Below are 144,179 nucleotides of genomic sequence, written 5' to 3' on the forward strand. Positions count from 1 at the left end.
GACATGAAGGCTACATTGTTTTCTACATTAGCTGTACCCAGGAGAATCTGACACACAGAAATGTAATTTAAGATCTAGCAAGAGGAATTCTTGATTGATATTCACCCCTCCTCTTTTGTATGTACATTGCTGCAATTGCAAGTCTGGACATTGCCCAGTGTTACCAGGATCCCTGCAGATTTTCTTTACACACTTAATTGACAGAGGCCAGAATCTAGCAGAAGAAACAGCAGTATGCCATTTGTCACTCCACTAAGGACTTTGGGAAAGCAAGAGACGTGAACTATATTCCCCAATAATTCAGCGAGATTGCACAATCTGTAACTTCCTGCTCTGTTTCCAACTCACTCCCTCTCATGAATCTATCAATATCCAACTTTATATAGTGGGACATACTATACAAAGGGCTCAGTTGCATGTAGCTAGTTTATATCTCCATTTATTTTTCTTTTTTTGTTTGGTTTTTTTTTAAGAACTGTCCTTCCCTCCCTTTTTCCCACTGCTAAAACTGGTCAACATTGACACCACCAATGGTCATTGAACCCAGAAGGATCTGAATTGGTAATCTCATTCCCATACACACAACATCCTCAAATCATGCAAGTCTCTCAAAACCCAAGCAGAAATTACATTTCCTAGTGAAGTGAAGTCTATGACTTGTTTCTAACAAGGTAAAAAATGCCCATAAGTCACCATATGTTGCACATCACTTCTCCCCACATCTCCCCAAACCATTCCTTCATATACTTTGAAAAACCTGTCCCAGGTTAAAAGTATCACAAAGTTGAAAGAGAAGCATTAAATTGATTTTCCATGAAAATTTAGGTGAAGGTCTGCTGTGCTATGTTTGCAGGGCACTTTGTGTAGCAGAGCCATGACTTATTTTAATACCAGATATATTGTGATCAAAAACTCAGGTAGCAAGAAACAAAATGTTTCTTGGATTCCTTAAGATTTCCAGTCTGGTAACTTAATACGACAGGAAACCCCTTTTCCTTCTGTTGGTTCTGTTGGCAAATGACATGATACAAATTCACAAGAAAATAGGAAAGAGAATTTGCCCAATGCCTCTTTGCTCCAACCTTGTCCAGATGCTGTGTTCTCTCTGATTTCTTCTTTACCTCCATATAATATATCCCAATTGATATTAAATTGAAGTTTCTTCAAGACAAAAACAAAACCTGTGGCTTTATTTCTGTACTAGCTACTCAGCACTACTGCTTTGCTATTCAAGCTCCAAGGAAAGCTCCTCCTTTACGTTGCCCTGCCATTAGTCCCTATCAATCAAAGCCCTGTCTGTACTGAGTGACCAGCACTGAATGCCTCAGAAAAGGTTACAAAACTTCCATAATTGGGTAATAATTCACCTTGGGGAAGTTTGTTCCTAGTGACAGGATGCTAGTGGGCAGCTTAAGCACTCATAGGCAGAGCTAATGGAATTAGAGGCTATCTGCAGAATTTGGGAGGCAGCAGGCAATACAGTGAAGGAGGAAACAATGAGATGATTGAAAAGGATCTTGGACCACAGACACATTTTCTTGTTTTTAAGCAGTCATTCTGTTCCTTAAAATAATTAATTAATGCCAGGGTGATCAGAGTCCTCAGAATGTGTACAGCCAGAGACGAGGAGATTTCTAACATGTACAATCTGAGCACCATAGACCAAGGACATATATTTTAGGCACCTAATGTCCCCGTAAGAGTTCTTGCTTTCCCCTTCCTGAAGCTGCCTTATGCTGCCATCACATGAGCTGACAGCCAAACTAGTTTGGAGAAATGGTCCATCTAACACAATAGGCTGCCACCAACAGCCTTGAAATGTCCCCAGCACACCTTCACACCCTCCGGTAATTTTGTCCTGAATGCACATACACTTCCAACCCAGCACATTACAGCAGCCAGTCCAAGAGCAAAACTCTCCTGAGCTTCATCACCTTTGCTTCAGGTGATGATAGGCAACGAGGCTAAGGCTTTCAAGGGAAATTTGAAAGGCTCAGATTACACACAAACAACAAAGTGAGTAATATGCACTTATGCCTCTTAATAGGACTGCCAGTGGCCAATTTGTTGCACTTTAGACCCCATGTTTCACAGGCAGTTGAATAAAAGTGTACTTCCCTGGAGTGTAATAACAGCAAAAGAGGACTGACCAGGGATGAATCCTTTTCACCTGAGTCACTCAGTAACATGCAACTACTCTGTAAACATAACAGTAGATGTTGCTTCATCAGTTCCTTCCAAGCTTATCTGCTGCAGAAAAGGTTAAGCATATTGACCAGGTGTTACCTTTTGTGATATACTTATTTTATTAGTGCAAGTCCTTGAACTAACGCTGCATTTCATGTACCTGCCAGATAAGTGACTGAATGGACTTGGCTTCTGGGACTGAGAACTCAGGGGAGGGAGAGGAGTGCATTTCAGTACAGATAAGGAGTTCCAATTCTCATGCTTATGCAAATGTCAGGGACAGAAGTGGCTCACCTTGTAGAGGACAGATTTGCAAACATTTTCCTCTTCAAAATCAGTCTTGGAGTACCAGAAATCAGGTCCCATTTCAAAATTCCCATTTTTTCCCTAACAATGCTGCCATCTACTTTAGCCTGTGAGGCTGTCTCTGTTAGATCAGACATTTTGGGATAAAAAGACATACTGAGCAATCTCCCAAAGCTTATCCATAGCCTATGACAGACAGGTGGATACCTGAGGAATTCCTTTCTGTGAACTGTCACTGAAGGTACTAATCCCAGGCTGGTGGATCAGCCCTGATGGTTGAACTGTGCCGTTGTCACTTCCCAGAGTAAATTGGTTTGCAGTCTGCACACACCACCTTGCATGGATTCATTGCTTCCAGAGGAGCCCTGGACTGAGCTGGGCTCAGGCATGTGCCTAGCCAAGCTTAGAGACAAAAACTACTCTAGCTCAGTGAAAGCTTAAGTTCTCAGCTGCTAAGTTGAAGACTTAAAAAAGAGAATCAGAGACATTGAAAAGCATGTGCTTGGCACTGACCTCTCTGTCCTGTGGTCCCACTTTGACCCCAAGGCACTGCTGCAAAAGGAACTCAGCATCCTCCGCCAGCTGACGGATCTTCAGGTTCAGCCTGGCAGGCAAGGACCAGGCGGGTCCAGCCCCACACCAAGGGGCTCCCTGCAATCAGCTCTTTGTCCTCTTGCTCAAGACAGACTGCTTCTCTTTCACTCTTGACTTCTGCACCTTTATTCCTTCAGGAATGCAGATTCAGCAGCCCCATACAGCAATGATAACTGCAGCTCCCTCGGTCCTTTATTTCCTTTTGTGTGTGTGGTACACATGGAAGCAGAGCAAGGGAAACCTTCTACTCACAGGTGTCTCTGAACTCAAATTGCTGCTTTTCTCCAGAACTAGCAAATGCCTTTTAAGTAGCCTTTTTCTCAGATACATATTTTAGAGGCCACTACAGCACTTTGTGGTTTTAAATTATTTCCTTTGCACATGCCCACAGTTAGCCACCGGAGTGATTTTCTATTTCCTATCCCTCCAGTTGCCCACAGCTACTGGCCTCACACAGATTTACTCTCACCTTACTCTGAAGGCTTGGTTTCACAACTCTCCAGCAGAAATCAAAACAGAGATTGAACAGATCAGCTGGAAATTTCAGGACTTCTGGTTGTGCAGCAATTCCTTTCTGTTAGAAGGTGGAGACAGAGACCAGTAGCTCATCTCCTATCCGTCACTAAATGTCTCAGTAGGAAAACAACATTCCCTAATAAGTGCTATGGAATCTATGGAATGTGTTCTCAGCTCATCTGAATGCAGATGCTGAGGCTTGATGCCTATTATAAACTTATAAATCGAGCACAGTTAGCACACAGGCACCAGGTCTGTGATCCTGCAGCATCAATAACCCCACAGCTTCTCTCTGGTGTTCCTCTCTTTCTTCTTCCTCTTCCTCCATGCCATTTTCTTTTCCTTACACTTTGTCAAGCCTTAAAAGGCCTCCTGTTTTTAGTATTTCTGTCTGCTCTGCTTTTCTTTATCAGGGATTTGCCCTCCTTCTCTCAGTTCTCTTGGCAACTCTCCATTTCCCTTGTGGAACCAAGAAATTCCTGGCAGCTGTGCTTCCCATCTTGTGCTTTGCCATCGTTGTCCCTTTGTTTGTGTGCATGCACGGAGAGCGTGAGAGGAGCCCAGCCAGGCAGTGACACGGCTGGAATCCCACAAGAACTGCAGATGGAGCCAAACACTCCATCCATCCTTGCAGCAGCTGCTTCCCTGCAGAGGCAGCCCCAGCTGGGTGACAAAGACCAAGCTCAGAGCCCTGGGAGCACCTGGGGAGCCCAGGGCTCCGTGCCTTGACACACACATTTACCACCAGATTTGTACAGCTGCACTTCCCCCTGCACGGTCCTGCTGCTGCTCTGTGCTGCTTTTTACTTTTATAGCAGACAGCTGTGCTTCGTGAAGAGACTGGGCAGGATTTAATCGATAAATGTTAGAAAAACTGACAATTTTTTCCCTTATTCACTATCCAGACCCTCAGCACAGCTTTCCCCCCTACGTGCTCTGCTGGTTTTTCAGTCTCTCTCCTGCCCTAAGATCAGCACCAGCGGGTGCTGCTGCTGGGACAGGGTCAGAGGCTCCCCCACATTGACCATAAATTATAACTGACAGTGATCCTGGACAAGAAAGAAACATTGGTGATCTAGATCGATGATTTTGAATAAGGATAAGTACTGAATCCTACAAACTCCATCCATAATCCATTACCTCTGAAACATCTCTCTCTTTATGACTCAGCATCTGGTAGTCAGCTGAATCCAAACTTTTATAGTATTGCATTAAAGCCATCTTCAGAATGATTTCCTCATGTTCCTAGAACTGTACAAAACCACAGGAGCAGTCAAGTAAAATATGCAATAATTCATAGCTTTCAGAGCAACAATGTAAAATATGTGCTTCCTCCTTTTTTTTTTTTTAATTAAGAAAAGTATTAACGTGGCATCAGATGTTTGGAAAGAAATCCATCTTATGGTTTGTTAATCAGAATAATATACTCTAGACTACTGAGAGAGAGAACTCTCAGGGCTGAAAGGCTCTGCCAGTTATTTCCTACAGGAAGATGTTAAGACTCTACGTGCATTTGTTAGCCTGAAATTTGATGCTGCCTATCCAAAAACATTTCCAACATGAAAGCACTTAAACATATGGTAAATTTTAAGCAAATAAGGAGTGACAAAAAATTCAAGCTCAGCACTTATGACCTGGAGAGTTACTGAAAACTCTCCAAATAGCATAATGGCCAACACATCTCAGATATTTGGTTGGGAAGTTTTATATAGATTACTTTTTTTCTCATCTTCTAATATTACAGCAATATTTTGTCTTTATCATTAGCACATGCATGTGACATCCCCAAGCACTAAAGTGTCTCTCTTGAGGAATGGCTGCATTTCAGCTGTCTCCGCACAGCTTATCAATTCTGGCATTACTCTGGGCCTCCTGGTAATGCTGTTCCATAATGGTGTGATCTTGTAAATAATCCATGGGAAATGATTCTTTTTCTGCACACAGGTGAGCAAATGTCTCACACCTTGCAGATGTTGTTAGCTGAGGTGAAAAATCACCAGCTGGCTGTTGGTTTTAGCAGAACAATCAGCACAAAGCACCAAAAAGTGGCTATGTCCCTGCCCTACCGTGTGGCATGATCAGCTCGAGGCTGATGCATTTTTTAGGTATGTCCTTTGTCTCAAAACGAGACAGCTGAGGACAGGATGCAGTCCTAGAGGCATGATGAGCAGATCACATCTATCTTGTTCATCCATTTTTCCCCAGCTTCTGAGAGATCCATTGGAACACAGTATCACCAGAAAGATACGTGTTTTATAAATAAGCAATGACAGGCAAAAAGCAATTGAATTAGATCCCCAAAGCTTTACTAAGACAGATGATCCTTGAAAGCACAGCTAGGATATTAAACATAGTGAAAGTATAATTCTTAATTTCTGGGCATCTGTGAGAATAATTACCATTCTTTTGGGAGCATTGTAGTGACTGTAGCTGGTAGATGTCTAAATGAGACAATATTTCCTTTTGATATTACATCATTAAGATAACTGATTCCTATACCCAGACAAATGTTTCATATAACTCTTTCCTCCCTTTCCTTAATGTGTGCAATTGTGAAAGAGGAGCACTGTGGGGATTTAGTGGCTGTATCTCTTTATGAGTCTGAACTGTGACATGGAGAACTTGGTGAGTTTATTGATTTTAATTTCTTATATTTGGGATTTATCTTCTCAGCTTTTACTTAACAGCTGAGAATACTCACAGCATTGATATGGAAGGCTGCCTACCTAAGGGCAAATTTCAGATCCTCATTTCTCCACCTGTGTGCTTACTTTTCTGCTCCTGGATGGATACCAGCTGCCAGGCTTTGATCAAGAGTGGCTGACAGGTACACTGTGTGAGAGAGCATTCCTCTCCCTCAGCCTCCATAACCAGAGCTGAGAGGAGCAGGGACCCTAAGTGAATTTCCATGAGTATCAGAGGGAAAGATCAAACATTCCCTTTGAAGATACTTTGTTTTTGAAATCTAGATTATGACCTCAGATTTGGCTTGAAAACCCTTAACTACAAGGCACACAGTACTTCTAGGGGGTAAAAGGGTCTGAAATGCAGGGGTTGATAGCTGTGGGTGTCAAGATATTAATTTTTCCCAGGAAGACAGCCAGAATGGTCCTGAAAGCAGAGACAGAGAAAACCTGCTGAGAAATCCCCTTTCCAGATTACATAAGAACCACCATCCTGCTTTGCAGTAGTGAGGAAAAGTTTAGAGTTTTTGGTTTAAACCAGACTCAGAAATTCTCAGGCCATTTCAGTACAGGAAGGAGTGTTGAGTTAGATTGATTTCCTCACTGGACCATTTAAAGACCAAGCTAATAAGGAGCTTTATGACTGAGAAGTCATGTCACAACATATGAAAAGTAAAGACGTATGAAACAATAGATGGAGCGTGTCTGTCATCCTCAGAAAAGGTGTTTCTTCTTGTAGATCACTGAACTTTGGTGCCAAAAGGAGCAATGCCTGTCAGTGATTTGTGGTTCCCCTTGCTCACTTAAATGTTCTTTTCCCCGTGGCACCATTTTTATCTTTTTCAAGTTCCTTGACATCTCTGAGGAAAGTATTTGTGCCCTGTCTTGTCTCTGCATCCCAGCAGTCAGAGCCACAGCCTGGATGTTCCTCCAACCTTGGGCATTGCTGCCAGAGAGAATTAATGGCTATAGGTTGCCAGGGGTAATGAACTCTAATGACTTCTCACTTGAGACTGTCTCGGTTCAGTAGCACAGGGATTGATGTAAGATTTTCTTTAAAAGGTATTTTACTTACATGATTCCTCTCCTTCTTTGGTCGCTCCACCCTCCCTTCCTTTCCCTTCTCTCTGCCAGTACTGCCAAGCCTGGCAGGCCATCACTGCCTTCTCCATCTGCTATTTTGAGATGGGATCTCCACCAGCCAGCCACAGGGCAGGGCTCTGCCCAAAGCCTTTTCCAGTTCTCCCACGTGCAAAGAGCCAGCACACATCAATGCCCGTTATGGTGCTGCAGTGGACCCATTCATGGACTCACTTCTTCCTGCTGTGAGATTGCCTTGCCCCAGCGCTGTTTTCCTTGGCACAACCCACGAGACAAGAAGGAATTTTTACATCCAAGTTGCTCCGTCTCTGGGAAACATTTCCCCATGCACACATCCTAGCAGGAGATCTACTGCATCCGTAATTGCACCCAGCACTTGGAATGTGGTGACGCCTCCACATCTCCTGACCAAACATAGTCTTTGCCCTTGCCCAAGGGTGGAATAGGCTCTACCAGCATTACCCTATGGTCCTTTATCTCCTGCTTTCGTCATGCCCATTTTTATGTGTTTGGAGGAACGTTGTGTTGTCTGCTGCTATGATGCCCGGCTGCCTGGCCAAGGAGACTTGCTGTATTTGTGGTATTTCTGCTCTTCTCCTTTCCGCTTTTTAGGCAACAGCAAGTCAGTGATCTGCTTTGTGGTTCTCTCCTTCCCAATGCTTCTGGTCTCATGAAAGACTTTTCTAAAATTCATGAATGCTCATTGCAAGCTGACCGTAAGAGGCTCAGTGCTCCAGCTTTCCTTTCTTCTGGGACAATTTAAACAAGGAAAAGCTGCTGTTTGATCTGAGGAGAGGATAATGCACAGGGCTGCAGCTCCACCACACAGTACTCAAGCCTGGATGCCACACCAGCTGAGACCAGTGGCACAGTAAGCCTATTGTCAGAGGCACCAGAATGCACTCTTTGTACAGTAGCTTCAGATTAATCCTGGTATTAGTGAGTCCTGAAAACAGCCACAGCAGGTTTCAATCAACCAAAGCACAAACAGTTCTCACCAAAGGTGGGAGGGGAAATGATAAGGGTGATTTCATCCCTTCATGTCTAATGCAGACTATGACAGATGGGGGAACCATGGAGCATACTAATGATTGGGATAGGAAGGAGAGCCTTCAGGGTGGGAACACCTGACTGCTGAGTTATCCTTCATCCCAGGTACCTCTTGGGTGTTTGAACAGGAGTTACTTCATTTGCAGTCATGAGCACACACAGTTCCTCCCACAAACTGGTCGGGCACTGACTCCTGTCCAGCTCAGTGCTTCTCACACACAGTGTTTACTCCTTGGGTAAAGCTACCTCGGGTATCCCTACATTTAAAAGAAATATTCCTATTTAAAGCATCAGACTGGAGATGCTCACTGCCAACGGCTCTCTTGCACCTCTGTGCCCACAGCAAACAGACCCTGCTGATTAACACAGGTGCAAACTGTCCTCCTAGCACTGCAAGTAGTAAAACCAGAACTAACAAGAGCTTCCACAATTTTCCTTTTTCTCTACTCCACAAATAAAATCTATGGATATAAAATATGGATGAATCTATGGAGTATGTTTGGTAAAATATTAATAAATCTATGGAATTGTGGATTTATTCATTATAGTTTTCTGATTTCTTCTGGAAAGGGTAGCTCAGCTTGAGTTTTAGATGGACATATTCATTGCACCTACCAGATTAAGATTTGTCTCTAAAGGGGTAAATGAGCCCTTTAGCAGCCCCATGGCAGCCTGGCTAAACTGCTTATTGTACTAACTAAATTAATTGTGGTTAGTCTGATAAATCTCCACTACATTGTGCAATATAGATATAACTCAAGACAATGGAGCAGCACTACCCTTTAATAACTGCACTTGAATCAGATTGTAGGTGAGTTCATGAGCTGCAGTACAGGAGAAGCTGTTTGCTCCAGGCATCTCTGCAGAGAGATGGAGGTTGAATATGAGAATAGAGGCTAATAATTCTGAAAGAGCTTTTAGAGGGGCTTCAGACAGAAGGAAGAAAAAGGTTTGCTAGCAGAGCAGATGTGCAGGTGAGGGCTGAAAAAAAGAGAAAGCAGCCACTGTCAGGAACGTTTCCACAGCCCAGCAGTCAGCATCAAACCCCAATCTCTTTTTCCATGCTCTCAGGACACTCCTAAAAAAGCAGCAGGAGCTGTGCACTGACAGAGATGTTTCCCTGCCTGGTCCTGCCTGAGCACACCAAGGCCTGATCCCTGCACAGGGCTAAGCCCTGCAGCAAGGCTGGGGCAGCCCAGAGGTTGGAGAAGAGGAAATGTCCTACAGGGAAGGCTTTTCCCTGCATCACTAGATCAGACCAGCACTCATGCAGGAGGCATAATTAAAACACAGTGCATTGACAGATAGCTGCTTAATGAAAAAATTAACGAACCAGCTCTGGAAGATACAAATCTAAGGAAAAACAAACAACACACTGGTGCCCAGCCTGACAGTCAGGCTATCACAAAAAAATGGTTTCATTATTTAACCACAGTTTTGTCCTTCCCAACACTTACTGTGTTATGCATTTTTTCCATTTTTCAAGCAGTTTACACCCTTGAAGCCCAGCTCCATGTGGTTCTGGGAAGAAAATATTCAGTCCAGGCTCCACCTGCAGTGACAAAAAAAAAAAATGTTTCCAGGCAGAAGGGGTAAAAAGGTATACATTCCCCTTTCCAGGTTACTTACCTGCATCAAAAGAAAATCTAAAAGACAATTATGTGGGAGATGAGCTAAAATTGGAGATGAGAATTAGCACCATCTCACTGGGAAAGGAGATTTCCAGCTGACCTATGCAAACAAAGCCAGGGGTGAGCTCAACTCATTAACTCAGCATAAACCATCTACCTCTTTTCTGTTGTACTATTTTTTCTGCCAGATTAGTGAGCTGAATCAGCATAGAGAGGGTCCTACAGGTGCCAGAGCTTGGATAAATGACAGCATCTTAAATGTTGGACTGCAAAGCAAAGAAGCCTAATGAGCAGTAGGCATCAGGGAGAAGATCTTACCCCATCTGAGGGAACTGTTAGTCTGTAAAATTGGTGAGACAGGGATTGCACTTCAGCACTTCTGTGCACTTTTTGATCTGTACTTCTATCTGTGGGAGACAGAATTTATAATACAACCAGAATAAAGTATAAGCTGTGATGAACACACCACCACCTCTACAAGGGAGTATAATATAGTCTCTACAATTTATTTGGTAGGTGGGTGTGAAAAGTGGTGATCAAGGTTATGTACAGGAGCTGCTGCTCCTGCAGGACCAGTGACACTTGTGAATTGTGCATGGATTCTCCCAGAAGTAGATGCAGATTTATCTGCTAGTCCTGACCTCCTGCCTGCCAAGGGGAATGGCAGAGTCCCCTGCAAACACCCTCCCCTGCTTGCTGTACCTATTGTCAGGGGCAGAGAGATGCCCCAAAGGTGCACAAATGGGAACAGGCTGGCTCTTCCACACCAGCTCAACGCTGCCAAGCTCCCCTCCAGGCCGGCCTGGGGTAGGTGCCACAGCCACACATCCACTTGCATCCTGAAAGCAAACATCCTCCTGGGTGCCACCCAGCCCTGGTCATTCAGGAGTGAGCCACAGCTGTGGCCATGGCTGTCCCCTGTTCCAGAAAGTCCCAGCATACACATTTGTCACTTGCTGACCATATGCTCAGAGATTTTCTCTTTTTCCTGGTTTTTTTTCTTTTTTTTTTTTTACAAGGTAGTGAAGCTTATGGTGTATCTGATGGGCTAACATCTTCCTGGTGCTGTGGGAATTACTATAGCCAATGCTTTTAGAGAAGGTATTTGTACTGCTTTTACCTGCCACTCTCCATATCGATCAATTGCTGCTTTCAGGAATTTATTTCTACCATATTACAAAGATCACCTTACTTCAAATCCACTCTGTCTCCTGGATACGTGTTAGCAGGAGAAGTATGGCTTGTGTTGCATTTTCTTAGACTATTATTCTATATTAAAAGAAGATTAATTATAATGACTTTGCTTAAAATGCCATGGTGCAGTGAGATGACTTTCAGTTCCCCTAATTTAACGTACTTAAGGCTACTCCTCCTGTTGTGTCCTGTGCTTGCATTATTTAAATTTTTTTTCTTCAGTAATTTTTCCTCCTGGTGAAGTCTGCTGGGCAGCAGCCCTGGAGCCTGCAGGCTCACATCACCAGTACTCTGAGAGTCCCCTGGGAAGGGTTGCTGCCAAAGGAGCAGCCTCTAGGAGGAAAACAAGGTGTTTTCTGCAGGTCCAGGATGGGCCCCCACCCCTGCCAGGCTTGGGCAGAGACACACAGGCAACCCAGCATGAGGAGAGAAATTAAATATGAACCCTCTGCCAGGTAAAACGTTACAAAGAACAAATAATAAACACTCTGCTCTCAAATATTAGAGAGTGAAGAATGCTCGTTTATATCTCGTCTGGTACAGAAACTATATAATATATGGTGTAATACAGCATGATACATAGGATGTTTCAATGGGGTTTACAGCATGATATATAGGATGTTTCAATGGGGTTTCAGTGTCTGGAAACAAAACTTCAAAAGAAGAACTTGTTTCCAGCACTTTATGATGAGGTACCTTCTTCCCTTACAAAATCCCCACACCTAAATTCCAAATACTGGATCAAAAAGCATGGTGATTTTAATTCAAACCTTCTGCTTCAATGCATTCTCACACTGAAATTTATAAGTTTCTGCTTGTCCTTTTTTTACAAAATAATAAAAATTTGAAAGTCACCTAAGCACAGTCATTATTGCTTGCTGATTGCTGTTTTAGACAGAAATCTGGTCAGAAGGGAAGGCTTGAGCATTGCAGTCACACTAACAGGAGATATTTGTCCATGCTGAAGACCTCCCTGAAGACAGCAGCAATACATCACAGGTAAATTTAATCTATTGCATCACCAGTTTGACACTCCCAGCAGCCACCTGCAGAGAGTTCCCAAGGACTCAGCGCTGACCCAACTTGTCCCCTGCCTTATCCATGGTAGCATGCCAATCAAGGATGAAGTGGGAAAGAAAGCTTTGAAAAATGCCACCACATAAATGAAGAATAATGGAAAGTTCCTAGCTTGGATTAATTTCAGAAACTGACCAAGAATATAGCATCAGCAAGCTTTCAACTTGATGATGAAGTGAAAAAAATGAAAAAAAAAATTCTAGCTGAATGAAAGATAGATAGATGATAGATAGATAGATAGATAGATAAAGAGAGAGATAGATAGATATAGATTAAAATTCACAGAGATATAGTAGTTTCTAAGTCAGTTACTGCCAATAAAGTGAGCTCTGTTGACTGCAGAGTATCCAGGATATGTTATTTGTTTATATTAATGAAGAAAAAAACTCAACAAATTGGGAGCATGGTGCAGAGAGAAACTTCCTGGGTCATAAAGTCCAGACTATGAGTATCCCAGGCACCACATAATTGACTCCTTTTCATCTGAGTTATCTCTGGTCTCACAGATTGATGTGGAAAGAATGTAAAACAGGAGATACTAGCAATCAGAAAGTAAAAAATTACTGTATCATAAGCAAAGCCACAGCAGCACTGAGAGCAGCCACAAACATAGCAACGTGTAAGGCTCAGACAGGTAAGGCAATGACTAAAGTGTAATAAAAATTCTGATTGATTTTTAAAGAAATGTGTTGTGGTCTCAATACCCCTGTACCACAGGAGTGGCAGGAGTGCCCCTGGGCAGGGCACTGAAGGCAGGACCATGGATGGGGCTGCTTGGTGCCACTCCCACTGCTCTGGGGTTTCCTCCACTCCTGCCTGATGGATGTGAACACCCTCCACTCAGAGAGTTTCAGCCCTTGGTGATGAAATGCTCAGCTCAATACAACCAGAGGTTGACAGGACAGGAACACAGCTGTGTCCTGCAGGGATAAACCACAGCTCTGGCAAAAGCTGTTCAGAGCTGCTGATTCACTGCAGTTTCCAAGTGGTTTACCATCCCTGTAGCAGGCATCAGTGTCTGTCCCCTCTTCCCTGTCCTGCAGTGTCCACTAAGCTGCAGGGTTGTGTTCCCATTCAGTCTTCTTGCCTCCACCACTTTTAATCACCTCTAATTCAGCTCTGTGAAAACTGAGATTTGGGAGCTCAGTTCTCCTTGGATAGAGTGGAAATCAAAGTCTTTGTCTTCTGTCAAATGAAAGCCTCATGTCTTTTAGAGGAAGGGAAGGAAAGGCTAAAACAATAGCAAACTGCATGAGGCAGAGGGAATTGATTGCAACCAGCCATATGTAATTGCATTGTGGAGGACATTTAATATTTCAACTGGATCTTTGCTGTATCAGGAGAGCAAAGAACATCAACATATGAGGAAGGGAGAGGCTGCAATGTCTCTTGATTTGAACTGTAAATGCCCACAAGCAAAACCATGAGGTACTTTGAGACAATCTGTACTGCTGTTGGCTGAATGTATGTGACCCAGACTGCAGGCAGAGCCAGAAAGCCACTGGACCTGCCTGGGGACAGCAGTGACCCTAAGCCATCATGGCAAGTCCCCAGCACAGCAGGTATTTAATCCAATTCTAGTAACCAATTCTCTCTCCCCTTGACTCCTGGGTAGCTACAAACACACTGGCAAAGGGCTCTCAAACCCTTGCAAGGAGGAAAGAGCTTTGCATCCTACGGTCTGAAATGGCCCTACCCTCAAAGCCAGACCTTGTAACTCTGACTGGACCAACTTGTCTGCAGCACTTTGGCCACCTAGCACAGAAATGCAGCTCCCTGAGGTGGATCAGAGCTGGCTCAGGTTACAGTTTACATCACAGAGGGAACAGTTGCCCCAAGAGCTCCATATGCCCATCCTTTCTGACAGCCCAAAGCTGCCAAACACCTCTCTGTTTGCCTTGATCACTTCCACGCTCACTCAGCCAACTGCAATCCAGCTGTACAAATTAATTATTGAAAAAGAGGGGGAGATTTACTCACTGCTCCAGATGATTAGTCAGCTAGTCAGGCATAACACCACCCATGCTATTGTAATTGCAGTCAAATAATAATGTTATATGTACTGCAATCATAACCATCATCAAACACCGGAGGAGCCTGATAATATAAGCAGTGTCATCTGTTCACAGTCTCTACAGCCTGAAATTATCTAGGATCTGGAATCAATTCTTAAAGACAGCTCATGAGATCAAGGGCTTGGTACAGAGGAAGACTGGAAACCAACCAGTGATGGAAGCCAAAACAAGAGAAGGTTTTTGGACAGATTTGGGGACAAGGATGCAAATCCCTTCCAAGTTTGGTTTACTTGACCTGGTGTTACATGTGTTAAGACAGGAGCTGGACAAGGGGTACAGCACAAAATGCTGTTGCAGGCACTGCCCCACTCCCTGCTGCTGGGACACATTCCCCCAGCCCTGAGCATGCTGCTCACCCCAGGGTGTGAGGGTGGAAGCCACCCCTCACCAGCCAATGGAGAGGAGACAGGCAGGGCCAAGCTCACCAGCATTCCATGCAGCCAAAATCTTCTCTCAAGAGCAGCCACCACAAAGGTGATCTGGAGAGAGAAGACAGATTTCTTGGGTGATTACTCCTTTAAAATAAACTGCAGTCTTTCTTTTGTTATCCACTCTGGTCTGGAAGCAGCCTGTGAATAGCTAAGACAGGGAATTTGTTTAACAGAATTTACCAGCTTTGCATCCTTATTTATAGCTCTTCCTGGCTGAGTAAGTACCCCAGCCATTAGGTTACCTTCTCAATAATTCTCCATGCACAATTGGTCCTCTCATCTCACTGACCTTGTCCCTGAACTTACTGCTGTGAAGTGTCTCCACTAAATTTCTGTTCACTCGTTCTCTTCATTCAGATCTCAAACCAAAACCATAAAGATATGACTCTTTAACCCCCAATCCTACTGCTCAGCAGCCACAATGTGCATTTTTTCTCTGCATTCTCCATTTCCCACAAGATCAATTCCTCCTCCAACTTTCTAAACTAGCAAACTGCTGAGAAGGGATCACAATCTTGGATCCTGAAACTGGGCAGCAGCAAGGAGCAGTTTTCACTGCTCATATATTCATGAGTAGCCAAAGTATGTATTTACTGCAGGTGAGGATGCCCCCAATCCACATCCTGCAAAAACACAGTGACCAAGAGTGCAGTCCCCAAAGCCATACACACACACACACACACACACACACACACATATGTGCAAGGGCACTGTACCCAACTGTCTCAACCCCTCTCAATTCCAAAGCTGCTTTAAAACACCCTGTGCACTTACATAAATGTCTTGAACTCATCATAAGTTTGGGCCAAGCACCTGGCTTCTGTCTCACCACTCAAAATAGGCTCAACAAAGAATATTTGGCTATCTGTCAGCCTTGTAGCATTGTGTCTTGCATCTTAGCACTGAAATGAAGACTTGATTATGTGACTAGAGCCTAGAAGAAAGGATATAATGAAGAAGCAGCATGAGAACTTACAGTCATCACAGCAGGTGTAAAAAAGTGTCTTCTGGGTTGTTACTTTTTTTTTTCCAGTGTGTATTTTGCCCAAGGCTGGTGGCATTCACTTGTTGAGCAGCTTTTTGGTGGTCTGCGGGAAGCTGATCGTTCTTCTCAGTGGGGCAGTTTTAGTTTGGAACAGATAATTTAAGACAAAGGCCATCAGCCTGTTGTCTGCCTTGCAAACACTGGCTGAGCCTGCTCAAGGCCTGCTTCCAGTGGAACTGACACAGGGCTCTTTTCTCGGCTAAGTAATGAGCTGTATTGATTTTCCTCAAAAAGAAAATTGGACTTTTACAAACAACGCCACAAGCTGCTTGAGTCAGGATGTTCCTGAAGGGATCTTGTGACCACCACAGGCTCTTGTGCTTATCATGAAAGAGAGGGAAAAAAAATCCTCAGTGGGTTTTCTCTGCAAGGGCGGTTTACACAGTCAAAAGCAAATCTCCTTGGACAGGTACAAGGCCACCATGCCTTGCAGAAGCACTTGGCATTTACTCATTTGAAAAGCATCTGCATGAACAACTTTGTGCTTGTTCTAGTGAGTCAAGGCCCAAAGACTGCACCAGGAGGCCACATCTCTCTCCAGCCTTTTCCCAGTCTCATGGAAATGCACCCACTGCTGCCTGGACACTCAGCAGCAAGGGGCACTGGGCCACTCCCTTTAGGCCACCTGGTAGATCACTGCTCTTCATCTGGGCAAAATAACTCCAAGAGTTGAGCCCCTGGCAACATCTGTCTGCTCTTCCCTGGGCTGTTGAGCATTTTGGACCTTCTGAGGAAGTCTCATGGCATGGCAGAGCATATGGGATTGTCCTCTTCATTTACACCCAACTATTCAGGTCTGGCCAATGTTATATGTATTGCAGTACATATAACATTAGTTTTTCCCCCATAAGCTTAAAATTACTAGCTATAATCTCCATTCCAATCTCCAAACCTACAGCATGTTCCTGAAGCTGATCTGTGAGGAGAAGAGCATTCAGCCAACTTCTAAACAGTCAGTGGAATCCAGCTCCTGCCCCAGTACCTCTCCAAAGGTTCTGCTGGCCTGTACAGAGCACAGAGCTGCACACCCAGGACCTGGCTGTGTGCACCAGCTTGGGCTCACCTGGACACCTCTGTCCCCTCACTCTGCTCCCCACTCTCCAGGACAGAAAATCCATCTCTCTTGCAGAGGGTGCCACTCTCTGTGCACCCTTCCACCCAAGCCTGGGCACCCTGATGTGCAAGGATGCAAAGACAAATCCCCTTCCTCTGCTAAAAGAGATCATTGCAGGGTATCTGAAGGAATGAACATAGTGTGACAAGCTGGTCTGTTGAGGTCAGGCTTCCCCCAGGAACCAAACCCCAGCAGGGTTTGCATTGTGCATCAGCCCCCTGGGGCTGCCACATCCTCACATCAACACCAGAGCCACCTCCAGTCCCCAGCTACGTGCTTGCAGTCCCCCAAGAGGCACCACCAGCACCAAGGCAGGCCATTCCTTGGATGTCCCAATCCCAAGGCTTTGCCATGCAGTGAGGGCAGTCCCTGGATGTCCCAGTCCCAAGGCTTTGCCATGCAGTGAGGGCAGCCCCTGGATGTCCCAATCCCAAGGCTTTGCCATGCAGTGAGGGCATTCCCTGGATGTCCCAGTCCCAAGGCTTTGCCATGCAGTGAGGGCAGCCCCTGGATGTCCCAATCCCAAGGCTTTGCCATGCAGTGAGGGCAGTCCCTGGATGTCCCAATCCCAAGGCTTTGCCATGCAGTGAGGGCAGCCCCTGGATGTCCAAGTCCCAAGGCTTTGCCATGCAGTGAGGGCAGCCCCTGGATGTCCCAATCCCAAGGCTTTGCCATGCAGTGAGGGCAGTCCCTGGATATCCCAATCCCAAGGCTTTGCCATGCAGTGAGGGCAGCCCCTGGATGTCCAAGTCCCAAGGCTTTGCCATGCAGTGAGGCCATTCCCTGGATATCCCAATCCCAAGGCTTTGCCATGCAGTGAGGCCATTCCCTGGATATCCCAATCCCAAGGCTTTGCCATGCAGTGAGGGCAGCCCCTGGATGTCCCAATCCCAAGGCTTTGCCATGCAGTGAGGGCAGCCCCTGGATGTCCCAATCCCAAGGCTTTGCCATGCAGTGAGGATAGTCCCTGGATGTCCCAATCCCAAGGCTTTGCCATGCAGTGAGGGCAGCCCCTGGATGTCCAAGTCCCAAGGCTTTGCCATGCAGTGCAGCCTCAGGCTCCCACTGCTGCCAATGGCTCCAGAAGGCAGCAAAGCACCCACACAAACCAGGAGGAGCTTCAGCCTTGCTCTCATCTGTGATGAGGCAACACCCAAGAGCCTGATGCTAAATGCCATGGCATCCAATTGTTCTCTGCAGTTTGACTCAGAGATCACATGGCTCCTAGCTCTGTCTGAAATTCTATGTCTTTGGACTCTGAAATTAAGCACTTATGGGGCAATAATCTCTCTGAACAGACATGGACACCTATAGGAACCTACAGAGGAAAAAAAAAACCCTAATCAAAGTTTGCAAAATTAGAAAACTAAAGAAAAAAATCAATAGCAGTAAGCTCAGCAGGGACAAGAAGTGTTAATTTTGTGTAGGTAAATGGGAATTACAGGAAAATGGAAAATACATAAAGTGTAAATTCAAAGTCTCAAAAACACAATTAAAAGAAGTAGCTGACACACTTACCTGGGCCAGAAAGGAATGCAATTAAAACCACAAAATAGGCTTTTCTAATATTTTCCATATCAGTCATTTTTGTGTATTATTTAGTGCATTATATAATCCTGAGAAATATTGAGATCTCTCCAGTAAACCAATATTTTATTATTTCATTTTAACACATGAGAGGAAGAAAGTTTTACAAGACCTCTGACTCATAAAACAAGATGTTTTCCTTCCTGATGGGATAAATAGAGATCACAGCAGTAAGCAAGCTAGAAGTAGCCATAGCTGACCTAACCTGAAACACAAGAGGTTTTGTGATGTGTGTAAAGAAGATGAGCACCACATTGTAATGCTGTGCTCAGCCCCCAGCTGCCTGCCTGGCCCAGCTCCTGCATGGTGCATTTTCCCCAGGAACCAGGAGCAATCTGCTGTACCCAGCCCCACTGGCAGCACTCTGAAAGGAGGGGTGGAAAGGCTGAGGTGATCAACAGCTGAGAGCCAGGCATAATAATCCCATTTTCCAAAGATTCCCCATTTACAATCCCTCTTCCCTTTAATACAGACTGTGTTGTTTCAATGATGAATGAGCTTCTTTTGACCTGGTTTTGGGAGATCTCCAGAGCTCAGACTAGCAATGCCTTTTGCAGACAAAAAAAAAAAAGAAAAAAAAAAAAGAAAAAAAAAAAAGAAAAACAGTGATAAATTTTGCTCCCTGCCTTAATATGAGATGCTGATGTCACCTAACCAGATTCACATGACACCTGCCCTCCTTCCTAAAAATACTTCCTAAAAATATATTAAAAGCTGCAAAATATCTCCTCTCCCCTTGTTATCATCCCTTCAATAATTTTGCAGAATTAGGCTGAATGCACTGATTATTTTCCATGTGCATTAATCATGGCTAAATCATGCTAGAGAAGAAAAATGTACAGCCTGCTGTTCCTTCTCAGCATCCTCCTCTCACCCTGCTCTCAGAACAGTCTCAGCCTGGAGGGCATCCTGCCAGTGTGATTAACAGTGTGAAGTGGGGAAGGGAAAGAGATGGGAAGATGAAGGAAAAAGACCTGTCCTTAAAACTCAGACATGCTTTTGGCTTATGAGAGCAGCAAACCCTTGAGAGCATCATGCACCTGCACCCAAGAGCTTCCTCAGCCCACGAACTCCAGACAAGGTGGACTGCTGTCATCCTCTCCAGTCTCCTTCCAGTCCCTGTCCAGAGCCCCACCCCAAGCTCACAAATCCCAACATCAGACTCAGGAGAAATGCCTACCAAGCTTTTATCTTTTTTGGCTGTGCTTATTAAAATATTCAGTAAAGGTTTAATAAATGATGAAGGGCTGTGAATGGTCAGCCTATTGCAGCAGGGCTGGATGGAGCCCACCAGGACAAAAGGTAGAAGGAAATCGTGTCATTCCCTCCTTGACCAGATTTCTCTCTCCCGGTGTTGCAGCTCTAGAGTAAGCATTTTCCTAGAGCTGGCCAGGGGGTTCCCTTCTCCATGGACCAAGAGAAAGTGAGTGCTCAGGGTGACTCAGCTTGCCTTAAAGCAGACATTTAAGCAATGAAGCCCTGCACTGGCTGGTCACTGCACTGAGGAGGTTCCTAGGCCTCCTTAGGCAAGCATTGCAAGACAGGCACATCCACCTGCTTGGGCTGGGTTCTGGAGTCAAAGTGAAGCTGCAAATATCTAATTAGAGCTGTGAATGTCACATTTCAAGCTTGATTTGGCTACCACCTCTCCCTGCAGGGAGGCAGCTTGTGCTACCAAGCAGGGACAGAAGCACAAGCTCTGATCCTCAGCCTGTAAACTCCTCCAAAGAGGATCCCTGCTGCTGGCTCTCCTCCACAGCAGCTGCTGCTGTGTCAGAAGAATGGATCCTGCCAGAAGGATTTTTCCATTTTGCTTTTCTTTTGTCAAAATCCTTGAGGGCACTGTCACTTAAAAAAAAAAAAACAAAACAAATGCATCCAAAAGAAAGCAGATCTGAAGTGGAGATGACCTGGCAGAAGTAATGGATGACAAGTTTAGGAAGTGAGGAGTTAGTGCTGGGCTCTTTCCAGAGGCACTGTGGTCATGCCACACATTAATAAATTGTGACAGGCATAAAGATGGGCAAACACCTGCCCACAAAGCCAGCTGCTCCCTCCATAGATACAGTCACTGAGAAGCTCAGGAGAAGGTTTAGTCCCTGTCTTTTCAGAGCGAGGCTAGAGAGTGGGGATCCAGAATAGGGGAAAAGCAGAGTTCAATTATAAAGCCTCCAAAGACTGTTGATGCAGCTGGGGATGGAGAAACACACTCAAGTTTCATGTACCATGGCAAAAGGATTAGGGTGCATGTCAGAGCACTTAGTGCACAGTGCTTGAGTCTTTCCCAGGCAAGTGCAAGAGTGTCCTCTCCTGCAGTGTCTCAGAGAGAAAAAAGCAGGGCCTTGCAGAAGGGCTTTTGCTGCAGGATGTTCTTCTTCCTCTGGCCTGGAAATCCAAATCCTCTGAGTCTTTGCTCATGAGATTCACATTCTATATTACAGCTGTTTCATGCTTATAGAATAATGTTTTGGGCTGCATACAAAACACGCTGAAAATTTTGCACTGTGAGGAGGATCAGATAGCAGAGGGCATGGAACACGACCTGAAAATTCAGATTTACAATGGTTTTGTTCTCTGGGAATAGAGACACATGCAGCAATCTGCTGTGACAGCAGGTGGCTTGAGGAGTACTTACTGAAAGATGGATTTTCCTCCCCATCATGCCCAGAGCAACACAGTTGGGCAAAACAAAGTGATCACAAAAACTACACACAGTGACAGAATCAAAGCATGTCACAAGAAAAACACCTTCTGCTGTTGTTTTGGTTTTGAGGGGGGCATCCCAGTTGGGTACCAAAAAGCTCCCAGCACTGCCATCAGTCATTCAATCAGTTCCAAAACAGCTCAAACAAATATTGCAGCTTTGTCCCTGTGAGAGCCCAGGCACAATTTGGCTGAAGTAGCCCCTCTCTTTAGTGGTGAGGACTGGAAGCATCCAGCTTGCAGGACATAGGATGCTCCAGCTTGCAGGGTCTATTTAAGTCCCATGAAGGTCAGTGTGGTTTTTGGGCAAGTCATCTTGGAAACAAGGCTACCAAGCAAGGGCACAGAGGGTGCTCTGAGCTTGCAAGGTGGAGAGCTTGCTCACTGCCCTCAGCCACTGCCCTCTTGTTCACAACTGTCTGTCCCTCCCTGTGCCACCTGACAGCTCTCCTGGCCTTGGGCACCGTGCCAGAGGATTTGTCTAATGGGCTCACAAAGGTGAGAGCAGCTGAGAGCACTGCAAACCCCCAGGCAAGTACAGCTGACACCTACAGACCTCTTCCATGAGATCACCTATTGCTGACTCCTGGCCTCTCAGTCCCATCATGACATCATCCACAGGCAGAGGCAGATGAGTTAAATCCCTTTAAGGAGATCCAAGAGAAAGTTTTCCCTCCAGAGACAGACTCTGATTCATACTTAGGAAAGGTCCAGTGCTGCCCAAAACAAACACTCCACAGGCTGGTGGTCTCAGTGCCTCTTCACTGTGTTCTTCACAGACACTGGTCATAAAGGAAACAGGCAGGCCCTTTCCATTGCAAAGGGCAGGTGAAACCATCAGGCAGGGCTGGAGAAATGTGCACTCTGTGGGGTGCATGTCCCTGTACCCCTGCCTGAGGTGGAGTGCTCTGATCATTGCATTTCAAATAAAACACACTCACATTCATCAGCTCCAAAGGAAGAAAAAACTTCTTGCAAGCTTTTCATAGAAGGGCCAGAGGACAGCTGGATCACTGCTTGGAAAGGGCAAAGTTGGAGCAGAGCTTAATATTAGACTGGTGAGAAGTCTATGAAAACACTCCAAAAGTGCTTGGATGCTGTCTGAGTTAGTCCTGAAGGGTACCCTGAAGGTTTTCAATCATTTGCAAGGCTTTGGCACCAGCATCGATGTTTGCAACCTGCATTCCCTTTGAACACAGTGTTCTCACTGTTGGCTGATGAAAAAAATCTGCTGGAGATGCTGAGGCAAAGATGTGCAAAAAGAAGAGAAACCTCCCTTGCTGCTTCCACAAGATTCTCAGGAACAGTGCACAAGGGAGGCAAGGACAGCCAAAAAGGACCTGAAATAGCTGAACAGAAAGGCAGCTCTGATGTGGCCTCTCTTGCAAGGACCACTCCTTCTTCTACCCCACCCTTTGATATTGCTCCTGCTTAGAAAATTAAAACTACCAGAAGTTAGCAGTGGGCTGCTCCTTTTCTTATGTGAATGCCATTGCTGATGGGAAAGCATGGCCACCCACATGCCATTCTCCTGATCCTCAGAAACTCTCACATACTCTCAAAAATCTTCCCAGAGCCATGGCTGAAGATGGCTGCCAGCACAGCAAACCTGCAATTCAGCAGCCTGTGGGCAAATCCTGCTCGTTCCCATCCACGTTTCCTTCCACACTGTGCTTGGGATTCCTCACAGTCTGCTTTCTGCCTTGTCTCTGAGAGCCTGCAAGCACACCCCCTGCCTCCAATGAGAGGTCTCCATCCCTCCTTCTCCTCTGAAATGACAGGCTGCATTAGACTGTTCAGAATCACATTTGGTTCTCATTTTCAAACAGACATCCAAGATTTTTATTTTTAGAAGAAGCTATACTGGTATTTGCAAAAAATAGCCTTCTTTGCTTTTATCCCAAATGGGGTCTTTTCCAAATTTCTTTTCCTACTTTAGTCATATCTCTAAAGCTGCTTGCATTAAACAATCCAATTCCAGAAGCACATTAACCAGACTCTCTTTGGGCTCCTATTGCACGCGCCTTTCTGTGTGTCACAAGGCAAAAACACAATCAGCTCAGCTATCACCTAATTCTCTTCCCCAGCAGAGAAAGCCCAGTTTGAGGGCCATATGTGAGGGATAGCAGGTCCATTCAGCATTGGCCTGGTGCCACTGACATCCATGCATCAAGAGGGCAGCCTCCCCAGACCTGTGCCCATCCATGGGGAGTCAGCCCTCACCAGTTCCCTGCAGTTATCAATGCACATCAAGAGCCTGGAGCAATTCACCAAAAGGAGAGGAGAGCTGCCAGCAAGGGCTGGCTTTCCCAGGTGCTGACCTGCCTGGCTGTGGTCCTGTGGGGGCCCTCAGAAATCTGCTCTGGAAATGGTTTTCTCTGCTTGGCTATGTTTACAGCTCTGAGAAAAGCTGGCAGGATAAATGAAGACATCCCTGATGGGTACTGGGGGTTCTGCTGCCTGCTGGCAATGAAACTCAAGGCAATTCAGCAGCGCAGAGATAAGCCATAAAAACAAAGAAAGGTTTGTTTGGGTTTTCTTCAGCAGATTCCTAGAAAAAGACCTGGACTTAATGAGGCACTGCTGCAGCACCCAGAGACAAGGCAAGCATGGAGTGCTGGTGTGTGCAAACAGACTGCCAGCCAGCCTGCAGCCACAGGAGAGTGCAGGAGGGCACAGCCTGCAGGAGCAGGAACAGGAGGGCACAGTGAGGCTGGAAGTGCCACACTCTGGTTGGCTCCTTCCCCAGGGCTCTGCAGGTGCCCCTCAGGTGATGCTGTGAGCATTGGGGATGCACAAACCTCAAGCAAGGATCATCACCATGGGCCTCTGTCACCTTGGAATCCAGGCTCCTCTGTCCAGCAAATTGTAGAGCTGCCTTTCCCAGGCATCATGGACAGCATGGACTCACAAGCCCACCCAGAGCAGGGATGCCCTTTCCTGGCAGGGAACCAAAAGGGACCCCAAAGACACCAAAGGACACAGAGAACAATTGCCACCACACCAAACACAAAGCTGCCATCCCCAGCCAGTCTCTGAGAACCACTGTGAGATTAGTAATGGGGTGGGCAGACATGCCCACACAGCATGAGACCCCCTCCCAGAGGCCCTCAGCACCCCTTACCTCCTGCCAAAAAGCTGGCCAGGCACTGCTTCACACCAAGCTGAATGAGATCAGCTTTCTGCTCCTGTTAAGCTCCATCAGCTGGCCCATGCTGAATTATTTAGAACCATATTTTATTAATCTACCACAGCTTTTTTCACTCAACCTTTAGCAAGTCACTTAACCACTCTGAATGGGTTGCAGTGGCTTCATCCCCTTGCAGTGATGCTGGCAGAGGTGAGAGGGACAAGCCATTTCTCTGCTAAAGCTTCTGAAATATTCCAGAAGACCAAAGTGGTCTGTTGGACAGCAAGAGCCCAGGATTTACCCACACCCTTGATGGGAGGTCTTATCTAAACACACAAGTCCTTTTGTGTGGGTTATGCCAATAATTCCATTTAGAAAACTCCTGCAAGGATAGTGTACATACTTTTAAAACAAGCTCAGTGTAGCCCAAACGAAGCAAATTCTGGCAGCAATACTGCCAGAGCCAGCACAGAAGCCAAACTCCAGCTCTAGAAATTGGGCACTGGAGGAAATGCATCCCCATCCCCTCCCAGTGTCCATAATCACTTGATGGCTACAATGACAGACAGGGATTGCAGCTCCAAGCCATCATTGGTTGCACCAAACCAAGGGTCATTTCTTCAGTCTCCACTCACTGGCAGGTGGATTTTGACACCAGGACTATTTCTAGTTAAGCATTTGTCACCAAGGCCAAGCAGCTGAATCCTGACAGGGGGACACTCCTGCTCTGGTGGGGGAAACACAGCCCCAGCCTGCACAACTGGTGAGGAGTTAGCTGCCTTCCTTCAGGCAAGATGCTGTTTTTCCACATTTTCCTCTTCAGGAACGTAATTAATCTGTATGAAGCAATGCTGTTTTCTTCTCAGTTTGCGTTCACTGCCCTGATAAATGAAAAGCATGGGAGAAAACCCTTCCTCACGAGGCCTCTTTCCCCACTGAAGATGAATGTGGCAGGAGAACAGGGTGACACCTGCACTGAAGTGGCACCTAAGTCCCAGAAGGTGGTGGCTCAATAATCGCAGAGGAAGGCAGACCATGTTCCTTGTCTTTGTTCTCTGCCAAAGACAAGGATCCAAGACAAATTTAATTCATACCCACAGATGATACTCCCATGTAACTCTGATCTTTGAACACACTCTGACATTCAGAAGATGTTTTAGCTTTACTGCCCACATAAACATCCACTGGGGCTGCTATCTGGGGGGAAGAGGGATCTAAATATTTCATTTCAATCTATTTCATAAAATATTTAATCTATTTAATATTAATTAAATCTTGGTCTGAATAAACAACAGATAAAATTCACCTCTTCCTCCAAACATCTGATAACTTGAAGATGTCAGTCTGTGCAATCCCAAGTGAGATGTCAATTAATAAGAGGGGAGGGTCCTGTCTTTATGTTCTCAGTTGCTGGAATTGCTGTGGTGGATTTTTTGCCTCCCATAGCATTTCAGGCTGAATACTTTTGCAGATGGGTGTACAGTAGCACCGTCTGGTTTACACCAACCATTTCCACACCCAGCTTCACTGTGTCTCACTTTCCATGGACTCCATTTGTACATCCCCAAGTGTGTGCCCTCCTCCCAGCCCCAGTCACTGCTACATGCTCAGCAGTGGGAATCCATGAGGCTGGGGTGATGAAAACAGGTATTTGACTTAGGGCAAATAAAGCCCAGGCCCCTCACAGGTGGATGTCACTGGTGTGAGTTGTTTCCTAGTCCTTGACCACCCTCCTGACACGGTTGCACATCTCTCACATCACCCAGCAGCAGGGTCAGGACCAGGCATTTCTGGGAACAATGAGCAACAGCTACAATAGGAGCACATCATTTCCAATGCAAAGGTTTAAGCCAATTAACACTGGGCTTTAAAGGCAGCTGCCACCATTGCATCTGTTGCTACAACCATCTTATTTTACTACAGAAAACCTTGTTTGGACCAAATCCCATCCATACCAGTCACAGCAGCCAGAACAGAGTCCCTAATTAGCCCCCACAGAGCCAACAGTGATTGAAGATTGCCCTGATCCAGCACTGCTTACCTTGCTCTCCTCGCTGCGTGCCCAGCTCAGCAGAGCAGCATTTAGCTGTGCTTGTCCTCCCTGCTGCACTGTTTAAAGCCATCTCACCCAAACACTGACTGGTGTTGATGACAGCAATTATCCTGCTCCTCAGAATGTGTCGGATGTATCTTCATTACCCTGAGACAGCAACGCCAAAGGCCCTGCATGGCAAATCTTTCAAAGTAAGCAAGTCAGGTGATTTCATTTGAATTGGACATTTTAACTCTTCTGTCCCCATTAGATTTTGAGGCTGGTTTAAAGCCACAAGGCATTTGTTTTAAAATAACAAATGCAGGATTACTTTTAACTAACATCTCTGAAGTATAAATCTTTGGGTTGTGCTTATGTCAAACCCAAAGTCAACAGAAAAACAGGGAGACTCCACTCCCTTTTCATGTTGGCCATGTGGTTGACTGGGGTCGTGCCACTTCTCTGTGTTTTGGATACTCCCTGGGGAACAGAAGAGCTCAGTGCTGCTTTTGGTGTCCCCTGTGCCTGTCTGGGTAACAGCACAGCAGAGACAACGAGCATGGAGAGCTGTTTGTGCCAAGGAAAGGCTGCCTAAATTAAAAACAGGAACTCCATTCTGACAAACCCCATTCAAGGAGCCATTTCAGCTCAAGTATCTGCACCATGCAACCAAGAACAAGCTCAGCCTTACACAGAGAGGAGTTATCACTAGGTTATCCAGGAATTGTGACTGCAGGAATAAGCTGGGAAAGGGGGGGCTCCAGCAGGGTATAAATCAGCATCCCAGCAGCCAATCTGCCAGGTCTGCCACCTCAGGGTCCAACCTGCAAGAGGAACAGTTTGTCCAAATTCTTCTAGTGCCAAAAGTTATCCTGGTAGCAAAAGACCAGAATTCAGCTTTTCACTCTTTAAAAAAGTTCAGTCAGTTCAGGAAATAAGTTTGGGTGCAGAGTCCTAAATATTTCTACATTTATTTCATTTGTTACTTGGAGAATCTTTCAGTAACACCTTAAGGTGTCAAACTTAAGATGAATACTTTGCATCAATGCCACATGCACAGATGAAGAAAAGGCAGCCTTCACCAGAAATTATTTTACCAGAAATGTCCAGCAATGAGAAGCTTGTTCTTTTCTGTGGGGAGCAATTGAAAAACAAACAAGAAAAAAGGCCATAAAGTCATGGTCCAGCAAAACACAACTGTTTCAAGCAGCAACAGAGCAATCTATTCCTCCATGTAGCAGCTGACTTAAAGCAAATGTTTCTCATGTCTGGGAGTGAACCCTGCAGCAGGTCACAGAGCTCTGGGGGGCCTCAAGGCTGCTCCTGCAAATGGAATATCCTGGGCTGTGCCCAAACCAATTTGGACCAAAGGCTGCAGGCATGGCACACAGGGAAGCAGGGATGCTCAGGTCAGCTCATCTCACCTCCTGATGAAACCCATTCCCCCCATCACTCTCACACAGACCCAACTGCTGGCTTTTGACTCAAACATGCCTCTGAAAGCCCTCCAGACCTCCTGCTGCAGAGCACTGCCGACAGGAAACACATGTCAGTGGAATTTCTGCACCAGTGCAAAAGGCACTGCTGGCCCCAGGAAATCCCAGAGCACCCAATGACCCCCGAGCCTCCTGGGAAGGGTCCTTGCTCTTCACTGTTCTCTGAAATCTGCTCCAGGCCACTCTCAGAGACACAGAAGCAAAGCAGGACCTTAGATCCAAGCCAGCAGAGGGGCTCTCTCTGAACTTAGCCAACATGGAATTGATGATCACAACAACAGACTAAACCAGAGCCAGCTAGAGCAGTTTTAAGGTAGTTTAATCCAACAAGATTTTACCTGTGTTGATGACACCTGTGCTCAAGTGAGGGAGTTGTCTTCCTGCTCCCTTTTATGGCCTGCCCTCATGTCTCTCTGTTGGACTTGGGTGCTGAGACCCCCTCACACCCCCATACTCCTGCATGTGAGATGATGTCCTCAATATTTATGGTCCTCCTTGGGAAATGAGTTCTCCTAGGGGACAACTGAAACGGCCAAGAAGGTGTCCCAAGATGGAAGAATGCTGAATAACCAGCTCAAACATCAATATCTCCATCCAGCACCTCTCAACAAGCCCTGCTCCACAACAGCAGGCCTCCTCCTCCTCCTCTGCTTGCATGACACCTCCCTCCTGGGAGTAGCCATGGTGTGACACAAAAAGGCAAGGATTTTTGTGTCCTCCACAGCCCTACTCACCATCCCCTCTGCTCAGCCTTGAGGATATTTGGGATTGTGCTGTAGCCTCCCTGCACTGTGACCCCATGTGGAATTTCACCTGGGCTTCCCAGGGCTCAGACTGTGACACTTTCTGTTCCCAGAGGGGTTGGGATCTGCTCCTGAGCATTTGTGAGCTGAGGGAGTACCAGTGGCTGCTGCAAGGGTTGGGCTGACACAAATTCTGCTCTCTCTTCACTCCATTTCTACAACTTGAGATAAGGCACAGAAACCACAGCTACTACAAACATTCCACAAGTCACAGAGATGTTCCTACAAGCCAGCTGCAAAGAGCAGTTCATACCAGAGAAGATGAGAGCTGCAAGTGGAGCAGTCTGTCAGAGCACTGGCTGTAATAATGGAGCAATCTCAACAGACTTTGAACTTTTCCAAAGAACAGAGAATGTTAAGAAATAAGACAAAGAGCTCCAACTGGTGAAAGCTGCACAGGCAGCAGGGCCACCACCCAACCCAGAGGGAACCTTCCCCTGGGCAGGAGGATGCAGGGTGGGACTGGGGGTACTCACAGCACAGGAAGGCCAATGGACACTGCCTGAAATCCACCAAGGCTCCTCTGGGTGTGGGAAACTCATTTTGTGTGAGCACAGTGAGCAGGCCAAGTCCCTCCCTCACTGGAAAGAGAATCCTCTGCGTGGCCAGCTCCTTGGTCCCCTGAGAACATGGACCAGAACCCCATGGAAACAAATGAATACATCAGAGGTTCTGAGGGGGTCAGGGACAGGCCCTGGGCAGGCAGCCACAGGTCTCTGCAAGGGCAGCCCTGCTGCTCATGCAGCTCTCCCAGAAGCATTTCAGGACATTTGCTCCACCAGACCAACTCACCTGAGCCCCTCCTGCACACCCCTTGTGTGGCACCTCTGTGCCCTCCTCGGGGGTGCCCACACAAGGGGTGGCGCGCAGGGTCACCCCACAGAGCAAAGTGGTGGAGAAACCTCTCCCAGGGCAGAGCTGGCAGGGGAGTCTCTGCCTGGTGTGCCCATCTGGCTGGCTCCCACCCAGCTGGGCAGACAGGTCCCCCTCCCTCCCCTCACACCATTAACCTTTCAGCCCCAAAATGAAAGGTCATAAAAAACAATCAAAGTTCATTACATCCCTTAATGCGTCATTTGCAAGGGAATGACCTGGAAGCAATGATGGGGAGGGAGTTGGGGGCAGAAGGGGAAGAGCCTCAATCTCCCAGCCCCAAACCCAGCAAAACACTCTACTGTCCACTCTAGAGACTTGGCAGCAAGGACAACTGACAGCCAGAGGGGTGGAGCAAGTGCAGTCAATGGCTCTGGATCCCCTCGGGTCCCAGGGGCTGACCCAGAGTCTCCCATGGGATCTCTGCTCTGTAAAACCCTCCCAGGCCATCAGGGCCAGCCAAGAGTGGGAGCAGGACACTCTACCCAAAACAAGTTCCCCTGAGCTGCAAAGGCCACCACGAGGTGAGCCAGATGTTCATCTCTGGGCCACCATCAGGTGCCCTACACCCAGCAGAGATGCTGCCTGGCCCCTACCCCTGTGCCAGGCACCTCCAGCTGCAGCCCTGGGGCACTGGCAGAGTGGGGCCCCCAGAGCAGCAGCTCCACACGGGGCTCTGGTCATTTATTTTCTCACCAGAAGCAGCTCCACATTCAGTGGGAGAACGTTCCCCCATATCTCCTTCCGGGAGGGTCCTGGCAGCACTGGTGGAAGGGCAAGCAAGCTCTGGAAACAAAGGCCCACTCAGGTGGACACTCCTGCATATTTCACAAAATGTTGCCTCCCCGCCTAATTGTTTCTAATCCTATTTGCAAACTGATTATTAAAAACCTCCCAATGGCTGCAAGTGCCATGCCAGGCAGGTCCCCACAGCAGCAGTGCCAGGCTGCACTCCCAGGGTGCAAATCACACCCTCAAACCTTCGCTCTTTTCTTTAACAAACACATGAATGCCCTTCCCACATGGGCACAAAGAGGGGAGGGGGGTGGAAATACCCAAGAAATATCAAGGACTCATTTGTTATTATGCCACTGCATAATGAACAGAGCCATTGTTCCTACCTGGGCTGACAATCCCTTTCAGACAGCACGAGTGCTTTTCCCAGCGTGTTCTTCAAAAAGTGGCAAGAGCAAAGCTACCAGCAGCTCGGTGAACAGTTCAGAAAATAAAATAAAATACAATACAATAAAGCAGCTAACATTATTCAGAGGATTTTCACACTTGATCTGTAAACGCTTTTTTATTTAATAAAAATAATCATCCATTATAGCAACTTCTGCTCATGGTTTGGTTTTGTTTTTGTTTTTAATTTTTTACATTAAAGCACAGTTTATTTGCTTTCCTCACCTCTTGAGGATTCAGTTCTGAAAATGCAAGTGAATGTAAACACTGCTCTCCAAGTCCCAAGATGCATCCAGGGACACTTGGAGTTAATTAGAAAGTCAAAAGAGAGAGCAAAATCAACAAAACACTTCCCAAAAGTAAAAACGTATTTTTAAAGTCTCTTCCTGTGTACCACACAACTCCAGAGAAGGCAAATTCGTTTATACATTCAACCTATACAAACTTTGCTTTCTCCAAACCATTTCTGTGACTTGTCAGCATTTGATAAAGCTGTTTTCCTAACATTAAAAGACTTGCAGATTCGTTTATTCATTGTGTTAAATCAAAAGTTTTTCCTATAAATGTTCTCCAGAAATTTATTCATGGCACAAGGATGTTAGATTTGTTCTGCCCATTTTTGTTTTGGATTTATTTTTTTTTTTTAGCACAAAGAGCTGAAAGCCATTTCAGGAAAGAGTGTAAAAGCAGTATTAACTCTCTCTCCTGCTCCAATCTCACAATATTTACACTTGGATTAAAAAAAAAAAAAAAAAAAGGCTTAATTACACTATAAAATAATGGAGAAACTGGAAGTTAAGTTTCCCATTTCAGAGTTTTGCCTTGTATAAGACTGAAAGAGGGATGCTTCCCTATTTCCTAGGAAAGATGAGACTGGCAGGTTAAAAACTGAACTCTTTCTTAATTGAGAAAGACAAATGGCCACTGTGCACAAACCCCTTCCCCTCTGCAGGAAGTCCTGCAGGAGTTAAACCATCACAAATCAGCACAGATGAGATAACATGATATGCAGAGCCCTGCTGTTTGCTTTGAAACGTTACCTATTTACAGTTGAGGTGGAGGAAGCAAGTGAGCATCAAACACATTTCAGTGCTGCAGAGTGGTATAATATCAAACAAGATTAACTCAGGGGAGCTTGGCAGGGTCCCAAGGCTCACGTTGCAAGGGAGGGACAGTCCCTGTTGCCTGGGACATCCCTGCCTGCACGGCAAAGCCACCGCTCCATCGGGCTCTCACGAGTAACGAGATGGCAGGTGCCATCTCAGCTGTGTTGTGTCACAGGCAGCACAGAAACTAAACAGAAACAGGTATGACATTAAAAAATAGCAACAAAAATAGCCAGTCTGGTGAGGTCTGTGATCCTAAGCTTATAGCCAAAAAAAAAAAAAACAAAAACAAAAAAAAAAACCAACAGGAATTTGGGAATTTTGGGAATTTTGGTAATATTATCAAACTGTCAGGTAGGAGGATGGCTCTAGTTGGTCAGTGGTTTTGAGTGAGGGGCTTTGCAGGGGGTAGGAAAAGAAAGACTTCTAAGGTATCAAAGATAATTAAAGCATTCACAGTTTCAAAGCTGCTTGCCTTACAAAAATTAAGACATTCAAATTCAAGAATACAATACTCTATTTTACAAGGGGGTCAAAATTCATTACATATACAACAGGGGGGGAAAAAAGACACAACAAAATAAAAAAGCCAACACCTCTGGTGTGGCATACTCCCTCTTTGTTGTTCATCTCACAGAGCTGCACAATGTTTGCCTTTAAAGAGTCAAACTAAGCAGTCATGAGAATATCCACTGAGAGATTCTGGCAAAAGAAAAAAAAACTAACAAAATAAACCAAGCGAGTCAAAGGCCATCCTCCCCTGGCAAGTCGAATGCCACAGCTTGGAGCTCCACTTGCCTGCTGCTCCTCACTGCTGCTGCCCGGTGCTCCCACAGGCTCATCTCAGGTTTTAAAGGCTTCCTGCTCACGAGCTGAAGGAAACCATCCCATGCAAGCACAGCCCAAGAGAGACGTACTTTACACTCCTACAAAGTCTTGGTTAGTCCTGTCAGTAGCAAAGGGTCCTTCAAACACTCCTTTTCCTCTCTATCCTGCAGAGGATCCTTTTGAAAGCCCGTCTGAAATCATGGTTGAAAATGGTATAGATGACGGGGTTCAAGGAGCTGTTGCAGTAACCAAACCAGAAGAAGAACTTGAAGAGGGTGTCGGGCACGGAGCAGCTCTCGCAGACGGCCATCAGTGTGTAGGTGAAGAAGAAGGGGAACCAGCAGATGACAAAGACCCCGATCACCACTGCAAGCACAAAGGTGAAGCGCTTCTCCCGGTTCTGCCTGCCTCTCCAGCGGGACCCTTTGGTGTTCCTCTCCTCCTCTGTCTTCCTGGGCAAACTGTCCCCAGGCTTAATTTGGCTCAGCTTAGTCTTGGTCTTTCCTCTTGATGGTTTCTCTGACTTCTTGCACTGGTTGTTCTCCTGGTGCTCAGAGGAAGAGGTCTCCTCCATGTCTATGCCATTGACCTCTCCCTCTTGCCCGCCACTGCCTCCTGCTGCCTTCTCCCCGTTGAGCTGCGCCGTGGCTGGCAGGTCCTCCTTGTCAGCCAAGCCATTCTGCTTCTTCTCGGGGCGCTCTGCCCGCTTGTTCGGCGGGACCCTCGTCCTCCTCTTGGCTATCTGGTAGATGCGCATGTAGACCAGGATCATGATGAGGCAGGGGGCAAAGAAGGAGCCGATGCTAGAAGAGATGATGTACCACCTCTCATCGTTGATCTTGCACAATGCCACCCCCTGGTCAGCCTGCTGCCCGCTCTTCTTCTCGATGGAGATGAGTGGTGGGAAGGAGATGACAGCCGAGATGACCCAGACGATGAAGATGATGCACTTGATGCGTCGCGGGGTGCGCTTGAGGTTGTACTCGATGGCTTGTGTGATGGACCAGTACCGGTCCAGGCTGATGGCACAGAGGTGCACGATGGAGGAGGTGCAGAACAGCACATCCAAGGCCAGGTAGATCTCACACCACACTTTACCGAAGTACCAGTAGCCCATCACCTCATTTGCCAGCGAGAAGGGGATGACCAGCGTGGCCACCAGGATGTCAGCTGAGGCTAAGGAGACCAGGAAGAGGTTCTGGGGGGCTTTGAGCGCCCGGCTGGTGAAGACAGCGATGATGACCAGGACGTTGCCAAAGACGGTGAAGAGCATGAGCAAGCTGGCCAGGCTGATGAGAGTGATGGTGGTGTGCAGAGGGTACGGCGCGTCCCAGCCCGGGCCGGCCCCGCTGTCGTTGAAGGTCCCATTAGTGCCGGGAGGGGGGTAGCCCTCCTCCTCCTCCAGCTGCCGCTGGTACTCCATGGAGGAGAAGAAGTGGCCCCTCTCCGTGAACGGGCGCTCCAGGTTAAACATCAACCCCGGCTGCGCGGACACCCCCGCCCTTCGCCCCGGCTCCACCCGCGCCGCGCCCGCTCCGCGCGGCTGCTCCGCTCCTACAGAGCCGCGGGCCGGGGCAGGGCGGCGCGCCGGGGGCCGGGGGGCTGCGGGCGGGCACGGCGCATGCTGGGCGCTGCCCGGGACCCCCGAGCGCGGCGGGGCGGGCGGAGCGGGGCCGAGGCTGGAGCTGCAGCCGGCCGCCGCTGCTCTGCCTCGCTCGCCGCCCAGCAGCTTTATAGCCCCGGATCGGGCCGGGGCTGCCGCGTCAGCCCCACGTGGGGAGCTGCCCCCGGTGCGCGCACACGCACACACAGACACAGGCAGAGACACACATGGACAGGCAGACACACACACACAGCCCGGCTCGCACACCGCACACCCTGCACCCACACGGACACCGCGTCCCCCGCACACGCCCCTCGCTCCGCGCTCACACCGCACCGCTGGCACAGCCTGTATTTGCACTCCCGCTCGCTCCCCGCACCTCCGCGCACACACCCGCACCCGCTGTCCCGCTGTCCCCATCCCACGGTCTCGCCCAGCCCGGAGAGAGGAGCGGCCCCGCGGAGCGGCCCCCTCAGTCCCCGGGGATGGGCGTGCGAGGGGCGCCTGGAGGCGACAACCGTGCGGCCGCTGCGCGGGCTCCGCGGCCGGCCGAGGGTGCACAAAGCCGGCCTGCGAGGGAGGGAAAGCTGCCGCCCCGTTCCGCGTGTGCGCCGGGGAACGGACGGGCTCCACTCCGCTCCGGTGTGCGGCCGCGCTCGCTGGGAGCCCGAGGGCAGCGCTTTCCGCACGGCCCCGCGAGTCAACCAGGGAGGGCTGAGCTGCTGGCCCCGAGGGCGGGGACCCGCGGGGATGGAGGCACCCGCGGGGATAGAGGGACCCGGCGCACCGAGGGTCCCCGCGGGGATGGAGGAACCCGGCACACGGAGGGTCCCTGCGGGGATGGAGGCACGGGCGCACCGAGGGCCCCGCGGGGATGGAGGGACCCCCGGGGATGGAGGCACGGGCGCACGGAGGGTCCCCGCAGGGATGGAGGCACGGGCGCACGGAGGGACCCCGGGGCGGGCGCGGCCCCGGGCAGCGCGGCCGGGCAGTGGCACCTGGCGGCCGCGGCGCCTCACTGCACCCGGAGCGGCGGCGCCCGACGGCCGCGGGGAGGACGGGGAGGCGCGGCAGCCGCGGATGGAGCAGCCCCGTACCGAGCCCAGCCCGGCTCAGCCCCTCTGCGCGGGCACTCACGGGCGCCCCACGCCACAGGCTCAGCGCACTCGCTCCTGGCAGTCCCCAGGGGCAGCAGGCCTGGGCGGGCAGCTGCCCCACACTTGGAAAGGCTCCCCGGATAGCACCGGGGCTGCAGCAGCAGCATGGAAGCTCTGTAACAGCAAAGGAGCAATAGTGATGCTCCAGGTATCCCACCCAGCCCTGACACTGCCGCTCCCAGCACGGACAGATCACTCACCTGCAGAGCACACGGCCTCCAGCCCCGATCCCTCGCTCACTGCCTCTTTTCTCTCTTTTCAGATGGTTCTAGTGATGCCCACTTGGTGCTCCAGATTCAGGCTGCTCTCAATCGCTGTGCTGAATGCTCAGACCGATGAACCGATTTCCTCTGCAAGAGGAAAAGCCTTCAGGGAGGAAAGCCTGTCATCTTTGTCCCTGTGCCACACACCATGTTATAAGCCAGGCCCAGGAGCAGTGACGCCCAAGAGAGGGAACAGGAATGGGAGGGACAGGGTCTGGGAGCCAGAGAACACAGCCTCTGGGACTGGCACAGGGCTGAGTGAGGGAAAAAGAGGGAGAATCCCATTGCCTGAGCAAGTGAGTGCAGGGCCCACTGCACTGGTGTGTCTGGGAAAAGGGCAAAATGCAGAGAGTAACTTAAAACCTGTAAACTGAACACAAGAGGACTGGCATTCCCACAGAAAAGATCTCTGTCTGAGGGTAAATGTGACATAGAACCACAGATTTCACTGCAAGGATGAGAGGTCTAAGTCATGTAAGTCTATGGCAAGGCCAGGTGAGAGGTTAAGGATGTGCTGGACTTTGCAAACACCTCCTCTCTTCTGCTGCTTGCAGGGGACTGCTGTGCTCTGCAGGTGCCTTGCTCTGCCTGGCAGAGGGTCTTCCTCTGATAAGGAGTCTTCATCACTCTTGGCAGGAGCCTCCTTGGTCACTGTTTGGGTGGAAGGACCCAGACAGGGAAGGGTGCAGGCTGTGCGCTGCCTGCATGATCAACCCCTTGTGTGATCAGCTTGATCCCAGTTGCAACAGTTCACCTTCACTAAGGCCACCAGGGACTGTCTGAGATGCTTTGTTCCCACCTGGAATGGTGCCTTCCCCCATGCTCTCTGCATTCCCCAACACAGACAGACTGCCAATTTAAATGACAAAGCATGACCAGCTGCCTTGATTTTCTGTCTCCTTTTGTAGCTAGACACCCTCAGTCTGCCTGAAGCTAAACACAGCCAACAACTGTTGCTCCTGATCCACTGCATAGCAAAAGCAGCTTTGATCAGTTCAGTTTGCTGGGACAAAGAGCTCGAGGGGAACATGAGGCCAAAGGCCTGAAGAAAAGGGTTTGTCCCAGAAACACCACTAGAAAGAGAGCTCTCTGCAAGTGGGGAACAGCTGGGATGGCATTGTGTTCATTTCAGAGAGGGAGAAAACCTGCTTCATCAAAGGCACTTTCCTCTCATTGCCACCATTGTTGTGCGTGTGACATCTCTGTGATTTTATTGACACCAGAAGTGCCCAGCACTGTCTGCAAAGTGACTCAGTAATGCTGTCTCCCCTTGATTTTCTCTGCAGGTTATCTCATGGCTCTGCCCAAGCGTTGAGATGAAGGGTGGTCAGAAATTGCAAGGGCTGGCAAGTACCCTGAAGATCTCACATGGTAACCCATGGCACACCTTGTCCTACAGGACAGCTGTCTTTACAGGTCTATACCATGCTCAATGATAATTTGTAATATTCATAAAGCCTTAAACTCCCAGAGCCCTGGGATTAGGCAAGAAACTTGAATTTTTAGCCCCTGGAACACTGTAGAGAAAAGTTCCACAGGGACAAAGAACAGCTAGCAAAGAACATTTTTATATCAATTCCCTGACGTTTGCATCCAGACGCTCAATTTTTGCACACGTGCTGCTGACAGCGTTAATATGAGTAATAAGACTCTGCAGATCAAACTCAGTCGACAAGTGTCTGACAAGACAGCCCAGAAAAAACAGCCTGTTCTCTGCAGCATCCCACACCAAAGACCTGCAGGAGCCTGCCCTTTCCCCAGAAAGCAGCCTGGCTTGTCAGCAGAACCCCACGAGGAACGGGGCTCGCCAGACAAGGGGGGACAGGCTGGGTGCACACTAATGAGAGAGGCTGAAGAGAGACCCATCCCAGGCTGGTGCACACTAATGAGAGAGGCTGAAGGCTGTCAAGCCTCCTGTGTTGGCTCTCCCTCCTCCCCTCCATCCCGGGAGGGAGCAGTGCCCTTTCCGAGGCCAAGTTCGCATTCAGCACTCGTGCCTCGAGCGCAGCCCCCGCAAACAAACTGACCTTTCCAGCTGGTTTCAGGTCATTAATTAGGCATGCTGCCTCCATGATTATGCATCTCTTCCACTCCTCGACTCCAGCATCACTTCCAGCATTGCCTCCATTGCGGGGAACTGGGACCATCCTCCCTGCTTGCCTCTCGGGGAGAAGGAGCTGAGAAACATTCATGCAGTCTGGGAGCTGCTCACGGCACGAAGCAATCCACATATGGAGAGAGAATCTCTGGGAAAGATCGCTATGGTAATAAGCTGCAAAATGTGTGTTTTGAGCAAGCAGCCCCAGGAATTGTTTACTTCCAGAAAAGCAGTGAGATTCTGGCAAGGGAAAGTTTAAAAAATACCAGTGAAGGACCGAAGCTTGCTTTTTAGACAGTCTGGTTCAGGCCAGAGAAAGTGGACAAACATAAAACTATGTCAAGGCATGGCAGACTCCTGGGGGGATCACATGAAAGGGGCAACCACTGGAACAAGGTGCAGAAATTATTGCTCAGCAGAAGCTTTCAAGAGCAACTTGACACAAGCATAAAAGAGGGAAGCCTTGTAGCTGTGGGTGCTGTGCACCAGAGGTAAACAGCAGTCACAGTTTGCTTTGCATGAGGTCTGTGATTTGCACTGATCTCAATATTTGCATATCCATGGCAGGAAGCCTTTGTTGTAGCTGTGTATTTTGATCATGCTGCTGGGCTTATCTGAATGTATCAAAGCAGGGTGTCTTTCAGGAGGATTTTCCTTACTAACTGTTCAGTTACCCTTGGGAGTAAGGCACTGAAATCCCATGGCTCATGACCCTCTCTGGACTAATGACTGAGTAGCCCTTCACAGCAGCTCCAATTTGGTCAGTTTTCCTGCAGGTCCAGGACAAGCCAGCAAAGAGGCACCCAACTCACACAAAAATATTGTTTTCCCTTTCACTGTGTTAACCCCAGGAGGAAAAACAACATAGGAGCTATCAGGGAAGAGGCACAGACATTCTGCAGGCAAACCTGGCTTTGCCACTGCAAAGTAATACAGCAAGCACACCATTCAGTTCTAGGCAGATATTTCAAATGTTGTGATTCCTATTTTCCTTCTATTTCTAAATTAAATTCAAAAATTGTCTAGTGTGACCACCTCTCCAGCTCCTTTGATACCCCAGGCACATTTCTTCCTACAGACATTCAGACCCACAACCCTTCCATTCCCCACCCCTGGTGCACATGAGAGTTTGGGGTTTGCTCTTTTCACAGATCTCACAGCAATAGCCCCTGAAGAGCCAGGCATGTTTTTCAACAGAGTTTTTCTGAACTCAGCTGCTGGATGTACTTTTCCAAGTTATTTGAATAAATCAGTAGGAATTGGATACAGCAGCAGTGGTCTGTGCTAGCACCTAATCCCCCTGCGAGCAGGGATGCTGCCATGGTATCGGATGTTCAGAGGGGAAGGAAAGGAGACACACTGAATATTACCTACAGTGGCAGTTCTTTACTCCCCACATCTGCAGACAGCTGGCTCAAAACAGCACAAGATGGATGCTGCATGACCACCTGCTCCTCAGGTGGTTTTTTTGCAAACAACTTGAAAGCTCTGCTTGCCTTTCCTCTGCTGTTCGGGTTGCCTGCCCTGTTCAGCAGGATTTTAACTACCAGATTTGATTGCACAGCCCTAAACCAACAGCCAAGAGAAACATTTCCATGCTACAGATTATAGCATGGCAGAGTCAGGGGTGAGGCTGACATGGGGATTGTGCTCATGCAAGCCTCTGGTTTATTTGTTCAGTATTTTCCCTCTTGCTTCTGCCTGGTGTCACGGTGGCCTCTGGAACATGAAAGGCTCATTTCAGCCCTGCAGGAGGAGTGCTGCACAAGAAACCTCCCTGGCTGCCTGCATCTAACTGGCTTGTGTCCCTCAGGCACTTCAATGCTTGTGGGAGAAGGGAGAGGGAAATGTGCATTTTCTCTCTGCAACACCCACAAATACACACACACACACACACCCCCCCACACCTCTGTGCCGAGCATAAGGTGGGTGTGTTTTTATGAAGTGTTGTTTTCTTTATTCAGTTCCCTGTTTGGGACTTTTCCTTCCTCACTGCATCCTGCAACATGGTCAGAACTAAACACCAGGGGCCACCCCTCAGTGCTGGGGAGCAGCTCCATTCCCCTCCCCAGGCTTCCCAGAGTGCCACCTCACAAGACAAATCCCACTGAAATGAGCCAAGAACTGTGGAAACATAGTAAAAGATAAACCAAACGTCTGTGGACCATTCCTAACATACTACAGGGACCTTCCACACTGCTCCCTGTCTCACTCAGGGCACTGAGTCATTGCCTCTCATAAAACCCTGAACCAGACTATAGTGGGTTTTTCCAGACCTAAGGACCACATAGCCAAAACACAGTGAAAACACAGCCAAATCTTTCCAGCCCTGGCCAGACCTAGGGTAGGTGATACTCCCCAATCTCTGGCCCCACTTCTGCCTGGAGGCTGCCCACACACAGCCTTGCTCCCTGATCTGTTCCCATGCAAATACTCCCCTCAGCAGCAATGCCCAGCAAGAAATAACCAAGCCAGAAGCACTGCCACACTCCTGGGACCAGGGCAAGCAGGTCAGTGTTCCAGCCAGTCACAAAGGGAATGGCTCTCCAAGCCTGCACTGCAACAGCTCACCCTGAGAGGTGGTGATTGCCCCATTGCTAAAAGTGTTCACGGCCAGGTTGGTTGGGGCACTGAGCAACCTGATCTAGTTGGAGTTGGATTGGATTAGATGACCTTTAAAATACCTTCCAACCCATACTATTCTAAGATTCTATGAAAAGCACGTGATCCTGGGCATGCAGAGTGGCACCCAGGTCAGTATTCAGAGAGCAGAAATGTTGGGCACCTTACAACCTTCCCTGAATGAAAGCAATAAAGTTTCTGCATCTCAACAAGCTCCCCTTCATGAGCAGAGTCAGCCTGTGTTTAAGACAAAATTGAGACCGCATCCCTTCAAAGCATTTAATTTCCCGGCTGGGAGATGCTGGCATTCAGTTACTCAGCTGAGGAGTAACTCATTCCTTCAAGTTCCACTCCCCAGTGCCCAAACATGTGCATCTGCCCTTTCCCTCCCCGTTCTCCATGATCTACTTTGCTGCCTCTGGGGCAGGGGCTGCAGTCACCAGCATTTGTTCAATCCCTTTTGTGGAGGCAGGAGAGCCCCAGGTGAGCTGTAACTCTCTGGTCCATCACCCATCCCCAAACTCCTCCAGCACAGCCAGAGCAAAGCTTCCAGTGAAGCAAACAGCTCTGAAAAGAGATGGCACAACAGAGAGCAGCCATGCAGGGATTGCAATTCCCACCTGCCAAGGTGTGGGTCTCACAGCAGGTTCAGGTCCTCGTGGGAAAGGGGAAGCAGATCACACACCCTCTTCAAAAGCCAGACCACGGTGAATTGCTACAGCAGGAGACAGCTTTCTGTATGTCCCTGTGTCAGGCAGCTTTGCCATCTGTGCCTAACACAGCTTGCCCTGCCTACATCACTGCAGGGTGGCAGCACTGGAGTTAAAAAGATCAAAGAGTCAGGGTGGCAGCGCAGTTCTTGAAGGCTGAGCTGTATAAAACATCCAGGGAATAATTGCCTGAAATTGCTGGGTTCCCAGAAAGCAGAGCACGTCAGCATGGTTCCTCAGGGAGGGAGGCCAACAGGGAACACAGAGAGACTTCCCAAGCTTTCCCTCACTCCTTACCTCACCATCTAGTGGCAAAAGCAAATAACACCGAGGAGCCATCCAGGAACTGCAGCAGCTCTGGAAGGAGAGTGTGCTTAGATCAGCTGCCTCAGCTGGGGACACAGAGGGGGACACAGGCAGCACCCAGAGCCCTGCAAGTGCCCCAGCCCTAAATCACAGTCCTGCACTAACACTGCTCTGCACTCCCCTCCCTGCCCACCCCGTGCCTCTGTGTCCCCACTGTCCCCATGATGGCTGTAGCCACAGGCTCCTGTAATTTCTCCCACGGGCAGCAGTTCTTCCACCCCTCCTCCTGCCCCAGCCCCTCCTCAGAAGGGCCCCAGCTCCCAAGGGGACAGAAGGCACAGACAGCAGGGCAAACCCAGCTCTCCTGGCAATCAGGCTGAGCCAAGCCCCCCAGGAAAAGACATCATGGTGAGCAGAGCCCTTCCAAGGTGAGACTTTTCCTTCCCCACCTCAGCTGAGTTATTAACCAGAGGTGCAGCGAGAAGGGGAAAAAAGGTGGAAAGGGACACATACCTCCAAGGAAAAGCCTTCACTGTGGACTCAGCTGGGTGTTACAAGTACCTGGGGTGCTGGCAAGAGCTTGCCTTCATCACCTTTCCAGAGCTGCTTTCTCCCTGTGCTGCCCCTTTGCCATCAGGCCATGCCAAAGGGGAGAGCTCCACCAAGGCCAGGCCTCCTTCCCACATCCCAGCCACAATCCAGCCACTTGGGCATGGCAGGAGTGCTTGCACACAATCTGCTCCAGGAGAGGGCACCTGCCTGCAGGGAGACTACCCAGAATGGGGAGGTCACAGCAGGATCAGCCCCCAGAGCAGAGCCAGGTGCTGCCCCACATTCGAACTCCAGCTGGGCCATGGTCCAACACCTTCCTGGCCTGTGTGGTGATAGCCAGGTGAGCCAAAACCAGAGCAGAACAATCTTCATCTGGTGGGCAGAGGACAAAGGGTTCTTCTCTCCAGGGCCAGTTTCCATCCTCACAGTGATTTGCAGATTGTGCATCCATCATCATTACTGTGCTCATTCCCACACTGCCTACAAGACAATTACCCCATGCAGATTGCACAGGGATGCTGGGGATGGCAAGGCACAATCACAGGGATATTGCAGATTGCAAGGCACAGTCACAGGAATATTGCATAGGGATATTACAGATAGCAAGGTACAACTTGTTTTTTCCCTGAGAGGCTCAAATTAAGTTTAAACACCAGCTTTTGATGTATTTGCTTATTCAGCACTGTCAGTTGCTTTTTCAGCAATACAAACTGGCTCTCTCCCCAGGAAACATTTATCCTATCTGGGAATCAAGGGTGGTAATGTGTAATGAGGACAAAGCACTTAGAGAAAGCAGGTTGAGTCTGCTATATCTCCACTTGCACTTCTTCAACTCAGATTTTCCTTTTCCCTGGAAGCATCCTAGGTACCAAGGGAAATTCCTGCCATACAAAATTCAAGAGCAAAATAATCCATGTCATTCCCTGAAGTGTAACAGAAAACCGAGCACATGTCAGTAAGCATTAATCTCTGCTGCTGCAAACTCTTCCTTTTTTTTTTTTTCCTGAGAACTCATTTTCAACCCTGAACAGAACAATGCCAGATTCTTCTGCCACAACTTTGTCTTTGCACTCTGATGAAGGATCCAGGAGGTCAGTGCTCCCATCAACACAGATGCCATCCCCATTTTCACAAGGCTTGATGTCTTTAACACCCTCTGCCACTCCAAGAAAACCTGATGGGAGCCATAGCAGAGGGAAGGGAAAGGAGCAACCTCTGCTCCTTCATGTATATTCTGCTGTTCAGCTTGTCAGAGCCAGTGAAACACAAGGGCAGGAGGAGCAAGAGGCAAAGCAATCCATGAGAAACACTGGAGCTCCCCAGACAGGGAGCACTGAACCCACCCTGAACTCTTTGTTTCTACTTGCTGAGACCAAGCCATTTGCAGGGCAGCAAGCACAAAGTGGAAATTGCCACACAGCATCCAAACACTTCGAGAGGCATAGTACCAGTGCCCTCAGACACGCACAGGAAAACAGCACAACTGAAATCTCAGCATCCTTTCATTCTAGCTAGGCTAAAAATATTCCCCAAATCTTCAGAAAGGCAGCTCGCTGCTAATGCACCTGGCTTTAGCTGACAGCACCTCAAAACCATTTTGTTGAGGATCCCTTCTGATCCACCCACCCAGCCACCAGGCTCACGTCCTTCCTAGGAGGGTTCCCTGTGTCCCTGTGCACTGGGACACCTGCCAGGCCAGCAAAGTCCTCTGGAGCTGAAGTCACTGAAGATCACCATTGATTCCTCACTACAATCCAATTTCCAATTTTAAGCAGAGCAAAAGAAAAATGGTAAAAAGCAATTGTGCCAACTTCAACAAATATCTTTTAAAAATGTAAATTTTTTACCGTTTCTGGGGAATTACATGTCTGTATGAAATGAGAATGTCATTTTCTTATTAATACTTCACTAACAATTTAACTGTGGGAGCATGTGGGTTTTCCTGAAGCAGAAGTGATGAATATTATTAAGCATTACACATATTTCAGAACTCTTTGCCGGACTGTTAAGCATTTTGTGTCACTTCAAAAATTAAACCATCCATCCTCATTCCTAAATGGTTTGGAGCACAGATTGGCCACAGAATTGCCATTTAATCAAAATTCATTCTTTTCTGAGTCTTGACATGTACCCCACGCCAAATCTTTTATCTGGCAAGTACTCAGACATCAATCCCTTTACAGGGACTCTTGAGACACAATAGAAAAACCTGGCTGTGTCCAAGGAGCCAACAGAGAAGCTGTACAGCAATGCACAGCTGTGTCATGTGCAGCTGCTCCATCTTTTTTATTTTCCTCTCCCAGCCATCTGTTCCCAACTCCTGTTTTTCTCTTGGTGTTTCCATTCTGCAATAGAACTGGAGAAAAGGGGCTCATAACCAATACAAAGCAAGCTCAGAAGAATTGGCTGCACCAACAGGTTCATGGGGCAGAAGTCACTGGTCCTACACCACCTTTTTGCTCTCCCTGCCTTCCTCAATTTACTTCAGCTCAGGACAGGGTGGAAGGCATGGGGTGAGATACCTGGCTGCTGGCCAGAGAGTGAAATCTGAAGTAAGAGTTGGCAAGCAAGAGCACAAGTGGAGAGGCTGAGATCAGAGGTGGTAGGAGTTGAAGAGCTCACAGGGGGAAAAAGAAGCAATGCTAAAGAAGCCCCTCCTTCTTATGGGGGATTCTGCTACTTCCAGATACAGCTCTGTTTTAAAGTGACATCAGCCCTCCCCAGCTTTCAAAAGCTTCTTCAGAAAAAGCAGTGGCCTGGCCTCAGGACCATCCATCTGGTGGAGCCACAGACCCAAGAATCTTGGCTGTGCTCCCCTGCCTGCCTGGCTGTGCCTGGAGCCGCTGCCTGGGCTACCAAAGCATCCATCAGGAGAGGCTGGTAGGTACCACCCACTCTCCACTTGGCTCAATTTGCTTTTAGGGAATTGCCTCCAGTGCCTGTCAGTCTTTCCAGGCAAACTTCTGACTCCCTGGGACTCTCTCCTGGTTCCCCACATCAGAACCACGTGGCACTGTCAGATGCAGCTTTTTGGGAGGCTGGAAATGCCTGGCATTGCTTGAGTTGGAGATGATTAAAAAGCCTGAAATCAGAGCTGCCTCACTGACCAGAAGCTCCATACCTAGTTGAATTTCTTGCCCACTGCTGCTCTGGCAAGGATAGATAATTCTAAGTTAGTTATAACTTCCCACTCAGTTAACATTACTTGGCAAGGACCAAAAAAGATTAAAGGCTTCCAAAAACCTTGGGTCATACAGAGAGAAGAGTTTTACTGCACTGTCTTTACCATGGCTGTTTTCAAACATCTTAAGATTTTCAATGAAAAAAATGTATTTCCATTAAAACTGACCACATGAAGTTTGGAAATCACTTCAGGCAGTACAGCTGTAATAATGCAGAACAAAATGCAAAGCAGCTACTACCAGGCCAAGCAAAGCCAAGCACCAAACTACAGCAAATGAAGGATTCATTATGAGTCTTAACAAAAAAAAAAAAAAAATACTAATAGAAAGGAAAAGGAGGGTGTTGTGGGAAGAGCCTTTAAAAGGGAACACTTGTCTGCAATTTTGCAGATAGCATCTTACTTGGAGGCAGTGGGGTAGATTGATCTCTAAAGACTCTTAAAAGGTTTTGCAGCAGAAAAAAATAGTTGCAAGGCACATAGATCATTAACCATGCAGCCCAGGCTGCCAGCTGCTCACTCAGAAACTCCAGATGGCTCCTCCTCTAAAACATCATCATTTGATCTTAGTAATCAAATTATCTCCCACTCTTACAATCTGAAGTGAGGCAAGGGTTGAACGAAGAGATGATGTATTTTATTTGACTGAGATGGATTGTGAAAATGAAACAAATTAGCTTTCAAGGCACTCAGCCTGTGCCAGTTGTATCAAAGCTAACCATCTCCAGCCCTCTAACACTTCTTTTTCTACTATGGCCATCAGAAAGAGTTCACAGCACCAGCTATGCTCTACAGAGCTACCCAGTATTCAGATTTTATGCAGTATTTGTACACAGTGGGTATCTAAAATGCTCAACTCCCACCAGTGGAGAGCAGGACTTGTCACTGGAGAGCAGTGCTGGAACACTGGGTATCCTGAAGCACTTGGGCTGGATTAATGACACAAACGTGTCATCTGTGTGTCTCACCAGAGACACACAAGACACCATCTGCATATTGCTGAGGCCTTTTGTACAGCCTTAAGGACATGGGGTGGCAGAAACAAAACACATTCTTCACTTTTCACTCAGTCAGAGCCACATTGCATGGTTCTTGAGGCCAGGCTCGTCTAGGGGTGTTCATTTCAACCATCTGAACAAAAAGCAGTCCCAACCAGAAAGTTCCCCCCAGTCCAGGTGGCTGCCAAGCTCTGGCTGCCACCAATTGTTGGCAGGATGCTCCCCGTCATGGAAGGGTCAGGGAAGATTCCTTTTCTTCTCTCTTTTTCAACTATGTGAATTTCTTATGTAGCTTTCTACAAAGACTTAAGGAAGAAAATAAAACCCAACCAGTGCAGTCTCTTTCAAAAAAAAAAGCAATATCAGAAATTTCCCAGTATTTTCAGAAAATGTTGGGCTTTGACAGTTTAAAAAGGTCAGCTGAAATATTCAAAAGCCACATCTTCCAAAACAGTGAACTCTTACTAGCATGAAGGTGGAATTTTAAATCCTGGCATTATTTAAATCAGCACACTATGAAAAAATTCATATTAATTCTGATTTTTATACCTAGTTGTAAGAGATGATGGAAGACAGTTACAGCTAATTAGAGGAAACAATTACAGTAAAGGGTGGCCTGCATCTGAAGTATAAATCCTAACCTGATCCTTGCCTAGTGGGATTATTCCTCACCAAAGCTTAGTACTAAACTTTATCAGCCACTCAACTTTAATTTTCATAACAGAACTGTACTTTTATTTCACAAAGTAGAAGTACACAAAGAACAAAAGAGGTTGCTAAAGGCTATGAACCAGGAAAAAGACTCAGAGCTGGGACTAGAAAACCACAGAGAAAGGCAGCAGAAATTATCAGAGAAAAGAAGAGATTTAGTTTGAAGAGAAGTTAAAAAACTAGAACTCCATGGCTTGGAGAAAAAAATGCTGCCATTTATAAAAATAAACTGTCTTGGTTTGTCTTTGGCAACCTAAGATATAAACCCAAAACCTTCAAGAGTGGTAAAAAGCAGATGAACAGGAAAAAAACTGTTCATAAATTTCTAGTTCTACAAGAACTAGGAGTTACCAAATGAAATAAGGTGGCATGGTTCAAAACAAACAAAAGGAAGTACTTTTTCACCCAGCACATAATTATATTGTAGAATTATTAGACACAGGATGTTGCAGAGGCCAGAAATACACAGAGATGTAAAATTAAAAAAAAAAAAAAAAAAAGGAAAAAGGAAAAATAAAGAAATAAAGTTTCTTCTGCAAATTTGCTTCATCTATCAAGGCTACTAAATGCAGTGATGCTGTTTCCTTTCTGCCAGCCCTTCCAGCAGTGGTTGGTGAGCTCTGAGCAGTGCAGCAGAGGAGCTGCACACCCTGATGTGCACATCTGCACAGCCCTGTCAGACAGCACAGGAGTGCCAGCTGCTGAGGAGACTGGCTTGCTTTCACACTGTCAGATCACTTTTGGTTACAGGGACTGACTCACCTCAAAGACCAAAATTTAGGTGTTTTGATCAGTCTCTACTGATTTTAATCAGCAGGGACCTGATGAAATGACAGGAGCACTCATTATTGCACAAGTGACTGCTGCACACTATGAGAGCTGGTTCCAGCTTTTTTAAGGAACCAGCTGCAGTCCTCTGCCTCTTTCCTCATGCCCAAACTCCTGAGGGCTTTCTATTCTGACTTCCAAGGACACTGGATTTTTGTTTGTTTGTAGGGCACAATGTAAGCATGACTTTCTTGAAGCAGTCTGTGCAATGAGCTTGACAGAGCTGGAAGATATCAGTTTAATCAGTGCCATGGCAGCTTGGCAATACCGTCTGTTATTAAACCTGAAGATTAAATGCTGCTGTCTGTTTTTTAGGCATCACAATTCTATACCTACTTTAATTTTGTTGCTGCTGAAATGCATTTTGCACTAAAATCCAAGATTTATTTTCCCCATCAGAGAGAAAGCTGTGGGATTTTTTTACTACATGCCCTACTAAAACATAACAAAATGAATATAAAAATTTTTACCAATATTTGTTGTACAGAAGGTCTCCAGTCTACAGGACTCAGAGTAAAGAAGTTACTATCATCCAGCTTTTGAAGTTTCCTGTAATTGCTCTACATGAAAATCAATATTTTGAGATCTTTTGAAGAGTGATAAGTATATAAAGAGAACACAGTTCTTAATAATTTGAGGTGCTGCAAAAGTAGACTTACATCCAGGTTAATGTCAGACTAGAAATACTAGAAAACTTTGAAAAGACTCAGTGGCAGCTTATTTACAAATATACTATTTATAATGAATGCATTGATACAGAATGACTCTTATAAAAAAGCAAGGCAATCTTTTATATAGACATAACAACATTACAATAATTCAGATTAAAAGTACATTTTTGTAGACTGTTTACACTCTCACTTAACTTTTAACCACAAAATTAGTGTGGTCTGATATTTTTCCACAGCAAAGGTCCTGTGCAGTCCTGGTTAAGATCTAAATCAGAATAATAATAAACACAATTTTTTGATATTTGCTAATGAGAAAACAAATCCATTTGTAGATCCTATCATTTGTTTGTAATCATCCTTACTGTGCCTTGAAGTTTGTGTTGTGCAAATTACCACCAACTGCACGTTTCTAACTAGAAGCTATTTTGGCATTTCTTTTGATAAAAATGAGGTGTTTCACTGACAGGAAAATTCTTTGTTGCATCCAGATATGAAAAGTCTCCTGATATGGATTTGTGCTGATTTAGAAGTTTAATTTATTTTTGGGTAAAAAAAAAAAAAAAAGGGGGGGGGGGGCAAAATAACCTCTCAAAGCTTTCTAATTGTTAAATAAAAGAGATTTCTCAATCTCTGTGGATTGAAGATGACACTTGATTTCCAGGTGACACAATGGGTTTAAGCAATAACCAGGGAGACAATCCAAGCACCAAACTTGAATATTGGACAGCAAGAGACAAAACTTTAAAAGGCTAATGCTAAAAAACCTTTGCAAAAATTATAAAAAAAATTCCTATTTAGTAAATTAAAATGCAATATGTGACCAATGTGAGTCACAACAGCAACTGTTCCTTCTTTTCATGGTTTAGCAAATCTCTGATCTGCTTTATACCTTTCCAGACCTCCATAATACTAAATAATTTATAATAATTTAGCTTGCTAAATCAAGGCATGATTCAGGATAGTGTCTATGAATAATGAGTATGTATGTACACAGGCACGACACATAAAAAATTGATATTTTGGCTATGGACAAGTAATCAAGGTAATGATTTTCACCCAAATACTCATATTTTTCAATAATAGTTTTAAATTATTTCCCTCAGTATAGCAAGGAGAATAAACACTTAATACAACTATCTGGAAATCACTTGTTACTCAATCTTATTTTCAAAAATGCTGTAAATAATTTATTACTTCACCGTGTCTATGCTTTCATACATGTATAGATACACAAATACATTTTTGTATTTATGTATGCATACAGTTGTCAGAATGAAGCTCTTTTCATTCATACTTCAACTGATATGGGCAAATAAAATTCTTAAACATGTGTAAGCCAGTATGTGTGTTCAACTGAATGTCACCAGGCAATAAAATCACCTAGAATCTACACTAGTTAACAATCCATTATCCTGGGAAATGCAAAAGTCTGTTATTTCAGGAGGTAAGACTATTTTGAATGATCAAAATGGTTGGGTTTATATGGATCTATGTATAGATCTGGATATAAATCCATGTATTGTACTTATATGGATTTTTATACATGTATTCCAAATCTGTACCAGATATTTAATGCTTTAAACTTTTAGGTCATTTTAAAGAGCTTTTCAGATTCTTCTGACTTGATTTCTCCTGCACCAGAACTTCTCTCACACTGCTCTTACTCAAATCTCCCTTGAGACACTGAAAAAACAAGCATTCACCTCAAAGTGTATAAAATTAAACTCCTAAAACAGGGCTCAGGATTATCTGGCATTGCAACAACCATACTAGTACAAAAACAGTTTGACAAAAATATCCTGTTTTTAATATAGTAATGAATTAAAACATAGCTTTATTTATTCCTATAAGTGTACTGAAAAGAATAGCTTGTTTTTAAGTGAGTGTGACGAGCACTATTTTGGAAGCCAACTTCTCCACAGGAATTTATGTGAGAGAGGGCCAGCTCCAATCATACAGTCATTAACCATGTACCTTAACAAGGTGAATAATCAACATATTTACAAACTAAACAAATTCAATCCCTTGAACTCTTATAAAAATGGGATTGAGGAGCAGACAGGGAATGAGACCAAGACGTTTGGAAACACAAGGGGTCGCCACTTTTGCTTTAAGGAACCATATTAACCAAACCAGTTTCCCCCCTAGGGACCTGAGGGCACAAACACAGACTTTGCAGTATATTCAGAATTTCAATTACAGTCTTGATACTAAGCATTTCAGCATCTTCATATTTTAACACCTTAGTGCTGAGAAAGATTAACTCAGGCAGAACTGTAAGGAACTAGCCTTTTATAAACTAAAGTCTAAACTGAAAAGCTACAGTAGATGTAGGAAAAAAAAAAAGGGGAAGGGGAGGAACGACAGAGAGTGTGTGAGAAAGAATAGAACATTACTTAGTAAAAATCCAGTGACATCTACAATAGTTTTACAGCATGTTTAAGCCCTCTAAGGTTTTATATCTCCACCTGCCTTCCATTTAAAACTTACTCCTTGTTAATGAAAAGACATACAACAAAACAAAATGCAAGTAGATTGAGGAAATATGTCTAAATAAGCACACCTGAAAGCCAGAAATAATATTCCCAAACTTCTGCATGTGAAACAGATTTCCCATGGCATCCATTGATTTGATTTTGTGCAAAAGGTACAGCCCTGTAAGTCACACTACCCCAGCAGCAATTCCAGTGAGTATAAACAGAACAGTTCTTGGGTAACCATGGAACGTGACTGCCTCGAGTTCTTACCCTCCCGAACAAGGACAACTGCAAGTGCAGCAATAGTGAAAATCTCCTTGAAGCATCTTCTGCCTTCTAAACAGCCAAGAAATTCATGGTAAAACTGAATGTCCACTACTTACAGTGTTTCTCTTGAGCTACCAACATCTCTGCACAAATGAAAAAGGTGCCTCTTTTTTAACAGATCGGTTTAATACTGAAACAGATAGGATGAAGTTAAAAAAGAATAATCAAGATACTGAACTGAATATTTTGAAGCAAGTGCCCCAGCTGTGGGGAAAAGTGCATTTAGTTCAGCAGCAAAACAGCACAGTGTGAAGATATTGTGCTTGGACACAGAAGTTCCATAATGGAAGGAGGTACAAGGCAAGTCAAGATATAAAACCATAGTACATTGTTAACCAACCTTAAAACTTACATATATTGCAGTGTTTAAAAGTAAGACACATTCATTTATTGTACAAGGTCTATAAGGAATCCTTAAAATTGCCTGTTGTAGTTTATGACTCAACATTGTAATAAAAATGTACATATATATTATTTCCTTGTCACTTAACTGTACTGTTAGACCTCATGGACTTGTTACTTCACACAATGAAAACCGCTCTTCACTGAGGATACTCCACATTTTTACCAATCTGAAAAGGTTTACTTGTGCTAGAAAAGACCAACTGCAAAAGGCTCAGTTCAGATATGTTATGCCTGCAACTGATAACTCAGGGAAGCAAGATTTAAAGGAATTCAAGCTTTTTTTTTTTTCTTTTCTTTTTGTTTTGACTGCATCCTTTTCACCTGCCAGTTGTCCTGATGAGTATGTTTTTAGTATACAAACTGGTTGATAAAAATTCATCAGCAGAGGCATATAAACTCTAGATATGATTGATTAAAACAGAGCAAATCAGAATAAAACAAAATCCAGTGATTTACTCTGACTGTAAACAATATAAAAACACCATTTGCTTCAAATCTCAAAATAAGTTAAAAGAAAATACCAACCTCAGGGGACGTGACCCTTTCAGGTTTTGACACAAAAAAAAAAAGGGAGGGTGGGGGCAGCAAAACAGAGAAGTTCATTATATAAAGGTTATACATTTCTCTTAACTGAAAGTAAATCTAAGCAAAACTGGTTTTGTCCCTTAAATTTAAACTTTGAGTTCATTGGCAATTGCTTTAAATGAACTGGCATTTTCAGATTATTCAGACAACTTCCATCAAGTTCAGCAAAGAAAACTTAGACAAGCATTTTTACAGAATTAAAAAAAAATCTAAATGGCTATGATTCCTCTATTAGCAGAAACACATAATGCAGTCTTAAATTTGCCTTTTTATATTATTTATATATTTATATATATATAATATAATATAAACCACATATATTATATTATATATACATATACAGACAATTACAACATTAATGCAGTTTGTATTTTGTACAGTGTATTGGACAAGTTGATGAGCATCAGACCATGGCACGATATGGTCCCTGCATTTTTAGGAACTGGATGATGAAGGAGGGTCCTCCTGCAACAATCTGAGGTGGAAGGTGGCTGAGTGGGCAGTTCTCAATACTCATTATTGACAGTTTGCTGCAAAGAGCCAGCTCAAAGGGAAGGCTGTGCAGATTGGGGTTGTCATTCAAATACAGTTCTTCCAGATTCTCCAGTGTACCTGGTTAAAATAAAATAGTAAGTAGTAGTTGTATCTTTTTGATTCATGCAGTTTCTAACTTTTATACAGAGGCTCTCTTCCCTATACAGAACCTTGAGTCAGTGAGACTCCTGTTCTCAAGCACAGCAAGTTCTGTTCACCAGTACCTAAGCAAGAACCAATTTGCTATAATTTCCCTGTAAAAATATACATTGGGGCATCTCCTTTAGATAATAAATGAACTGCAAATATAGAGAATAAGAGAACTGAAAGGGAATTCACCATAGCCATGCATGAGCTATGTAAGTGCAGACAACATGGAACAGCTATCTAGTCAAAAGGACCTAGGAAATAATTTTGCTATACAGGATCTAGTCTCTCTTTAAAATTATCTATGTCATTCCTTTTATGTAATTAGAAACCATATATTAAAGACCTGAAACCATAACTGTCATGTGTCACAGTAAAAAAGCAAAAGAGTGTAACTTCTCTGCACAGAAAGATTAACTTATGAATTTATTAAATGTAACTAACAAGTGTGAAACTTTTTTCCTGAATTAAAATTTTGTAGTTTGCCTCTACACATACTGCAATACAGATTAACCAGAAGCTGGAAAACAGAGTAATTTCTTTTTAAGACTTCCATTTCTCCTTTCAAAATCATACAAGTCCTCCCCAAAATATTCCCCACTTTCCAATCTTATATACCATAAACATCTCCTATAACCTAAGAGACTATTTAATCTTTCACAAGAGAAAGCAGTGGGCAGGGCTCATGGCATAGTAAACCAACCAAAAGGAGAAGCTATAGAAGAAAACAGTTGATAGCATGATACATGAAACAGCCACACCTGACAATAAGTAACTATTCTCTCACCTGTGAAGATATCCAGCTTTACTAACCAAACTGTACTCCTTCAATGGTATTTAACATGTTCTTACTGATTTTAATTCCACAGTTTGTTTCTACAGCAAACTCTCTCCACTAGCCTATAAATTACAAAGCTCTGGGTTTAGCTTATTTTAGTTTTTTCTCACACTGAGGCACATATAAGATGAGCAGCTGTAATGGCTTCTCACCAAAGATGATGCAAGAGACAAACCATGCCTTCTTCATCTGCACATCACTCTAGTGCTGTTCCTGTGGCACATCAGGCTGCACATATCTAGAAGTTTCAAATTAATTTTGTGGCTTTTAGTGCTGGGCAAAATAGCTGGCTATGATATGTCCTTTGGCCAGATACACTGCATCAAACCAGACAAGAGGATCTTACCAATTTCCTCAGGAAGGTGTGTGAGAAGGTTCTCTCCGAGCCCAAGGTGCGTCAGATTGGTAAGGTGACCAATTCCTCTGGGAAGGGTGGTCAGCTGATTGTTAGTCAGAACCAATTTCTAAGGGAAAAACACATTTTTACAAATTGAATTAATGATTTTTGCTTGGAATGACAGCAAATAACAATATATGTGGCTGACAAATGAATGGGTTCTACTCTCCTGAATTTGAGCAAGAAAAATTTCAATCATTCATCAACATTTCAAATCTCTCTCAAGCATCACTGAATGTAAAAATAAAAAGGTGCCTAATAAAACAAATGCCTAAACATAGGAGATTTCATGAGCACGACTGAAATAACTCCTGAGGTGGTATCATGCTCATGGTACAACAGTTAAAACCTTCATAAATTTTTTGTTCAGTATTCACTAATAAAGCTGGGGAACAGTTAATGGGGAATAATTGTGCGTGAAGTTGCACAAGACTAAACTTCTGATTCTCTGTCCAGTCTCAAATAGTTTCCACTCATCCAAAAAGCTGCAATTAAATCAGCATGGTGTAAATAAAGGGCGTAAGATGCTTATCTTGACCAATTATTGTTTCACCTGCAGATCCTTGAGGTAAGCTATTTCATTTGGCAAGGATTCCAGTTTGTTTTCCTCTAGATCTAACTCTCGGAGCTTCCGTAGATTTCCAATTCCATGGGGAAGTTTCTTTAGGAGATTGTTTGACAAGATAAGAACCTCAAAAAAGAAACACCAAACACAGAATTTCAGCAACAAAATAAGTAAATAACAGATTAAAATACTCTTTTTTTTAATATTTTCAAGTAATGAAGTCCAATATTAGCCTACATTTACATTAAGGAAGTAGTTGAACATTTAAAAAAAATAAAACAAGTCAGTGATTTAACATAATTTTTTTCTAGTCTTTAATGATACAAATAGATACATTTAGGATATACTTCTTTCAAATATTATTATACGTAATAATAAATGTAAAGCAAATACAATAGAAACCTTATTTCTTCAAATGACCAAAGAAAAACAATTTCTTCCTGAATTTGCCTACCATTTTGTTATGCTTCCTTTTGGCTATCTCATAATCACGTTTTACATTATTTGCTGTGCTTGCCAAATCCTCCTTAAAAAGCTTAGTACTTCCTCTTCTCCCTGTGTCCCTTTGGCTAGGAGCAGCAGCAAATAAACACACAGATGGGAGCACCTAAGCAGAGCACTGGCTTTCCAAAATGGGCTGCCATCACACACCAACGCCTACTACAGTGATGTCCTCTTGTTTTTCTCTTCATTTCTGAGCTGAATTTTAAATGCCCCAGGTTCAAGAAGTGTATCCTTCTTTGCAGGGTTAGCAGAGCTAACAGAGGTAACAGTTATTCATTATTTCACAGGCAAGTTAACAGGGGTTACACTAATACACCATTTTTCCTCCAGAGAAACCCTGCAGTTCTTGGAAGTAATCAAGCCTCATAACAGCACCGTGAATAGTCAGGTAATTAATTACTGATTAAACAATGCTGTTTTCTAGCTCTTTAAGGAGGCACATTGAGACATGAGGATGTGAAAGAGCAGCCAGTGTGGACCCTCGTGCCAGCCACACAGAACCAGCCAAGGTTGAGAGTTCCTCTCTTCTATCAATAATCCCAACTCTCACTGGCTTCATGGAACATGAAAACACCACAGACAGGAACAAAACAAAGGCATGGTGAGAATCAAAGTGAAAATCAAAGTGAAAGAAAGCCAGTGCCTGAGGATTAGCACAAGCAGCATTTCAGTGACCATCCTTTATGCACTGCATAAGAACAGGAATGTTTTAATTGCCTATCAAGAAACAAAGGCAGGAACAGACAATATTACCTACGTGCAATGCAGCTGACTTAGCACTGCTGTGGGAACCTTCACTTTTGTGTAAACACCGCCCCAACAGCTCTTTGTGTTTGATTTTTTAATTACAGAGAAACACAGTGGTAACAGGTCAGCAAACCAAGCAGCTCTCCAGCTTCAGCAGCTGACAGACCACCAGCAAACCCAGTTGTTAGAGGTTACTAATTTCCCAATCACATCAACAACAGCCTTCACTTAAAAGGGAACTGGGCTATTAAGTAACTATTACTCTGTCATAAATTTAGCCTCACACTACAGGAATAATTAAATATTCACAGAAGAAGCCACATTAGAAATTTGCAATTTCAAATATGCCATTTGTTATAGTTCTTTAACAGATTTTTCCCAGCAACTCACAGAGGCTAAAAAGCCCCCTCAACTGCCCAAACAAGTACCTCTGTCTTTCTGTCCCTCCAAGGCAATAATTTGTCTCTGCTGATGGTACCCTGAGAAACAGGATGAGGGGACAGAGCAGGTTTAGTTTATGCTTTTAACCTACGAGTTCTTGCCCCTCAAAGGCTGAAAATTCCCACCTGGCTGCCTACGAGGTTCACAGAGCTACACTCAAACCACCCCTGGCTGTCAAACATTTCATTACGTTTTTCTGATCCCTGCTGCTTCCATGCTGGTCTCCAGGAATTGAACCAAGTTCAGCAACACTGCATTTACAACACTGATTCCTGTTGAGAAAAATTTTCTTTCTACTTGGCTAAAAATATAGCTGTAGGTAGTGGTCTGTGCACACTCATCAAGAGCCTTTGACAACAGCCACACATGATGCAACAGGGGATTAAACAGCACAGATATATAAATTTATGTAGCTTTATTTGACCCAAAAGTAATATTACTTAAACTTGAAGTAGAGAATCCCTATGTTGCAAGTATTCACTTAGCTGTTAACTTATACTCTTCTCACCTCAAGAGAAACAAGCCCAGAGACATCCTCAGGGATTTTTGTGAGCTGGTTCGTTGCTAAGTTCAGTTCTACCATACTTGTCCAAGTCCCAAAGTCCAAGGGGAGAGACGTCAGCTGATTGTCCTGTGATTTAACATATCAAACATTTAGGGTCTGCCCTTGCCAGACGCTGGGAAGGCATCTGACAGATTAAACCAACTGCTAACAGAAATACTTCATAACAACATAGTTGATAATGAAATCAGAAGAACAAAATGTTGGTAATTGGCCAATTTTTTTAGAATTCCACCAAATATTAGTGGTACCAATCTAGAGTTACAGAATTGACTCTGTTACTAATATGAACTGAAGAAGAAAAACAAAAAGCACAAAATTCTCAAGATCTCACACTATGGTTAAAACATTGTTTGTCCTATTCCTGCTGAATACAATTGATGGTGGGTTCAAAAAAAGAAGAGAAAGTTCACTGTAACTTACAAAGGCACTATCAGCAAATGTTTGAATCCTAAAAACATATGGAGTTTAAAAAAATCCAAACAAACCAATCAAGAGAATAAACACCGTCATTAAAACATCCCACCAGAACCCACAACCCAAACCCTGCTGAGGGGAAAAAAGCCAACAAACCTACAACTAAAAAAAAGGAACCAAAAAACCCCCATATACTTTAATGTCTCAGAGTAAAAGCATCTGAAATTACTCTGAACATGTTACTGCTCAAAATATTTTTTAAATATTTGATTTAGACCAGACACCACAAAATCTTTCAAAAAACAGTCACACAAAGTTGTGGTAAACTGGCAAAGTTACAAATGGGTATGTGAAAAAACTGGACAATGCAAACTGAGGATTCATTTGTCTCAAACTGAATTCTAAAACAGTAGCTGAGCTTAGCTACTGCTCAAGCATTTCTTGAAATAAATCTATTAATAGAAAAATATCTTTTTTCCCTACTTTAACTGTATTAGCACACTTAAAAATTCTTTTGCTGCGCTCTTCAACTACAGCCAAAAGTCTCTAGACTCAGGTTTTGAAAGACTATATTAAAAAAAAGTATTTTACATAGTTCTGTTTAAAATGTAAACTGTAACAGTGTCTGAGGGAGAAATAAACTAATCTACATGCTTGCGTCCCATGTGGATATTCAAGAACTTTGCAGTCAGCTTTCTTATTTTCATTGTTTAAACTCAAGCAAATGTGACAAAATCTTAACTAACAAAACATAAAGAAAATTAGTAACATCTTGATAGCTCAATTTTATACTAATACAGAATTATTTATATATGTGATAGCAGCAGCATCCACTTCAGCATGATAAATTCATTCCTTACATTATTAAGTCTGCCAGATTCATGGAGCAGTAAACAGTGCTCCTCATTGATTTTACACAGTAGCATGTTTCTGTGCCTCACCTTCATGTTCAGCTTACTTAATACTTTAGCTCTGGAGAAAATTCCAAAGGGGATTTTATTGATGCGGTTGTGCTCCATATTGAGAGAGTAGATTGTGGAGAACTGGGACGGGCCACCCACAGGATAGGACTGGAAGCAGTTCCTGGCCAATGTTAAACTAGTCAGTTTGACAAGGCTGGATAAAAGACCCTGTAGAAAGAAGAAAACCACCCAAGAACTTAGGACAGATTTATTTGAATGCATCTCTTTTCCCTTATGGGTCTAATTAGAAATGTTTGTCCCCCCTCGAGTCCATCCCCTGAAGAAGTGTTGCAACACACAAGCCAGTGTTAAATTTGATAAAACTTCCACCAGCAACAACCTCTGCTCACAGTCACCAGCCACTACCTTATTTCCCCCTTGCTCCCTGCATGCTGACAGATACCAAAAAAGCAAACAGACCACATTTAAAAGCACAGGTTTGGGGGGTTTGGTAACTCTTTTCTCCTCTGAAAGCAATTTCTCTAATGACATGTTGCTCCAGGAGCACAGGGGCAGCATGTCCATCCCATCCCCAGCAGCATTTTTGGCTCCAGCAACTCACCCACATCAAAATGGGGCCCAAAGGAATATCAACCCCACACAATGGCTCCCAAAAGAGGCATTTGATAATTCCAGTTCAAATCTTTGGTAACTTCATAAAAATCCATACTGTGATCACAACTTGTTAGTGTCTTATAATTATACCATAATAGTTTCAGATAATCAGATAGAGAAAAAGAATAGGATGGGTTGGAAAATTCCATTGTTTTTTCCTTTTTCTAAAATATTCCTAAGTAGTTACTGCTCTATTTTTTTTTCCCTTAAAAAATAAAAAGCAAGAAGCCTGTAGGTAAACTGGATAGCAAGGGCTGTCCATTGAATCCAGAGTTTCATTTCTTTTGACAATCTAATTAGATTCCAAAATCCCAGCAGCCCATATCTCTGTTAGTTACGTGCCAAGCACATTGCTGGAACTGTGGAGATGGATAATGAGATCTAAATTACTGCTGAAGTGTCACCTTTGCTTATTACTACACCAACTTGAATCCAGCCCTATTTGCTTAAGTATTACAGAAATTGGAGATTTATGCATGGCATTACATACCATAAATAATGCAACATCTGCAATCAGGAATGAGCAGTAACAAGATAATGATTCCAACCATATTCCTAATGTCAGTATTTCTGGATTGCAATTTGAGCTCCATATTCATGGTAAATGCTTTAAGAACATGGCTTTGCTGTTTCACCAGCAAAGCTTTGGCTATGGTTAATAAATAGTTTATTAACATTATTGTAAATAAAATAGGATCTAAAGGGGACTTACCAATGTGCCCTGGCTAAAAATTTAGACAGTGGGGGCATGTCAGCAAATATCAGTGAAACATTTTCCCCACTACAGATAAAATAATGGATCTTCAAATCAGTATCAATCTAACCCAATCATTAATTAGTATAATCTTTGGTTAGGAAATATTGTTTCTCCCTATACTTTAAATAACAGATATTAGTCCTAGGGTTAGGCAGTACCTGAGCTCTAAGACAGTTTATTGTTTCACATGGATCTTGGCATTTCAAAAAGCTGGTTTTGAAGGTTGCTTGTATACCAAAAAAATATCTAAAATATGTTAGCTAATTCACTCTAATAGCCTAGAGTAATTAAATGCATTTGAAGGGAAGCAAGAGAGCTTTGGCAGTACAAAGAGAACAATGCTCTTACATCTATGAGAGCTGTGGCAGTGTTGCCTTCTTTCAGCCCATCCTTTTAAGATAAAATATTTATTAGGCATTGTGTCAGCAGCTTCAGCTATGTTTTGAAATTCAGAAATTTCTTCTACAAATACAGTTCTTTGTCTTATAGCATAACATGTTTTATTTTAAACAGATTACAGTATAAACTATACACTTCTGCAAACTTAAGTGTTAACATATTGTGGGCAAACATACCTGAAGAAGGCAGTACAGCTACAAAGAGGTTTGTATTATGACTGAACGTGTTTTAAAGCAAGTAATCATTCCTCACATTAGCTTTTTGTAATTACACTGCAGCTGCTTTTGTAACACGTCTGGGTGGGGTGGGCTAGCTTAGCTCTCATCCTGAAAGCAGCCTGGTGGCTTTCACTCTAGCATTTTCCTAAATTATAGTCTTGCACAAACATTTATTGAATTCTCTGTTTCAGTCTACCATTGATGAGCTCAGAAATTTATCTGAGGAAAATTAGTTACTTACTGGCCTTTGTTACTGTAAATACTTTGCCTAATTCCTAATGCATTTTGTTTTCTTCTATTTATAGTTTGCTACATACATATTTAGATAACCTTTAACCTCATTTTATACTAGTAATTTAGACAACTCGGGATTGTGGGGATGACAGCTTAGGAAAGCAGTTTGACCCTCATTAAAACAGAAGAGACTATAAACTTTATGTTGTGTCATGAAGTCTTCATCTTAAAAGGTTCTAAAGAAATTGAATAAATATCCAAAATAAGAAGCAATCACATCATATTTTTCTTCTGTCATCTGAACAATTACTTCCAGGCAGTAATGCTTCACAAAGCAGAACCACTGAGAAACACTTACCTGGCTTGAAGGGTGGGAATCTGAACTCATTACTTAAGGTTTTCTAAAGATACAGCACAGCAAATACAACACGTGCTGCTCCCAGTTTTGACTCAGGTTGTATGGCATTAGTCTTTCTATACTGATTAAATATACCTAATATTTACACAATTGACATCATTCACATTACTTTTAGGTTACAACAAAGGGTATTCCTCAGAGTTAAGAGGCAAGATGAAATAATTTCCCTTGTTCCACTCCCTTTACAAAACATGGATGCTCTCCAGCAGCATCCCCTCCCCAGTCCACTCCCTCTACTCCTCACCTCTGGTAAAGTAGAAATGTTGTTGTTCTCCAAGTTCAGCTCATCAAGTTCACTGCATTTTGCTAAAGACTTGGGAATTGCTGACAGCCTATTGTACCTCAGGCCAAGACGACTTAGACTGGACAGATTTCCTACGGGTAGAAAACAGGTGTTAACATGCTGTGAGAATCACACAAACACACAGAACAAGGTGTGACTTCTGATTCTTCTGTTATCTCTCACCCTACACTTCAAAATTTCAAATGGTGAAATGGGAGCTATCATCCCAAAACAGGAGAATCACAGATTTCCAATGCTGAAGTCAACCATGCAGAAGTAGCTTGTACATATTAAATATAATTCTGAAGTTCTGCATAATATGATAAGCAAGCAAAGCTTATTGTCCTGTTGTAAAAGCCCTTCTATCCTGATCTTTCTATCATCAAAACATACTATCATTTTCCAGATGTCCCAAAATGACTTTTAAAATTACAGATGGTATCATTCAATGCCATGAACCATATTACCAGAACCTGGGCATGCATCATACAACTCAGGTCCTGGCAAAACAATTTCCTCTGCAGGGGAAAAAAAACCCCACAGCTTTACCATTCTCCAACAGCAAGAAAACCTTTAACAGGTGATAGGAAAAGCCCCAGAATTCTCAAGCTTTTGAGTGATACTGAAGGAAAAGTCTGGAGGAAGTCTACAAAAATCTGGACAGTAGTGCATGTAAAAGTATTTCTGAATATTGCTAGGCTGATGGTCCCCAGTTGATATGTCTTTCTGTCAGGGAACAAAAATCTTGAGAAACTTGCAGCTTGAAAATTTCCCATCTGAAGCTCCCTTTAGCTCCAACCTTTACCATCTAACAAGTTCTAAAGACCAAAACCAACTGCTCAAGGATATTGTTGATGGGTGCTGGGGCATTTACCCTCTCCTGCAGGTAGCAAGGCCTTGAACTTCACTGAAAAGCCAAGTGCCAAACTGTACAAAGAAACTCCACCTGTGCCTCATCCCTACAATCAGAAAAGGTGTCTGTGCAGGTTTGGACTTCACACCAGGGGAGTGAAGTCACACTTGCTGTTATGACCACCCATGGCACAACACCTTTGTTCTGTAAATTGAAGTACCAGACCAACATATAGAAAGGAAACACAGAATTTAACAAATGGTAGAATAAATAACCAGAAGAATTTTAGAAGATGAAGGGGTCTTAATATGTACAGCCTAACTGCTCATTAAGGGAAGGCTATATTAGTGTCTGTGCATGGGCACTTATACAAACTGGAGCACAGCAAAGGAAGAAGTAAATGTAGAGTATGTCTGCTAAACAGAGAAAAACTTTCACCAAAGCAAGTAACAAAATATCTCTTTTCTGAACCTGGTCAAAATAAATGCCCCAACATCACCAAATAGTTGGGAATGTAGATAATAAAAACTTGAAACTGGAGAGAATGCTGTATGATTTCACTGTCGTTCTAAAACAGAGAAGTCACAAGGGCAGTGAAAGTAAAACAAGAAAACAAAAAATGTTAGCTCCCCCATAAAACTGCAACTGAAAAAAATCCAAAACCCACAAACCCCTTAATATAGAACAAAAATCATCTACATCTTCCAAATCATGAAAAAAACAGGATGAGTTTTCAGTGCATATCTGATAATTATCTGACAAGCTTGGCAACAATTTTTTTCTTAGTACCATCAACAACTATACAAAAGTCACAACAGGTAGCTACACACCATTGCTTAACTAATAGTATTTTCAATTGGGTGTTGAGTTCTATTTTTCAAAGTGCTGGATTCTAAACAAGTATAAAATTAAGTTTTATAGAAGCAGCGAAGAAAGTCTTCATTTAATCAGAAAAAGTCATTTAAAATCCAAGGCTATCAATACTGCCCTGCAGTGCAAAAATCTTCATCTTTTCCTGTTAAATTCCTGCAATGCATATACACACTAAAGAGAATAAAGACCTATTCTGATCCTACAGTCCACTAGTAAAAAGACACAGATTTGTACATAATTTAGCTATTTCATGCTGTATTTGTGAGATCAGGCATTGCTGGTTGAATAAAAAACTGGCCTCACTTCACACAAAAAACATTCTATTGCAAGGCTACAAGATCACTAGGATTTGCCATCCTAGGGATGAACAAAGCACACCCTGGCTGTATTTCTCTGAATTGCTATTTAATATTTTATTAAAGAATGAACAACAAACTTCACACAAAGTAAGATATAAACCTATTATTCTTTTCACTACCTAAAACATGCGCTAGATGCTGATCTGGATTTTTCAGGAGAAAAGGAAGAACAGGGACGTAGACAGTGTGATGCCAACTGTTGCTTAGCAATACAACATTGCTGTGCCAGTTCCAGATTGTGAGCACAGGCTGTATGTACATGGCTCTCTTCCTACCAGCAATGTGGCATTTCAGAAAAATGAAACAAGGCAGCCACTAGAGAGAGTCAAAATGTACCATAAAGAAGAGAATGACACACGTTGGCGATCCTCATGACATTATCATGAGAAGAAAGGAGGCATAAATAGAAGTAATTTCTCCTTGTCATAAGTAGCATTTCTTAATAGAACTTTATCACTGTTTCTTAACTAGTTATTTTTCTTCTCCATAGGAAAGGCACACAAAGGCATAACAGAAGACACATCCTGTGTGTACCACATTCCTCATGATTGCTTTACACACCACAGCACTAAATACAATTATTCCTGAGGACAAACCAGTAAGATTTCAGCTGCAGCTGCATCAGTAGCACCTCTCCCACTGCTCTTGTCCTGAGCCCAACTGATACAGGCAACATGAGCCACCTTCTCATTTCAAATCAGAATTTATTTACAGCCTCTCAGTCTTCTGTCAACAAGGCTCAGCTACCTTCTCCTCCTTGGAGTGCATACACACACCTCACTGTGAATGCATCACAGTGTGAAACCCTTAGCAGCTTTCATCTTCACATGCTGGACAAGCCAGATCCTAGACCCACCTTCACAAAACAGGATACAGCTCTTCCCTCTGCCCAGTGCGTCCAAGTTAACTTTTCTTTTTAACAGGAATGCACCAGTACAATGTTAACATTTGCCTCCAGGGGCCAGTGGGCTAACATGAAAACCAAGTGACAAACTGTTTTACCACAGAAACAGTCACAAGTTGCTCCAGACCACACCTAGTGCACTGAACCACCAAATGATCTCACTTACAGCTCCCTGAGCTCAGGGCTACCCAGCTGATACCTCTATCTGGAGTTGCTTTACAGGGCTTGCACTCATCTCCATCATTCCAGCTCAGCTACTGCTTTCTGAGATGGAACAGCACTGGGTATCTGCTGATGGGCTGTCAGGCTAGGTCTAGGGAATAAGGCAAGGAAGGTAACAACTGATCATGATCAGCTCAGACTGTCACCAGGACCGTTTGCAGTTGTACTTTTGGCACTGAAGCTGTACCTCAGCAGCTGTTCTGAACCAGCCCCTCGCAGGTAATGACTCAGAAAATGCTGCACTGGATGTTCATGTACGTGACAGTTTGATAACCACAAGTGAAAAGCAGATACCAGCAGGAAAGGCAACAAGCAAAATGCCTTTCAACTTGTTTTCTTAGAGAGCCTGTTATGAAAACCCTTGTAAACTCAACTGCCTTATTCAGTGGTACTTCTAAAAATAAGATTGCAAAGCCTGACCGAGCCCTAAACTCACACCAGGCCTAAGCAAGACACTGAAAAGTCACTTGCTTTAGTTCAACTTCTGTCAGAAACAGCTACTCTTGGGATTCAGGTTTCACAGATGCCTTGTCTCAGGACCATTTTTCCAGCAGCACAGTATTAACACCCATGAGCAGATGCCAGCTCTCAGGGTTGAAGCAACCTAAGCACAGAATTCATAATCCCTTCACTGGAGTGACTACGTCTCTCTCAGGATTAGCTGCTTCATTTACACAGAAGTGAATTAAAAATCCTTGGCAGCATGCAAATCCAGAAATATTAGATTAAACTGATACAATAAAAGGGATGCGAAATAGATGGTTTAAATTAATTCTTTATTAAGGGTACTTCAAAAATATTAATCAAAGGAAAAGCAGGTGTCTACCAATGCCCCCCTCCAAAAAAAAAAAAAAAAAAAAAAAAAAAGAGAAGACAGAAAACAAAGCAGGAAACTATGCTAACAAAACAAAACAATATTTTTTAGAAAGACCACATGAAGAGGTCTCTACATCTCTTTTTTAAGTATTTCAAAATCAATAGAAAAAAGAACTGGTAAGCTGAATAATATCAAGAAATACAAATTCCTAATTCAAAGTCCTAGTAGTGCTTTTTAAACAGTGATAAATGCTCTCTTCTTCTGAGATTTACCACGCGTCTTCCTTTCACTCCCTTAGTTAAAATAATCCTTCAAATTCTCTATCCTTAGATGAAAGGTCATTATTAATGTGAAACTTAGCTCACCAAGCTAATTTGCTATCAGAATCAGTTGCTTTCTTTTAAATAAACCAAAAGCATCAGATCAATTTAAAAATCTGTTCACTAGACAAAACTTCTACAGATAATGTTAAAAATATAAATTGGACTTATAAAACCTGTGCACATCAAAATCCCATAAGATCATTATCAACAATATATGTGAACTTCAGCACACAACAGAAAATTGCAGGTACCTGCTACAAACAACATGGCACTAGTAAGTATTTCAGATGGTCTAACTTGTATAAATGTTCTTGGATTTTGATTTGACTCAACTTGGCACACAATGAGCAGTCACCTACTAAAGAACATGTTGATATGGGCACATGTCACCCCATAGAATGCCATGTGCTTAATTCACTGAGGGATCTTCTAGCAAAAAAATTTGCCGGTTTGCATACAAAGATACCAGGTGTCATTTTTAACTAACTGAAAGCAAGAAGTACAGCTAAAATTAATAATACTTTAAAAAAAATTAAACTTGATGTCACTTAAAAAAATACATGAATTAACTAATACACCACATGATATTAATCTTGCAGTGAGAATAACAAAGATGATAATATGAAATAAATTTCAAATTGTATGGGAGATAGCAGACATGCTGCAGAGGGGCAGTTGTAGACAGAGATTAAACACTGCATTCAGATATTTCAACAGTGGCTCCTGGTCTAAAATACTCCTGAGTCAGAAGATGCCTGTACCACACTTTGTACTTCCTATATACAAGTTTTCCAGATGTCAGCCAACCTCTGTGACAACTTTTTGGCTGTACAACAGATTTTTAGGTGAAAGGAGCTGTTGGTGTTTAATCTAATCTCTTATCAGAAGGCAAACCGGTTCCCCTGATAGCTGCAGAGTAAAACGAAAGGCTGCAGATAAAGTGTTTAACCTTCAGTTGCACTCCACAAGCAGACAGTAACAGCACAAAGTGACTGGTCCAACAAGACACCCCAAAAGAGATCTCATGGTCCCTGCTGCAGAGGAAACAAGAACAAATCCCACAGCCATCATTCATCTGGTCTGGGGGCACCTTCTTCCTAAATCGAAGCTTGTAGGTTTGTACAAATTAAAACTTGTGTCACCAACCATCATCTGAGAGACAACAAATCCCTGCTACAACCCCTACATCCCTAATGTTTAATATGCTCTGGCTAAAGGCTGATACCCTAGAAAAATGGGAATGGGAACAGAAAGGTGATGGGGGTGGAAGGGAACCACTCTTAGCAGAACTGCGGGAGAGAAGAGAACCCCTTCTGATCATTGCTACCAAAGCCAAAGCATGAAATGTAATTATTCCGTTCCAAATAGAAAAGTGTAGTTAAACACAATACAAAGTTTGACTTAAATTTCACTGGTTTAACAGAAAAGTGACTTTTAGAGTATTTTAATTTTTCTTTTCACCCACCAATACCTCCTGATATACCAGGCAGGCCAGTGTAGGAGGCAAAATCAGATTCACAAATTACCAAAGTCAGCAGGGTCCATCATTATTTGCCCTGCTCAAATCAAAGTGCATTATACTCCTTCTGCAAAGTCTAGGAGTTCTGATGAAGATGGCATCTATTAGAAAGCTATCTAACATTAATTTAAAATTAGTCTCTACCACCCCACAAGTTTATATGCCATCCAAAGACAGCAAAGAGTTCTCTCTACTTTCAGTCTGATATCATCTAAATACAGGTTTTCGCTCATCATGTCAATATTAAAACGCTAAATTGTGACCACAGGCAGTCAGTTATTTTTCAATCTGATTCCAGACTCTAACATTGCTGACTGTGTAAAAGATGCACACAAGATGCTTGCAAAACCTGAGCAACAAAGGCTCAAGTACCCAATACACACCACACACAACACCTGCATAAGGCTAGAGAGCACAAACTCTTAGTGACATGTTTCTGAAACTGTCTAGATGAAAATTCAACTTAAAACTCATTTAATATGCGTTCATCAAAATGCAAGTAACTCACAGACCCACTTGTCTCAATTCTGATGTGTTCCTTTGAATCACTCTTCCCTTGTGCTTGCTTCTCACATAAATAAAATAATATTATAGGCTTTTTCTTTCTGCAGTATACTAATCATTCTGAAAATGCTGAGCTGCAGTTATAATACATCCGTACACACTGGTCTCTGCATCTAATTTCTGTGTGAAGGTACATGCATTCACTAAAATAAACTGCCCCCACTCTAGCCTTAGGATGAATATCCAACCAAAACACAAAATAAAAAATATTTTCATAAATACATTGAATCAATTAAACTCAGAATTACTTAGCCATTAGAAGCAATCTAACCTTTAATGAAATAGTACATATGTATTTAACTATATTTGGTTTGCACTGGAAATGTATTAATTAAACATAAATACAAAACACTTCACATTGCAACAGAGACAAAAACAACAGCTGGACCTTATTTTGAGCTATCAGTGAAAGCATTTCATTTTACTCAATTCACACTGTATACAGTAAGACAAAGCAACTGAAATTTATTTAATTTAATTTTTCATTGGTAGTCTTTTTTTTCCCTTTTCAAATATACTATTTAAAGCCTTTCTGGGAAAGTAAAGATACATATAAATGTAAATCATATTGTATGAACAGTTTATGCCTAACTGGCAATGTGATAAAAACATTAACCTTTCCTAAGTGAATGATGTGTTTAATTTTTTAAGGCTGCCCTACTATATAAAGAAAACATGAAATGTACAACACAAGAATATATCTTTACAATTTTAGCTAATTAAGTAATGTGAGAATTATTTGATGGAGACCAGGGTTCCATTTGTATCTTCCCTGCAGTTGAATGCTGTCCAACAGCAGATACCAGGAAAAGAACCTAAAGAAAGGAGAAAGAACACCCTGAAACTTCCTGAGAAGTGAGGGAAGATTCAACAGTGATTTCCCAAATGTAGAAGCAACTGTTATGATTTTCTTCTGCATAACTGCCATGTCACACCCTGAGCTTTCAGCATCTGCATCAGCCTGTGCAAACACTGAGACCCAAACGTGCCCTGCCCATCTCCTGCAGTACTGTCTGAGCGTCACTAGTGTGACACAACACCTCACAGCCTCATGCCTGCCCTTCTGAGCTCGGAGGACAAAATGAGCAAGTCCCTTCCCATTTACCCTCCACCTGACATTTTCCAGTCAATTTCACTACTTTACATTTACTAAGCCTAGAATTGAAGGCAACAAGAACTAGAAGTTTTCCTTTATGAGACCAGCACGAGAACTAGACAGGGCTGACAGTAATACAAAAATTAGAGTACTAGACTGGGAGCCACTGCTTTCAATCAGGTAAAGAAAAGGCTGGACTTACTGCAATTGCCCAATACTAGCAGAATCCAATTAAATAAGTTTTATTAACAGTATAGTCCAAGAACAAAACCTTAGACAAAGCACCAAATGTTGATCAGCTCTCCCAAAGTGAGCCTATGGAAAGTGGCTTGATGCCACAAAACAGAATGCTCACTGACCAAAGCACCATGGCGTGCTTAAATGTTGAGAATATGAATCTTGCTGTAAAAGCTGGAGCAGAAGCCTCTACACTTTGCTCCATCACAACAGTGAGTAATTAACCACATCAAACTCATCAATCACATCTGAACATTGCCCCTGATCACTGAGGGAGCTGCAGGTGCTCAGACATTTCAGAACAAGACTCCTGATTTTGCTAAACCTGCCAAATTTAAAATACCATTTTAAAGTAGTTTCACATTTCTTCAGAAATATATTTGCTTCTAGGGACTTAAAGCTCTCAACCACAATTTTGCATAACCTGAGCCGTACCAATTTCACATGTCTGGTTCTGGTCAGTGCTTCATGTTTTATCAGCTGTAGGTTTAAAGAACAAAACAGTGCTCTCAGAGGTACACTGGGGTTAAGCAGGTTAGAAGCGTGGTTTGGAGCACAATTTCAACCAGCAAAACCAATCAATAAATAGTATTTAACTTCATGAAAGCTGTGATTTCAGCCTCTGAGCTATAGTGCCACAGAGAAGGGCAGGAGGGTAGTGCAGAGCTGTAAATCCCATTTTCCTAACCATCTCTTAGGAACAGTGCTATGTCAGACACTGGAAAGTGTGTCCATTGACAGAATTTTCTGTGCTTTTCAAGTATAATTTTGGAACATTTACAACTGACTATACTTTTTCTTATTAAAATTTCTGTTGCCTTAGATGCCTGTGAATATGGCACATTTGACTATAATCAAACTGCACAGGTAAGCACACAAAACTAAAAAATTACAAAGCAGATGAGGAATCTGGTATTACTAAAAGCTGCAACTCTGTTTCTGTTATATTTCTTTCTCAAATCAGTGTTTCTATGCTTTTACATATGAAATTGTGAACTCATTTGTACAGAATGCTAAAATTAGAAGTTCAAAGAGGGAACACTCACTATGTGATATTTGCAGGATGAAATTATCTAAGCTATCTTGTAATCCTAAGAAACAATTTACTCCACCCAAAATTTGTTGCCAGTCTCAAAAATTCAATTAATAATTTTAATAAAAATGATAGGCTATTCACTTTCTTCTGTGTTGGATATATTAGTGTGCCAGCTAAGTATACAGAGATAAGACACTGTGTAAATAAAAGTAGCTAACAATTCCACCACCCTACAAAAGCAAAAAAAAAAACATCACAACATGGGGGGGTGTGCAATCTACGATGAAAACACTAAACAGCTATGATCCCACTATGATTTTGATTCTGGGCTTGAGACTCTCGGAATGTGCTAAGCCATTCCACAAAGCTCATTTTTCTTACAGGAAATGATCTAATATAAAAAGTACTTTACAATTTTCAATCAACAGAAATACAGATATGAATGTATTAAGCCAATATCTATAAAGCAAGGCATTAGGTCACTTCCTGACAACTAATATCTAAAATCGACATTTGTTACTGCACAAAAGCATGCTTCTACAGCATTAGTTGAGAGAAGAACTTGGTATTTTTACAGAGTGGGTATATTGGCTCTGCAACCTCTGTAATCACTACTGATGCATAATCCCTTCCCTGCCACTCCCCTGCATGTCACCCTCACGTCCCTTTCTCACAGCTCCAGCACATTTCAGTACATGCTGTTAGTTACCAAACAAGCTTTTTTTTTAAGTTTGGCAGATTCTGAAATCTTCCTGTGGCAAAACCAAAGCTTGTTTATATAGTTCAGCAGCTACTTTCAGAGGGTTTTTTTGATGGAGGGGAAGGAGAAATAAAAAGCAAAGGGGGCTGTTTGTTTTTCAAAGCAGCATGACAAAAACATCCTCCTCAAGAAAAACTGAGGCCTCAATCAAAAGGGTGTCAGTGGGGGAGAAGGGCACAGACCTGGCAGCAATGGAAAGCCTGGTCCATACCAGGAGGCTCATAGAACGTCAAATACTTACAACGAGCAAATGGTGCTTGGTCTGCTTTGTCCCTGGTGTGTAACCCAGAGTTTGAACTGAGAACCATTAACAGCACTCATACAGAGAGCATCCTGACACCTGGAAGCACGGAAACATTGCAAGAAAAGGCAGGTGTGGCAAGCAGCAGGCAGGGACAGAACCTGCAGTGAGAGCTGGAGGGGCCCAAGGGCTGCCCCAGCCACGCGCCATTGACTCGCTGGGCTTTTCGCAGCACTCAGAGTTTCTCCCTGAACAATGCCAACCACAAAGCAAGCTGTAGTCTAAAAATCATGCCACAGCTTGCTTTCGTATGTCGAACCAAAACTGCGATGACTAAGAAATAAAGCCAGTGTTGCTGAACTGGCTACGGCTGCCTTTCCTGCAACATGCATAAATGTAGGCTGATCATTATCATTTAAGATGGAACCTAAAGCTTTCCTTCACTATTAAATTCTGTTTGCAAACCACATGAGGCACAAACATGGATTTCTGATTTTAAGGTCTTATTTAAATACTTTTTTTTTAACTTACTGTTTACAAGAGAGGTTCTCCAGTGGAGCAAAACCGAACTAGAGTAAGGTTAACATGGCTCACTCCTGTCTCCTACCATTATTCAGCTATCTTTGGTGGTTTCTTGAGCTCTAAAACATTGATATTCAGCTCAGATAAGCATGTAAAGAGACAGCTACCAACATTTAAAAACAAGTAACTTCTATACATTATAAAGACAATGCAAGGGAAAAACTAAACAAAGAAAACAGAAATCCAGTCCAACCAGGTATGAACCTGACTCAAAAGAAACCACCTAAGCTAACAGAAACTTTCTGAAGAAATAGGTGAGTTCAAACTATCTTGACTGCAGAGTGAGCAATTTCCTATCTATCACAAGTGACTTAACTGCCTAATAACTTTGTGCCTCTCCTACCCAGAGAACTTTCCCTCTAAGTAGTCTTGCAGCATATAACAAGTGAGATTTTTCTGGTCCTTTGAGACGTTCAGGGATTACCAGGCACTAACCAACTTAGTAAACCATATTACTATTCTTCACAGGAATTAACAGCTTTAGTCTATAAGCCTTGAATATGGAATTCTCACACTTGCTTGGAGATTTTTTCCCATAATTAACAGTTTATCCAGGGAACTCACTCCCTAGATGTGACACATACACTACACATAAGTGTTATGTAAAACAACATTCAGCAAGATTTACAAAATAGCAACAAAAATAAAGGCTGTACTTATGAATGGTGTAAGTTAGATGCAAACTCCAGATGGAATGGGATCTCCAGAATTTAAAAATATCAGTCCAGGAAGGAAGTTTAGTTCCAGTGGATACATCATCAGTGTAAACTCTGCTCACATCAAACTTTCTCAACCAAAAGCCATAGTAACTTCATCCTCAACAATTTACCACTAGAAGAAAAGCTGGAGTGTCATTAAATGGTTCCTCACTTTACCATGCATTAGAGTACATTAATAAGTACTCAACACTGAATACCATTAAACTGATAATGCTCATTCTTCTGAGTATGTTCTGGTGACAGAATTTAAAATCATCATGGCCTCGTTTTTAGCCTTTTTAAATCACAGCAGCCATCTTTTTCTGCCATCTGTTTAAAACTGATTTAATGAGATAGGAAAAGGCATATTTTGTTGCTTTATCCCATATGAGATACTGAAACCAACCAGGACTGTGTTTATCTTAGTCTATTATTCCCAATGTAAGTTGCAAACTCTCTGTATTCTATTGCATAAGGACATGATGACCTTGTGGACTTGAGATTTTTTTAAATGTTCCACCAAAGGATATAATACATACATAATTGTTTTAAAATATTTATGATTTTAGCTTTATATTGCTTTAGGCAAAGATGTAAGTTAAAATTATCTGCCAAAGTACTGCACTTCAACTATAAGTGAGCCTTTCATTTCTTTATGTGTTCAGTTTCATTACAGAATGAACAAACAAGTAGAAGATGTTTGCTTATAACCACAGAACACCTTAAGATTTAGAAGTAATGGATTTGGAATTTTTCATTGCAACTCTCATTCTTAAATTATTTAAGGTAACATTTAAGGTAACAAGCACACCTTGCTTTAAATCTCAAGTGTGAAGTGTAAATCTCTGTGTTGAGCTGAACAGCAATCATTCCAGAGCCACCAACAAATACTCATTCTTGAATTTGTTCCCCTTAATAAATATTTTGAAACAGTGATTTATTTTCTCCTCTCCAGCCTCTTCACCTACCTATGGTTTCTGGCAGGTCCAGGAGCTCATTGTGCTGCAAGTCAAGGTTGGTGATCTGCGTGCAGCTTCCAATCTCTTCTGGAAGATGTTCAAGCTGATTGTGCGCTACATCCAGCGTTATGAGGTTACACAACTCACCTAAAAGCACACAGGAAAACCAAAACATAAAGGACTTTAATGTACAGCTCTCAACAATGACCTCCACACAGATTAATAGAATCAGACGGATTTTGGGATAAGCTGAAAAAAAGCTACTGCTACCATAAAGTTATACATATAAAATAAGGTATTACAGGATCATCATTTCATCAGTCAGATCTAAAACCTGATCAACATTTTTGAAAAGCTCAGGTAAAGCTTTAATAGATTCTCCAAAGAAATGTAATTTATTGGTTGATTTTATTCTGACAGCTCAAGCTGTAGAATGCAAGCACAAAACTTGCATCTTACACTTGTTTCAGGCTGACCAGAATTTTAAAACATTACTAAGTAAATGAATTGTACTAAATTTTGAGAAATTAAAGTCAGTTTTGATATAATGAATTACTTTCAGCCATAAAATCAACAATTAAGAGACAGAAAAATTATTTGGCTGACAACCTAGACAATCTAAAGTCCTGAACACTATTTTTAAACATTTTAAACATTGGTGACAGTCATCCCAAAAAAGACAACTTACAATAAGTAAAGTGTATGCAAGCAGACCTACAGCAAATAAAAGTTTGAAATAAAAGGATTATCTGCTAAACATTAAATAAGTTTGGATTTGCTTGGAGTTTACAGCCACTTCCCACAGAACTGCTTCATTTCTAACATTTATAAATTAATTTAAAAGCACAGCTAGGCACAACTCTCTGAACAGTAGTTTCACCTATTTTTATGCCAAACACACTGTGTTCTGAGCAAAAGATTGTTGGGTTTGAAAAAAAGAAAAAACCAAATGTGTGCATAAATACATGTGTATGTATTCACATTTTTTGCATCTGATGGAGGTAAAATTAATGCATATTATTTGAACAGCTTCTACTCTCCATAAAGATGAGGTCACTGCATTTGTATATTAGAGCATGACTCAGTGAGTAACAAATTTGGAAGAGCAGCAAATTCCTTTTGAGGAGCAAATATCTATTTTTAAGCTTCAGCATTGTATCTTTGATACAAGGATTTTCTCACAGGCCTGGAGGGTTATCCTGGGCAAGTTCTGACGTGTAGAGTGTCTACTCATTAGGTCAGCAGATAATCACAACTGGTGATTTAATAAATCATAAACCAATATAAATTCAGACTCTGTCCAGAGTTCAGGCGTCATGTAGCCACAATACTCACTATGTATCACAGAACAATTGTGAAAGGCCAGGAAAAAAGTCAACCTCAAAGCTTCATTATTCTGTTTTTCTTAGATTGTTAACATATAGCTGATATGTTAACATATCTTATTTCCTGCATTAATTAACCCAAAACGGGATGTTTTTCTGCAAGCTAAGAAGATGGAAATGTAAAGCTGGTGCTCCGGCAGCTACTCCAGCACTGTGTGTCCCCTCTCTTAGATCAGCAATCAAGTGCAGTCCAGGCAACCAGAGGCAAGAGCTAAATGTGCTGTACCCAGCACTGCCTAACCCACACATGTCAATGCCATTACCAGGCAGAAGAAAGCAAATGTAACAAATAATTAAGCAAGAGTTAATGGTCTGTGACAATGGTATCTTTATTATTCATGGAAAAAGGGGGCAAAGTGTAGAATGCAATAGGAGGAAGAAAAGCTTGAGGAAGACTTATAACATCCCTCCCTTTAAACAAACAAAAAAAGAGCCTCACAAAACTTTGCTGAGGTAACTCAAGAACCTTCACACACTTCGGGGCAGTAGCTTTGACTTCATGATTGCTGTTTTCATTTGTTTTCACTTCAGGCCTTAACCAATGATGTCAAATTTGAAATATGGCATAAATTCCATTTCATCATGCTGAGTTCTCATTTACTTGACTCTTCCCACTCTACATCTGCCGAAGTCGAAGAAATACTTGGGGATTTTGCAGCAACATGTGCTACACTTCATTTTTGCACCTGCTGATATCTTTGACAACAGCAAGCTACATGTTTGAAACAAACATCTTACTACCTAATCCTGAGGAGGAAAAATAATGAAAAGAGACATAATGCCTATGTCTCTCTAGAAAATTAAGGGCAACCAAACACTTTAGTTTAATTTGGATAGCCATACTTAATATTGTCACATTAAAGATGCAGGCATTATTTTATAAAGCAACAGTAGTATAATTTAATAAAAATACTGAATGTTTAAGATTGAGGACTGCCCAACAAATTTTAAGCTTTAGAGCAGACATCAAAAGTTACAGCCCTATCATGAAGCACAGTGACTTAAGGAAAGGAATTAAAGAAATATAGAAATAGTCAGCTTTTAATTCTCATTGCTCAGTAAGGAATCTTGTTCTTGGACATTTATTGTGTACTTATAGTTTGACAGCATTTCATCAATATGGGTTTATTCCCCACTCTAAGGGTAGAAGGAGAGGGGAGATGAAATGCTGTTGGCACTGCAATTTTTTCAAAACTTTAACTTGATTTACTGAGATACAACAGAGAGCATGCAAGTCAACAAATATCACTCGAGGTACATTTCTCCTGTTGCTCTCCACGACATATGGCAAAAAAATCTTACATCCAATATGCTTAAAAAGGCAAAAAACATTTGGGTGATGTGATAGAGACTCAGATCACAGAAGTGAAGAGCATGAACCCAGCCTATCAACTTAAACACTCCATTTGAGATAAAAATGAAAAGAAGTCTCAGAATCACTTCATAAGCCTAACAGTACACACACAAAGAGGTTAACTGAGAAACTCAGGATCAAGTCCAGCTCTTTAGTGAATGGCCCACAGGGAGACTAAACCCACATCCTTGGTGTCATGCGCACCATTCTCGAACCAACAGAGCTAAATGGTTTTTTACATCTTCACATGCAAAGGCACACAGAGTTCTCTCAGCTGTGGTCTGAGAACTAAAATACTAAAATACTAATGGCCATATGTGTGAAAGCCGAGACAGTGTGTAAATGGAAATGCTCTTCAGAGCACCTCGCAGCCTGAGGCTGTCACTGCATGCGGGGCTCGAACAGCTACTGTGAGGTAAAAGGAAGAGCAACCAGGGATGGTAAGAGTTGCTAGGGAATCTTTACGGAACGGGAAAGGGAGGAATCAATGTAGCTTAGAAGGGCAAGTATAGGAAAACAGAGGAATAAGGAAATAAAAGGGTCCAGTCCCTTACAAACCAATGCTGGTCACATCCTATGGCCAACCAGCACCACCTGCCCCGTCCTCTCTTTAAGCTCTATTTTGCCGGGAGAGGATCTCCCTGTTCTGAGCTCTGAGCACAGCAAGAACACATCTCACGTGCCCAGCACTGCTGAACACATCCCAGCACATCCCATCCCACGTCCCCGGTGGGACGAGGAGGGCTCGGGGCCACCAGAGCAGCAGCCACAGCCCGGGGACAGCTCTGGTCCCACTGGGTGAGCGCACCGTGAATGGCCACGCTGTGGCTGTGGCTGTGCAGGCACCACTGACAAGAGCAGCTCTGTCAGCAGCCACAGCACACAAACACATGGCAGGAGCACTCCACACCACACACAATGATCTGCAAATGCACAGAGCCCCAACTGGAGGCCATCTGCATCGTGCTCTTCCCAGGAGCTGATGTTTCAGTGAGTCAAAGTGTCCTTCTTATTGTCTGAACAGCGGCAGTTGAACTGAGGAAATGCTTCTCAAAAAAAAAAAAAAAAAAAAAAAAGTTAAAATAAGTTTCACCAAGATACAACTGAAATCTGTCATTTTTGCTTTGCCAAGATAAGAACCATATGTCAAAATCAAAAGAAAAAAAAAAAGCGAACATTTTTTTTCCTAAAGCATTGATTTGGTCAGGTACAAAAAGAAAAAAGGAGCTCACGATCTTATTCATAGTAAAAGAATCAACATTTGCAATTTTTTGTGTACTACCTAAAATTTGCTGAAACCCATTTTATCTTGATTTAATAGAAATAAGTCAGCTAGAAATGTGCAGCAGATCATAATCAGCCTTTACCAGAAAGCAGTTTCCTGAAGAAAAACCCATTCCTTTTCATCACACGGACAACTTCTGCATCACTTCACTAAAATATTGTTCAAACACCCAAAATCACTACAATAAGGCAAGCACTGCTTCAGGGAAATAATAACCACAGGTTAAATTAACTCTTTTTGCCACAAGTAATGTCCAAAACAGACAAGTAGTGAATAAAAGATTCTCTATAGACTACTTGCAGCTGCATTGAAGTGGTAAGCACCTTCACAACAATTAAAAAATAAACTAGGAGGGTACTAGTGTTTGGAGTTAGTTTTCTTGGGGAGGAGAATTTTTTTGCCTTTTTTTACTACATTACATTGTGATTGCAAAGGGAAAAAAAGCAATTAAAGCTCCAAGTCTGCCAAGAAAGCAGACAGGAATTGCACGTACTAGCTGGCTTGACAATAAAAGATTTTAAAGTAGGAGCAATGATCATTTGAAAAACATAAAACAGTTTCTCTATAAATAACCTTCACAAAAAATAGTCAGTTACAGCATAGCATGTAGTTTTTAAAAATTTGTATTTTAAAGGCCCTAAAAAAATCACACAATTCAAATGCATTTTTCAGAGAAGATAGTTTGTGAAGACTCCAACCACCTTCCATTTAAAAAAAACTTGTTGAAATACAGCTAAGCATTCACCTCAACAATCCTTAAAAAAGGTGGAGTGAGCAATCACCTCACTGTTGTTCTCATATACACAAAGAATAAATGTTGTAGTATGACAAGGATACATATACCTGCTTTTAAAAAGCCAACACAATGAAATGACTAATATTTTCAACATAATGAGACAGAATTATAGTCTCATTTCATGGCCAACTTTGAAAGCCTGTTATGACAAGAGGGCCAGGTTACATGCCCTGACTTACAAAACTCCGAAAGTTCTTTTTGGCCATATGAAACACAAAATACTGCTTCATCAAAAAACACTCAAGTACACACAAATTAACAGTTGGAGAGAGTATATAGGTCAATAGCAAAGAGGCTTCAGTGTCTCCAATCACTAATTCAGTCAGTGGGCACCACTCTTGGATGGCAAACACAATTTGTAATGTAGCCTGTTTTCCACTGGATTAATGGCATGCCTGCCCATGCTTAAGCAGATTGAATATTATGAAATCCTTCACAACATGATAAATCCTAGGCCAGATGACACAGCAAGAGGATCAAGACTCTTATGGAAAGTAGAAGGAAGAGGAGAATGCAAATATTAGTGGGACTTCAGGCTGATGTGTCAGAACATTGGTTATAAGCTAATATGTAAGAATTAATTATCCCAAATCAGCAATGCTGGGAACAAGTTATGAACAGTTCCCATAACTTTCATAGCTACTCATCTTTCACTTGGTTCTCTGCTGGCAAAGGAGAAAATAAAAGGAAAGAATTTTCAGTCTACACAAAGTCTGTGGGACAGGTTTCTTGATGTTAGAAAAAAAATTTATAAACAATTTTAGAATTTTGGAATCTTTAACTCTCTGTGAGATCTGAGTACATCACTGTGACAGAGAGCCTGAGCTCTTTGTTCTGCATTACCAACTGCAGTCAGAGCCATTCTGAATTATTACTGCACAACTCTAACTTACACAGAAGAGTTACCAAGGAGAAGGACTGCAATTTTAATATGGTCATGAGTGACTTACTGACTACCAAAGTTAAAATACTCATGTAAGTAAGAAATAAGCACAGTAATATTATTCTCAAAATGCACACCAGGATCTAGTTGTGGGAACCACTCAAAACCACAGAACCTCAGCTGAAAAGACTCAAAATCTGTTCTAAAACAAGCTTCAACAAGACACAACAGCAAACACTTATTGCTTATAACTGAAAGCAAAAAATACAAATAAAATTAAAAACGTGTTCAAACAAAATCCCAAACATGCAAAATGTAGAGAAAAGTCTTAGCAAGGGCTCAAAGCAGGATTTGAGGCCGACAGCAGAAACTCATTTGAGTGCCAAGACAAAGGCAAAGCGTTGCACCTAGCAGGGAATAACCCTGTAAAGAGGTACAACCCTGCACCAGGAGGTGAGAAGCAGCTCTGCAGGGAAGGACCAGGGGGTCCTGGTGGTGCTGAGCCTGGGGTAACATCTGGATCCTGTCCATTTTCAGTGTGGAGCAAGCTCTCAAATAATAAAGGCTAACCACCTTCCAGGCTACATTAGAAAAGGCAGCCTGAGGAAGGTGATTTTTTTCCCCTCTGTTCAATACTTACTGAAGTATTCAAACAGTTAAAATAATTGCAGCATTGATTTAAAAAAATAAAACTTGAAAAAATAAAAAATCAAATTAAAAAATTAAAAAAAAAATCCCAAAACAACTCTGGACTTCTAACAAGCTGTCAGTTATCTACTGGAATTACACTTGGGGCATCATCCCAGTAAGCTCTGCAAGCAGATCAAAAAGGCAGGACTACTTTATCATTATCCTAAAGCCAGCCTGAAGAAACTGTAATCAGGAGGAATTTGACTAGCTGACAAGACAAAACTGCATCCCCACAAGAGCTCTCACAAGAATCAGAACTCAGTTGCTAAAGCTGAAGCTGGTCAAAAGAGTTCTACACTTTTTCTGCAGCTCAAGAAAACCACCAGAACTGGATCACATAAGCAGTCATTGTCTCTGACTCCTACAGACCAACACACATACATTAATGCTTGTATTTATTCCACTGCTGTTAACAACTTCATGCTTTTATCACATTAAAATAAAAACATATAAAAGCATTCTCAACTACTGTATGCAGACATTACCACACCAGTTAAGCCCAGAAACACAATTTTGTTTTTCCTTCAAATTGATGAAACACAGGAAGGTGTTCTTAGATACAAATAATGTAAACAAATATTTCTCTATATTATCAGCTCTGCTTAAAAAAAAAGGGGGAAATGAAATTCAGAGCATCACTGAAAAGCTTTGCAACTAGCAAATCATTTAATAAGGAAGCACCACATTCAGCATGGAGTGAGTAGACTTGAACTAATGTGGCTGCACACATCTGGTCCACTGTCTACACTACTGAAAACAAAACAGGTGCAAGTGTTATGAAAAAGAGTTTCAAAGCAGTGAAGAAACCACAAACTATCTAAATATTGGGTAGATGGGGGAAGAGAAGAAGAGAGTCTCAAAGACATTCCTAGCCTGGTGTAGGCAGATTCCCCGAATTACATTCTAAAAATATTTCCCTTGCAGAACAGCCCTGACCAGATTCTCCCCAGAAAAGGAGTTGCATTCACAGACAGAAAACACAATATTTGGAGTCTCAAGAAACTTGTAGAAACTATGTACATGTAATTTCAACCACGTTGACAATATAATTTCTATTTGAGTTCTGTGTGCCAACACGACAAAAATATTCAAAACTGGTATGAGATGCAACCTTGTCTTTGCAAAGAAAATGTTATCAACTTGATTGTGCAAAACAATTCCTTCAACACAACATGGAGGAATGCAATAAAACTCCAAATATAAGAAATGCAAAAGGCTTGCTTAAGTAACAGCCTGCAAATTGAAACATTTGCTTGGCCTCATCCCAAGACAATTCCTCTGGTTTTCATCCTTCTCATGCTGACTGCCTGACTCACCAAAGCACTCACATTCTTCCATTCTAATCTTCACTTTTTGATCTCAGTGCAAATGGACAACTTACCAGATAAGGAGATGAAGCTGGTGTCCACCTTGTGAACTCATCCCCACAATTATCCCTCCAGATCATCTTTTGGCAAAGTTTTCACAAGGAAATCTTTCTGTTAAGATTTTATTTCATGGATGCCACCAGAGATTGAACAGCCAGGTGAACAGGTAAATTCTGTCTTGCAGTTGATGTGCTTGTGTGTGTATATATATATATATATATAGATGCATATACATATATGAAACATCTGCATAACAGTGACCTTCATGGGCAGGAACAACATTCAAAGCAAACTTGCAGACCTTACTAAAGATGAAAGGCATTTATAGAAGTTTAAAGAAAAAAAATGGCCAAGCCTTTGGAAGAAGAGGGTACTGAGAATTACTAAAGAAACAAGCTGCATCAGACTCATGAAATCCCTGATACAAAAACAGTTGGATGTGGGCAAGGAGTCAGGTTAAGCCTCATATATAAACTCAGTCTGTTTCTATGCACATTCTTGCTTAAGGCTAGAGTCAGAACCAGGATACAGAGCAAGATGCACTCTGAAACAATTTATCACCCTGTTAGGTAGGATGCAATTTGTAAGAAAGAATAACAGAGTAGCTTTGCCATCAAGAAACTCTCATCAATGGACTCTCACCACTCTACATAAAAACATTGTTTCAGTAAGGCGCAGTTGAGCTCAGCCTACCAGCATTCCCATAACCTACACCAGGTAATTTCCAGGTCTTGTGGTACAAGACATGGAAAGCAGTGGGAAAGGAGAAAAATATTCTGAAAATATAACTTGCTGCATTTTCAACAGTTCTCTGCTCTCAGCAATCCACCCTTCCCCAGAGCACCTGCAGTGCTCTTGTCATGCTCACACTCATACACAAGAGCAATCCTACCGGGATGCTCACACGAGCTGCAGCCAGCCCAGTGATCCCAGAGCTCAGGTGTCCTGCCCTCCCTGTTCCAGTTCATGCTCTCCCACTTTTCCTCCCACACCAGCTCCAGGCTGATCTAAACTACACTGATTTCAACTACCTAAAGTACCAGAAAACAAATGTAGCATCTGGGAAGTTACCAGGAGGGGAGTGGATCCCGCCACTTTCAGTATCATGAAGCTTTTATACATCAGCACATCTATTTCATGAAAACTCCCACTGATTCACCTGCAGAGCTCTTGGCTAAACATGGGAAAAAAACCCAAAACAAACTATTTGAGTATTTTTACATCTTATTCAAACAAATATGTTTATATTTGAAAATGCAATGCACACCAAGACCTCAGCTTACTATGCAGTCGACTGAAATAATTTCAAATTGCATTGAAAACGTATAAGCAATACAGATGTTGCTAGAAAAGTGTTAAGAGAAGTCTGATAAATACAAGCAGAACTTATTTAGTATGTATCTACCTATAATAAAGCAACTGGATGCAATGGAATGAGAGGTGCTTAATTCTGGGGAGGGGGAAAGACCAGAAACACACACATCTGTTTAGTAACTATAGACAATAACATTTCCTCTTTCTCACTAAAACACTGGTTTTAAATGCAAAGCAATTTCTCCTCAGATGTAGTCCCCTAATTAAAGTGTGTGTTGTTTAGCTACTAAAGACAGTTTAAAGTCCAAAATAGAACCAAACTTTAGCTTATTTCCCAGCAGCTCAGGTGGGAGGTTCACCTCTTCCAGGTTTTCCCCAAAATAACAAACACCTTAAACAGGTCAGTTGCAAAGCAGTTTCCAGGACCACCTGAGAACAAATGTAGGCAACAGAGGGAAAGTGCTGTATCTAAGAACAATGGAACATCACTGGCACAAAAATGCACTACTCAAAGATAGGCTGGGTGCTGGAAGAAACGTCTCAATTATTAGAGCACTTAAAAGTCCAACATTCAATTTATTTCAGTAAGACCAGAAGGAAAATAAACTATTTTTATAAGGCTGGAGAATAAAGATGCCTAGAAAAGCAATGGGATGATTGCTTATAACAAGGTCCTAAAGCTGGAAAGCCATTTATTCCTACTAAACAAAAATTTTCAGTTTTGTGTAACAGTGAAAGTCATCACAAGTCTGTAGCACCAGGGTAAGCCTTAATGCAATCCCTCTTTGAGGGAACAATAGCAACATTTTTCAAACTGAAGTCTGGATCTTTAATTTTCTTTTTGTCCAGACCAACCTTTTTGTAGCACATCTACTTTCAAAAGAAAAAGTAAAGAAAACCCAGGGTTCCTTGCACAGTGTGCACCAGATCAACAACATGAGCACATTGCAGTTAACTGCTGCAAGACTCTTCCTCTCTGGACAAGTCAGCAGGTTACATAAGCTTTGAATTTTTAGAAATATGAACAAGCACACTAGCATGCCATTGTGAGCCTTAGGCCTTAGAACAATGGGGCATTTTTAAAAAGAATTTGAAATGCTCCACATGATATTGCTTTGTAAAAGATAATGGCTTCATTTTACTTTCCATTCTGCAGAAAGAAAAACTTCTGTGTTATTTACAAGCTGATAAGTGCTTGCTAGTTTATAGTATTTAGATACTGTATTATAAAACATACAAGGGATTAAAAGCAATGAGACTTAAAAGGGAAGGGTTTTTTGAAGTGCATATGTGAAATGTAGAGAAATAGTAAGTGTTCAAAGAAACAAATTCCATTGGAAAGTCAGAAATACACTTCTCAGTAGTTTCATTTTTCAGCTGTGCTTTCAACTCAAGTATTTCATCAAAAAAAGTAACACGAAAGTGAGTAGAAATCAATTACAGAATTTAAACTATCCTATCTGGGTTTACTCTGATGAAAAAGATTTTCAAATGCTTGTACTATGTGTCTGAGCAGTTGAAATTATTTGTGTTACTTAAACACCAATTTATTTTATTTTTCATCTAATTCAATTTCAGGCAACCTAGTCTGAGGAATTTACTTTGAATAAAAAAGGACGCTTGAACTTGATGATTTTCCTTTGAAATTCTTCATAAGGGTGACAGTTGTGTTGCATTTGTGCTTCTAAAAGGCCTTCCACAATGAGGTGCTGACCCGTAAAAAGGCACATGAGCATTATCACAATTCAAATAAAGGCAGGACTAACTGCTGGATACAAAGACAGAAGCAAAGCAGTTAATGTTCTCAAGCCAGGGTTTTATAGAGAACTGAGAATACTGCCTGTACACATATCAAGACAATAAAAAATACAAAAGAAAGAAACAAGTCACATGTTCATGACACAAGTACCTACTAATTTTCCCATGAAGCAGTTACACATGATCTCTTTCAAGACAACTGTGAGCAAACACATACAGACATGACATACTTCCATGTAAATCATATTCAATAAACAAAAGAAATAAAGAGGCTTCAGCAGCAGCAATGCCTGTAGTACCAAACACACAAGAGAAGTTTCTGAAGCACAACATCAAACACTAGGATCCAACACCTCACAGAAGTTTTTTCTTCACACACTACTAGTATTACTTTGAATTTATGCAGCACTATCCCCAGTTGAACCTCAGAAGAGGGATCTATGCTAGATTAACTAATAACTGAGCCACAAACAGAACCAGGTAAAATACTGACAATTGTGTAACAGCTCAACCAGCTAAATTGGCCACAATTCCTTCAATGAATGTAGAAACACACAGTATGCTGGGTTTTCTGTAAACATCAGTCCCATGGTTTCTAGTATCATTTGTTGATCAGCAAAATATCCAACAAGGCTGCTGAACTTAAACTGAAGTGTCAAAATAGTTGAAAATTGTAATTTCTTCGTTCTCTCAGGGGAAATTCAAAGGATTGCTGAGATGCTCACGACAATTCAAAAATCACATGGATCAGAAAACATACCACATCATCCATTTCATTTCTGCCTAGCAAAAAGTGTTCCTGTGGCTCCAGCAGAATGCATCCCCAGAGCTGCCACAGGGAGCCAAAGGCTCAGAGCAGCAGCTGGCATCACCAGTGCATTTCTCCACTCCTGTTACCACTGACAAAGCTCTCTGTACTGGGCACTGCTGGTAACTGGATGAACAGTTTCAGGCATGTCCAGGAGTCCCCACCATCAAGAACATGTTATCTTATGTATCTTTCATATCAATGTGCAAGATAAAGAGCAAATACTTCTTGCTTGAGAAAGATCTATCAGGTATACAAATATACAAATACAAGAGCATTTCCCAAGCTTTGCAAAATTGGTGACCATAGGGGCCACTTCAGTAGCAACACACTCACACACTGGCTTGGACAATAGGAAAGTACCAGCAGCTTTTGCAAACAGGACATGGGAGTTATTACTCACAGTGTTACAAGGGCTTTCACAAGGTTGGGCTTTTTTTTTTCACACTTGAAGAAAGTCAAAGCAGTTTCTTAATTGTGTGAAGTTTCTATTCCCCCACCCCCTAAAAGGGCTAAGCTATACTTGCATTTTAAAAACTGGTGACATATAGAAAAAAAACTACTGATTAAGAGAATCACACTTTTATAGGGCACACACATTGTTCAAACAGTGTTATAAAGACATATTTTCCATGAAGCAGAATATATTAGGAACAGCTCAGAAGTTCTGATATATAGCTAATCCAGCACATTTTGTGTAATAAACCATTTAAAGTAATAAAATACTTTCACACTAGTTCACCATCTTTTGAACCCTTGTAACCATGTCTGGAAAAACAAACTAGTCATTACAAAGTCATAAGAATCATCAGCCATGTGTACAACATTTGGTCACTTCAGAGTCCATGTATTAATATATTCATGACTTATAAAAGGCAGACACTTGCACAAATCATTAACCTAGATTATTAACTGTTACAGCACCCAATAGCTTGCTCACAGTAATAGTTACCTATTCTATCTTGTATTACTGTGGTCACACCCCTCTGTAACATACCCATAATGTGTTTATAACTTGGAACAGTTCATAAATGATTTATAAAAAATCTTAAAATAAAAAATGTCCCTGTATCTCTTTTTTTTAAAACCATCTGGGCTCTCAAGACACAATATGTGAAAGTACAAAGCAAAGATGAAAACAGTATATATCTGATTTTAAGATCGCAGATGAAGAAAAAGAGTTTTTGTTGTTTAAAAACAAATCTATATACAAGGTATTGACTATTCTCAAGCTAACAGTGGAACAGCATGATCAAGAGCATAATTTTGTGTAGTTTTAAATAAAGTGCAGTCAGAAAATTGACAGTTTATGTATAATTAACTGAACTGCAGGGAACGTAAAAATGGTATCACACTTTCAGTCAGTACAATCACTTACCAATTTCAGCAGGTAGCTGCTTGATTTTGTTCTCTCGTATGCTAAGCATGGTGAGTTTTGACAAGTTTTTGATATCCTTTTCCACAGTAGTTATGCGATTAAAGCGTAGGTACAGCGTGGCCAGGGAGCTGAGCCTGTACACCACTGAGGGGATTTCTCGCAGTTTGTTGTGCCGCAGGTCAAGCATGCGCAGCTTCTTCAAGTTATCCAGAGAGTCAGGCAAACTGGTGAGTGAGTTTTCACTCAGGGCCAGCGTCACCAGGTTCACCAGACAGCCCACCTCTGCTGGCAGGCACTGCAGTTTGTTACTGTATAAATAAAGTTCTGTCAGCTGCGTTAGCTCTTTGACAGCTGATGGAAGCAAGTGTATAGACCTCTTGGACAAGTCCAAGCGCATAGAATTCTCCTCCCGGCATTTATTGAGCTCTTTGATCACTTCAGCATTGCTGGATTTTTTGCGAGTACCTGTGGCAGGATTAGGTCTTTTTATCGTATTGTCCACTGAAAAAGCTACCCCAGGCTGCGTGCTACTGGAGTCCTTCTTTCCATCTTTGGCATCTTTCCCTTTGGTCTTTGGCTCCTTTTCTTTGCTCTCTTTCCCAAATCCTCCGGAGGCCTTCGCCTCCTTCTCCCTTTCTTTTGACGATTGGACTTTTGGATCCTTCTCTTTACAGTCCTTTTCTTTTCCTAGATTACTACTCATGGTGACTCAACGTTCAGCAAGCACCACATGAAATCTGTTTCTGAAGTCCACAAGAACAATTCAATTCTGAGGCAACAAGGATCCTTAAAACACGCAAATGTTGAAGCCAGGGGGGAGCTTCAGAGGTGTGACACCCATTTGCTACATATTGGTTCTGAAGGCACTCTTTCCTAATCCTGCTCTCAGGAGATCCAGCTGTAGAGATCAGGTCAAATGCTCCGTATTAGTATTTCTGGAACACAGAGAAGAGAAGCCAAAGTTAGTGTAAATATAAAACTTCCAGTTAAATACTGAGTGTTTCTACATCGAGCCTGTGCTCACTAAGTCAGGTTAATGATTTGTCCTTCTGTTCAAATGTCAATGAAAAACCCAAGGCTAAATCAGAAATACTACACATATTGCTCACAAAACCCACTGTGGTACAAGAACTGTACTAATTAGTATATGTGAGGGAAGAAAAATCACAATTCTTAAACATAATACTGCCTTCACTACTACATTTGAGTCACCATCCTATGTCTTACCTAGTTCTTACAAGAACTCCCTGGTCATCAACATCAATATTCTCTCTTCCCTCAATGCCCAATCAGCCAATAAATATCTGCTATAATTTTAAGTGCCTGCCTCTTCAAAGAAACCCATATAGGCTTATTCTTCCATCACAAGAGAATCTCAGTTTAATCTACAGTAAAATCTAATATGCTCAGTAACACAAACACTTTGCCTTGACGTGTCTCTTCTGACCAGCTCTGAACTGCAGGTCTCTGCTTTTCATGTGGAGCAGAACATTTTTACCAGCTTCATGTGCTTTGAAGAACCAAGCATAAGGATTTTTAAAATACACCTATCAGAAAGTCAGCCCAAAGCCCAGAAGAAACAATCTATTATGCTTCAATATAAGTAAAATTATGAAGGAATTTCACTTGGGAGTAGGACACAATATATCTTTACCATATCTTGAATTTACCCCCTCAATGAATACAACGCAGCCTAATAAGTGAACAGATGTCTCAAACCTATAAAGATTAATTTACATTTTTACAAAATCATTTTGCACCATGGAGAGCAGCTTCTCTTCATGTTTCAATTCAAAACACATGACATGCCCAAGAACTTCACGATTCTGTGTAATGTGGAAAGGTTTTGGAATGTATCTTTGTGGAAGAAAAATAAGCAATCAATGGCAACAATAATTTCACGTCTCCATATTAGTCCACCTTTTAGCTTTGATATGAAGTATCCATTGCTGAAGCAAGATCCCTTGTTTCCCAGCCACCTTGTTTAAATACCTTCACAGGAACTGTCACTGTCCTGGTATTCCAACTTCTGCACAAGTACATAAAGCTTGTAATCAAAATCAATTAAATAATATTTTGCATACTTAAGCCATCACAAGTACTATACATACAAACATTTTTTTAGCAAAGCTCAAGTAACTATTTTTAACTGCGGTCACGCTATGTGTGATTACCTTCAAATACAAAAATGTACATGGAGAACACAAAGCTGCACACTTTGCTCTATATGTATATATATATTCATTAATTTTTTTTTTTAAGATAAAGAAAATCTATTTAAAGATGATCAGAAGGACAAGGCACTTTACCCCAGCTGAAAATCCAGCTGTTTAGTAACAATGCTCAAAAGAGAACCTGCCCTAGGAGGTGCCTTCCAGTCCTTCACCCTGATTCATTACTGCTGCAGCATCACCAATTATGCTACAAACACTGTAATATAAAAAAAAGAGAACCCCTCACCCTCAAAAGAAGCCCAAAATTGCCTCCAGTTCCTGTCTTCCGGACAACTCTGTTGTAAAGGGCCATGGCTGAATGCTAGCAGCAGCAAGCAAAACCAGTTTTTAACTTGGAAATTTTCTGCACTGTTGAGTTTTCTGAAGCAGCACAAGCCAGTTCTTTGCTAGAAGTTCTTTACTGGTTCTATCCTTAAGATTTCCACATGGCTTTTACACCATCCATTAATTTAACCTCTCCTCAAGATTGCTAACCTCACCAGATTTTATTTAAAACTGCTTCTGAGCAATGTATAATCTACAGCTTGTAAAAGGCCAGTAATAGGACATGCAGTGACTCCCAAAGCAAAAACACAGCTGACTAAAGGGTGGGAGCCCCAAAGGCTTGACAAGGTTTTCATTATGAAACAGTAACACAAAGAATCAAGAACTAACAGTTTCTGAATTCCAATAATACACAGGAAAGAGACCTGAGTGCCAGAACAGCTACAGCTCCTCATCCAGTCCTCAAAGTGCGAAATACTCAAAGGGCTGCTGTTCTCTTGAGCTTTCAATTTAATCAAATTTAGGACCCACCAAGAGATTTGTTTCATTTCTTATGTGCACAGCAGCTGGAGGAGGTTTAGAAAGAGCCTCAGAAAGGAAAGGCTGCTGGAGATTAGTGCTGCAGAAAGCAGCTCGGCAGTGCAAGTGCTCCACATAACCTGCACACATTTCACTGTCTTAGTTAGCAATAACTTGAATTGCCTAGAAAGAAATTAAATGTTCATCTGCAATGCTCTACATGATCTCTACTGCAGATCATTCAAGCTGATGGGGTCACTCACATACATCAAGTCAAACCTGTATGTAAACTTTTGGTGGGCCTTAGTATAATAACACATACTACAGAGGAAGTTAAATATGTTTCAGAAGGTTATGCATAATTTTCAAGCCCTTTCAGTAAGGACAAGAGTCACCATCAATTCTAAAACTACAGTCAAACAAGCATTCATTGTATCCCAAAAGGAGAGCTTCTTTCAGAGATATTTTTAGCAAAAGGAAATTAAGTGAAATTAGCTAGTTCTGCCAACTACTTCCATTTTCCAATGCTGTTCAAACTGACTTCCTGTCAATATTAATTGACATAAAAACATTTAACTATTATGTTGTGGAGAACTTGGAAAATTTAATAAGACTCTTGCTTGGCACAGTATGTGAGGGGAAAAATAACGTTTAAAGAAGTTAAGGAAAATAATCTCTTCCCTGTTCCGAGTATTACTTTTTTAAAGTAAAATATTTGTAAATAGCTATAAATAACCAACTTCAGAGTTTTGATCCACTCCTCCTGATGTCTGGTGAACATAAACCAGATGCATTTCATTTTTTCTGTCATCTGTAACTGATGAAACTTCAGAAACAGAAGCAACTTAAGCCTAAACTGTATCACCTTCCTTACCGTGTGGAAAAGAGGAACACATTTACCTTGTAAATTTTAATGATTTTTTTTAAATATATAAAAGTAATTGAAAAGATATTTCAGTTTTTCTGAGCAAAACAACCTAAAACATTTATGCAATAAATGCTTTATTAAAAGTGCAGTAATGTAGGAACATTTTGCAGTTCTAGGAATAACACTACACTAATCAGTGCAATTTGGCAATATAAATACCAATGCTTCCTGGTCACTATCTAACACAATATGAGGCTTGAGATAAAGGATTTCAGCCAACTGCTATTCAAGTAAGGCTGTAAAAACCTTAACTGTCTCCTACCCACTACTGCAAAGCAGTGGGACCCCCCAGAACAGGCTGTTCCCCGCATGAAACACTCCCAGCAGTCCCTCACTTCCCAGAGGATGCCTTCAAGTGTCTTGTGACTTGTAATTATGTGAAAGTTTCCTGTGAGTTCACAGAGATGGCTTGAAGAAGAAATTGTTAACTGAACTAAAGAGTCTCCCATAGCTGAAACATGTCCCTCTCAAGTGAGGAGGCTAACCAACAGCAGGATTCTCTGCCAAAGGAAAATCATTGTGGCACGTCATCTTACAAAATGGTCACTTTACAGCTCCACCTAAACCTTTACTGGTTCCCCTTCTGTGTTTCAGGAGCCAAACCAGGCACTTAAAACCATAAACATTTCTGATATTCTAAGCATGTGATATCTAAGGCATCATTTCCACTGAAGTGTAACACATTACACTCAACTGTAACAGAATTTTACTTCTGCAATGTAGCAAGAGACACACAGGCCTGCATTTTAAAAGAATTTTTTTTACTACATATACAACTTTTTATCACAGTAGGAATGATTTTTTTCTCCTTATTCTGTGTTTGTACTAAAATTAACCCCCACCATGGCTAGGGCTTTCCAACATAAAAAAACAGCAGAGGATCATTCCGAATGCAAAAAAATTTGAATAAGGAATCGGCTCCTACTTGACACTCTGGAGTAAGCAAAAAATTATTCTACTAAATAACAATAAATAAAATGTTCTGAGATTGCAATTCTGATCTAGGTATTTCTGATTAGTCAGCCCTAAGTGATTCTTAACAACAAGGCAGAGTTCAAATGCTATCTGGTAATTGCAGCAACACCTCTTCACAAACAAACACACCAAAAAAATCTACCTTGTTAAAAGTATTTACCTTTTAATTAGAGCAGCATGGGATACATCAAAAACATTTCATATCCCAGCACACCACAAAGATGAACACATCAATAAGCAATGGATGAAATTTAAAGCTTAGCCCAAGTGGCTACAATGAATTTCCATTTCATTTCATACCACATATGCAAAAAAAAAAAAGCCAACCCAAAAAAACCTCAACCATCATAGTCACTACTTTCATTTGGAAACCCAAATAGCTTAAGCCAAAGAGTCACTTGCAAACAAAGCACATTCTCTCCTACAATTTGCTAGCTTCAAACATCTGACCTAGAGAGTTTTCATCTGTGTAAGTGCATTTCAGCTTCTGCCACTGCAGCCACCACAGACCAGCTGGGAGCAAACTGCTGAATCAGTCACCAGCGGCTGCACAGCTCCTCTAAACACAAAACCTCACTCAGAGGTACAGAGACAGCAAGGGAACAACCAGCCATCACTCCACCAGAGATCAAAAACAGCAGCATCTATCTCAACAAAAGCAGTGCTCCTGAAATATGCCAGCTAGACAGCTTCCCTTCTTTGGGAAGAAACCTGTTATTCCTGAGTACAGGGTGCTCAACAGCAGCAGGGCAATACTGTCATGGTGCCAGCTACCCTGGTTGGCTTGTTCAATAGAAAAGGCTGACCATTAAATTCATCTCAGTTCTCTGAGTGGATGGCCAGCAGATGGTAGTTCACAGGCTACCAATTCAGCCTGATCTCAACACCCCAGGATGTGACACAGCTTTCACCCTAATCCCCTCTCACGCTGAGGGAGCGGCTTGTTCACTGCAGGCACAGCCTGAGCCTGTGGAGCTGAGCAAGGAGGAGGCCTGGGCCCTGACAGCCTCCAAGCCCTTCAGAACATCTTCATCTGCCACAGGCCTGCAGCCAAGAGCATCCCGACTGTTTGCTGCCTCCACGGCTGCCAAACAGCCAAGCGTAACCCAGCCTTGCATTCCAGCAAAACCTGGGGTGGAGGGAATGACGGAGCAAACCTCAGCCCAAGGGGGCAACAACTGCTTTTAGACCACCCCAAGGGCTTCCTTATGCTTAAGGCACTGTGGTGCAAGCATGTCTGTAACTATGGGCACTTAATTATAAACCTATGTGGAGTTACATCTGGAGTAACTACGAATAAGCAAGTGAGTTTCTAAAGATTTTGAAGGTTGATCATTGTGTGCCTGCAAAACCAGGCAGATCTCCCAGGACACCCTGTAGAAGGGGCTAACAGCAGGCCTGTTAGCTAAAGGAGTGAGAAGAAGCTGAGAAGTAAGAAGAAGCTGATAAGGAGCTTTCTCCAAGGCTGTAACCAAGGAGATCGAGAGAAGAAAGATAAGAGCAGTTTGCAGTTGGACAAAGCATTTTTAGAAAGTTAGGTGAAGTCACTATAACTTTTCACCAATAGCATGGTATTGACTTACGGTGGCCAATAGCTAAAGTAGAAGAAGGGTAAACAATTGGAAAGTGTATAAAAGATCAGCCATGCTCACTAATAAAGTGTTGCCAACTGAGACTGCTTGTGCTCTCTGCTTTGTGTCATGACCGCCTCGACTGCGACAACACCCCATCCCAGCTTCTGACACAGCCATGCCCTTCCAGGGCAAATGGGCAGGCACATGGACACACTGCTGGGTTTGAAGCTTTGGAATCCATCTCTTCACTCCCTGGTCACCAGCTTTGCTGCTCTCTGGAAGCATTTCCCTGCACTAAGTGCCAGGTCACATACCAAAGTCCAGAGCAGTCGGGACAAAAAGGCTCCACACTTGCAGACAGAGTGTCACCTATGCAGACAGAAAGTCACCCACGTCTTAAGTTCCTAGGAGGTAGAAATAATCTTTAGTGCCTTGCCTTTGAACTCACCTAGCAAGCACAAAAATATACATACTATGATTCATTCTGTGTGCTCCAACATTATTTTTATGAAGCACTCTCTCTCTTCTTCTCCTTTGCAGGAACAAAAACCCACTAGTTTTTTGGCCAAGTTATAAAATACCATTGCATATTTTTGCAAAACAGACTCCAAGAGCAAAGAATTCTGCTAACTCCATGGAGCAGCTTATTTTAATATGTAAAAAGGTACTTTCTACATGTGTGGCCCCCCAGCATGTACCTTTTGAGCTGCATGTCTCCATTTCCATGGCAACTTGCTTTATCAGCAGGCTGTGTAATCCTGCATAATATATGAAATTTGAAAATCCTAACTTTCTAGATGAAACAAATTTCCAGGATTTAGTGCAGGTTCTAATATCTCTTAAAAGGGTCGTTCTAAATGGATTTGCCAGTCTAGGAAAATCCAGTTCTTGTTTTTGTGACCATACAACTTCTCTATCTATAGTGGCATACAACCTTCTGCAAGAGCAAGCACACCCAATCCACCCAATACCCTCCTTTGAATAAAGATCACTCACCCAGCAAAAACTTCATTTCCAATATAAAACAACCTTTCACTATTACCACTACACAGCACCCAGACACAACTATTCAGATCCCTCAACAGCTCCTATAAACAACCTGCCACGCACTGTTTTGTTACCAATTTGACAGAAAATGGCACTGGTCCCACCAAAGGTGATGATACAAACTACAAACCAGCATCAAATATTTTTCATTCATTCATCATTTCCTCTGAGCAATAAAAACAACTTATCAAAACAAAACCTACTCAAAAGGAGACTCAATATGAATTACAAGCAAGAGAGAAAGTAAACACACAAAGCAACAGCAGAGTAACATATTATCTACTAATTATCTACATTACCAACAAATTAAGTTGTGTTGATCCTACAGAGATTGGGACAAAGCACACACAAAACCCCATCACAGCTAAACAAAAACAATTACTATCTAGGGTAGCATCCCACCCTGGCCCCTAAGAGCAACACAGGATTATCTACCAAAAATCTTGTTTATTGTGGCAGTTCTCTGTTTATTTATCTCTGAATTTGACACAGTACAAATTTGCTCAGTTTCTTCAACATGCTTTTCTGTAATAATCATGACAATTTCACAAAGTTCAGTGCTGGATGGTGATGATTACCAGTCTCTCAAATTTTCTGACCATAACTAGTGACTTTTATGTCACTGGATCCTTTTGCAGAGGAACACTATGCCAAAAAAAAAAAGAAACCAAAAAGCTATCTAAAAACAACTTAAGATGTGGTTTTAACACAATTTTGTACACAAAAAGGAGCAACAACTCTTTACCCTCTATGTTCTAGCAGAAAAAGCCACAATAACTACATTATTGCAGCTCAGCACTGAACAATATCTGGCCTCTCTTCAATTTTTTTATTGTTTTCAGCTAAAAGTATTTGCAGTTCTTGATCTTCAGTTAAGATGACAAAAGCCTGGACATATTTGTTTTATTGAACACCTAGTTTAAATATAACTAATGCATTGAAAAGGAAATCTGCAGTAACATTTACTTTTCAACTAGCATTGTGAGTTTGGAAGATATAGAAGTGTCTGTCAAAGCCCAAAAAAATACTTTACCCACAAGTTGCCAATTACACATCTCCTCATCCTTAAAATTATTAACATATTTTGGATCTGATCAGTTCTTAGAAAACATCTAGCTCCTTGAACAGATCAGCATTCTTTTCAAAGAAAAGATAACAACCACAATCAGCATCAAATTTGCTCTAAGTGTAACCTTCTGCTTCAATACAACTAAATTAAATAAAATTTCTTTGAAAACTGCACAATGATCAGCTAGTGTTGTTTCTTTATGACATTATATTTTCCCAAATTTTTACATTATATATTTAAATATTACAGGAAAGCAAAACAAATGTAGACTGAATGAAAAGTCAAAAAAATCTACACATCTTCCCCCATTACTGCTCAAGCAGTGCTCTTTCTAGTGAGGCTTTTTTGTTTGGTTTTGTAATTTGCCTCTTTCAGACAAATGCATTTTACCTGCTGAAAGCAACTGATTCAGGCCAGGTTAATATATATATGTGTGTATGTGAATATATAAATATATAATGTATATATAACATTAGGACAAAGAAATTGCTGTGTTTCAGCTAACTAGATATAAGTTAAAATATTCTCATCTCTTTTCTCCAGCAATCATTTGCCTAAACATGATGTGACCAACCACTTCTGCCATCCAAATACTCAGATGCAAGAACCAGAAACTGACAAAAAGAAATGCTATTTTCCCTGTATGATGTGTGCCCACTCCAGCTGGAGTCTCATTTTTAACTGCTACATTTCTGACCTTAATTGCATTCTGCCCACTCAGTTTCAACTGGCTTTTGCATTATTCCCTCCCTGTCCTCACCCTCTCAGGCTGCATTACTGCACATGGTTAAGCAGATTACCACATTCCAATGGGCACCACATTCCAATGGATCCCATGTTCCTGCACCACTGCCTGAAATGATGCTCAGCCACAGCTGGAGAAGCCAAAGCAACTCAGAAATACCTCAGGGAACTTCACCAATTAATGGCACCATGGAAATGTAGGCTCATTACACACCCTGAGGAGGTGATGAAGACCAAAATTACTCCCAAGCCTCTTTCAAAGCTTTCAACTGCTTTCCCCCATTGAGCATGACAGAATTAAACACAAGGACAGAAAGCAGTGAAGTGTTGCTGACAAACAGATGCACTCCAGAGGTGGTTCAGGTGGCACTGCACCTTTGCCACTACAGCCAGGGCTCTGTGGCAAAGGCTTCTTCAAACACACTGATCTGTACAAAACTTCACTCCTTCAAGCTGACATTTGGTAGCATCTGCCTGCCAGCCCTCAGGAATTTTTGGATTGTTTTGGGGTTGGAGAGAGGGGTCTTGAGGGAGCATAAGAATAGAGGGAAAAGGTAAGGTAATTTACTTGGTTCAGCTCTTTGCAAGACTAACAGCTGGTAAAAGCACATGGCTTTATTCAAGTTGAAGGTAATCCTCACACCAATTTCATAGCTATGGCAGTTTTAGTTTAGACTAGGGACTCCAAATCTATTATAATGCTTGGTGCCACAGTGAATTTCACCACATACTCACTCCTGAGCCTGCTTCACCTCCTCAACACCAACAGCTTCTGACACAAGGTATTCCCACGGAGCAAGTCAAACCCAGAGGGGCCAAACAGGCCTTTGCTTTCAGCTGAAACACCGTCCTACTGTCCGCCCCACCTCCCTCTGGGTCACAGCAGCCCCACAGAGGAAAAGCTCCTGCCAGGAGCACAGGCAAGCTGAGAAAGAGGCGGGAGCTGGAGAAGAACAAGGATGGGACAGTGATGGCACAGGTGATGGGCAAGAAGCAGCTGATAGAAATTCTACATAAGAGAGTATCACAGACATGAAAATACTGAGAAAATAATCAGTCAACAGGCACCACTCCTGCTCCTACACACTGCCTGGAAAAGGGGTCTTGGAGACTCTGTAGTGATTGGAGAGGTATTGAACACACTCTGACAAGTATGGTCACCTACAGCACTGGAAGCCATCTCATTCACACCTACCTAATTCTGATTGCTTTACAATGAAAATTGAATTTTCATAACTTCTTAGGAGTATTTTTATTTAGCTTTTTACATCTTTTCTTCCCCACTCAACATTGAATGCATTAGCATTACAAAAAATCCAAAAATGACAGCATTTGAATTTATTGCAAGTTCATCCACATTCTTACAGACTCCCAAGATGATCCCAGAGATTTCTTTCCCAGGATAGCAGATGAAAGTGAAACAAACAAGAACAAGAAAGCTCTGTTCACCTTCCTGTTAAAAACCATGAAATGTTCAGACCTACAATGAATTCTGCTCATCCCCACTGTCACAGAGCCTGATGCACAAACCCCCTCAGCCCCAGCACTGAACACTATTCTGCTCATAACTTTGAGCCCAATTAAAAGATTATTTCACATATACTAACAATTCTGGAAAACACATGATAAATTGGGTCCTTTCACAGGAACAAGATGTTTTCCTTCAAAAGAAAAAAAAAGTAAAAAGATCTATGATCCCTTCCAAGCAGATTCTTCAAAATCTGTTCAGATGAGGCATCCTTTTCTTTTCTTCCAAAAAAAAAAAAAAAAAACCAAAAAAAAAAACCAAAAAAAAAAACTCACCACCAAAATGTCTTCAATTACAATTTTCCTAGAAACAGTGAAAACCATGATTTCTGCTTGTCAAAAATCAGCTCAGTGATAGACTCCTGGCACACTTGAAAGGGTTGTGTATTGCAGAAGTAGAAAACAGCAGCAGTGCTAACCTGAAAAATGTCATGGAAAAAAATTTACATGCAATCTGAATAAAACAACATTGTATAAATATTGATACAATACCTTTTACCTCACCACTTTCCAAAAAATTAAAAAGATAATGGAAATCTGAAAAAACTGATAAATAAGCAGGCTAGCTTAGAGCTACACTAAAGTTCACATCACTATCCTAACAAAATGAAAATCAAAATTCTACTATATGCCTATTTATACTGAGTGACACTTTTGCACCTTAGTGGTCTTTAAGACAGAAAACAGATGTCATAAATGTCTAGATAATTCAGCAAGAAATTGTCTGTTTGTGAACATTTAAAATGCAACCTTTACAGCAGCTCAGGTACAACAGTGTCTCACCAGGCCTGCTGGTCTGCAGATATTTGTATATTTGTGCCCTGCAGAATCTGTTCCCATTGAATAGATGGACCAGAGGATTGCACTGAACTTTACCAGCTGAGAACAGGTGATTCCCTGCACTGGGATTGCCCACACTGCTCCTCTTTGACCTGCACAGAGGGGAGGATGCTCTCAGCCCTTGCAGAGTGACCCTGATCCAACCCCCAGCTAACAGCTCAACAAAGTGATGGAGCCTTCATTTTTGCACTAATGCACAGGGCAGGAGAGGGGTATTTTAACCACTTAAGTGACATTCATGAGTTGCAGGAGTTGAACCAACTCAGATTAAAAGACAGTGAGTCCTTTTCAAACCAAGAATAATCCAAAAAGTATTAGACATATGCTCAAAGCACTCAGAAAAAATATACAGCCTCACAAATTGACTTGAAGGACTGAACAAATTTTAGTATGACAATATGCTCCAGAACAATATGTTCAAAATAAGGGTACTATATATACATATGAACAGCATGAGAATACTAAGAACATATCTGAGGACTTGAGAACAGAGCTCCTGAACAGAAAGAATGAGAAACTGAAACACTGTAGAAACACTGTACCTGGAACTCTAAAAACAAATAAATAAAAATCAGTTTAACAAAGAAGTTGATTAACTAATTTTAACTAATACTTGCTACCCGCTTGTACCTTTCTCACTCAACCACTCTCAAAATAGTGAAGAAAGAAGAAAAAAAAAATCACAGGAATGACACTTCCAATAAAAACATGAAGGATGAGAAAAAGAGAGCAAACAGCAGTACAGGTAGAAGAGAGATGAAAACCACCAGCATGCACCTGAAGTGAGACAGGAGCACTGGGTACAGGCTGCAAGGAACTCTGGCAATGTACAGGAATAACCAAAGAGCAGCAGCAGACAGACAGGCAGGACACCAGAACTGCCCAAGAAGGATGTGTGGAGCAGGACCTGAACTGCTGCAAGCCCTGCAACAGGGCACGGCCAGTGCCACCCTCCCAGCCAAGCACAACGTGCCAGAGCTGTTCCTCCATCCCACCACAAGCCTGCTCCATCCCTCCCTCTGCTGCAAGGCAAGAAACATCCAGCTACATGCACTATTTTATTCCTGTCTGGGGCTAAAGGATCAGCACATGTCTGAGGAAACCTCCTCCCCACCAGCCCCCAGCTCCTGTGATTCTTGGGCACAGGGTTGTGCAAACAGGGGCAGCTTCTCTCCCCCACAACTCCTCCTTCCTCCTCCCCTTCTTACATTCTCTGACAATAATTCCTCAAACAGGAGGTGGAGAAGCTGCAATCTGAAGAGCTGAATATCAGTGTGTACTGCACAAATTCCTACCAAACCAAAAGCTTCTGTAATTCCTGCAGAGTAGCATAACTAGTCTGACAACTGTCAGTATTAACTTAGTATTGAAGCACACTTAAATGCTATAAACATAAACTAACAACTTTTTAAATATACACCAATATACACATTAAATCACTTTATATTAGATCAACATCATATGAGGATCGAATTCAGACATGGTACAAAGAAGGAAATTTTCATTTTAAATGATTCTTGCTTTCTAAGGCTAAATTTGATCCATGCTTGTGAGGACCAGCAGTTGGAAATACGACTGAGAGAAAAAGGTTTAACCACAGGCTCTGCTTTTGACACACTGTGTGCTGTCCTCTAACTCCTAAAGTCCCCGTGTCAGATCTGTGCAGCTGATACTGTTTCACTGCTCATTTTTCTCACAATCAACTTTTAGCTTATTTTGCAGAGCAAATAACACTACCACTAAATCCAGACCAGATGATCCCTGCCAACACTCAGACTCATCACTGTGGGCTGCATTACAGCATGATCTTACACAGCACCATCTTGTTCCTACTTCTAGCATTTATCAATAAATTATTATTTTGATTCAGGAGCTCTTCATGTCTCTCCAGAAGAATGTGGTTTCTTCAATGGATGTTTCTATGGGGCCACTTCTTCCCATATTTATAAACACACCATAACTGCAAGAATCTGCTAGAAAATTGTCTATGCCCTTCATCCTTTAGCCATACTACCATTATGTCTAGACAGGACTACAAAATGCTATCTAAGAAAAAAAACAGTGTCAAAGTATTTATTGCCCAAATAGCCCTTCCACCTGTCCTTTAGAAATAGGAAGCAAATCATTGCCTTGCAAGGCAGTACTGGCCTGTGGACTGCTTCCAAACCATGCTGCCCTGCATGCTCCAACACATTAGTCATGCCTCCATATACAATAAATGAAGTTGCTAATAGAGATACAAAAGGCTGACCGTTAAATAAAAAGGGAGATAACATAGCAAATCCAAATTAGGCTGAAAAAATACCATCTGTTCCAGTTAAAATATCTTCCTCATCTGTATTATCATCAGGAGCTCTCCATTTGTTATTTATTATTTCTAGATACTGTTCCAAATATTAGGAGGTTTGCATAAAAGTCACATTACTTAATTCAAGTACTATTAGTTGTCACCAGAAGTACCAAAGCAAAGTTGGGAGTGATCCACAAGTGACTTTGGTAAACTTCACAAAGTGCAAAGTAATTCTCCCCCCTCCCTTTATAGGTATGTGTACCTATATATACATATATATGGATGGATAAATAATTATAATGGCATAATAACAACTATTGTCAGCATATCAGAGCACCTCATACTGAAAAGTGACCCTTAAGGTAAGTGACCCTTAAATCTAAATGAAAAGCTTGACCTAAAAGAATCACTTCTTTGCACTGGCTAATTTCTCTGCTCTGTGATCACCTGTTTAGGCTTTCATTTGTCACTGCTATTCAAGCTGGGATACTTTATTTACATTTGGCTGCAAGCACTAGGCAGCGGTAAAAGCTGCACATTAATAATGATAATAATAATCAAAATTATCAAAATCAAGCAGTAGCCTTGGATGAAAAGTGCCCATGATCAGAGGAGGTCAGAGAAAGAGCCATACAACCAGCCTCCCACATCTGACTGACAAGAGAACTTACAGTGCTCACTAGCTGGTAATTAAGAGTTTTGACAGCAAGGAAAATGAGAATCCAAATGAATCCTAAATGCTGTGATTCTGGACTAATCATCCCTGTAATGCATCAATAACTTTATTTTGGAGTAGCTACCTGAAAAGCAGTCAAAATTTTCATCATAATTCATTCTATTCTATTAATCAGGTTCTGCCCATTTACTTTTGGTAACTGAAGAGCAGCACATTTGTAGTGCATGAATATAAACACACACCTGAAGTACTTCTGGAAGATCCATCAAAGCAGAACCCCACAAAAGAAAACTTGCTAATTAGTTCCTGAGTTCCTAGCCTCATTTAGTTATAAACCAGGCTATACAACACTGAATTTACATCAAAATCGTAACTAAGATATATCCAGAGCTGTTACTGATCTGACACTGCACTACTTGAGAAAGTTGCTTACACAGGAAAGAAAACTTAGTCTTGGAAGGGATTTAAGGAATCTCAGCAGTAATTTTACACTCTGCACCTAGAAAACTTGAAATTCAGTCCATGAGCTTTTACAGCCACATGCAACACAAGCAGAACTTTTTGCTCACATGACAAGTCACTGCTCTAGCACTGGAAAAGTGCATGAGAAAGTTCAAACCATTATTAATTTCTATTCAGAAAATGTAATTTGAAAGTGGCACTCACATACAAACTTTCCATGCTCACTCCCCCTACTTTTATTAGAAAACTTTATACCTCTAGACTTGCAAACAGAGTAACTCAATGGTGGAAGCATAGCAGTGACTTGGAAAAAGTCCAGACATGCACACATACCTGAGTGTGCATTAAGATGAATGGAGGCAGGACACCTCACGTTACCTCAGGATAAGGGAATACAGACAAGCAGCAGCAGTGAGTACCTTTCATGCTCTCTACACACTTCTGCCTTGCTTTAACTTGTTTCTGTGTCAAAAAATAAGACATTTATAGCCAAGATTAAAAAAAAATATTCTAGACCATTTCTTTTTGTCAGAAGGTATTTCAACTATTAATTATGTAGTTCAAAGATGAAGAGGGAGCTAAAATCATGTTGTAAAAGTACAAAGCAATGCAAAAATCAGTAGAGGCAGCTCTCAAGGATACTTTTAGATTACCATGGTATACAACTGATCAGCTTATATTAAATACTTCTGAAAGACAGACAGCAAGCTGGCCCAAAGAACCAACAGCATGCAAACTGTGAAAGTCTTCCTGCTAACATAAAGCAGGTTTAAGTGGAAAAAACAAAACAAACCAGTTTCAGTAGACACTGAAAATCACAGGACTGAAAGCTGTGACAAACACAGATTTCTCATTCCAAGACTTTACAGGTTGAGAACAACACAAAGATTTGCCTACAGAGACTGAGGGTGTAAGCCCATAGTTTATATACACCACAAGCTTTGAAGTTGAGAGCATCTTTCTTTTAGTATTCTTAATACAGAGGATCATTAAGAAGTAAGAGGTCACATACAGATTACAACCATTTCAGGATCCTTTCAGGCCCCATGACTACTTGTTACCACACTGTACATTCAAAGATGACACATGCTACTCTCCAAACAAAGATCTCACTGCAGCCATGGGTTTGTGCCCATTTGCCTTTCTCCACCTTCCACTTGGCTGGGAGGAGTGAGGAGTTTGGGGCTGGGATCCACCTCTGTTCCTCAACCATGGTGAGCTTGGTGTCTCCAAGCCACATCCTAGAACTGAGTTTCAGCTACCACTGGCTCAAAGGAGGGAAGACAGAGCTATCCCACTGCCATTGCTGCTGGTCAAATTCTCCCCTCTAATTTGTGCCTTAGTTTCTCTAATGCAAAAGGGATAGTACACATCACACATAAAGGCAAGTAAGCTTATTCAAGACTATAAAAGGCTACAAGGTCTTTTTGATACTGCAACAGCAAATTCAGAAATAACTATGATTTTTCCAGGGCTTCTGAAGCAGAACACCTCACCAAAGGCAAATGCACATCTTGAGATGTGAGCAGCTGCTCCAGAAGAGACAAACTAGTTCCTTGTTCTCCTCTCTCTCTATTTTTATACAACCTGATTTTGAGGAAAACATTTGGGTTTTCATTACCACAGGAGGGCAGGAGCATGTAACGCTCCTGTCGATTTCTTCTTGGAGACAGCAGAACAAACAGTGGGAGCTGGAATGCAGAAAGAGCCAAGTCAGAGACCCGGAGCGTGATGGAAACTCAGCCCCAGCAGCGGAGTTAACTGCTTGCTAATGAAGGCGTATGCATCCCATCTGCTGACTGCACAAGAGCTGGAATGGTTTCAAAACCAGCCCAAGACAGACATACCATCAAATATGTGATGTGAATGTTGTGATCCATACTCAGAAGTTTACCCCACGGATTTTGGCAGGGCCGAGCGCCGACCCAGACACACAGGGCACTGAGGTGACAGGACACGAACAGTGCCCTTGTCACACGTTCACTGTCACTGCCCGGTGAGAACAGGAATCCCTCCAGAGGAATTTGTTTATTCATTAATTCTGATTTCAGGAGAAAGTTCTGGCTTGCACCCAGCAGCTAATTGGTTCAATAAACAGCATCTCAGTTTAGAAGAAGAAAACATGATACTACAGTGAGAACATGTAACTGAAACCTCGATAGCTGGGTATGACTTAGGGCTTCTCCAAAGAGCCACCCTGCAAACAGATAAGCTTTAAAAGACAAGACAGGATACAGCCTAAATGCAAGAAATAACCACAAAGACTTATCTGAAAACTTCTTATGGGGAAGAGAAAAGAGAAATTACTACTGTGAAAATGTCCCTAATGATGTCTTAAAACACAGAAAATAAATTTATGGATGAAATGACATCATGGAGGGAAAAAAATCCATCTTGCATTTAAATTCTGAATTACAACTTATAGGTATAATATTTAAACTTCTGTTCACTCCTAGCTAGGCCTGCCACACACAATATCCTATACAGACAGCTGCCAAACAATTTGAGTATTCCAAAAAGCAAATACATAGCCCAGTGTGAAAAACAAATATGATTACCTGAAATCTGTGATCATATCTGCACACTGTCAGAGAGTCCAAAAGACCTGAACAGAGTTACCAAAACAAAATCTGCTGCACTAACACAAGTGCCCAGGTATTTTCATTTGTGCTATTTACTAATATGAATTTCCCTTTTCATGAAATCGACAACTTTAAATGCAATAAAGCCCATGCAACTGTCAGTATTATAAAGTTCTCTTTACTAAGCAATATTTTTGGTTTGTAAGTACTGAACAATAGCCATCAGATTTGAAGAACTATTAGAAAAGTAATTGTCACAATTTAACATATTAACAAGAACATTTGAGCTGAGGTTTCATTTAACCCATACATCCCTTCAAGAAGAAATTTGTGCAAATCACTCCAAATTATGCATATTATATATCCTTGGCTTTAGACCCTTTGATTGTACAGTCATTTTCTCTACATGTACCATTTTTAAAAGTCATGTACTCTAAGTACTACATCAGAAGAAACAGCAAAATGGGATTTCATGGTAAACCCTTCATATTCTGCTATGATCAGCATTTTGCAGGACTACACAGATGAATTCTCTGTTAGCCCTCCACTTCCTTGTTTAGGAGGCCACTTTTTGCACTATTTCTTTTTATAAAGATCTATTTTTGACTGCAGTGGACTTTTGTTTACATATTAAGCCACCTGATGCCTCCAGGAGACATATAGTTCGCTAGTGAAGTCATTTTCTCTCTGCTGCACACAGTAACTCCATGTAACTACAGGCTTCTAAACAGGAGTTGGTATTTGCAGCAATCTGCAAAAGACTCCTGGCTGTGAGTTATCCCTTGGAATTAAAAGAAATGCATAGTTCTGCTTTTCTGCAGCAGAGGGGGAAGGGGAATATAACAAAACACAAAACTCCAACACCACAATTTCAGAAACACAACTTCTCATCTAATGAAGAGAATAATGATTGCTCCATTTTTTCTTTGCCTTGGTCAGCTGCAGGTTGATTGGGGGGGTGTTGAGTTGGAGAGAAGCACTGAGAGAGATTACAAGGTGTTCTTTTTTTAATGAGGATGCAATGATGCTGGATTAGGTCTAACACAAACAAAAAAGAAAGACTGAAGCTAAGAGTCTGAACCTTTCCATAGCACAATGCACATTACTCAGCACCTGCAGTTGCACTGAACACAGAGCTTTAGCTAATTATCTATAGATTTACTACAACCTTCACTACTGTGCAATATAAGCTTTAAGTTGTGACACACTGAATAGGTTTATTTTGTTTATAAAAGAAAAGTGTATGCAACAGTTAAGAAATAGTAAAAAAGCTTTTGGGTTTTTTTTTGCTCTGAGCCTTTTGACACAAAATGAGTATTTCCTCCCAGGACAATTCTCAATAACCACGATTAATGCTGTGCATTACAAAACAGATTATAACTTTCAGCATCAAAACAATTTACAACAGTCAGGAATCTTATTATACAGGAGACTGGACAGTTCACATGCTACAATTACACACACCACCATTACTGGCAGTCACAGCACAGAAGCCTCATAACAAAGAGAAAGCAAAATCCCCTATTTGCCAAGATTTAAATGGCTGGGGCACAGGGAAGAGAAAGGAAAAGGAAAAGGGAGAAATCTGACTCCCCACAATCATTGCTGCACCTCAGCTACAAACAAATATCGGGCTCTGGTTGTTTTGGCTGCCAGTCAGGTATTTCTTCATAAAAGTCATAAATATACTTACTTTTCTTCCCAGTCAAGACAACATGCCAGACCAATGGATTGTTCTGACCATTCAAACTGTCATGAAATAACTCCTCAATTTCTGATTTATTACTAATTCCTATTAGGATGGAGACATTGAAAACACAGATCTAAATACAACTGCAAATCCTGAGGTGGTTTTGCCATATTTCTTGATGTACTAAACTAACATTATCTGTAATATCTAATAGGCAATTAAAATCCATATATATCTGTACATTAAGTATAGATGCACTATAGCTTAGTGTCCACAGGTATTGGGGTTTCAAGATTATTTTTATGCTTTCTCATAACATTATTTAACCTTGCATTTTCATGCCCATCACTATAGTTATTCTAAACTTCTAATAGACACAATTTTTTGACAGGATAAGTGTTAAAAGTACTGTATTATAATAATACATATGCTGTTTGCAACACTACACAGAATACTTCATATGCAAGTGAATCATCCATCATCATACAGAAGTCCTAAGTAAATTCAGGATTCCTACAATGCTATCAGTTACTGTTTCAGAAAACAGTTTCTGTAATTTTTAATTCTTACAACAAACTCATTCTGCATATCCTTAACCTGAATAAGTCATACTGCTTTAATTTGTGTGCAAACAAGTGGAAGAGTGACAAGCTACTAACATCAGATATATTAAAAAAAACCCTAACATGTGATTTAAACATACCTTTCTTGCTGCAGTTTTCATACACGAAAACACATAACACAGAGTGAACTCTAGGATTAAAACAGATTAGCCAAAAAATAGAAATACTAGTTTCATGTACTACCATTCCCAAAATCTGACACACTGCATCAATAAAAAGTCTATAGCCACAAGAAAAGCTGCATTCTCTGATGATTTTAAAAAGTCTCTGTGCATCTATTAATCACTAAGAGTCAAGTACGTGATACTAATCACTGCTCTGTTTAACAACTCTGTAAAGCAAACTTTTGACAGACAGGTGATGGCAATCTGCCACCGGTTCCCAAAAAGAGTGTCTGCTTTCAGTCACATCCCTGTATCGACACTTTCAGTAAGTCAACAAATGTTTCAGCACCAAAACAACAGTGGCACAACGTTTCACATTCCTTATGTAGGAAATATTCTCACAGACCTCCATAGGATTTCTGGAATTAACGCAAAACAAAACCTCAAGCAAACATGTTTTGCAACCCCAAATATAGTGAGTTTAGAAATAGTTGGTGAAAAACTGCTAAAGCTTGAAATTTTTTTGCCTCCAAGTGCATGTATCAACCTGTGGGCTGAAAGGAGTGGGAGACTAGAACATAGCTAAGTTAAAATTGCACCTCATCACAAACAAGCCTCACTATTTAACAGGGATGCACTTCAGAACCCCTCTCCAAAGCAATACCAACCACGAACAAATCTGTGCTACAGAAAGAACCTATTTTAAAGCCCAGCAGTCAAAGCAGTGAGTGAATTGAGATGTGCTGCAATATTTATGCAGCCATTCTAATGCAAATGCGGAAGGTATTAGAAAGGCGATTTGCATTGGTGCACAGCCCCTCCAGTCAGCGCACAATGCCGACAGAAAGAACAATTAGGATGCATGCATAACAAAAAGCCTCCGACCACAGGGTAGGCAGGTCCACTGAACCGGATACAATATCCACGGGATCCACAGGGCTCCATGGAAATCCTGCCTGCTGGATCGCAGCGCACCTCGGGCTCACACTCGGAATGTGAAGCGTCCCTGGGCACAAAAGCACGGAGAGGATGAGCACAGCAAAGGTGAGAGCAAGCTACAGCCAACTCCGTGCGAGCACCAGCCTCATGTCTCACAAGAGAGCACAGCTCGGTCCCCAGGGCTGCTCCTCCCGGCAAAACCCCCCACCGCTGACACACAGCAGCAAACTTTCAACTTGGCTCAAAAATAGTACACAAAAATCGGGGACGTACTTTCCTGTGGCAAAAAAAAAACCACCAAAACTCTCTCCAGCACTGATTGAGTCAGGTGTGCAAACCAGGATCTAGTGCACATCCACTCTGAGAACAGACTGTGCTTTCGTAGAGAAAGCAAAAAGCAAACTAATAGACTCAAGTATTTACCTTTTTTTTGCAACATGTACACCTTAATGTAAAACAATACTAAAACAACCAAGTACACAGGCAAGCCAGATTGTTTTAAAAAGTTCTTTGACCATACATCCTAGTATTTATCTACACCAATTCACAGCCTCTTAATAAATCCTCACAGCAGTCAGCATGTCTGCAATTATATGATGGGCTCTCTCATTTCTCTTGTGGAGCAATACAGATAAAGAACCGCTTAAACTGCGACAATCTTAAAACTGTCTAAAATCACCACACGGCACAAACTCACTTTTTTTAAAGAAATTTGAAACTGTCCACAATTTCTATACAAAAGATACTTTACCTGGAGGTTAACAATGGGAAAAAAATCTTAGTAATTAAAATTCCCTTTTCATCCAGAGACCTGAATATCCTGAAAATGCCTTTATTGAACCAAGTTTGATGTTGGAGAATTCCCAGATTTGTAACAGTACGTGATGTGTATTTTGCAACAGAGTCAAGGCAAAGCAAGGCAGCAAAAAAGCGAATTACGGTCAATGGTTAATACAGCAAACATTACCTGGCTTATTATATCAACCTGTTACATTTTATCCATTTTGTAACACAGCAAGACCACTGTATCAAACAGACTAGACCGCGTCGGCCAGTACAGTTTCCGGAAAACGAGAGTTCTTTTTATCTGTACCATCAGTTGTAACTGGCTTTTTAATCTTCTCTACTGCATCCTCCCCAGCCCTCTCACACACACACAAACCCACCAAAAAGCGAGAGGCAGAAATATCTCCTCTGAGAGGCAGCTGCAAGCAGTAAAAAAAAATACAAGGTAATACGACAACAGAGCGAGAAGCAAGCTTCACTTCAATTAAAAGAGCAGCCACTGAAAAATAAAATCCAAAGCAATGAGCCTTGAAGCGTTCTGGGTGGGAGATGCCACTGGCCGCGCTGAACGGGAGGGTATGGCGGGCTGGACATGAGGACAAGGCAGCAGCTTTTCCTGCATCCAGGAACAGCACAGATACCCCAAACCCAGGGGCTGGGGAGGGCAGGGGCAAGGTGGGCACCGGGGACAGCCTTCCCAGGGGCTGTGGTGGGACACGGGAAGGGACAACGCTGCCTTCCCCTTCTGCACACAGAAGTTTTCATCTTTCCTCAGACATGAAGGAGAACCTGCTCCTACAAAGACATGGCTCCTTCCTAGCACCCACCCCAATTCTCCACAGTGATATTGTGGAACCACTGAGGTCTCTTAAGGCAGTTTTATTTCCTTGCTACCATACTAAACCCTCCCAAAACAGAGCTTTGTTATTTACTGCGTTTCCTCAGCCTTGTGAAGAAGGGATCACAGAATGCGATCCTTATTTCAAACGTGCAGAAGATGCTTTGACAGCCCTAATTCAATTACCATGCATGAGCACCGTGCCCACACACAAACATCTACATCCACCTATTTCACGGGTGCTGGACACAGCTGCCGGCTCAGGGTGACAAGCCAGGACTGCCACACACACGCTGCTCCAGCAGAAACATGCTTTTCTAGAAAGCCACAGCCAAGTCACAATCAATCCAAGGGGTTCCTAAAAGGCACATGCACAGCAGTGATCTTCCGAGCAATTAATCTCTGTGCACGGGCTAACAGCGCGGGGAGACAGCTGGAGAAAATATTCCTCGTCTGAAGGAATCCCTTCAATCACACAGAATTCCTGGAGGAGAATACACCCGTCAGTGCGATTAAAGTGTCAACATAACAAAGGAACGCCCCTCCCAGCACCTCCTGCCTTACAGATATGCCACGCTGGAAAGGAAAAACTACACCAGGAAAAACTACACCGGGAACTGCAGCTACTCACAACCAGAACTGCTCATGGACCCTCCCTTGCCATCACCGCAAACAAAAAACGCTGAGGATTGTTTCTAGAAAGAGCACACAGAGGGATGTGGAAGAAGACAGCATCCTCTTTGAGGATCCCTCAGCATTCCTCAAAGGAAGGCTGTGGACACAAGGAGAGCTTTGTCTGGAATCATCTTTGTGCATTACAAGGTTACATATAAAATTAGTTTTGCCTAATATACATGCTTTGCCTTGCCACACGTACAGAAATGCTGATGGCCGACAAACAGCCTCAAATTAAAGGAACACGGCTTCAAATTAGGAAAATTATCTCCCATTTTACTCATCCAGAGCAAGGAATAATGACATAGAAAACAAAATAGTGAAACCCAAAACATTCAAGGGGAATTAAGATGATAAGGGTGTTACTAAAATTAAAATGTATGCACAGTAGTGTAATAACAAATTCAAAAGATACTGTAAATCTTTCCCAAAACCAGATTAAGTTTATATCAAGATCACCATACAACATATGCCTGAAATATGGCTGTAAATAAGCATGATTTAATTTGACCACCACCTACTTTAAGCCCTTGATTTTATAAAGGGAAGTATAACATAATGATTAGTGATTAAAAAAAAACAACAACAAATCAACACAGACAGTTTAGGAGGTCAAAGGAACAATATATAAGGTCAAACATGCAAACAAGAAAGAGTAGAAAATTAAGACCCCAAAAGTGATTACCAAAACCATCTCAACTTCTATTCTGACAGTCAAAAAAATCTCCACCAAATACTGCAGCAACGACAATACACACAAATACAACTCCTCAATCATTAATATTCTGCCTCAAAAGTCTGCACATGTGCAGAACTCAATGCTTCCACAGTCCCATCTCAAAAACACAACTTACAGATTACCAGTGCTATTTCAGCACTTCACAATTGTTTTCTCATACACGGTGACGTTTTATTCCGTGTCCATACCTGCTCCTAAATAGGATGGACAAGTGAAGCAGCAACACAGTTTCACCAAACTTCAGTTCTGCTGAATTGCTGTGCAGCTCACGCCCAGTCGCAATTTTAGTCAAGGCGGCCGTTCACCTTACTAAGGTTACTACAGCTTTTGAAGCATTTCCTAGGGAAAGACACGAACAGCTCAGTGAAGACGCCTTCTACAGCCACAAATATACGCGGGAAGCTGTCACACCGCTTTTCTCTGTCACACCTCTCTGTTTTAAATACCGGGAAAATCACCTGGCTAGACAGGAAGGCGACGACTTTTGAAACGAGGTTCTGTCTCTGTGGCTCCATCAGAACTGCCACAATAAATACATGGGGTGAAACAGGAAAAGAGCCTCACGCCTATGCGAGAGGGTGGAGGACGCACTGACACGGGCAGAGGCAGCGCTAATCATTACCCGCACGCCGGTAATCATTACCCGGAGCGCCGCCGCCACTACACACACGCCAGTTCGCTTCAATTTCTCCGTGCCAGCTCCCGGCACCGAGAACTGGCGGCGGGGAGGAGAGGTGAGGCTGTAAGACGGAGCTTCCTCCTTTCTTTTTGTTGTTATTGTTGTTGTTGTTGTGGCGGTCGCTGCCATCGCCCGGCAGCCCCTCGGCCGAGCCCCGCGGGGGCGATGGCCGCCCCCGGCCCGTTCCGTTCCGCCCCACCTGCGCCGGGCCCCGCGGACCGGGCGAGGCAGCCCCGCCGGGGCGGGCACGGGCTCCCCGCCGGCCGCCCCGCCGCCCCCACCTGCGCCCCGGCCCTCCCCGCCTTTGTGCCCGCGGCCTCCCGCCGCCCCCGGCCGCCGCCCGCTGTCAGCCGCCGCCCGGCCGAGCCCCCCGGCCCGCCCGCCCCGTACCGTGCGGCTCCGCCATCCTCCCGCGGCGCGCTCGGCACCCGCTCCGCGCCCGGCCCTGCCCTGCCGGCCACCGTCTGTGCGCACCGAGCCGTCACGGGACCGCCCGCCCACGGCCCTCCCGCGGCTCTCGGGGCGGGCCCGCTGAGCGCGGACACCGAGCGCTTCCAGGTTACGGCGGAAGCGCCGCGTTGCCCGTGGCGACGGCGGGAGCGGGGCCGTGCGGGGCCGTGCGGGGCCGTGAGGGCCGGAGCCCGGGCCGGCTCCCCGCGGGGCTCGGCGCGGCTCCCCTGCGCTGTCCCATGGCGGTCCCCGGGTGGATGCCCGGCCCCGCACACCCCGTTGAAAGCTGCCGTCGGGCCAGCGCTGCGGGGATGTCCCCGGCGCGGAGGGCAGCCCGTAACTCGGTCGGTGACCCAGTGCCGTTCACTGAAGTGTTACAGCAAACAGGAGGTGTTTTCCTGCCGTTCCAACAGCTGCATGGCGAGCTGGCCCCAGCGCAGCCAGGAGCGGGAGTTCTGGAGGGATGGCCGCTGTGGAGCGGCTCTCCTCAGTGCTGGACGCTCAGGGCACAGCTCCTGCTGCAAGGCGCCTTCAGCCGCTGACACTCCGCCAAAGAAATGGACACGGGCACCGCGACATCCCCGTGCCTCCTTTTGCGACAAAATCGGGACCATCCGCAGCTGGCAGCCAATGTAACCTCGGACCAATGTGCTGACTCTTCTTCCTGTAGCAGACAGCTCAGGCTAAGCCCAAGCAAGCTGCCTTTGCAAGGGATACCAGAGGGTGACAACCGCACCTCTGTGTAAACAAATATACCCGAGTGTGACAGAGCACCTGCCATCAGTCGCCCTTTCATTTCAGGATGGGCTTTAAAAGCAAATTCCTTGACGACTTGTTATAACAGATCTTTCAGTATTTTGCTGAGAAAGGTTTAGCTTTTTGATGCTAAGTTCTCAGGTGGTTGCAATCAGTTCCCCTTTCAAGCCTTGATGGATTCTGCACTGCAGTAGCATCTTAAATTTATAATTTCTAAATACGTTCAAATTAATAGGAGTCTACTAATTGATCTCAGTACTTGCTAGTCTGGACTGGGCCCACAGGCTCATGTTCAGCAGCTACTTCAGCAGAATCAAAACCATGAGTGGGAGCCACATCAGATAGTCAGATCTGAGTATCCGCTATTTCCATCAGATTTTTTACAACTTTTGGCAATCATCTGACTGGTTTCAGCGAAACAAGGCTATTCACATTCAATTATCAAATACCAAAATTCTGCCAATTGCCTTTGTGCGAGTCTTTGGCAAACCAGACAGTTCAATGTGGTTATGTGGGCTTTTCCTAATAAATGCTGGACAGCATTAAAAGCAGAATTGGCTTTTTTAGCATATTGGGTCACAAGACAGAAACCAGTTGAAATTTCCTAGTGGCAATATTTCTTACAATGACTGGATGTTTATTTGCTGTTATTAATCAGTAAAACTTCATTGTGGACTGTGCAGGATCCTCTACAAGACATGGAAATACACACTGCCTTGAGAGCTTGGAGTCTGAAAAAAATGTTTCTTGTGTGAGTTAATTGAACACAGTCATTTGCATTTGCATAGTGTTGTAGGGAGGATCTGAATGTTTTGTCATGTACCTTTACATTTCTCAGGCCCTTTGTGTGCAAAGTGTCACTGCCCAGTTGCCTTAGCATTGAAATATTTACCAAGGATATGTGCTACATGTGCTCTGGTTCTGTTGGAGAGTCTACTTCTGCTTCCACTCACTTTGCTTTAAAAAATACTATTTGAAATCTAAAGAAATGTTACTTTATACTCAAAACCCCTGATTTGTTCTGAAAAAGCTGATATAAAGCAGAGCAGGACAATTGTCACAAGAGATAAATCAGCCAAGAAATTTACACTGCTAACTCCACCCTTCTGCTGCAAATCCTTAAATGTGTCATATGAGATTAGACTGATACTATGGCAATACTTGTGCCAACAATCAGAACTAACAGACATTTTTGCAAAGGCAGAACTCATGCATGAAAGATTTGTTTTTAATCTGCCCAAATGGAGTAGGTAAATTTATACCCTCCTACTGGATGCTGGAAAGCTCAGCTTGGAAAGAGTTGGAAAGCTCCAACCTACTCCCAGTCTCCATCAGCAATGTTTGTCCCCAGATCTCATGGGCACAGACCTGTCCCAGAGCAGAGGGTGAATACAGGAGCTCACAATCCTTACAAGCATTAGTGAAGGGTCTCTCAGGATCAGGAGACTGTTGTCCCAGAAACCCCACAGGACTGTACATGGGCCTTGAACTATTGCCATCCACACTGAAACGAGCAGGAGGAGAAATATAATTAAAGAGCATTTCATAACCTGCATGGTTCTGAATTAAGGTTTCACTAGCAATTTCGTTTGGACATTGCCTAACTTTTAAAGGCTTGGCTTTGCAACATTCATAGTGTTCCTGTAACACCTGTAGCATTTCCTGTGCTCCTGAAAAGGACAGCTGTTGGTGCAGGCTCATGCAGCATCACAGCACCTCCATGGGCCATCAGCTGGGTGTCCCCACCCTTGTGTGTCCAGCACAGACTTCTCCTTTTACTGAAAGTTACAGCAGCAGTGGCTGTTATCCTCCATCCAGACCAGCAGCAGAGAGGGATGAGTGTTGGAATTTGGATTATTCAGTGGATTCATAAGACCATTCCTAAGGCTATTTAGTATTTACACAGTTGTCTCAAGCATGTTTCTACAAAACAGTGTGATTAGGAGCTGGGTCTTACACAATGAACTAAAATAAAGCAATTAATTAGTTAAGCTTGCTTAAGCCGACCACAAGATCAATCTAGCAACTTCAGAATCATCTTTGACCGAATTCAGATACCTCTGATATATAGTCCCACTTGCCTTTTCTTAATTTAATGGCTGCCAGACTAATGAATTGACCCTTTCTCCCTCGGTCATGTGGCCTTTTCACTGCCTCCTCCCAGCTGTAAAATTCTTGTCATCCAACTGCCCGACAGCCTGCTCTCCTCCTCCAGGCAGGCAGCTGCTGCCTCAGCCAAGGACACTCAGCTCCAGTGGTTTCTGTGCTGCTGCTGCTGGGGCAGGCAGCACAAGAGGCAAATTCTTTGCTGGCTGAGCCAACATGAAGCCCAGCCTCAGGGAAGCTCTGTTCCACTTCCAGCTCTGCAAGTCAGGATGTCCCAGCAGGCAGAGCCCATGGTGCCCCTCTCCACCCACACACCCCCTGCTCTGCCCCGTGTGGGGCTGCTTCCCACAGCTCTCCCCTGCTACTCCATTCCCTCCCTGCTGCCTGTGCCCCACCTCCACTCTCAGACTTGGATCACCTGGTCCTTCCCCAGACTGTCCCTCCTTTCCTAATCTCCAATAGCACCTCCAGCTTTGGTTCCCCATGCCAGGTCCTAGTCCAGTCTCTTGCCTGGTTCTTCATGTCACTGCCTATCCCCTTGACTTTCCACTCTCTTCCTTCTTCTTTCCTTGTACTGAAGTTCTGCTGTGCCTTCTGTCTGCCAGTTCCTTGCCAACCAGTCTCAACATAAAACTCTAATTCCCAGTTGTCCTTCCTTCCTTCCTTCCTTTCTTCCTTCCTTCCTTCCTTCCTTCCTTCCTTCCTTCCTTCCTTCCTTCCTTCATCTCAGTCTCTACCACTGTCATGTCTCAGATCTCAAAATTTCACACTGGATTTTGCCTTCCTCTCATCTACACCCCAGTCTATGTAGACCTTCCTGACACATCCTATTCCTTTCCCTTGAATTGTCAGTTTACCAGAAGTTTGGCTTCAGTCTCTTGGCCAAGGGTTGCAAGGGGTTTAGTTATTCTGAGGGATAGAAGCATCTTTTGAAGGCTGATGGCACAACAAATCCCACTTAATTTTGTGAGTACCATGCCTATCATGGAAATAGTGAATGCCTTTGTCATTCTTTTCTGTCTCCCCCTCGAATGGCACCTTGGCTCCACTGCCTTTATTATGAGTAGACAAAAACTGGGAAGGCTGGACCACTTGGCAGAAGGGGAGCGAGGAAGGCACAGAAACCAAACCTGGAGGATGCACATGGAGGGTCAGAGCCCTTGTCAATGTCTAGAAGCTGATCCTCAGTGCAGTGGCTGACACCAAGCTATGTCCCATTGAAATCAGACTCTGACCCCCCAGAGCAAAAGCTTCTGCTTGGGGCAAGATGTCTTTGCAATACAAAGAAGGATGCAAAGAAGGGGAACCTCAAGATGTGGTTCTCTGTTGAAGGACTACAGTACAATAAGATGTTGCTATTTTTACTGTCACTTCCTTTTATATATTCAGGGCCAGGTCTGCTTACTTGAGTGACAAGAAGTTATTTTTCCTTTTTCTCCAACTGTTTTTACAAAGCAAATGTATGATAAAAGGACAGAGTATCTATGTTCTCAAACACAAGCAGCACGATTTAGGATTTTAGAACTACCATGTAAAAACTCATTCTGGTACTTCCAGCTTCTACTTTCCACTCATTAGCCACCTATCCATGTCTGTTAGCAATTTTTAAAAAGGCTTCCTAGTTCTTACCAGAACTCTTCCAGGTGGAAAGACAGGACATATCAGCACACATCCAGAATGTCATGCATGAAGTTATTTTCTTATTTACCTGTATGAGCACAAACTTTTTTCAGTATGTGCTGTGTCCTAACTGTCCCAAGGCCAGCAGCTCTTCAGTTTGTTGAGAGCAAGGGAAAACTGCAAATCCAGCAGGCTATCAAGCAAGCTAATCTTCAATTATACAAATGGAGAGTCAACCAGTTCAAACAATTTATCTTTCAAAGTCAACACAACAAACAACAGAAACAAGCAAGAGCTTTTTCATTCACAACAGACAATAAACTGTATTTTTTTAGTGTAGCTATTCTAGACAGGATAGTAACAGCTGTTAGAAACTCCTATTTTCCTCTGCAGTGAAAGACAGGGCAAATTAAAGGCTTCAGTTGCCTGTACTTTGAAAGGGGAAAAAGGCCAGAATGAAAACTCAGTTAAACTGAAACAGATGCTGATTATTCCAGCTCCAGTCAGGACAACCATGAAGAAACCAACCTTTCTTCATTTAATTTTCCTTTCTGGTACTTGCAAGTCCATTTCTGACATCCCAGGGTAACTCAAAAGGACAAAACAGGATCCAACAGGACTCCCTGTGCTCTGGTAGACAAGCTTTCTTAACTTTGGTCTGCAGCACCTGAATTTCAGTAGGTAGTGTGCCTTCCAAGTGTGCCTAACCACATCCAGGTCTAGTATAACTCCCACAACTAAGGGGCAAGAGGGGATGAGTATTCTCAAAAGTGAGTTTAAATCTACAGAAGTTGAGCTTCCTCTGTAGTCAGTAAGATAAGCCCAGTGCTTAGGCACTCTGAATCACATTCTGAAGAAATCACTTTTTCCATTGACCTCATGCCGACCCTGGGGAGTTGAGCTTTCCAAGGGAAAAGCCACTTCCTCCCCAGGAAAGTGCATTCAAGTCTAAGTGGCCCTGGGTTCACCAGCTTTTCACATGGCTCACGAGCTGCTGGAGTGCTGTAGGTCTGCGCCTGCAGGTGGTACAAGGCATCTCCTACCATTGTACCTGTTTCCCTTGGCTCTCATGGCAGCCTTCTAAAAGAGGCTGGCACCAGTACTGTGGTGTGGCTCAGATTTCATTTGCACTGCATGTTGTTTCATGCCTCCAGAGATCCCTGCAGATTAGTACCAGGCTGACTGGAATGGCACGGTGCGCAGGAATGCGAGGGCAGCCCAAGCTTTTCTCTGCTCAGCTTCACACAAGGGCATATCCTGACTCCATTCCACATAAAAGAGGGAGCAGGCTTCCACCTCCCTGCTCTGATCCTCCTGCTCTCAGCAGCCACGAGAGTGGCAGTGTAGCCCCTCCTTGTGAGACAGAGCCTGACCACAGCCAGTTCTTGACTGGATCATTTCAGCTGATAAAGGTGTGAAGCCGAAGGAAGGAGGCTCACAGTAGCCAAGAAAGGGGAAAGGTCTCTGGCAATGGTGGCTCCAGGAAGGCAGAACAACTTTATTGCAGCCTTTTTTGAGATTGCTGTAAACACCTCACCTGTGTCCTAAAAGTGGCTGGGAGTGGCAGCACGTCCATGCTGAGCTGTGTGAAACGGCCGCCCCTGCCCAGGCACGTATCACTGCCAGCAGGTTAACCCAGGCCACAGGCACAAGCAGTTTTCCTTGGGATTACAGCTTGTCGCTGCTGCCAGCCCTGCTGCCTGAAATGTGGAAGAAGATGAAGATCAGCTGAATAGGGGAGTCTCCAGGAAGACAAACAAACACAACCCTCATTCGCATTCTCACAATCAGAAAAATATTCCTTAAGAGTGACCCAGGAAGAAGAAGTTGAGTTTGAATAAAATATTTGCCTGTTGGTCTTAATAGCTGCAGCTCTATTATTTTCTCTTCCTCTTCAGAATGCCAGCAGGGATTGAGTGCTGGAGCCAGGGATGTATTTCCTGAAGGGTGACAAACAGCAATAAAGCCTAAAGTCAGTTCCACACTGAAATTCTTACATAAATTGCTCCTTCCTGAAGAAAAGAGACGGCTGAAAAATAAAACCAGAAAGCAGCATGAAATAAGTAATCCTACAGTTCAGTTACAGGAAGTGAAAAGAACAACCCCAAAAATCAGTCAAGGAGCACACCTGTAAAGGGGGGTTTCAGCTGAGGATTTCTAAATGAAACCCTGAAAACTAAATCATTCAGGTGCAGATAGATCTTCCAAAAGGACACCATTAAACTCCTTCTGCCCAGAGCCATGAAAACTAGAGCAGAGTGCCAACAACCCTAATGTTTACTATTATTGTGGTGTGCAGCAGAGCCTTGATCTTTGTGTGGGGGGCTGCACAAGAAGAGTGTTCTGATTCAGAGGCTGAAAGCAAAGTGTAAGACCAGAAAAATGACACATATTTGTCACAGGCACAGGGAGCATGAGAGAAGAAAGGCAGCCAGAGAGTTGCCAGATTTTTTTATAGGCCATACAGACAATGAGTGTCAGAGAGAGCTCAGAAAGATTATTTTTCCAACACACATTATTAAGAGCCTGGTAGCAAGGCCGGGAAGAAGCACAGAGATGTTAGAAATGGCAGCAGGTAGGCAGTGGAACTGGTCATCACAAGCTGATATCCCAGTAATACTCTGGAACAGATGAACAGGGATGGGCTGGGGAAAGATGGGTCTTGAAGAGGAAGGAGCAGCAAAGAGAGAAGGGCTAAGAACAGTCCTGCATTGTGAGGACAAGGGCTTGGTTATCCAAGAGTTTTCTTTCCCTCTCTTGTTTCCCAGGGGGAGGAGCGGTGTTTCAAGGGAGAATAATACAATTGTTTCACTGTGTTGAGAGATTTATGGTTTGACTTTACCATGTGTTAAAATATTGATTCTCTTTCTAACATATGCTTGAGATATTGACAATGGTTTTTTTCTCTCTAGAAGACTGACTTCTGCAAACAAAAGGTGGGACTTGACGGTAGGATGCGGCGAGGATGGGTAAAAACAAAGTGATGTAAGAGAAGCACAAGTCTCAAATTTCTTCCACTCAATTAAATAAAGATAGCAAGAGAGACACAGAGCAGTGTGTGGTGGTGAGAAGCTGGAATAATTAAACAATAATCTGACAGACGGTGCACTTACGGGCAATTACAGCAAGCCTCTGCTGGCACTCCAGGGCACGGGGCCAAAGACTTAAGGGATTCAAACCACACAAGTAGAGCAGTAACCTCCTAGAAACGCCAGTGCAGAGCATTTGGCTGAGGAGCCCAGAATGGGACTTACATGGAGCCAGGTCTCTGCATTTACCAGGTGTTAGCAGGAAGAGCAGCCTGTCAAAAAGCTGTGTCTGTGTCCCTTGGATAATGCATTTCCAGGCACGTCTCCTTGCCTTTTGCATACAGCTTGAGGATCTGCATCAAACTACACCAAACAACAAACTTAAAATAAGTATATTCAGAAAGCTCAACTAAAAAAAAAAAAAAAATCACTTGTCTGTCAACTTCCTTTCAAAAACAAGGACTGGGTTAAACACCAAGCAATCAAGCTTGAGGCTCTGAAGGCATCTGGGATTCCCACAGGGAGCCACGCCAGGCTTTCTGTTCCTTGCCTCACCCCACCCAGTAAACCCAAACCACCTTCCTCCTCCTCCTCCTCTCTCTGAAGCTGGGCTCTGTGTCCCAGGGTACCACTCAGCAGCTTCAGGGACAACTGCATGAAATCTGCAGGTGTATTTCTGAAAGGACTGGGATGCACTGTTTACCAAATGCTGCCACACTACATTTCTGATCTCATCAGCACATAGAGAGGTGAAACAAGCTCTAGAATTTGAGAAAAGAAGAAAAGAGAGAGAGATCCAAGTGGAAAGCAAACACAGATCAGGTGCTGTGAAAAGCTTCTTAAACTGTCAACAAAGTATTTACTTAAACTCAGAACAGAAAGTCACCTTCAAGATGGGTAGTTCCCATCAAAGTGGCTTTATTTTTAAACACCCCATGTCTGGAGCTGCATGACTATACAGGACTCTGAACCAAATTTTTGCTTTTAAAAGTAAGAACTTGATTCCAGACTTTCTTGTCATATGGAAAACATGAACTTGAAAGGCTTAAAAAGCAGAAGGAAAATAAAAAGCGTTTTAAATGTATAAAGACAAAACCCAAGCCTCATAAACAAATGGGACTGGCAACATTGCTTCACCTAAATGCTTTTTTCTTCTACTTAGTAGGAGATGTTTCTCAAGACTTGAAATAAGTGTTGTTTTGTATCTGCAGGGCTTTCAGCAAGTGGCTGCCAAATTACGAAACCCTCTGGATTCCAGCAATGCACATCTCTGCTGTCTGCTGCACTCAGAGTATCTGGGAACAGGAGGAGGAAAACAAGCTTATCATTTATAAAATTATTGCTGGTTTTGTGGCTGTGAGGCTCTCTGCAGTGCACAAGAATAACTTGTTTGTGACATCAGTAAAATAAGGATGTGCCACCTAGAGCACGTTGTCCTCTCCATGGATACCGTGCTCAGGCTTTCTCAAATAACACTGGGCTCCAGCCCGAGGTCGAGTCTCAGGACTCTGGGAAGCTTCATGCCATGGGGTCACAACTTGAGACCTGGGCACAAGGACAGTCTTGTTCTGACTTCTTCAGCCCTGTGGAATGGCACCAAGATAATGCACTGACTCAGCACAGTCCCACTGCAAGTGCACAGTGCTTTTCCCAGATGGAAGGGTTTTGGCAAAATCTTTCCAGCTGTTCCTGGGAACTGGAAAGGCCCGTGAGAGAAATGAATGGGTGCCTGAGCACATGTCAACCCCAGAGGCCAAAAAGGTCAAAAAATGGGGTATAACTATGAATAAATACCAGCCTTACTCAAAACTAAACCCAGTCCTGTTTCTAAAGGCACTTTGAAAAGTAGGATATTAAGCTGCATGCCCATGCCTTCCTCCTCTCTCTCATCCAGACTTCCCAGTCATAAAGGTGGTAACTATGATTTTTTTTTTCCCAGGAAAGGAAAAAAGGAAGGAGCTGTCTTAAAAACAGACTTACTAGAAACTGTTGAAAACAACCTCCACAATCACGCCTGTCCCAGCGCTATCAGCTTCCTAGATAGGCTGCCAAGCTGGCATTTGAGTAGCTAAGAAAATGGATCTAGTACAGGATGCCAGACTTCTCAGTCACTAAAATGCTCAAGCAACAAACTGAGCTGACCATTGTTTCTTATCACCAAGCAAACAAACCCTGTTGGCAGGAAAACTGCTTTTGGAAAGTGATTCCCTGCACAACTGAGATGGGCTCCAAATGCAAGTGTTCACATAATGCTGGACTCCAGGTGGCCTTGGCACTGTGAAGGACACTGGGGAAAAACCTGGCCTACAATTTGATTTCAGCATCTTGCTTTCAGCTCATTTCTGTTGCTCTGCAGGCCATATTTGCTACCACAGGAATAACTCCTGCTTTCACAGTGCAAAGTTTTCAGTCATAACTGGGTATCTTTTATGTTCATTTTTAGCCACAGTCATACCTAAGATGCTGGATCAGTTATTACAAACAAAACGACAAACATCTACAAATAACTGATCTGCAAATTGCATGTACTGTTTGAAATCCCCTGGTCTAAAAGCATCCATCATAAAGCAGTGCCTTGTCCTTTCCCTTCCAGGCAGCAAAAAATACTGACTGGCACATGGAAAAGAACATCAGACAAAGGAACTTTTCCCACTGAAATCAGTGGGAATGCTTCTGAGCTCTTCAAAGGGTAGAGAAGGATGTCCCCAGCAAGCACAACCATTTCACAGCCTCACAATGCTGATATTCTGACATGACAGTGGAATATGTGAGTAAGGCCAAAAAGAGCCCATTTCTGTGGTGCCCTGGAGCAGCGCAGGAGAGTTCCCTTTGGCCAGCTCCACAAGGAGGGAGGAGGAGCCCTGCTCCCAGGCTCTGTGGGTTCTGCTGGCCTCCAACCCAGCATCAGGAGAGGCTTCCAGCGAGGTGGAACCGGGTACCTGAGGGATTGTCAGCTTCCTACTCTAGGTTGCCTAGAGGAAAAAGGAAATTGTTCTGGAACAATGCAGACAGAGGCTTTAAATAACTGTCAGAGAGGTGCCACTTACTGGAAGTTAAAAGTTTTATCACTACTCTCCCAGCAAAGCTTGGATCCCACAGCTGACAGGTCCCCCCTGAGCTAGCAAAGGGAAGGAAGCATGCAGACAGCCACCACCAAGGTAGAATGGAAAACAATTATTAGCAAAGATCATTTTCCCCCTCCTTTTACTCATCCACGGCCATCTCTGTGCATAGCAAGAAGCCAGATCTCAATCCCAGCACACTGAGAGGAGCCAGGTTAGCAGGATTACCAGCCTGAGCTGGCGATCCCCAGGCGCACAGGGTGTGCAGGGCACACAGGCAAGCTCATTAGCAAACTGTAAAATTACAGCACATCGCGGCACGGGGCTCGCTGGGGCCCGGCCGAGGCCCAGCACGGGTGAATCCCTGCCGGCCCCTCCCGGGGGCTTTCCCAGGGAAGCTGCTCCCAGTGCAAAGATCCCGCAGAAGGCGGACCCCTGTGGGGGATCCCGGCGCACTGGCCCGTCCGGTTCGGCGGCATTCGAGCCCGCAGCGTTTAGAAAGACAGCGGCTTTTCCTGCTGTTTACATGGCAAACAGCAGCGTGATTCACAGCGCGAATCCCGAGGCGCTGCCTGGAAACGAAAACCGGGACGCGTACGCCCTGGCCACGCCCGTCTGCCGGACGGTGTTTGGTGGGGATTTTATTTACAGAAGCAGAAAATAAACCATAAAAACGCCTCAAAGCCCGAGTTCCGCGGCGGGCCCTAGCGGGCGGGCAGGCAGCAGCTCGCCGGGCCGGGCAGGCCCGCGCAGGTGGGACGGCTCCGCCCCAGAGCAGAGGCCGGCGCAGCTGAGGCGGGGAGCGGCATCCCGGAATCCCGGGACCGGGACAGCCCCGAGGGAGCCGCTCCCGCCGCGTCCGAGGCGGCCCAACCCCAGCGCCACGCCAAGGACTACAGTTCCCAGCGCGCATTGGGGCGGCCGGAGCCCCGTCGGGCCTACCACTCCCAGCACGCACCGGGGGGCACGAGAGGGGTGCGTGGGCGTGGCGCCGCGCAGTGCAAGCTGGGAGCTGTAGTTGCCCCCGGGGACGGTGCCGTGCCGGAGCCGCCATGCCGGAGGGGACCGGAGTGCTGCGGGAGGTGCTGCCCAAGCAAGGTACCGGCGGTGAGCCGCGCCCGGCCCTGCGCGCCCGGCCCAACACTCGCTCACGGCCCTTCTCTCCCTTTGCAGGGCAGCTCTCGGTGGAGGACATGCCCGCCCTGGTGCTGTGCAAGCCCAAGATCCTGCCCCTCAAGTCGGTGTCGCTGGAGAAGCTGGAGAAGCTGCAGAAGGCGGCGCTGGACGCGGCCCAGGCGGCCCCGCCGCCGTCCGCAGGGCCCGCGCCGCCCCGGCAGTAGCGCGGGGAGGGTCGTGCCCGGCGGCAGCCGCGATCGGAGGTACCGCTGTGGAGCGGGGCTGCCGATGAGCGCGGCCTGAACGCGGGCGGTGGTGCCGGCTGGGCGGGGAGGCCGCGCGTCGGGCGCTGGCGGTGTGGGAGCTGCGCGGGTCGCTGCCCTGGCGCAGTGTTAAACGCGTCTTTAGAGCTAGCAGAACAGACAAACGGGAGGAAGCGAGTTCCACAGCCCCTGCTCCGAACCGGGCTTAGCAGACCCGCCTGAGCACTGAAGCGCTTGGCTCCTCGAGCACAGCATATTCCCGGCCTGGAATGGCTATTCCCAGCATTTCAGAACACCTGAAATATGGACGTGAAACTGAAAAACAAAGGAGAGGCTCTACCGAGTTCCTGGAAGCGAATCATCCTTAGATCCATCTGGTTCTTGAGCAAGGGCTGGCATGAAGCTCGGCTGCAAAGACAGGTTCACAGTATCTGTGCCAGCCTGGACGCTCCTACGCAAGTCAGTTGTGTTTTCCAAAACATTCTGGTAAATACTCATTTGCCATGAATTTAATTATTCTGTGCTCTCCTCCTGATTGCAATACCAAAGGGCAGCATTAGATGTACTGCTTAATTTATTCTGTTTAAAATAAATAAAAAGGAGGCAGAAACAAGAGCTTCACAAAAAATATTTTTAATATGTTTTACCAGAACTTTTCACTTTTCCAGTTACATAGAAAAAAAGACAAGTTTGGTACATGGGGGCTGAAACCAACCAGTGTTCTGCCCTGAAACAGATGAATTAGTCTTGTGCCCCAGCTGTATTGTCTTGGGCTCTTTAAAACAAAGAAACTGCTAATTTTTTTTAACTCCCAAAGCACAGTATTTCTTTAGCAGCAATGGAAATGGGATCACAGCAGCTTAACTTGACCCTTCTATAATAAAGCTTTGTATAAACCAGTGATTTTATGATGACAGCACTGTCCTGGAAAGAGCGAGCGGCAGTCAGACATCGATGCACACGTGGAATGATTAGGTCAAAAACATGGCACATACAGAGATAGCTTATTTCAAGGCACCACCACAGCAGAGTGGCTAGTTGTTCTACTATATGCCCAAAGAAAGAACACTTCTTCCTGAAATTTACAAAACTATTAAAAATAAAAAAAAAAAAAGAAAACAATTTGTACCCAAAACATGTGCTCTTAAAAAAATACGAACTGTGCTAAGCAACTGTTAAATTTGGTCAGTCCCAGAGGTGCATCCATACACACACCAGAGGAGCATGCGTGCTGTATACATGGGTAGGAGCTATGTTCCCTTGCAGGAGGCAGGTGTCACTTTCAGTAGCTTTCCAGCTTCAGACGACCTCCATCTCCCTCACTCACAAAACGCTTCCTGCCCCTGTAAGAAAGTACAAAGTCTCTTTTCAGTCGTTTACAGTAGCATTGCTTGGTTTTTATCGCTGAGGACAATCTTCCCTTGGGTCTTGGAAGTCAAATATAAAGTGTGAGTTCAGCAGGGTTAGCAGTGATCACAATGTCAGCTCAGCTGCTTAAAAATGCTGGTTTGGAAACCTAGGAATGGTGGGTTTCTACTTAAAACTGAAGTACATAAACCAAAAATGCCTCTCAACATATAAATGGTAACCAAAGCATAATCAAGCTTTTGATACAGTGATGACTCTCTATCCTCCCACACACCCAAACCTGCAAAACATTTCATACCAACACACACACAGAGTTTTAAGTGTGAAGTCCACAAATGGAGGCTGTTCTTGATAAAGATGCTAACATTCCAAGATCCAAATTTATCACATTTAAGAACTCTAACAAAACACCCAAAATAGAAAAGACCTGTCAAATAAATACTATTCCCAATGCATAAAACTGTGAATAATAGTATTTATATCCTATTAAAAAATTGACATATATTCCCCAGAGAAAATGAAACTTCTTAACTGTTTTGTGACCAGTAAGGAGGTAAAGCATACTGATTAGGTACAGTTTACACAGCATTATTTATGCTACAAGTAACCAAGCCAAACAAAAAAAACAGAAGCATTAAACAAATCACAGGACAGATATGAGGAATGGGATGTGCAGAGCTTATCCCATATTAGTGTCCTGTTCCTTTTTATGTAAATATTAGGACTGGTTGTCTCATCTCAGAACTCCACTCATGCTGTTTGCTAAGTTTAAACCATTTCTAAAGGATTATTTTTTTGTTTCCCCAGTATAACTGACAGTTTTCCCTCTGTCACCTACATGGACCATTGTGACACCTGGATCTTCCAGCTTGGAGCTGCACTGATTTCTACCAAGCAAATCAGGAAACCCAAGGAGAGGCAGCCTTTATCCTCTGTGGAGCACTGAGGGGTGCTACCTGGGATTCACAGGAGTACCTGTGAATTCACATCAGTGCAGCTTCTTAATACATATTTTTCCAGTCCAACTGTTGGTCTATCCTCCAGTTTCCAATCAGCAACACTTTGGTCCCCAGATGCTGCTTTCTGTACCCTATGAGAGGAATGAAAAGCCTTTGCCTATCTGCAATGGAAGAAGTACCTGGAGGGGCAGAGGTCTCTCAGTGGTTTGGAGATGATTCCAGCCTGGAAGCATTCCTCCACAAAGCGCTCCAGCACAGAATAGGAGTGTGGCACATCCAGGTTAATGTCTGGGATTTCACAGTAAACCCGTTCATAGCCCTGCAGTGTAAGGATCCACATAATCATTGGGTTATTCTATGATTTATTACAATGTTTTTAAATACCCTTCTGCATTCCAGAGGATTTATTTTTTTATATGGTTTCACAAACCTAAAGCACTGCAGCTACAAGTCAGCAGAGAAATAAGGTTTATAATATCAGCCCATACCATTATACAAATATCCATATAAAAACACAACCTGAACTTTTAACTTTAAAGAAGTCAGAAATCCACAGTTTGAAATCTGTATGTTAACCTGCCTGTTGCTACAAGGGCAGTAACATGGGAAGAAAATGAATGTCTTCCATGTAAGTGAACAAAATGCAGCCACAAATGACCAACACAAGTTTATGCAGCAGGGGAGACTGGGGAAAACCAGAGATGACTTCATCACTTCCCACCAGCAACACAGCTGGGTCATTTTTATGTAAGTGTTGGTGTGGTCTCCAGTCTGCCCTGGGACAGAATTATTGTCCTGTACTCATCCTCAGAAGTCACAGATGGTTCCAACTGTTGAAAACACTGGTTTTTATACTGCTCTACTTGACATTTGTAATTAGTAGGCCTTTATTGTACTACTTCAGTTACAAAGAACTACCTGATAAAAAGACATTTAAAAGATGAAGCAATATGTCAGCATTTTAGATGATTAGTTTTAACCATTTAACTGCATAAGGGCAGCTGGAAATTCTGGAAGACCTTATACAAAGTTCTCTAAATGCCATACTTACTCTTTTCATTTGGTCCACAGTAATGACAGAAGACTTCCACAGAGTTTTCAGCAAATCCAGTATCATTTTAAAGGTCTTTTCTCCAGTTGACTCCAAAACCAGTACAATGGCCTAAAACAAACCGTGCAAGTGTTTTGACTAAAATGACAACACTGGCTCAGGTACAAGGTGTGTGAGCATATGAGGTACAGAAAGGACTGAATGTGTAATTATGAATTTTCTGGGTAAAAAAGCCCATTTGCTACATGCACTCACTACTTCAGTTTGATATTATTATTATTATTATTAGAAAAGAAAAACTAATGAAATCCTTTGGATAAGATAAAAGGTATGAAAAACCAGAAAGGACTGGACAGAGTGAAAAGCATTGCCTTTCTCTCTCTGGTTTCAGCACTACATGACTATATCCATATGGCTGCTGCAGTACAGATGGCAATTAATTAATTTTGTGAAATTAATTTTGTATCCAAGGGATTTTAATTTTGTATCCATGGGGGTTTGGTATCTGTGATTTTAGGAGGACCCAGAAGCTTAAAATCTACAATACTGCACAACCCCCATCAACTGAAATGATTCTGTAGTTCTATTGTGAAGGAATTTTCTGTAACAAGTCAATTTACTGAAAAGGAAATTTTGTAGATTGTGGGTGTTCAGCTTTATTGGTAAACAACCATTTCCCAATTTGGCAGATAAAACAGTACAAATGGGAACAGTCTCCCATATAGGCTGGGTCTGAAATATGTAAGCTTTTACAAATGTGCTGGGTGAAACAATCCCACCCTGAAAAAGGAAGCTCTATAACTTAACAAAAACAGGTAACACCCATTAGAATACCCAGATATCTGAAACTAGAAGGAAATAAACACCAAAACAAAGCATGGGAGGATTTTCTTTGTTGCTATTCCTCAGCAGAAAATAAACTGAGATCTTATTTTCAGGAACTTATAATAATCTGAACTCAACTATTTAACCCCCAGAAATTACTTCTGGATCTTCCCAGAGTCAACAGCAGCTTACTTGTTGCACAATGCACACACAAATGAGCACACAAACCTTTAACTTTACATGAAACAATTTAGTTATTCAAATAACAGAGCAAGCAACCCAAGCTTCAGATGCCAGTTGTATTATTTGCATGCCCACATCAAAACACCAACAATTATTAAAGGGCACTGATTTCTCCTTACTTCATATACAAGTTCATGGTGAAAATGGGGTACTTCCAGTTCTTGAAGGCAGCGTTCTGCTTCCAATACATCTCCAGAAAGCAAATACTCTTTCAGCAACATATCAATCTATTGAATTTGAAAACAAAAACCCAACACTAATTAGAAATAAAATGTAAAAGCTGTCAACCGTTTTGATAATCCACTAGCAACCCAGCAGCAAGTTAGTTCCTCAAACTTGCTGCCAATGCTTTTATAAATGTAATTAAATTTAGGCATTAATTAAATGGAGACATTATCAGTAACCTGAAACACAGTGTAAGCCAAATACCTATCCACAGTGTTGATAGAGAAACACCAAAATCATTGTTTTATAAGCTGTGTGTCACCATAAAAGGAGCATGTGGGTGGCATTAAGTTTATCCTCTCCCTTGAATGCCTCCTCCTATCATCTGTTAGACTCCCAACCTAGAAATTGTAACATGGCCTTTTCCTTCAAACCTGCTTACTTTATAGCATGGATCTCTGAACATTCCTCTTTCTCCCTCTCTCTTTTTTCAGTTATTACTGTGCTTTTGATCAGCAATGCCAAAATATAATAGTTTATCTAGTTGAGCCAGTTTCATCTTGGCTCTTTTAATTACTTCATCACTTTATACTGTGAGGTCTTAAAAATCTGAATGCTTACAAGTTTTGCTTGAAGCAAAAATAAACATATACTTGCAATACTGAATGTTGTACTAGCATGCTCCCACCAGTGACAAATACTACAAAATCAACTAAATTATCTACAAAGCCAACACTCATGACATAAGACATCATTTTAGTATGGGATGCTTGTCCCTGTTCCCTGTACCCCAAACAGAGAAGCTCAGAGCAGCAGCCCACTGGAGAGTGGGGAGCTGTAGCCTTACCTCTTTGACCAGGTGTTTGACAGACTGCTGGCCCCCTCCAGCCCCCCAGACGCTGTCGATGCGCTTGCCCCCCTTGCTCATGCTCAGCAGCACCGTGGCGCGGTCCAGCGCAGCTCTAAAGGCAGAGGCAGAGCTTTAAACCTCAGCACAGAACTCCATTAATGCACCTGCAACTGCCCCCACGGCCATGGCTCCTCAGACAAAGCTACCAGGTCTTTGGGAAGGGGTCAGGGTTAGCAAGTGACCATCCAGATCATAAAACCAGCAAAATACAAGCTCCCCACATCGTCCTTCTGTCACCTTACACTGCTGCTCGTGCCAAGGACAGGTAACAATGCTGTGATGGCAGTAGATTAAATCACCAATGCAGAACCTGAAACATCCTCACAAAAAACACCTGAATATTTTTCTTATGCAGAAATGGATTGTACCCAGACTCCTCCAAGAATGCAGCTTGGCAGGTAGATCTCAAACAAAAAAGGCCTGAGTCGCTGCCACACTCAAGAACAGTTTTCTACTGAAATACTATTTTCCATTTCGGTCTGAAGAATTATGAAACCTTTAGAATTTAAGCCAAAGAAAACACTTCAGAAGGTAAATATGTAGTTGGAAAAATAGCACAAGCTAGGGATGCCTGCCAGTTTATTGAAAAATTATAAAAAGGGAAGTGAGGTGACAAAAAAGAAGCCTGGGATACAATATGTACCGTCCATGTAAAGTTCTCCCAGCCCTCACGCTGGGGGCAAGCCAATAACAATAACTCTATTCACCAAGATTTAATGAGCAGGAAAGACTGGCCAAGAAATAACAAAGGCAGCAAAGCATCCCAGATGTGCAGAATGCAGGCTACAATCCCTCAAATCACAGGGCACATTTATATAAGTGACAGACAATTTTCTCAATTTGAGCCCCCAAGGTAGGCAGCTAAGAACTGCTCTTCCTTCTGAAAGTGCCAAACTATAATCACTGCAAATGCAACTTCTGGAAGAAACAAGAGTTCAGCACCTCCATATCAAGCCTGAAATACACACTTATGGGGGTAAGAAAAATAAAACATGACTCATTATTAAAACATCCCTCTTTGTCAGAGACTGCTCCTTCAAACTTCTCACACTGACATGGAAAACAATTATACTTCTTGACAAACAGAGGGTTACAGAGAAAGTCTCGGAAATCACTGCACAGGCTTTAAACCTTTGCAAGGCAAAACAGTTAATCCCTTGTGTATTTCACAACTTATTTACAGCAGCTGCCCTGATGCTATATTTACCCATTAATCACATTAAAGCTTTTTCTAAGACAAAACCTTCCATAACCACTTCTTCTTACAGCTCATTTTTCACTCTTGAACGTAAGCTGGACAACAAACCTGCTAACTCAAATGTATTAATACATTTTTCAGAACTCAGTATTTCTCTTCTGACTTGAGTCATTCTGGATTTTGTTGGTTTTTTGGGCTTTTTTTTTCATTTCAAATTTAAAAAACAAAGTTCAAGAACTGCATGATTTATTTTGAAGCTGTAAATTCCTGATCATCATCTTTGACATTTGGAATAGAAAACTATAGAGAAAGCAAGGAAATTACCTTGCTTGGACACAATCCACAGTGCCTTTGTAGCCATCTATGTAGGTACTGCTTAGGATCCCATCTCCAACAGCTCTAGCAATGAACTGGCCCACCAACTGCAACAAAACAGAAGCATTTTTAATTAAATGCTGAATTTCAAAGAAGTTTTAAGTAGATAATTATGTGTTTGGTTTTCAGGCTTTATTTAAATGAGCTGTTTCAAAGTGAAAACACAGCCTGGGTAATTGGGAGAGGATTACAGACAGTAAGAATATCAATCGATATTTTTCAAAACACAGAGTCTATTTCATTTTATTTGATCTATTTCAGCCACAAAAAGCTTTTGACTACTGGCATAAAGATTTACAAATTTACCTGTGGTGCCCTGGGAGAATCCAACACCAATTCAGGTAGTTCTTTCAGCAGTCTATCAAAGGATTTTTCCACATCAGTTTTGCTTACTACTGTCCCACAAAGGTCAGAGATAAGCTTAGATGTCATTTCCCTGTGACTGGCCTTCCCCTCTAATGCCAGGGAAACAGCCAGGACTGGCACACTGTATTTCATTTCACCAAGGTTTAAGTTCTTCAACATCTCCTAGATAAGATTTGAAAAACAAAACAATGAGATTTCATAATTTTTATTATTTAAATATATACATAGATCTCAAATAAATATTTATGTGCTTATAAAATTACATATATGCTTCTGCTCACATAATTAGTATAACTGCTTGGCTATTCTTATAGGACATTTCTTGCAAACTTCTTCTTCTCTACAAATTCATTCACAGCTGGCAATTGCATTACCCTGTATGCTACAGCTTTGACCCCTAACACACAGAAATAAAAAGGCACATAACATACCGAAACTTCGTTGGTATCTCCATGTTCAAAATACTCCTGGATGATTGGTGTTAAAGTTTTTTCAAATGCTCTTTCATCAAGAGGTAAAACTACTGTTTCATAGACACAGTTCTCCTGTTTTAAAAGACAACAGAAGCAGATATCCTTATGGCCTTTTCTTGCAACTTATGCAGCACTAATAGCATCAAAAGAGTGGGTTTTTAATCCTTAATACTTCATTCTTGGTAGTCAATATTCTGCCAAAAAACATTAGACTCTGTCTCTACTATTGAAGTGCAGATAATGGCGGCTGTCATACTTCTTTATATTTTGACTTTACTGTTAGCTCAATTGAACTGAAAGGCTGAATTTACTGTTAAACAATGGTAAACACATCAAACTGTGTTCCTAGGATTCAGCTGATGCCACAGGAGCAGAGGCCAAGTGCCTCCATCCTGAAGGGAGAGCAGCAGAAGCTCCTGGCCCAGCCCAGCAGAGCTGGCTGTGCCACAGCACCTTCCCCTGCAAGTGGCACTCCTGTCCCTGGCAGGAGCCCTGCCTTGTTCCCTCCTCCCTGGTGACTCTGTGACCAGACAGGTGGTGCCACGCACAAATCACAGAAAAGGCATTTTCACAACATCAGTGAGCAAAGGCACTCCCTGAAGGGGAAAAAAGAGGCACACAGCAACTGCCTCATGTATCACCTGTCCTCAGAGCTCCAGCAGCACCACATCTCACCACTCTAATTTAGTTCCCTACTCTGCACCTACAGAAGCAGCATTCAGAGCAATACTACAGAGCTGAACAAAGATATCTGATCAAAGACGTTTTTCAACCAATGTGTAATGGAAAGCAACTTTTCATGATCAAGAAGTATAGAAGAAATAAAAAAACCTATCCATCCATCATATCAAAGTTACACAGAATGCTCATTCTTCATTAAACTTTGTTCTATGCACTTGTCAGCTCCATTTTAATGGCTGTTTCTGTTAATGTAACGTAAAGTGTCAAATTTTAGTGAAAATTGATCCTGGAAGAAGATTTTGATATTCTCACATACCATACATTCAGCAGCTATGGCTACAGCAAACAGCCTCTACTCAAAGGACACCACCATTGCTCTGCTTATGTCACACAGAGTGTACTGATGGTCTGTCTTGCAATTGATCTGATCTCAGAGACTTCAGCAAGCTGTGTTCCTAATCACCATTTCCCTTTCAATGATGGAAAGCCCTCTGCTCAATAAGCTTTGCTTTCTCTCCCCTTCTCTCAGTAACATGGCTGTAAGATACAATCTTCCATAACATATTCTAAACATATGTCAACAAACTGTCCAAGCCATCAACTGCATGAAGTGTTTATACCAAGCAGACAAGACATTGGGCAGGCTGGAAATACAGGGATTATTATATTATTATAAAGGACACTGTCCCCACTAACCTCTCCACCTGAGCAAGTCTGTGTTGCAATTTTAACACAGTGTTTGTGTGCAATATAGAGCAGCACTGCAGCATCCACCTCTGTGGGAAACAGCAGTGGAGAACACAGCTGGGAAAGGGATGCTGCTTACTCAGGCACAGAAAGAGGGCTTGGGAATAAGATTTGTGAGTATTACTCTGTGACTTCTACACCAGCTGACTTTTTACTGGCCAACAATCTGTTCTTGAGCATAAAAATGAGCATTTCAGTGTAGCCAGGCTGACATTCATGTTAACTCACAAGGCCACTGAAATTGATAAAAGGAAATATAAACCAACACTGCAAAGAAACTATTTGCATACCTGGTCATCATCATAATTAGGATCCTTAATATCCACTTCTTCCACATCATACACTTGACCTGGTGTTCCCCAAACTCCTTTACCACCTGCTCCACCTGGCAAAAATATGGGAGAGTAAGTAAGGACCACCAGCTTACAAACAACACTTGTGACTTCAACACAGCATTCTTTCACTGCTTGTGCCCATCTCCTGACTAACAATACATGCTGAAGAGTGTGTTTGTCTGACAAGTTCCCACTTCCTCAGCCGCTTTTCATCACTTTCCAGAAAGACATTAGAAGCAGTATGGACTGCACAGGAATTCCTGAAGGTTGAAACTGCATTTTCAAATACAATCATGATTTCAATTTGCATTAGTAACAGTCCCATGAACCATCAACAGTTCAGATTTGTGTATTAAGCCTGCTAAGGAAATGTACTTCCCTCAAAGACAGATGTTGACATATTAGATTTGCTGCCATCTGCTATTGCTACCCACTAAATAACATAAAGGGCCGAATGTCTGCACAGAGACTGTGATTTATGAAAATGATTCCCAGCAGAAAAAAATGCACTGTGCTTTGAACAAACCTTTACCTTTCTCACTGTACTCTCTCCACTAAGCCATACCCACCTTTCTTTGGTAGACCTCTCCCCTTTCCAGAGCGGGATCGCCTGTCCAGGAGTTTCCCCTTTGGGCTCGTTGGTACAACTCCAACCTTCAGTGTCTCTCCATTCTCACTGACAGAGTCTCCTCTCCCAGAATCTCTAGAGGAGTTTTTCCTCAACCTTCTCTTTGCCTTAGCGTTTATTTTGGCTTCGGTAATCGAAGTTGCAGGAATCCAATTTCCATTGATTTCAGTTTTTCGTTCCTCAGACCCACCATTTTCTTCATCACCAGAAAATGGAGCATCATTTAGATTCTCAAGTTCTTGAAAAGAAGACAGAAAAAAAACTTATAGTTTTAAACAGTTTTATGTTAGAATACCAAACCACATTGCATTTAGAAAGGATTGTAACATCATATAGAACTCTTTGTTTTCAACAGGGTAAAGGCAAAGGTTGTTTTTAAGGTATGTCTGCATACTGCAGTAATAAGGACTTACTTATTCCCCTGCACAAAATATCCACAATCTAAACAGAACAGAAGTCAAGAGCTGGAGAGCAAATTAATAAAACCATACACAAATACATAAACCATAGAAAACCCCACCCTTGTTAAACAAAAACTATCCCAACTCCTAAGTGCAAAGATCTAAGTGCCTCGTTCTCACTCCTCCCACTCCTCCCTTGATTTAGAAACAAATGAAACTGCCAATACAGTAAATTCTGGAAGAACTCACCAATGTTACAAGACTCATCAGCAAAGTGAAATTAACTCCCTAAGTCATCAACCAACATTCCCCTTATTCAATTAAAGGAATTTCAAACACAGCTCACTAGCAAGAAAAGCAACAATTTAGACATAGAAGAAAATTAAAACAGTACTCATTTTATTTTTTTGGTTTTGAAGTTATGGGGGAGAAATGCTGTTCACTACAAAGCTTGGAGAGCTTGGTAATGAAGACTCCTAGAATATACAGTCCTGTGAATCAGTGGGGTCTCTCTTCTCTATGGACTCTCTCTCACTGTAGCTTCTGTCAAGACTGCTTCTACACACAACACAATCACATAATAGATTTGTTTTGTACCCAACAAAAAACTCTCTCACTACTTGAGGATCTGTAAATATCTCAGAGCAGCGAGAAGTGCAATAACTTCACTCTCTGAGGAAGCACATTTAATGTTTAGGTCTAAAGTCTTACTTCACAAAGTTAAGTTGTCCCCCACTACTGCTGTCTGGTTCAGCAGAATGTCTTATTTAGAGCATTATAAACAAAAGCTTTCACAAGCTATTCTTCCCCTTCTTAACTAATCAAGATTTTGAAAAAAGAAAAAAAAAGAAGAAAAGAAAAAGCACCTGAGAATCAATTTACATTTCAGTGAGTACCCTGGAAGTCCTTGCAAATTAGAAGACACAGACAGAGAACAGCCTCAGCTCTCTGTTACACAGTTCTCCATTTCTTCAGAACTGAGCAGAGCACTAAAGACACAACCCACAGCCCCAACACTAGCAGGGCAAGGTGAGGGCACTCAGAAGAAGCTGCTTTTCCAAAACTGCTTTACAGAAGAGTTCACTGCCATAAACCCAGAATATGAAGAGTATTCAAAATTTACATTTGAACTTAGCTAAGATATTAATTCACCCTTCCAATATCTGCTCATCAGCAACCTGCATTTGGCAATATTTCTCAAAACTGTGTTTTTTTCACTTTGAAACAAGTTCACCAACAATTGTTTTTAAAGCCAAGTGGACTAATAAAATATTGCCAATCTCCAAGTATTTACCCATATCAAAGATTATATTAAGCAGAGCAAAAGTTGATGGAACTGTCTCCTTTGTGATCAAAGAAATGACATTAGATACTGGTGTTCAGAGATGTGAATGCTACAGCTAAGCAACAGTGCAGCCATTCCAGACTAAGCTTCATCTTTCCACTCATTACTCCCACAAAAGCATTCCTTTTATGCTTGCAGCAAGCTAAAAAAGAAAAGCATGCATCACATCCAGGAAAAGATTTCTCACAAGCGGCTTTCTCTGTTTGTCTAACATTTTAATAAAACAATGAGGGATTTGCATAAAGCTAACAGAGGGGAAAAAAAAGAGCAAACCCAAACAGGTTTCCTTCCTCTCATTCCCCAGGAGATCCCATCAGCAACAACCAGCTCCTCTCAGTCAAATCCACTCTAATTCTTCTTCATGCTCAGTCTCCCACGAATTTCTCCAGTTTAGACCTGAGTTCTGGCTGTCCAGAAACTCCATTCTTCAAAGACCACTTACTCCTTTCTCAGTTTCCAAAGGAAACTGCCAACAATTAACACAAGTCAGCCCTGACTCTGACAGCTAAGGATTAAAGGGGAGGCTACAGTCCAACCTCCTCACACAGTCCTGATCTCAGGCTCAAGACTAAAGGAAATCCTCCACAGGAAACCCAGAAGAATTAATATTTCTTACTACACTGGGTTTTATGTAACACTGGAACTTCCAGCTGCAGCCTCTTTCTCCATAATGTGGTAACCAACTGGTCCTCCACTATTAGTTACCTAGTTAGGCTTCAAAGAACAGACTAAACACACATACTATTTTCCAAAAACTTGTATAATAAAATAAAATAATAAGAACCTATAAAATGGTGCAGATCTTCCTTCTAGCTTCTTATTTTCACCTCATATAACACATACATATATAGGCAGCAACAGTCTTCAATCAAATTTAATACTTTGCTTACTATACATTAAGAAGTTATCCAAATTTATCCCGTTACCCTGCCTAGCAGGCTGACTTAAAACCTGTGCTTTTATGGGCTACCTTTGTTAACAAAGCCAATTTAAACTGTCCAAACTTTGCCAACCCAGCTGTCCTGCAGCTTTCCACCCATTAGCCAAACATAATTCTAAAATGGTGACAACCAAGGTGTCTTCTGCACTAACCTAATTCTGCTTAAATATCAGAAATCATATGGAGTGTATTGCCACCTCAACTGCATTGCCCACCATCTTAAAATAGATACAAGTTATTCTAAAAAACATTTAAAACCTCTTTGACATGAAAGAGTCAGTGCAGACCATCACAACCTTTGGAAGATACAGAAAACAACATGAATCTGTGTTACCTTGACTAAGCATCATAAAATAAATGTGTGATATGGACAAAAGAGTCCATTTCATGGCAGTCTCTAACATGTACTTCCTAAATTTTTCCCATGCCAGCCCACTTCCAGCCAAGCCCCTCAACATTTGTTTCCCCTAATTCTAAGGTAAATTGTTGCATAAAAGCAGAATTTAAACACACCTACACATTTTACTTTTAAGTTTATCCTTTTCTTCACACCAGCACTACTTGAACTCAGATGATAAGGAGAAAAGTACAACTACTACCCAGTAACTTACAGAAATGCTAACTTTTTTATTTTAATAAATTTTAAATAAACATAATAGAGCAGGATTCTTTGATATACAATTGAAGGAATTATTCTGTAAGGTTTTGATTATTTTTTTTTCTGAATCAGTATTGTTAAAAAAATTCTCAGGTGATGCATTTTTTCTACAGAGAACCCTTCTGGTCAGCTAAGCAACTTTAAGTTTAAAAAACTCAAACCAACTGAATATATTACTTACCTGTTGGGGTAATATAAATGTGTTCCTTTTCTATTTCCATAGCTGCTTAAGAGAGCTGACTGTGAAATGTAAAGTCTTAATGTTTTCCCTCCAAGGCCTAAACAGAAACAGAGAAGTTTAAAGAACAAAAACCACTACATCAAAGTAAAATGCAAAGGCTTCACTCACAAAATATAAAAATGGGGGGGTTCAGTTATAATTAGCTATTAGAAGCAGCTGTGAAGTTGCTGGGAAGGTAAATGGTGCAGCAAGAGAGAGGCATCACCCTCCAGCACACCTAAGGCTGGATGCCTTAGCAGCTCTCAGTTCTGCTGCTTATAAATGGGACAGGAGCCGTTATTTCAAGGCTAACAGCCCCATGTACACAGCTTTCTTTAGCTGATAAAAGCCACCTCTATCAATTCAGACTGTCCTGTTCTGCCAAGTGGTTATCTGTATGAATGTACAATAACAGTGTTATAATTGCACCCACGAGAGAAACGTTCTTCATGTGAGTGATGCTGATAAAATGGCACCAACATATGGAGTTCAGCCCAGCCCTTAGACAACAAGCTAATTTTTGATCCTCCCCTCAAGGACACAGTGTTTGTTTTGCTGTATGTGTACATACAGCTATCAAGTTTTCACATCTGTGCTTCTGCACCCTTCAAACACTCCTTACAACCACCATTCAATCTGCAAGGGATAAAGTTCTCATTTAAACACTTCTCTTTTTGGCTCCTCTTTCTCCCCCTTCCTAGTAGCTGCTATTCTCCAAATCAACTCATGTCACTGTGAAGAGGATGGCATCATCCATCTTTTCTTTATGTACACAAAATATTAAGCAGTGCCAGAATTCCCTCATACACTTCTTCACCAGCAGGATTTTCACAAATCCCTTCGCAGGCCTTGGAGAATTACTGGTATTTGTGTCTGTCCCATACGAATTCAGGAGCCCTTTTTTCCCCATCTCATTCTTTGCTGCCCTGAAAACTGTTCACCGTTGAGTGGCAAGATTGTGACACCAAACAACTTTTTGCATTCCCTTCCCCTTTTCTCTTCCCTGGTTTTCCCCTTTCATGCCCACTTGCCTGCCACAGACCCATTAATGGCAAATGATTCATCAGAGACCGTTGGCAATAAAGAAACTCTGGTTTGGGGCACAGCATTCAGCTGTCATGGTCCTGTATTTCCTAATGCCAACCAAACAGTTCCCAGCCTTGTGCAATAAGTCTTCCCTGCCCCACACATTTTTTTAAATCAACACTTTTCGTGAGTTACCTCAAGCAATCATTCAGGAGTTCTCAAGTGTTCCAGTCACTGTTGGTTGAGATATTTTTCTGTGCAGGTCTCAGTCTAGTCCACACAAACTACCTTGAAAGAACAGTTTTATCCTTCCTAGTGGAACGTTCCATCAGTTGTCCACCTCTTGGGAAAAAAAAAAAAACAAAAAAAGGACAAAACCTGTGTTAAATAATAATCACAGCTTTCATCATTTGTAACCAAGTTCTAAATGTCAAGGGGAGAAATGCTCTTCCTGTACAGGACGTTAGCTGAAATCCTCCACCTATGGCAACATAATAAATAACAACCCAACTTCCACATAGTACCACTCTGAGATTCAGCACCCTGCTGCCACACTGATCAGGAGATAGGAGATACACTCTCAGTTTAGCAATGCACCTTCTCACTAACTCAAACCAGAAGATTCTGGAGCTTCAGGATGCTGGGATTTATCACTGTCTCCAAACCACATCATTTTCTCATTTACAGACTTACATCATACAGCACTACCGATAAAACTATGGAACACAATTTGCAAAAGTGCCTTTAAAACATCAGAATCCATCTTGGAAGAGATAATACAGGAACAAAATGGACAGAAGCCACTTTAGGCAGAACATAAACACCATGGCAATTTTTAAGATGAATCAGTGACATGAACAGTACTTTTAAAGTAGTTCTTAAGACAAGGGTATTTTGCTAAGTCACTGAAATCCACCGATGAAACATGCTCGGTGCTCTGTACCCACTACCATTTCTTGCACTTCATCTAAACAGGCAAATCTACCTCAGCAGGCACAATAACCTTTAGAACAACACACGCAGCAGGACAAAGCTTCCAAAAGTTATCAAGACCTCCCGAGGGGCAAAGCATCCCCGAGTAACTTTCACAGAGCATGCACTTCTTCTCCCTTCTCGCTAACTTTAGGCAAACACCCCCCCGTTACCGAAGCTTGGAGACCTGCCAACAGCAGCTGCTGTTCCGCAGCCGCACACACAAAAGCCACGGGAAGATTCGGTACTCCTACCAAACCCGTGCCGCCGGCCGGGACCAACGGCGGCGCAGCACCGGCGCTGAGGAGCGGGCGGGACCGACGGCTCAGGCCGCCGGACCGAGGGCTGCAGGCCGCCGGGAGCGGGGCCGAGGGCTCAGGCCGCCGGGGCCGGACCGGCGCACAGGCAGGGCCTGGCAGTGGCTGCCCCGGCCCGGGAGCGCCCGCAGCTCCCGGGATGCGCCCGCAGCTCCGCCGCTCCCTCAGGGCCGCGGGCCGGGCCGAGTCCCCTCAGCCGCCGCCGCCGCGCGCGCTCCCGCTGCCGGCCGTGCGCGCGCCCGCCACCCGGCCCCGCCCCCGCGCGCGTGCCCGCCCCCTGCCTGCCTGCGTTTTCTGCCCCAGCGACACGGCCACCCGCGGCGTCGCCATTGGCTGGCTGCCGCCCGCCCCGCAGCCAATCGGCAGGCAGGGCTCGGCGCGCGTTCGGCCGGGGGAGAGCGGGGAGGGCGAGACCATCGCGGGTGGGTGCGGGGGGCGGGAAGGAGCCGTTGGTGCGGGGAGCCGAGGCGCCCCTGGGCCGGCTCCTCCATTGCACTGTGGGACGCGGCCCGGAGCGCCCGCCCCGGGAGAGCATCGCCTGAGCCCGCCCGCCGAGGGGGCAGGTGTGGAGCGGCAGCCCCCGGGATGTGCGAGAGCGGCTCCTCACATCGCGCCTGGGGGTGCTGGGTGCTGGCCCTGGGGCGGCCGCGGAAACGCGGCAGCTGTGCCTGGTTCCTCCTCCACGTGCTGTTCTACATCTTTAATTAAAAGTAAATTTTTCTGCCTTTTCTGAAGAAAACCATCAGAAAAAATAACCTATGACCTCTTATCTGTGTATGTCTCTCTGCCAAGAAGGGGAGCTGAGGCCTTTGGCCGCCTCCCTCACAAGCCTTTCCCTCAGCGTGGGGACGGGGCTGAGGCAGGGCGGCCTCTGTCTGGCGGGATCGCAGCTGCTCACAGCCACCTTCGGCCCTGCTGAATCCCTCAACACAGGTTTAAGGATTAGCTTTGGGATTGACAACCAAACCGTGCATGTCGGTCCACAGCCTTCCAAACTTCCCACCTTATTTCAGTTTACATTTACCCTCCTGTTTACTCTGTACGAACTGCCTGAGGACACACACCTAATTAGAGATGACAGTCTCCTCTAATTGTCATGTGCTTTGCCTCCATTCAGGCCTCTCCTCAAAACTCAGCTCACCCTTTGTCTTCTCTCCCTAATTTGTCACTCCAGAGAGCCCATGCAATGAGGGAAGTAAATACAGATCCCTTCTGCTTTGGTACTTGTGCATTGCAGGATTTTCCAGCTGCCCGCGAGAGAAACCTCCTCAGTTAACCAGATTATGAATTGACTTTTGTAGTATTATTAAATATTTTTCCTATCTAATTCCACTCCCCATTGGTACACTTCTGCCTGAAATAAGAGCCAAAGCTCCCTGGTGTTAGAGCCTCTGAATTAATTTACTGGCCTGGCTCTGCATGAATCATCCAAAATCGGTTTAAGATCTAAAACAACAATCTGTTAAAAGAATGTGCAACACGATTGCCATGTTTTCATGATATCTTCCCCATCAGCTAAATGACAGAAAGAAAACCTTTCTTGCTCATGAAGACACTAAATTGCAGACTTTTTCAAGTCAGAACAGTCCAACGTGCTCACACAAGATTTTTTCCACACGCGACCTAGAGGCAGCTTTAAAAGATGTTATTTCTCCATCAATCAAAAAATAGTTCCTGGTTTGTTCTCTGCACCTTTGCTGACTCGTGCATACCAAGCAAACCACCACAGTGTCATCACCAAGATTTGGAAACTAAATCTACCTATTAACACTGATGGTGGGATTCAGCTTTCCCTGCAAGGCAGAGTGGGGCTTTAAAGAAATTTTTCTGTAAAGAAGAAAGAGGTGACAGAGAGGCTGAAACAGTAACCAGAATCTGCACAAGAGAAGATGGCACAAAATATGGCATCATGCCAATTACACCTTTTAAAGCACCATGGAAAACTGCTAAAGGATTTTCTGCTGAAGTTTAGGTCTGGATCACTTCCAAGAGGCCTAAAGCTGGGTCAGTAATCAAAAGAAGATGAAAACCACCAAACCATCCAGCACACCTCCAGACAAGAAAATTTTGTAGTTTTTCTTTCTTCTGCTGAGTATCTCTATTAGCAGCTGGGCTATCAATCACTGAAAATCTCATCTGCACATATTTTCTGATTTTTAAAGCACCGTGACTTGAAAAAGAGCTGATGTGCATGAAATACATTTTGTATTTTTCCACTGTATCAACCAGCCTACTAATAGACATCACCTTTTTTCCCTTTCTAACCTCAAAGCTGCCTGCAATAAGTAGAAAACAGCTGATCACATGCAAACCTCTGAGCTGTAGAGACCTGCTCGCTCCCTCCCTCCCTACCCCAGACATATTAATAGCAAACACACCACCAAAATCCCCATGAAAACAAAACAGCAAAATTCCTCCTCACATAGGAAAAAAAACCTAAAACAACAACAACAACAAAAAATCTCCCAAATTCTTTGGAGCGTTTCGGGAGTGTCTGCAGCTGGAGGCAGCGGTGAGGGGTGTCCGGCCGGCCCCCGCTCCGCATCCCGGGTTACCTGCGCCGCGCCTCGGCCGCCGGCCCCGGCCGCGCTTCCACCCCACAGCCGCCGATCACCTGGAGCAAAACGCTCGCACGGAGGAGAGCAGGCCACTCTCCAGCAGTCTTCCTTCCTTTAGAGCCTACTGGGTTGTTTTCAAACTCTCCCCTCCCTTTCTCACATGCAGGCCAAGCCCTCCCGCAGCAGCCAGGGGAGGAATCCATTGGCTGGAGCTGCCCCAAAGGCGTGGAGCGGCCCTTCCCCCGTGCCGTGCCCGGCGCACAATGCACACCGCGTGTCCGCGCTGCCCTGCCCCGGCTGCCCGGCCTTCGCTGCTCACCGAGCTCTGCCCGAGCTGCCGCTGGGCTGCCTCACGCACGGCTTCCGACCTCCCGCTCCAGAGAGAGCAGTGAAAAGCAGAGAGAAGTTGCCTTGGGTTAGAAACGCCACCGAGCATTTCCCTTGCGCTCCCCACTGTGGATTTTTCAAAGTTTTACTTTCTGTTTTAAATATTTTCGATAGGCAGCATCTGTGCTCCTGACACCTCAGCAGTGCTGTTTGATTACAGTCGAGTCTGTTACTGTGTCACTTGGAATAAGAATTTCCACACATAATGCAGACAGCAAAAATGTATCATATCTGTTAAATCAATCTGCTCTGTTCAGTTGCCTGTCTCTTGGCCTTCTGCTTTCCTTCCCTTCAGATTACTTTTAATTTTGCATCTTCTGCTAAGGTGCCTTCATGAAATGAACTGCAAACACAGCACACCCATTCTTCTTCATCGGGCAGCGTCAGCTCCAGGTTGAAAGGGTACTGAAACACGCCTTCACTTTTTTTAATGCTCAGTAATTAGAGCTCATTTGAACACCCTGGTGCAGCTCCATGCGGGAGCTGGGAGCGGGGCAGCGCTGCAGCCCTGGGTGCGCAGCGCCTGTCGGGGCTGGGCGCCCTCGGAGAAGGGATCGCGTTGCGTTTGCCCGAGCACGGAGACCGAGGGGTCACCCGCTGCCATGGCTTTGCATAAACCCTTTCCCGAACCACTGCCTTCCCGCCTCTCTCATGGCTTCCCAGGACTTGCCCCTCGCGTTGCACAAGAAGCCTGCCCTGCTCGGGGCTCCGAGTGCGCCCTCCTGGCAGCGGCAGCAGCGGCTTTGCTCCGTCCGACTGTTCCGGGCATGTCTGCTCCGTGCTGCCGCTGTCATCTGTTCATTCTTGCCTTAACAAAGGGCAACCACGCATCTGAAAAGACGCTTTACTGGAAAGGGCTGAACTTGTGAAATGTGCAGAAAAATGGGAGTACTTGATTTAAGAGTTCCAGACGGTGAGTTCATTTAAAAGCTAACAACCAGAAACACAAAATGCCACCTCCACCTCCGAATAATTGACCCTTTCTACTGGTTTACTGTGGGAGAGAATCTTAGGGAGCCATTTATTAAAACAAGGTGTGTTATTGCCTTGTAATTATTATTTGACAAGCTGAGGTCCTGTGATTAATAAATCATGTGCCTGCTTTTTGTGTGTATATAATCACATGCTCTATATTTATATGGACAGAGGCTTACAGAACATTTACCTTTGTGCTTAGAACTGGCAGGAACTTCTGTGCTATCAGGTCTCCTATCAAAGGCACCCTGTGATATAATCCTTATCATGACCTTGCCAAGTTCCATCCTCAAAGCAATTCAATATTTTGCATGCATGACTGCAGTGGGAAGGCCACTCCAGAACCACATTGTCAAATGGTTGGTAATGATCTTCTGATCAAAATGTCTGATGCCTCCTTTTGATCATTTATTCTGTACCAGCACTGGCCCTTAGCACCTCAGCTCTTCTCTCTTCCCTTCCTGGGAGTGTTTATGTGGAGAAAGCCTCATGCTCACAGTATTTGCTTTGCA

The 144,179-nt window shown here is 43.1% G+C and overlaps 3 protein-coding genes across 7 annotated transcripts; all 3 read right to left on the minus strand.

Annotated features, from left to right (window-relative positions):
* Positions 1–32,243: 32,243 nt before the first annotated feature.
* ADRA2A (adrenoceptor alpha 2A) lies at positions 32,244–34,247 on the minus strand. Its single transcript, XM_054276952.1, has one exon. The coding sequence runs from the start codon at positions 34,217–34,219 to the stop codon at positions 32,885–32,887; it is 1,335 nt and encodes a 444-aa protein (XP_054132927.1). The 5' UTR covers positions 34,220–34,247; the 3' UTR covers positions 32,244–32,884.
* Positions 34,248–48,541: 14,294 nt separating this feature from the next.
* SHOC2 (SHOC2 leucine rich repeat scaffold protein) lies at positions 48,542–111,621 on the minus strand. Of its 2 annotated transcripts, none has more exons than XM_054276913.1 (9): positions 111,533–111,621; positions 86,339–87,273; positions 73,330–73,467; positions 61,239–61,369; positions 58,333–58,521; positions 56,921–57,043; positions 54,709–54,846; positions 54,105–54,222; positions 48,542–52,851 (listed from the first exon to the last, which is right to left on the minus strand). In XM_054276913.1, the coding sequence occupies exons 2-9, from the start codon at positions 87,039–87,041 to the stop codon at positions 52,643–52,645; spliced, it is 1,749 nt and encodes a 582-aa protein (XP_054132888.1). In that variant the 5' UTR covers positions 87,042–87,273; positions 111,533–111,621; the 3' UTR covers positions 48,542–52,642. The 2 variants fall into 2 exon arrangements, with proteins under 2 accessions (XP_054132888.1, XP_054132889.1); XM_054276914.1 differs by lacking the exon at positions 111,533–111,621 and adding an exon at positions 110,652–110,746.
* Positions 111,622–124,805: 13,184 nt separating this feature from the next.
* PDCD4 (programmed cell death 4) lies at positions 124,806–142,326 on the minus strand. Of its 4 annotated transcripts, none has more exons than XM_054277239.1 (13): positions 142,303–142,326; positions 138,654–138,800; positions 137,394–137,490; positions 133,810–134,106; positions 133,196–133,290; positions 131,436–131,549; positions 130,945–131,166; positions 130,588–130,685; positions 129,003–129,117; positions 128,110–128,217; positions 126,923–127,033; positions 126,051–126,190; positions 124,806–124,887 (listed from the first exon to the last, which is right to left on the minus strand). In XM_054277239.1, exons 3-13 carry the CDS (start codon positions 137,431–137,433, stop codon positions 124,827–124,829), a joined length of 1,401 nt encoding a protein of 466 aa, XP_054133214.1. In that variant the 5' UTR covers positions 137,434–137,490; positions 138,654–138,800; positions 142,303–142,326; the 3' UTR covers positions 124,806–124,826. The 4 variants fall into 4 exon arrangements, with proteins under 4 accessions (XP_054133214.1, XP_054133211.1, XP_054133212.1 ...); XM_054277236.1 differs by lacking the exon at positions 142,303–142,326 and adding an exon at positions 139,685–139,783; XM_054277237.1 differs by lacking the exon at positions 142,303–142,326 and adding an exon at positions 139,618–139,752.
* Between the last annotated feature and the right edge of the window lie 1,853 nt (positions 142,327–144,179).

This window comes from Melozone crissalis, unplaced genomic scaffold (assembly GCF_028551555.1).
Source record: "Melozone crissalis strain CALT ecotype California unplaced genomic scaffold, PUWL_Pcris_2 ptg000019l_1, whole genome shotgun sequence".
NCBI lineage: Eukaryota > Metazoa > Chordata > Aves > Passeriformes > Passerellidae > Melozone > Melozone crissalis.

What these genes read in the sequence shown, in the direction of transcription:
- ADRA2A (XM_054276952.1), bottom strand. Translation starts at nt 34,219, where the DNA reads ATGTTTAACCTGGAGCGCCCGTTCACGGAGAGGGGCCACTTCTTCTCC.
- SHOC2 (XM_054276913.1), bottom strand. Translation starts at nt 87,041, where the DNA reads ATGAGTAGTAATCTAGGAAAAGAAAAGGACTGTAAAGAGAAGGATCCA. An exon ending in GCAGCTACCTGCTGAAATTG is followed by an intron (nt 73,468 to 86,338) that starts GTAAGTGATTGT and finishes GTGTGCTTTTAG; the next exon opens with GTGAGTTGTGTAACCTCATA. An exon ending in ACATTTCTACTTTACCAGAG is followed by an intron (nt 58,522 to 61,238) that starts GTGAGGAGTAGA and finishes TTCTTTCTACAG; the next exon opens with GGTCTTTTATCCAGCCTTGT.
- PDCD4 (XM_054277239.1), bottom strand. Translation starts at nt 137,433, where the DNA reads ATGGAAATAGAAAAGGAACACATTTATATTACCCCAACAG. An exon ending in GAGAGGTCTACCAAAGAAAG is followed by an intron (nt 133,291 to 133,809) that starts GTGGGTATGGCT and finishes TATTTTTGCCAG; the next exon opens with GTGGAGCAGGTGGTAAAGGA. An exon ending in ATTCTCCCAGGGCACCACAG is followed by an intron (nt 130,686 to 130,944) that starts GTAAATTTGTAA and finishes GTTTTGTTGCAG; the next exon opens with TTGGTGGGCCAGTTCATTGC.